Source organism: Camelus dromedarius, chromosome 6, assembly GCF_036321535.1.
Source record: "Camelus dromedarius isolate mCamDro1 chromosome 6, mCamDro1.pat, whole genome shotgun sequence".
NCBI classification, from domain to species: Eukaryota; Metazoa; Chordata; class Mammalia; order Artiodactyla; family Camelidae; genus Camelus; species Camelus dromedarius.
In genome coordinates this window covers 14,337,820-14,481,998 of record NC_087441.1, presented here as the reverse complement: position 1 = coordinate 14,481,998, position 144,179 = coordinate 14,337,820, and the positions used below count along the sequence as shown (strand labels likewise).

General features: G+C 44.7%; 2 long non-coding RNA genes and 1 pseudogene across 2 annotated transcripts; 1 reads left to right on the top strand and 2 right to left on the bottom strand.

The window, feature by feature from the left end:
* Window positions 1–46,495: 46,495 nt before the first annotated feature.
* On the top strand, window positions 46,496–125,837 carry PPP1R14C (protein phosphatase 1 regulatory inhibitor subunit 14C). Its single transcript, XR_004138370.2, has 4 exons — window positions 46,496–47,356; window positions 103,785–103,868; window positions 105,265–105,297; window positions 124,232–125,837. It is a non-coding gene; the product is annotated as a protein phosphatase 1 regulatory inhibitor subunit 14C (long non-coding RNA).
* On the bottom strand, window positions 55,094–69,918 carry LOC105100918 (uncharacterized). Its single transcript, XR_004138374.2, has 5 exons — window positions 69,769–69,918; window positions 63,728–63,831; window positions 59,812–62,793; window positions 57,462–57,580; window positions 55,094–55,406 (listed from the first exon to the last, which is right to left on the bottom strand). It is a non-coding gene; the product is annotated as an uncharacterized LOC105100918 (long non-coding RNA).
* Window positions 70,496–73,604, bottom strand: LOC135321564 (small ribosomal subunit protein uS12-like; annotated as a pseudogene).
* Window positions 125,838–144,179: the final 18,342 nt, after the last annotated feature.

Genomic DNA, 144,179 nt, shown 5'->3' with positions numbered 1-144,179 from the left:
TGCCTCGTATGGCTGTTAGAAAGATCAAACCAGATAACAGATGTGAGGTGAAGTTTGAAGTGCTATGAAAAGAGAGAGTCCACTTTTCAACAAATGGTGTTGAGGAAACTAGACATCCACATGCAAAAGAATGAAGGTGGACTTTTAACTAACACCATATACAAAAATTAACTCCGAGTGGCTCAAGGACCTAATTGTAGTCCTGAAACGATAAAACTCTTAGCAGAAAACAGAGTAAATGCTTCATGACATTGGATTTACAATAATTTTTTGGATATCTGAAGTCTCAGGTAACAAAAGAAAAGATAGACAAATTAGACTTCATGAAAATTTTTAAAAATTGTGTATTGAAAGGCACTATCCACAGTGTAAAAAGGCAACCCACAAAGTAGGAGAAAATATTTGCAAATCATGTATGTGATAAGAGATTAAAATACAGATTATATAGAGAACTCCTAAAACTCAACAACAAAAAGACAAACAACCTGATTCAAAAATGGTCAAAGGACTTTAACAGACATTTCTCCAAAGAAGGTATACAAATGGCCAAAAAGCACATGAAAAGATGTTCAGCATCACTAATCACTGAAGGAAATGTGAATCAGAACTATAGTGAGTTAATCATCTTGCATTCATTAAAATGACTATCAAAATAACAGAACACAACAAGTGTTAGTGAGGGTGTGGAGAAATTGGAACCCTCATGCACTATTGGTGGGAATATAAAATATATATATTACATATATAAATATATATACAGTATATCCACTGTCAAAAACAGTATGGCAGTTTTTTGAAAAGTTAAAAATAAAATTACTGTATGATCTAGCAACTCCATTTCTGGGTATATACTGAAAAGAAATGAAAGCAGTCTCGAGATTTTGGTACCACGTTCATAGCAGTATTATTCACAATAGCTAAGCCATGGAAGCAACCTGTGTCCATCAATGGATGAATGAATAAGCAAAATATTTTACATCCATACAATGGAATATTATTCAGTCTTAAAAAGGAAGTAACTTCTGCAACATGCTACAACATGCATGAACCTTGAGGACATTATGCTTAGTGAAATAAGCCAGTCACACACACACACATACAAATGTATGATTCCACTTACATGAGGAACTTCAGAGCAGTCAAAATCATAAAGACAGAGTATAAAGGTGGTTGCCAGGAGCTGGAGGAGGGGAGAGTGGGGAGTTATTATTTAATAGGTATAAAATTTCAATTTTACAAGATAAAAGAGTTATGGGGATGGATAGTGGTGATGGTTGTACTACAGTATGAATGTGTTTAATAGCACTGAACTGTACACTTAAAAAGTAAGATGATAAATTCTGTGTGTTTTGCCACAATTGAAAAGAAAGAGAGAAGGACAGAATCCAGACGCTAGAATCCAGTGCTTGACGGCACTTTGATAAGGGGTGAGAGTGGGCTTACTGTGAGCAGCTCTACTCTCCGGCGAGTGTACTTGTTTTATCTGCACGGTCTGTGATTGGTGACTCATCGATTTCCCTCCACTGCTAAGTTTTGTTTTGTTTCCTTGGCTACAGACTTGCACTTCCTCCTTTTGGCCCATGGAAGGTAGAAAGGCATTCCCGGGCCACTAGATGGAAAGAGGAAGAGGAAAAGGTAGATGGAATCTCTGTCAATGCACCCCCACTGCTGGGCACCCGCGTCTGCTGGAGTGTAACCCGGGAGTGCGGGGTGGTTGTCAGGCGCCATCTCAGCCAGGCTCTCCAGTCCTCTCAGGAGTGTCATTAGCGTGGGGCTGTGCCTTCTCTCATTTTATAGATAAGCTATTGAAGAGTGTAGAGATTAAGAGCTGTATTCGAGTGTCCTTCTGTCTGCATGCCTTCCCCCAGCCTTGGCTGGTGAACTCCTGTCCCTCACCATCCAGCTCTGTGTCACCTCCCTCAGGGGCCCTCCAGCCAAGGGACCCCTCCGTGGTGCTCCTGTGATGTGGCACACCGGGGTTCCTCACTTTCCTCCCCGTTCCTCTGTCTCCTGAGATGGGTTGAGAACACCATGAGATTAGAAGCCATGCATATTTGACTTGTGAAGTCTGTAAATAAACGAGAGAGTGGATGCATGAATGAATAAATAATACTTTAAGATACTAAGGCCCCAGATGAGAAATTCATTCTGGCTTATGATTCCCTAGAACCTCTTGTCAAGTCTCCCTCTTTATAGCTATTAACAGCCTTGGCCCCATCCCAGCTGGTAGAGGTTCAAATATCACTGAGACAATATTTAGAAATTTGTTTAGAGCCTGCTGGCTCCACCCCAGCCAGCCCTTCTGAAGTTGTCGCTGAGCCTCATGCGGGAAAGCTCCTTGATGGAGCAGGGTCTTGTGAAGAAAACGCACGATCTGTGTAGGAATAGGCCAGTTTAAAGCAGCTTGTCGGTGGGCAATTGTTTTCAGCCTTCCCATAATTAATTTCATACTAATTAATTCTCTGTTCCCTTTGGAAAGACAGCTAATACTCTGCAGGTCGTGCCGGTCTCAGAGAAGATTGTGACGGTCCCCAAGAGTTCTCTCCTTCTGCGGGATAAAATAACTGTGACCAGAACCGGACCTCCTCTAGAAAGGCTGATAAACACCCTGACGCACACGGCTTGGTCTGCAAGGTCTGTTAGGGCAGCAGTGTGACCCCTCACCCCCTGCAGTCATGCCAGGGAGAGAAGGCACAGCTCTGCCTCTGACACCTCACCTGCTGGCAGTGACCAGGAGGGGACGTGCTGGGGAAGAGTCACTTTAATGCTTTTGAGTTCTGGGCTCCCTCTCATCTCAAACTCAGAGCATTCTACTTGAAGGTGTTACTTTATCACCAGAGTCATGGCTCTGCCTCTGTCAGGACAAGAGGCTGATGATCTGACAGCTAAGTAACTGGGGTCACTCTTACCTCAGTCTGCTGAGAGGTCACACAGGGCCGTTTCTAAATACCTCCCGAAGAGCTGACCCGTGGCCTCTCTGATTCTGTTAGGATGTGATGTGCTGATGTTTGTCCTTACCAAGTGACCATCGTCTACTCCCGGAAGCAGGGCTGGGCCTCAGAGCTGGTTCTCTCATTTCACTTACTGGCCCTGGCCCCGTGCCAGGCTCTGTGGTCAGGATGTTACTGACATATATCCCTATTTTTAACACATACAGATAGTCCCAAATCTCTGCAATTACAGATATAACAGACAAGGGCAATACAGGGGGGGAGGGGAGAGTGTAAAACACCACTTCCTTAGAGAAGCCTGCTTTAATTCCCTGCCCGCAGTTGGATCTCTCAGTTACAAGCCTCTATGTCACCTTGTATGAGACATGAACTCCACAGAGTAGGGACCATGTCTGTTCTGCTCAGCACTGTATTCCTAGCCCTCAGCACAGGGTTTAGCACATGGTAGGGGCTTACTGTATGTTTGTTAAATGAATGAGGAATCATGGAAGGCCTTACAGAGGTGGTGGCATTTGAGGTGGGTCTTGACAAATCAGGGGATAAGTTTACCAGGAAAGGAGTGAATGCATAATTGTGTAAAACAAATGCACGTGATTAAATGTACACCCCTCCACGTTAGCACAGGGAAAATCCTTGATGTTTAAAATCCCTTTGATGGTGGGGTGAAGCCCAGGCAGATAGTGGTTTGCAGTGAGCCAGGGATGCACAGAGTATTTGTGATCCTTCTTTTCAACACACTTGGGGAACCAGTCTCATAATGAGAATGAGGCTTGGTGAACAGGGAGTCCTGGATGAGGGTGAGACAGAAGAACCCTTCTTTCCTTCGTTCCTCCTCCATCCTTCTATGAAACAGAGCCACCGCCCTCTTCAAGCCTCCTCCCCACCAGACTGAACAGCTGAGACTTAGAAGAAATCCTTGAAACACTGCTCTTCCTTTGGTTAGTATTTATTATTTTACCTTCCTCTACTTTCTAACTGGCTGAATTTATGGGAGACAAGGCATTTACCAGCTGCAGTCTAAGTTAGGAATCACGATTCATTCAGTTCAACAAATATTTAGTGAACACCCTTGGCATCAAAGATGCAGTGTGGGAGCCACAGCAGAAAGTACAAGATGTTCAAGCCACAGGCTGTCTTCCAGAAGCTTATTTTTAGTAAATAAATAACACAAATAACACCAGCAACTAGAGTGCAATCAGAACCGTGTTGAAATCACATCTGAGAGTCAGAAATGCTGAATGCAGGAGGGAGACATGAAGTGGGAATTGGAAGATGAGACGTGATGGGGCAGGGGTGTCAGCCCAAATGAAGAAATGACCAGAGGCATGGAGGGTTTGGGGAAGAGGTAGAAACAGCCACTGCAGGAAAGTGATGGAAGGTGAAGCGGGAAAGGAGATCAGTGCAGTACCGCGGGAAGCACCGAACACTTGATCTGAAAGTTTCCAAAGGTTAAATATCTTACGTAGGAGGCACACTAGAAAGTGGGAGGGCAGGGATGTAAACTCGTGTTTGGTCTGACTCCAAAGCCTCTAGGTGCCTGTATACACTGAAGCATGCATAAACTGCTTAACGAGATACCTTGAAATTAGAAGGAAAGTGGTAACATGTTTAGGACTTTCAGTGTCAGATTTATAAAACAATCATTGCCTAAATTTCTAATGCAAAAGGCCCACAGCCCGTTGGTCTGAGCAGTAGGTTTGGGGATTTTCTCACCCAGCAGCACAAGGAATCCAAACTGGAAAAAAAAAAAAAAAAGCATGATCATTGCAGAGTTGACTCTTAGTTTGATGGTAGAGTTTAAATTTCAGATTTGGTGTTTGTTTATTTGTTTGTTTTAGCAGGGGTTGGGAGAGGGAAAGGAATGGAATAGTTTTGCTCTTCAGAGGAGTGATGGAGGAGTCAGAAAGACAGGACTTCCTATTCCAGGGTCCCGCGTGCTATGTGCTGTAAGCTACTTCGTGGGCGTTATGGGTTAGAGCCCTGGGAAGGACTAGCTGGGAACCTAATTCATGTGTAGGATTGTTTCTGATAGAAAGCAAGTTCTAGGCTCTAAAATGACATGCAAAAGGACTTCTGAATGCAACCTATTTGTAAGTTGAAGTTATAATAATGATAATGATCAAAGCAGATTTTTAAACTTTGATGAAATATTTACAAACAAAAATTATGGTTGGCAGGAACATTTAGCAAATGGATATGTCTGATGATGAAAGGCCAGTGGCCTGACTGGGTTGAGAGAAAGAATAAATCGATGCATCTTTCTCCCTGCAAAATAAATTAGACAACATCCTGTCATCACCTGAAATGACTCTCTTCCTGCCAAATGTTTTCTGACACTCTTTTTATTAAGTAAGCTTCATGTGTCCTGGTATAGTGCCTCTTATATATTTTACCTTCCATGTAGCAAGTAGGGTGGTAGTAAATTAATTCCTGCTGCATACAGGTGGGGCAGTGGAAGAACACCAGTGTCAGAAGAGGTGGGTGGGTTCCTTTTCTCTCTTGGTCACTATTGCTGGGGGACCTTGGACAAGTCACTTGACCTCTACAAGTCAAGTTCGCTCATCTGGATATGAAATAAGAGGGTGGAACAAGGCTTCTTGAAGCTCTGAAAGTCTAATCCTATGTATACAGCTAAGTTTTATAGTTGAGCTTCTCTGAAGATGGTTTATAAAATTATTGTTCAGCAAGTGATTTTTTCCCCATCTCTATATTATCATCATTGTTGACCTTTAATGTCTGGATTTTGAAAAGATTCACATTGTTAAAAACTGTGTTTTTAAAAAGTCATTGGAGTGGCAGTGGAGATTCAGTAACAATTGTGGATTTTTTCTTTTCTTTGTATTGTTGCAACAAAGCGTGTTACAGCTCAGGATTACAGCTCAGTTGTGACAGCAACCTGGATCCTGATGAGAGACCAGGCAGCACTTGGAGGGTTGGAGCACTCAGGTTTATTATGCTGATGGGCCCAGAGGAGTTAACACTCCAAGCTCTGGACCCCATCTGTAGGTTTACACAGGCTCTTATAGGCTGCCAGTCTAGATTTTTGCAACATCATTTGCAAATAAGGTGTAACAAAATTGACTAATTAGGAATGAGCTTTATAGAAATGGACCAATCGGGAGTGATAGAAATGGACCAATCAGGAGTGAGCTCCATGCAAATGAGGTGCTACAAATGGCCCAATCAGTAGTTAGCTCAGGGAACCAATAGAATCTTAGGGGTAAGTTCCGCTTTCCTAGAAGCAAGCAGTTTCAGAGGCAAGAAGCGAGCATGCCCCAGGGAGGGGACAGGGAAGCGGATGGTGCTGGCAGGAGAGTAGTGGCCCTGCCTGGGGGTCCTGCCAGCCTTTTTCATGGGGCTTCCCACCTCAGTAGTTCCTTTCTGATATGCAGCTGGCAAGTTATTTGATTTACAGTAGAAAATTCAGGAGAAAGTATAAGCATGAAAATTGCTTCTTGGAATTAAGCAATGTTGATGGGCATATAAATTCTTATCTTTTAATTTAAAACTTAAGACTTCTGAAAAAAAAGGTGACCCAAAGTATCTTAAGAAGGGAAGAAATATTTTGCTCCACTGCAGTGTGTGTTTTGGACTAACATTTCAAATTTGAGCTGCTATTTATTTTATTAAACTATATTTTATCTTCAGAAAGAAACAAACCTTGATGTTGTGAGTTGTTTTTTTTTTTTAAGTTACTTTTGTGCCTTTTTTTTTTTTTTCCTGTGAACATGGTTACTTCATTTCAGGCTGGGGAGGTGGTGGCATAAATTCACTCTTTTTACAGGGTGACCCCTCTGTTTATGTGAGAATGGATGAGAATGTATCTGTGGTCTTCTGGGAGTAGGAGCAATTTCTCTTCTAATGTGTTAGCTGTGTTAACTATTCCAAGGTGAGACCAGTATGATATATCCAGAGCAAAAGAAAAGAGATACCAAAAGGACACTTTTTTTTAAAAAGCTTGTGCATCAGAACAAGCCATTGGAAGGTCTGTGGAGAGAGTGACTCTAGTTTTCAGGAGGAGGGTTCTGCACCGGCACCACTGTTTGTAGGGAGGGAGAGGTGTGTCCTTGCAGGCAGGCTGAGCACGTGGCCTGGGAAGCCTATACCGGGCTGCCTTTTGACTGAGCCAAGAAGGGTGAGGTGGGAAATTTGATGCCTTCTGCCTTTCTGTCCTTCCTTTCCACAACCGTATCTCTCACTCGCAAAGCCAAACTCCTGTTTAGGCAGCTCTTTCCATGGTCCCTACCTGGTTCTTGTGTTGCAGGTTGGTCAAGAAAAACTATTTCCTCCATTTCCTAGGTGAGGGCACAGACATGGAAAGGTGAACTGGCAGGCTCAAGTAAGGGATCTTGAATTTGAAACCAAATCACTCGATGTCAAGTGCATTGCTCTCTCTGCATTCTTGTTACTTCTGAAGGAAGTTCAGAAGACACCATAAAAATCTTACAATCTGTGGCCACAGGAAAGCAGACGGCCTCTCTAGTAAAGAGGGGGCAAACTGTCAAGATAGGAGGGCCGAAAATTCTCAGAATGTGGCCTGCACTGATCTGTTGCCTTTCCGTGATTAAACTTCCAGCAGAGAGTTAACATCTTCTGTGACTTGGTAGTTTAAACAGTTTAGAGACTATGAAAATCTTACAGTTTGCATGAAAAGCAAGGAAGCAAAGCCCCAGGAAAGCAAGTCACCACTGTAACAAGAGAGGGTGGAGTGTCAAGATCTGTCAGCCAGCTTGTGCTTCTGAGAGGCGGGCCAGCGACTGGGCTGTCTGCAAGAGTCCGGTAGACAGAGTGAGCCTCGGCCATCAGTGGCCGTGGGCCGGACGGGGAGCGGTAAGAAGGGAGTTAATATTATGGAACACAAACACGGCTCTCCCTTAAGCTCCACAGGATGAGGAGTGGACCAAGGAGGGCAGAATCTCTTTTCAGCTCCCCGGCAACCAGGCAGCAGGCTTGTGGCCTGAGTCTGATGCCTGGATGCTTCTGCCTGGGATTCCGACTCGAACAGTGTGGCCACACGCAGGGAGAGTCAGGGATTACTCACGGCAGCTGCGTGGAGCGAGGTACAGTGAGGCAAGCGTGGCGTTCTAAGTAGAATGCTCCTGGGGTCATCCTGGCTGGGCTGTGCTTGGCCTGGTCCCTGCGGTTTTGCAAGCCTGGATCTCCAGCCCTCCTGCCTATCCCGAGACTTCAACAGACTCTTTCTGCTAAACATGGCTTCTGTTGTTTGCAGTTGAAAACCCAACTGATGCAGCCAGTGTGGGGTAGAATCAGGATTCAAACTGAATCTGTCAGATACTGTAAGCCCATAATTTATTCTTCTGTACCCAAAAAAGTGATTGGAATGTGTGTGACTGCCAAATCTTGTCGTTTAAGGCTTCATGGGAAATGGATTTACCAGTAGATCAGTGAGCAAATAGATCAATAGCGATCGCATACACAGATATATTCACACACACATATTCACATTCACACACACACCCCCCCTTTAAATTGATTGGAAAGAAATTGTTGCAGCTGTATGTTGCTGGCCTTTCCAAAGGAGAAGAGTGGACATAACATTCACTGGGTGGTTGTAAGCACAAGTGGTGATGTGTAGGCTACAAAAGTCATATATTGGTTAAGAACAGATTTAAGAGTCAGACAGATTTGATTTCAATCCTAGGTCTACTATTTAATATACCTTTGTGACCTAAGATAAATTATTTATCTTCTTCAGACTTCAGTTTCCTTATCTGTAAAATGGGGACAGTAATACCTATTCAGAGCAGCACACATAAGGCACCTAGCACAGTGCTTAGTAAATGGGAGTAATTATTTTTATTTAAATATATTGCCTTCGTTTAGTTCTCACAGCAATACTGGTAGGTGGGTATTTGTCCTTTCTTGAATGAGTTTAGGAATCTTCCTTGTCGGCAGATCCTCTTATCTTCTTCTAGAAAAGGGACGTGGGAGTCGGCGAGGAGCAGGTGAGATGAGGAGGAAGCCACACAGCTCTTTATAAAAGTTTGGTTTGAGCCTAAGATGTCATCTGAGGTGTCTGTTTTCAGGTTCATGATTGAACTCTTAGTCAATAGTTAGCGTGACCTATTCATGTAATTTGCATAATACCTCAGACAAATTTAGATTTATAAACCAAGGCCCCTCAGCATTTGGTGATAAACCCTGATACAGGTCCCCTGGATTGGGTTAGCTGTGTCGTCCCTGGTCTCCTGACATTCAGGTGCATGAAACACCCAGGCAAGGCCCACAGCTCTGAGCATCCCTGCGGAGCCTCTCATCCTGGGGACATTGCTCACCTTGTGCAGTGGGAACCACAGGCCAGTTCTGAGTGACACCAGTCCCCAATAGCCCCCATCACCAGCAAAGTGATGGTGGCTTTGGAGGAAGTAACCAAATCCAATCAGAAAATAATCCAGTCAGTGGATAAAGTTGTGGTATATTTATATAGTGAAATACTACTCAGCCAGAAAAATGACAACATAATGCTATTTGCAGTAATGTAGATGTCCCTGGAGAATGTCATTCTAAGTGAAGTAAGCCATAAGCAATACCTTAGGATATCACTCATATGTAGAATCTAAAAAAAAAGAAGACAAATGAACTTACATATAAAACAGAAACAGACTGACAGACATAGAATACAGACTTCTGGTTGCCAGAAGGGAGGGTGGTGGGAAGGGATAAACTGAGAGTTCGAGATTTGCAGATACTGACAGGTATATATAAAATAGATAAAGAAGTTTATACTGTATAGCACAGGGAAATATATTCAATATCATGTTGTAGCTCACAGTGAAAAAGAATGTAAAAATGAATATATGTATATTCATGTGTGTATGACTGAAGAATTGTCCTGTACACCAGAAATTGACACAACATTGTAAACTGGCTATAACTCAATAAAAAAAAGCCAATCAAGACATATTCATTAATGAATACCTAATAGTAATCTATTTGACATTCTTTTACATGAAGTCACAAGTGTGACCAGTCTTTGTCAGTCTGCTTAGTAAATAACGGGTCCTAAGGGAAAGTTAAGTTCCCCTCTCCCTTTCTTAGACAAACTCTTTTGGTGGCTTGTAAAAAAATTTCATCTGTATTAGGTTATATAATTCTTACAAAGATTTTAAGAGAAGTGTGTTGCTGGTTTCTTTTTTTAAGTATTATTTCTTATAACAGTCTTAAAAAAAATTTTTTTTTTTAATGGAGGTACTGGGAATTGAACCCAGGACCTCAGGCTTACAGAGAATGTGCTCTACACTGAGCTATACCTTCCCCCCTTTAAAAAACTTTTTTTTCTTTTTTCTTCTTTTGTGTTGTTTTTAATCTATGCTTTACCTAGATGAAAATCTGAAATCTGAGGAGAATTTTCCTAAGATTGTGCTGTCTGGAAACAAAGCAGGAGCTCAAACCCACATCTTTTGACAGCAACTTTGTACTCATTCATCCTGCATTTGTGGATCATCTACCATGTGCCTGGAGCTGGGCTGGCCGCCAGGGATCCGTGTCTTGGCCATGGCCCCTGCCTGCAAGGAACACACGCTGGTCAGGAAGACTTTTCCTTTTGGCCAGCCTGTCTGAAACAGCGCCATTTTTTTCCTGGCTCTCATTAATGATCCATTCATATCCCAAGGCTAGAGGATGAATGGCTATATTCAGGTTTCCAACTTATGGTGATTTTCTTTGGAAACCAACCAGTTTGGGGTCTCCGTTTCAATCTGCCCACAGATTTCATCATTAAAATGTCAAAAATGATGTGGAATGTGGAAATATTTCTCACAAGGCCCCTGTGGGGCATTTCAGGAGCCCGTGACACCCTGACTCTCTTCAGTCTGGATACAGGGAGGAAGATGCCCCAAAGTCCATGCGTGGCCAACTGTTGTGTTGTTTCTTTGAGTTTGTTTCATTTATTTTTTTATTAAAACAAAGCTGGATTTGGCGTTTACCAGGGAGAGGGAGACAGCTACTTCAACCAAGGCTCGCTAGCACCAAAGAGGGGCAGGGTAAAGCTGGGTTATTTACTGAGACTTCAAAGTCTAGTTTAATGCAAGTCTTTCGATGCTGTGCTCAGTTAGGTCTATGTTATTGTTTTAAAACTTGGCAATCAGTGCCTTGAGAGGAAAAGGCTTAGAAACCCCTTTAAGGTCTGGGGCTATTGTCCAGGTCTTCCTCTGGCCCCATGGCATCAGCATGAGTCCTGAGAAGTCTGTGGAATGTCTGGATCAAGACACTGGTGACCTGTGCATGAGCACGTGTGGCCACTTTGATTTTTCTTAGTTCACTACCACTTCCCAATTAGTCCAAGGACAAATCCTTTCCCTGCCACCCTCCACAAGGTGGAACTTCCTGGGAGCATCATATATGTGACACAATAATAATTATAACAGTCATACTAATACCAATAGTCCTCATCTACTTGTGCATCATACACACGACAAGGTCACAATCACACCAATCACTGTAATAATGATAGCCAAATTTATTTACCGCAACCATGTGCAGGCAGCTGGGCTAAGCACGTTAGATGGATTCCTCTCATAAAGGTCCATAACCATGCTGTGAGCTGGGAACTGTTTTATTTTTGTTTAGAAATTGGGATAATGAAACTTACTGATGTTAACCAGCTGGGACAAGGTTGTGAAGTAGAGCTGGACCTTGAATCCAAGCCAAGGCTTTCTGAGCCCAAAGCCCTTTTTCTCTTAACTATTATGCTATTGAAGCTCTCTCTCCCCTTAAAATGCATTGTTCCTACAGCTAATTTCTCTAAAGCATCGCCCAAGTCTTTGCTCACAGGGGAGAAGATGGACTCTTACATACAGAACCCCTCTCTCTTTTCAACCTGGCAGGAAGTGGAGCCTTTAATCCACTCTTAAGTGGCTTAAGTGATGAGGTAGATCCTGCTATTCTCAGGTGTGGCAGCTGCCCCACTTTTGTGCTGTTCTGCCTGGTTTCCTGATTTCCCTGGGAAGCCTTCCAGGTGAAAAAACAGTTTCCCCAGTAACTGACAGCCCACCCACTGGCCCCTCTGCCAGAGTGAATTGGTTGCTTTATGACCGTTGGTTTCTTAAAGGTGTTTCTGTTGGTATAGTCCCAACGGCTTTGACACATGTTCTGACAAATTAGTGATGAAGAAGACACTTCCTTGGGTTAGAAGGAATGAATATTCAAATAAATAAAAGAAAACTGTCAATGTAGATAGTGGCTGCTGTAGGGTGGGAGGACTTTGAACAAGTGGTTCTTTTATTTCCCTGGCTTTGGAGAGAGATACCTAATTGCTCCTGACAGATGGAATTCTACCCATTTTAAAAGCTGCCTGGAGAAGGAGATTCCACTGTTCTCTGTAACTGCTGTGTAACAGTTGGGTTATTATTTCTAACAACTAATCAAATTTCCCCACCTGGAAATCTTGACTGCATTTCTAATTATGTTTCCTTGAGTGGAAATGGACAAAGGATCGCCCACTTGATAGAGAGGGTCACACCTGTGCTGCTTTATTATCTTAGGAGCAGGGGCTGCTGTGGAGGAAGGACTCACTGGTTTTCATGGAAAGGTGGAGGAGGGTAATGGGAGGAGGAAGCCTTATGTGCAAGCTCAGAAGTGGAGCTTGAGCTGCAGAGGAAATAGCTCAGTGGTAGAGCATGTGCTTAGCATGCACGGTTCAATCCCCAGTACCTCCATTAAAATAAGTAAACAAACCTAATTATATCCCCCCAAATTAAACAAAAGAAATTTAGAAAAATAAAATAAATATTTTTTAAAAAGGTGTGGAGCTTGAGTCCTGAAGATCAGGAACCATGACTGTAGAACTTCTCGAATCCTTATAAATGTGCTATGTTTGTTGAGCTGGGATCTGCTTTCCCTGCCTTCCCATCATGAGAGCACTTACAAAAAAAGGCTCTATGTCCTTGCTTCCTTGCAAAAATGCAACAAAATGAGGAGGGAGGTAGCAGAGGGATGGTTGAGTTGACTTAGGAAATTGGGGGAGAGAACAGCCCTAGCAGGGTGGGAGGGGGCTGCTGTCGGGAGAGGGTGCAGCCTGGATCTTGGCCACCTCAACTGATAAAGAGGTTAAAACGTGGGGAGTGATTTGGGGTCTTAGAAAGACTCCTGACATTGAGCAGCAGGAAGACCCCATTAGGGATGATATGAATCTTACCAGGGTCTTTAACACATTTGTAAACCGTTAGTAGAGTTCATGGCATCCTGACATGCCCCTGGTAAAATCAACCTCTTCCTGAGCTGTGGCTCTTTCGTTCTTTGTATTTTTGTCTGTTCTGGTCAAAGATTGTTATTTTACATTTAGAGAAAAAAACTGAAGAAGAGGAAACAGATTTCTTGGAACAAGTGGACTTTAAAAGTGGAGCTTTGGGGACAGAGGTGCTCAATTTAAAATGCGGGCAACAACAAATAAATAAGCAAAACAAAGAAGGAAGTAATAGAACACATATACATTCCTCCAATATCACATGTCTTATATGCAGTGACTTTAAAGTCTTTCATTTATGCAATAAATATTTGTTAAATACTCTACCATGACAAGGAACTGCATTGTTTGCTATGGATGAAGCATACGTGAACTAGACTTGGGGAACCCAGGGTCTGCCAGGCGAGCTGAATTGGGTAATATAGGTAGATGGTGATAAGTGGAAAATGGAAACCCAGAGCCAGTGCCGTGGGGCTCAGAGGTGGTGAGATCTGTCTCAGCTGGGACAGTACAAGAAAGCCTTGGGGGAAGGAAGCCCGAGAACTAGGACTTGATGAATGGTGGGTGGGATTTGGTCTTGTTGTCCAGGTTGAGGGACATCCTTGGGGGTGGGGGGAGACTAGCAAGGACCAAGGCACAGAATGAGGCCGTGCAGGGCTCAGGAAGAGGAGAAAGCCCGGAATAAAGGAGGCCTGATGTTGGCCGGAAGAAACCCGTGTTGGAAGGAAGTTCAGAACCAAGATGTGGAGGTGCCTGAATTCCTTTATGGTCACTGGGGAGTCATTGGAAGTCCTGGACTTGTCGAAAGGTGGCTGGAAGGAGTAGCGTGCAGACTGTGGGTAACGATCTGGTCTAGGGTGACTGCAAAGCCCCTCTCCTGCTTACTGGAAATGATGGCGTTGTGGGGGTGATTATCAGTGGAGCCAGGCAGCATTAACCTGATTCAGGCTGCAAGTGGCTGTGGCTGATGGGAAAAGAACTATGAGTGAGAAAGAAGTTATAAAAGTCAAGGACGTTGCCAGGCAACTCTGTGTGATGGTGAATGATGAACACTTCCAACCCCATCAATAGCTTCTCAGTTGTGATTTGCTCTGAATCCTGCTAGCTCAGCTCATGCTTCCCTCTATTACCATTTGGAAGCTGAACAACCTCGTTTGTGGAGAGTTTGCACATTAAGCTTCAGAGAATGGCCTGGCGGCACGTATCCTTTAAACAGACACAGATGGTCACTGTTCTTGGGATGGTGGCTTTGCCTCCCCATCATACTAACCTTCCAGGCTGAGGAATTCTGAAGAACTAAGTGATTTGGAGCAAATGTACGGAAAAATACAATCCCAGATCGTCATGACCAAATCATGCATGTTCCTAAGTGTTGTTCCCCCACCCCCACCCCAGGTGAGCAATCCTGTAGCTACAATAAAGTAGTGTTATCTAGCAGTTGAGGATTTGTGCATCTTATGGCAGTTCAGCACATCAGCACCCATGCTCCTTTTGAGGAAGGGTCGTCCACACGTGTATTTAAAGCTGTGGTCAACCACTCTGGGTCCCTGGCTGATGGCGCCAGTAGAGTTCCCAGTCGACAACCAGCTCAAAGTAGCCACGTGATAAGCCACGGCTTTAAAACATGTGGCTGATCCTTCACAGAAATTCCCAGACATTTGGTGGCATCTGGCCAGTTATCTGTGCATCATAGGGAAAAGATACAGATCATCATCTTTTGATAACCCTTCAGCTACTTAGAACTGACCTCTTACAAGCTTACTCCATAGAAGGGAGACTCTCTTTCATTACTCCCTAGTCTCATTCACCTTTCTTGTTTGAAATTATTCTGTTTATTTGTTTGCTTCTTGGTTTTCTGTCTCACCTGCTGAGAATGTAACCTCCATTGGTTCATCCGCTCCTGCTGAGTTCATGCCTGGAACAGTGGGGAACTTAACATTTTCCTTCTTTCCGTTTGCTGGGGCAGGGCCTCTGCATGCCTCTCCGTGGGTCTGACCCCTAGGTGTGAACACTTTTCATCAGCCCCCTTGCCCTTCATCTTATGTTAAGCATTAAATAATGTACCTATTTAAGTGCACATTAAAATCTGTGTTCACAGGTAAAAGCACTTACCTTTCCACTCACACCCTTTGACATTGGTTTATAATGTAGTTACACAGAAGTCCTGATCTTTCAAGAAGGATTAATTGATTTATGAATTATGAAATGTGTTTCCTCTGGTTTTCTAAATTTATGATACTTCTCAATGACGTGGGATGGCAAGTAGCCAGTGACATCACTCTTTGGCCAAAATCCATCAGGAACTCACCTATATTTGAAGAGATGGGAATTTTTACTCATTGCAGTGGGGGAGGACACCCACAATGGGGTGTGAGAAAGAACTGATAGGATTTGGGCTTGTGTTTGGTGCTACTGGGGAGGGCTAGAGGAAGGATGGTTTTGCTTTGCAATGGATGCTGTCAGGAAGTGGGGGAAATTCTATGGTTGGGTATCTTAATAATTCTTACCTAGAAGGCAGGAAGAACGCAGGAGCCTAGAGCTGTGATTGGTAAAGAAACAGCTTCCCTTCATATTAACTAGGACAGGGAGATGTTGGCCCTTTTGTTTAAGCGATGTTCTCATGTTTGTTTGTGTTCAGATATGATTATGAGAGAGCCTTGTTTTCTCTTGATCCATCCTGGTCACACCTAGCATTGATGTTCTGCAAAATTATTTTTATTCAACAGAAAAACATCAGGAAGGGCCTTGCTGTGGGTGTCAGGCCAGCTCCTGGTGGTCCAGGGCTTGTCTCTTTCTCACCAACATGTCACAGAGAGCTGTAGGGCGGCCTCAACCTTGATTTGGGTGTAACCGCAGGAGGCAGATAAATGACATTTGAGCTGCAAACTGAAAAAACCTACCTTGACACTTGGTCCTGAAATGTAGGTTACTTTCTCAACACACAAATGTTCTTTCATGAAGGTAAAATTTGCATTTAACATTTTAGTCGGTTCTGCTTGTATGGGAATGTGGAAATATGTTTTTTCTCTAACTTTGCCCAAATAAATGGGTCTGGGTTTATTTAAATGATGACAAGAGCCTTGCCTTTCTAAGTTCTCTGTTCCTCCCACGCCCCTCAGCATCTTCGTGGTGCATCGTGAGGGATTTCTTTTCTTGGGATCCAAACACTACAGAACTACCGGGTGACCCTTCTGCCCACTGGCTGAAGCAACAAGCAGGTCTGAGATGGGATGTGGTTGCATGCGTTTAAGGAAGAATGCTTTCTGTTAAAACCTGGTAGAGGAGGCAGGAGTGTTATTGTTTAAATTCACAGACTTTGGAGCCAGACAGACTTTGGTTTGAATTAGTCAGGCCTTCCACTTACCTGCCGTATGACCTTGGGCAAGTTACCGAATCTCTCTAAGTCTCAGTTACTTTACCCGCAAAGCGGGGACAGATACACTTACCATGAGTTTGTTGAGAGGAGTCAACCAGTTGTGACAATGGGGAACACATTGCTTGCGTGCAATATACATGGAATATGTGGTAGCTTTATTTAAAGTTACCAGTTAACTATCACTCAGCAGTCATTCCTCTGTGTAAGTTCAGGGGGAGTCAGAGGGAGATGGCAGTGAGAGTTTTCCTAGGGTTTTCCTTTAATCCTTGCGTGAAGGAGACATGGCTGATGGTTGCAGAAGGATTCTTTGATTTGGATTCAGGTGATCTGAGTTCTAGTCTGGCTTAGTCATGAATTATTTGTATACCTTTGAAAAACCTCTTGATCTTTTTGAGTCTCAATGTATTTGGGCTGTTTCTGGCTTCTAGCTTTTATAAGTAAAGCTGCTATGAACTTTCTTACCTTTTAATGTTGGTTCCTATTATAAACTTTCAGATGTATTTCCTGGAAAGCATTTGGACCTTGATGAGTAATAACGGAACATCAAACATTTCAAGTGTAAAGAATGATGATAATTTTGAATGGCATCTTTCTTGTAAGTAAATCACAACATTGTAAGGCAGAGTCTCTGGCATTATCTTTCCCCTTGGCACACAAACAGAATAGTCCACAGCAGTGTTTTTCATATTGCAGACTGGGAGCTATCAGTATATAGTAAAGACAAAAATGCTGGGTTTTTTTTTAGGAAATAGAAAATAAAAGGAAAACTCAAATTCTTTAGACTTGGGAAGAGTAAGAAACATATCTTAGGACTTCCATTTCAATGATACATGCCTGTGCTTTCTGGGTTGCAACTGTAAAGGGAAAATTGTCTCAAATTTCAGGATAAAACCTTGAATATGATGGAATTCACAACCTCCTTCTGGGAAGAAATTAGCAGTCCTGATGGAACACTGCTATGGTTTTCTGATGAACTTAATGGGATTAAGATTTGCTCAAGGAAACTGGTTACCTACTTACCCAGTTGACTGTCAGTATCAGTCAAGAGTCTAGTGACCTTTCCCCAAAGATTTATTTTCTCTTAGTAGTTAGTCTAATAGTAACCATCTTCTTTTTCTATAAAATGTTCCCACCACAAATCTTTGAGTGGGCTCCTGGAGGCCTTTCCTTTGCAGCAGGATTGTAAAAACAACTTTGAAATGTGTTCAGAATTAGATTGATGAAAAGTTTCTTTGACAATATGTTATATATGTTTCTGTGAATCAGGATCAAAGAATTCTGAAGGTCATTGATTTAAAGGGGCAGGACCATGGCCAATGGATGGGGCAGGACTCGTGGGACTCAGCAGTTTCCTGGATTCGGACACCGATCTCTGCAGGGGTCAGAAGCAGGGCTGCAGGGGCTTCTCTCATCCTGGGACAACACCTACAAGAGAGGAGACCAGGTGAGGGGCTCGATGGGGGAGCTGTAGCCACGCACAAGGATGAGGCAACAGCTCTCCATCAGGATGTTACCTTTGAGCCAAGTTGCATCTTTGCATGGGTGGGCTGAGTGGCCTCAGACAGAGCTGACTAGTGTGGCCAGTGGGTGGAGGGCGAGACCTGAGGGCAGAGGGCAAGAAGCTGGATTCTGCAACAGCCATGGGGGTCATCATCCGTGGGTCTTGTTTCCTCTTGGGGGTCTTGACTGTGGCAAGCAGCATCTTGTGGCCTCATTCAATGGTAGGATCTACGAAGGCAGAAAGTTTCCTGTCTTGTTCAGTGATGTGTCCTCTAGCATGGAGTAGGTACACAGTAACCACCTGTCAAATAAGTGAATGTGGCCTTTCTGTCACCAAAGGGTCTTAACATGTCTCCCTCTGCCTGGAAGTCCTCTCTGTGCTTCCTCAGGCAGGTCAGGGCCCAGCCCATGGTGGGCTGGTGGTTGACCTCTCTGTTCCTGGGTTCCCACCTTACCTGCTTCTTTCCCAAAGGGGTAGTGGCTGGAGCCTCATAGGTGGGCCCCCAAAATATGTGATTCCCTGGATCCTATTTTCAGGGACTTTGTGGCAGCTGCTAGCTCTTAGTATGACCAGTCAGAGGAGAGAAGAAATTGACAGAGAAAGAAAAATAAAGAATAGATGATTATTGTGCACAAGACAGAAGGTGAAGGAAAAGGAGTGTGTACTGACTGTACCAATGAACAGCGGTTGAAATGCTGGATGAGCAAATTCCTGAAAATGACTGGAAGTATCTGAACATTCTATAAACGGGGTCATTAGGCAATATGTGTTGAATTGACTTCCTGATAAATACATTTTGAAATCATGAATGTCAGGATATAAAATCTAAAATAAACCATGCTGTTGACTCTGCTGGAAGTAATTTGACCTAGATTATAAAAACCAGTTTTCAGAATGGGCTGGTAGTACTTAGTTCCAAAAGTATGTCATCTTCTTTCCTTTTTCCACATAGTTGAATATTTAAAAGCAGATGGATAGTTTTATTTCTTCACTTGCTCATTTCCGTTGTGTTTTACCTTGGGTTCTGCAGAAAGCAGAGGCTAAATAAAAGGCTTGTGTATGAGGATCTTACTGGGGAGTGTGATCCCAGGGAAGGAAGGAAGGTTGTGTTACTGAGTTGCCGGCAGCAGTGGCCACTGGTTCACTGGGACCACCTGAGGAGCCATATGTAATGCATCTCAGGACTGTCCATCAGGGGAAGAAAGGAGAAAGGAGTATGCACCCACTGCTGTTCTCTGCAGATCATAGGTTTGTCCTGTAAGGTGTTAACTTATTCATCTTGCAGGTTGGAAATGCGCAGGCACCAAGTCGGTTCCTGAGGCATCCCACCCTGTAATGTCAACAAAGAGGTTTTGGTTTGAGTGATGAGAGCCTTGAGGTGTAGGTGAAACTGACTGAGCTGTCCCAGAGCTGGTTCCCCAGTGGAGGCTGAAATAAAATGTAGGTGAGGCTGAGGGAATCCAAAATGGTAAACGAGAGATGTCCGATTCAGATGGGGAAGCAGTGACACCACACAGCATTATTTTGGGGGACAGTATTTTGGTCAGCAAGATAGAGAATGACAATACCTAGACACTGGCTTCAGCCTTGGTTTTGGATTTTTCTCAGTAGGGATCTTAGTAGAGCATGTTCTTCTCAGTTAATCTGCTCAAAGCTAGGAAAAAGGATACAAAGTTCCAGTTGTGTGAAGATTTACCAGCAGGTCTCACTTTTGAATGCCGTCCAATGATGGTGCTTTGCAAGGTATGTATTCTTCCCAAGAGATCCTATCCATACCCTGGGTATCTGTACAGTTCCCAACTCTGAAGTTCCATCTCGGCCTCTCTTCTGAACTCAGAGTCCATTAACTTTATTACCTTTTAGAAGATTCCACTATGGATTTCCAGTATAACCTATTCAAGACAGAAATCGACACCAGAATCTTCCCCTCTTCCCTTCTCGGACTTATAAACGGAACCCACAGAGTCAGAAAACTGGGAGGGAGCCATTTCACTCCCCACTTTCCTCCCTGTGTCAGCCAGCTGTGAAATCCTATCAACTCTACCGCCTTCTAAACTTCAAGTCTGTCCTCTCTTTTCTGTTCACTGGGGTAGAATCGTTCAGGGCTTCATGTCCTCCTGCTTGGATTGTAGCCACAGATGGCCTCTTACCTCATCTCCCTGCCTTTGGTCTTCTCGTTTGCCAATCCACTGGGAAGAATTTACTGACTGCCCAGAGACTAGGGGATGACATGAGGAGTCATATGGTCTGGTGATTCTCAACCAACAAAATAATGAAATTATCTAGGTGGGACCTGAGTTTTTTCTGTCAATTAAGATAATTGCTCTTGCTTGTGCTCTAAGTCCAACAGTAAGTGTGATAGGATTCCTGCTCCTCTTTGCTGCCGTGGTTTATCCACCTGTATCTTCTGGGGGGTGGGCTCTTGGACACTCAGTATTGTTCTTAATCTCTCACAAGGGTTTATGACATGCTGCCGCTGTGACTACATTTATGTATTTGGTGGTTTGAGGTCTGGGGATGATGTTAGACCTACAACACAGAACATTCTTCGCAAATACCACAGGAAGGTGGATGCCAAGAAGGCAGCCACTGTCCATCAGGGACCTTCCTAATTCATAACCCAGCCTTGAGTTCCTGTCTCCCTGGTTAGGGAGGGAAAAAAAGATGGTTTTTGTCAAACTCTGGAGAGGAGGGAAAATTTAGAGTGGATTTTGGAACACATTGTTTGAAAGTTTAAAAACCACTGACCTAGAATAGCCCTGTACTTTATAACATATAACCTATCCCCTAATGTTGTAGTAATGAGGATTTCCCTAGGGCCAGCTCTGTTCAGTCTCACAGGGCACTGTGACTTAAAACATGTGACATATACCCCTCTCAAAATGCAGGAGGCAATGTATATGCATGGACCATTAGTACAAGGTCAAGGAAGCAAGTGCTGAATTGTATGGGGCAGAGATGGAACTGTTAGAGAAGATTTTACAACACCCGGAGGAGCCGATCATGGGGAAAAAAATCTATGAAGGAACCACCCTGTATTTTAGAACTGTAGCTCACAACATATCCAGTGTATTTGTTTGTTTGGTTTTCATAAAGTAGTATGGTGAGAACATATTTGACCTGATTGGAGTTTCACTGAAAGTTCATAAAGCACTTTTTACTGTAATTCTAGTCACTGGCTATTTTTTTCTGTGGTGATGAGACATGGGTACAAAGAGAAAAATTCAGTCATCTGCCTGTCTTTAGCTTACTTTGCAGGATTGAATTTTAAACTGTTCTTTTGAATGTTGGCAGCATGTAGACTGAGACATGGCAAATGATAGCTTCTAATCACACGCTAATGAAAGCTGTAAGGAGATAATCGTGGACATGTTGCCTTCTGTCAGTGTTTACTGCATGACGTTGAGATTAATTTTATTTTAATTAGGATCATTACTGAGGCCTCCATTTTTTTAATGAATGCCAGGCTAAATCCATTATTCATTTCGCAGCTATGAATGGTTCCATTCTTTGCTAACATTTGTATATTCCAGAGGTCAGGTTTTTTTCTTTCTTTACAAAAGAGGAATTTTTCCTTTTGTTTCATGTTTAGGATGTTTAACTTGTTGGTTCTGTCAAAAACTGAACAGAAATAACAAGCATGCTCACTGTTTCTTAGAGTGAATGGACTCATTTGACTTAGGGTAAAACTTTCCAAAATCTAACAAAAATAATTTATTCTTAAGACAAACTTTAGGTAATTCCTTCAGATAGGTCAAACTGAACATATCTACTATGAGCTGAATTGTGTCCCCTAAAATTCATATGTTGAAGCCCTAATCCTCAGTACCTCCAAATATGACTCTCTGGAGATAGAAACTTTAAAGAGGTGAATAAATTAAAATGAGGCCATTAGGCTTAGCTTTTATCCAACCTGACTGGTGTCCTTTTAAGAGGAAGTTTGGATGCACAAAGAGACACCAGGGCTGGGTACAGAAGAAAGGCCATGTGAGAACCAGTGAGAAGGCAGTTGTCTATAAGCCAAGGAGAAAGGCCTCAGGGAAAACCAAACCTACCGACACCTTAATCTTGGACTTCTAGCCTCTGTAACTGTGAGAAAATAAATTTCTATTGCTTAAGCCATCCAATCTTTGGTAATCTCTTATGCAGCCCTTGCAACCTAATACCACATCCAAAGCCAAATTTGTTATTTTTCTGTTCAAAGCCATTCATTCTGCAGCAGAGGCATTTCCTGCGCATTTAATATCCATGTAATTCCCCCTGGAAGAGCTGTCCACCTGCCGTCAGGTGGGGCTGTGCGCTAGCTCTGGTCTGTGGGCATCCACAGCCTTAGCCCTGTCCCAGTGACCAAGGAGGCTATTGTTCCAGAGGGGAGCTCCAGTATGGTGGGGTTTCCATCAGGTCCCTGGGAGACTGAGCAGAACAGAACCTCCCCCCAGCCAATGTAGGGTATGTCCCATGTGAGAAATAATTCATTACTTTATTGGGTCTGGGATTTGGAGGGTTTAATTTGTTTCTTCAGTTTAGCTTTGCTTATCATGACCACACACTCTCCAGCCTCTTAGTTCACCTGGGAGTGTAAACTTAGCACATATTTGGACTCATAACTTCATAATTTCACATCTGACTGATCATTAGTCATTTCCAGTCTACTTTCACAACGTTGCACAGACTTACCCCCACTTGCCATTCACAGAACTGCCATAGTTCTCTCCCTAAACAAATGATGACAATGACGATGATGATGAAGATAAAACACTGTTCCAGGCACCGTTCTTCTGCTTTATGTATATGTAGTCATTTACTCTTTTAACCTATGAATTACATACTATTATCATGCCCTGTTTCCAATGAAGAAATTGAGGAACAGAGATTTTAAGGAACTTGTTCAAGTTCACATAGCTGGTAAGTGGCAAAGCTAGGATTTGAACCTTAGTAATATGGTTTCCATTGCTTTCAAGTAAATTAATAGCAACGACCCTTCCAGTCCTAGTCCCAGTGTACTCTCTCCATCTCTTCTCCCATCAAGGACAACCATCCACTACTGACCATGTCAACCCTTCACTCTAGTTACAGTGTAGATTGTTTCTGTTCTCCAGATAAATCCTGCATTTGCCAACCTCTGTTTCATTGTTCCAGATCTTTCATTAGTGTTGCTCTATTGCCCATTCTCTTTCCCCCTTGGCTCTGCCTATCAACAACCTGTGCATCCTACAATGCCCCATTCATTTGCCACCTCTTCTGGGAACCCCTCCTTAAATCATCTATATTCAGCACTCCCATAATCCTTTGCCTGTACTTCCCTGTAGGAACTCATGGGTCACTTATTGGTACGTGTCTATTTCTCTCTCTCAAGAATAGCTCCCTGAGCACTGGGGGCATGTTTTTCTTTGTCTCCAAATCTCTTCTGCAAGCAATGAGCACAGTGCACACACACAACCCTTGGGTTATAAATCTTAATTGCAATTAAGTGAAAGGAAAGTTTCCCTGAATGCTTTGCTACTTAACAAACGATACTAATGTTACCTGTTCTCACACTGGCCACCATGACTTAGGATTCCCAGTCACATTGTGTGAAAGTGACTTTGTTAACATCAAATCGTTTTTCCTTCATTCTTCTATCTGCGCTCGTTTCTCTGAGTTTGATGCTATCCCTTCTCATCTGTGTCATGTTAGCAAACTGCCCCTTTGGTCTTTATAGTAGAACTGAATTTCACTGGATTTCAATTATTTCTTACCTTTGATTTATTGATTAAGAGCAGTCTTTTATCCTGGTGGCACTTTTCAAGCAGGTGGTAATATACGTTCCAATCAGTTGCAAGAGAAGAGAATAGTGTTCCTTCCTCTCTTCTTTCCTGCAGGTCTCCCCTTTGAGCCTTTTCTGCAGCCTTTAGTCCTCATCTCTCAGGGATGGACTGAAGGTTGAAAGGAAAGTGGAGTTCTGTCACTTCTGCCACAAGCATTTCTGGTTCAGATGCAGGATGGATTTGAAACGTGAAAACAATTGGATTTTCTGAGGATTTCAGTTATCATTTTCCCCAAGAATGTATTTGTGTTTGCCATGTTCTTACGTAGACATGCATTTTCCCTGATATGGCCCCCGGGATCTTCCCCTCATGCCATTCATGCTTTTGTCTGGTCCCCTCCCACAGTAAATAGGGGAGCAATCCTGTTTAAACAGTCGGATATAGCAGGAGAGACAGGGTGTGACTTCCAATGCTAAATTATAAAAGACATTGTGGCTTCTACCTTCCACCAATCAACTGGATTCCTTGCCCTAGGGAAAACCAGTTTCTGGGTTGTGAGGACCTGAGCCATGCTGTGGAGAGATCCATATGGCAGAATTCAGACCTCCTGGACGGCCAGCACCAGCCCAACCTGACAGCCACGTGAGTGACCCATCTTGAAGCAGATGCTCTGTCCCCAGTCAAACCTTCAGATGACTGCAGCCCCAACTCTAATTCATGAGAGACTGGATCTGGGTCAGCCCTGCCAAGCTGCTCTGCAAATCCTGACCTCCAGAATCTATGTGAGACATTAAATGTTTATATTTATTTTAAGCCGCTAAGTTTGTCAGCATCATTTGCTGTGCAGCAATAAATAATATACATGGCACAGAAAGTTTCATTTTACTGGTTCTTTGAGAATCCATAGTATTGTGTTTTCAGTTCTAACAGTATTTTCAGCATCATATAGAGTAGAAGTAAAAGTCTGTGGTATAAAGGGAGAATCACCATGGTTTGGTCAAATGCTCCGCGTAGAGAGACTGCATCCGTTTCTTGCTTCAGTGGTGTCTGCACTCCTGGAACTGCCCCAAGACGTGCTCCCCTGTCCTGTTCCACCCCACGCTCCTCTGCTGCCTGCTCTCAGCCCCCTTCACCCCTCTCACCAGTGACTATCACTGCCATCAGGACTCAGAGGCAGCCACCACCCCCCAGGTTGACGTGGACCTCCACGCTCCTTACCTCTGCCAGCATCCCGACGGCTCTGATGGGGATGCCGTGACTTTGTACTTAGTGAAATATTTTCTTCATCAACCCCAGAAGGAGAGCTGGCATGCTGAGACACGGATGCAAGTGCGAAATCACAGAAGAGGCCAAATCTTCTCTTGGCAACTGAAAGAAAGCACTGAAAGCAGTGAAGTCTGCATTTCACTGGGGAAGTGAACGTGAGTCATTCATTACTTCATCAGAACGAACTAGCCCCAGACACAGGCAACCCCATGCCTGAGTGAGCCAGATATTGAATATAGTTCCCTGTGCTATACAGTAGGTCCTTGCTGTTTATCTATTTGGTATATATTTGGTAGTGTGTATCCGCTAATCCTAAACTCCTAATTTATCCCTTCCTACCCCGTTTCCTCTTTGGTAACCACAAGTTTGTTTTCTATGTGAGTCTGTTTCTGTTTTGTAAATAACTTCAGCTGTGTCATTAAGACAACCACAGCTGGAGTCCAGTCATGGGCTGCTTCCCTCTGGCTTTGAAAAAGTTGGCCTTGCCGTTCCTCTCTGTTTCAGGAGGGGCCCCTGGCCATGCGGGGCAGTCTGCATCACCTGCCTGAGACACTGAACCTTTCGTGCCTCCTCCCTGTCCTTCCTCCCTCTGCCGTCCTCCTTCTCTGCACTCTTATACACTGGCACGATTATACAGCCCATCTTTAGCATTCTAAATAGTGTGTTTAAGGCACTTAGTTATTTAGTGGAAATTCTGTCTTGCTTTATGGGCCATGAGTATGGAAAACTGTGGAAAATTCTTTAAGAATTAATTCTATTACTTGATAAAGATCAAAGCGAAGCGAATATATATTAAGTATATACACGTTTCCTGTAAAATGTTTAAGAACACAAGCCATCTCCAACTTAAATATTTGCCCTGGATCCAAACAATTTAGGGAGAAATGAATGTTAAAATCTACATGGTTAATGTATTCAGTGTTTGAAACCATACTGGGTAATTTAGGCAAGAAAATATACTTCATCTACTTTGATTAAACCTGCAAGACACCATAGCTGCCAAATTTTCAATTGGCTCCATATCACGTGGATAGACTTTTGGAAAGATGTTCTCAAAAGTTCCTGGAGAAGGATACACACAGCACCCGTCACTACCCACCTCAGATCACTGAGGCTTTTAATGCACTGATGCTCATGCTGTGAACAGGCTGGACTTGGCTAAGTGCCCTTTGACAGTGGCCTTTGGTGGTCTGAGGCAACTCTGGTAACTTACCTGAGCCCCAGGGCCTAACGGAGGATGATTCTGGTCCTTTCAGGCCTCCTTGGAAGCTCAGGTCTTCCCTGAGGATTACGGTCAACTCCAGGTCTGCCTGTTGGGGCAGGGTCAGCTGTCCACCCCTCCAGCTCCTGCCTCCTCTTCCTCCCTTGCTCAGAGCTGGCCCACTCAGACAGCTCCAGGTAACACAGCACATTCTGGGATGGGCTGGTGTCCGACTGCCTTTTTCTATTCATGGTGTCAACCAGGTGCTTTACAAAGTTGTCCCCCACCCTGCCCCACCCATACCCAACAAGAGCTATTGTGTTACTTAAACTTCCTGGGAACGTGGAATTCATCAAACAGAAACCCACAATGAGAGGTATGAACAACTTCCACAAGTGTTTGCTCCCCTGAGTGCTGCCAGGGAAGGAAAGCACTTCGTGCTTCTTGCTCTTGGAGAGACACTGGGCTGCCCAGCTGGCTGACTCTAAGTCACAATCACGAGACATGTTTAGAAATGTCTGCAAGGGCACACTGTTCTCCAGGAGAGCTATCCATCAACTAGGACCACAGCCTCATTGTGACCAGTGCTCTGATGAGGCCTGGACACCAGGGGCCAGCCTGGTGAGCTGTGCTGTGGGTGGGCTCATCTCACTGTCTCCCTCCTCTGGGCCTCTCTCCTCTGGCACATCCTTTCCAAGTTTCCCCATCCTCTCCTCTCACCAGCTCTGTGCCACCAGCCACACCCTTCTCACCACTGGTCCCCAACCACCCGGGGCCAGCTGGCTTCACTCAAGGCCAGTCTCCCTGGCTTGTTCAGACACCCCAGGCTTCAACTCCTCACCTTCTGCTCCAGGCTTGTAACCTGGTAAGGTCCTCCCCGCTCATGCCCCTGTCAGAGACCATAGCACCTTCCAAACCTTTTCTGCATTTGAGGGAGCAGACACACATCCTATGATGCTCTGTGTGCACATGGGTAACATTCACACCTTTCTGTGACCCAGGAGTGACTGCTGGAGAAGAAAGTGCAGCCTTAAGGAGGGGACACTGTCACAGGCAGGCTTCGGGGAGGGGCTGTGTAGGTCCTGTGGAAGTAACCCTCCGATGAGACAAAGTTGGTAAACTGCAGCTCACGACTGAATAGGACTTATCTTTTGTTTTGCTTGCACAGTTTTCTTAAATTTTTATTCAGTGGACAATATTTTAAAAATAGGAAATTTCACATGAAAAAATCTATTTTTGGTTTCTAGCTGAATTTAATATACACACGGTCTGCTATGCTCCCTTCCTGGGGCCCTGAGGGCTGCCGGCTGGGTAAGTTCTTGCTGGCAGGGACGAGGTGCTGCCAGGGTCGGCTTTGCTGGCAGGTAACTGGTGCCTGGGGAGAATTTGTGTTACGAGTCCAAACTCGTTCTGCTCGCTTCACGACAGGGCAATAAATCGGGATACGAGGTGTTGGGGCAAGGAATAGCAATTTTATTTGGAAAGCCAGCACACCAAGAAGATGGCAGACTAATGTCTTGGAGAACCATCTTACTCAAGTCAGAATTCAGGCTCTTTTTATACTAAAATGTGGAGGGAGTGTGGTTGGTTGTTGTAAACTCCTTGGTGTTTGAATTCTTTGTTCTTGTAGCTGTACACGTGGGTCAGGTCATGGTGCCCCTGTAAAATCTCTAACAAAACAAATGTTATTTTCTATTCTGCAACTTGTTATCTTTATATAAGGACAAAAGTGTTAATATCCTTAAAGGTCAACGCCTTGAGGATAGGCTTTCCTGTATATTTCAGGCTAAAGGCAACATTCCTCTACAAAAGGTGCAGAGCCAGCAAGACCAAGCCTAGAAAACAGGGCACAGGATTAAAGCCAAAGAAACAGATCTAATACGGAGTCAGATTTGTTCTTTTCTGTTACATTTGGAGGAAGTTGGGCAGGGAGGGTATAGCGCAAGTGGTAGAGCGCATGCTTAGCATACACAAGACCCTGGGTTCAATCCCCAGTCCCTCCTCTAAAAATAAACAAGTAAACCTAATTACCTGCCTCCCCCCCCCACCAAAAAGCTGAACAAATTAAAAAAAAAAGAAAGAATGGAGGAAGTTGGAGTCAGGATTCTCTGCTCAGAACCTGCATGCCTAGAATTAAGAGGTGACAAATGGCTTTGCACCTGAATTAAACATGGTTTCACAATGAAACTGATGTCAACGCTTCTAACCGACTCAGAGGCTGACTCAGAGGCTGTATTGCCTAGGAAGTTCCTTGGAGGTCAACAAAAATCATTCTGGAGAGGTGGGGGCTGGGTGGAGCTCAAGGCTGGCCTCGGGGGCACGTGACATGTGCAGGGTCCGTGCTAGGCTGGGCCTCAGACGTGGTTTAATACTCCGCTAATGTTGTCTTGAAGTGAATGATAAGTTTTGAACAAGGATCCCAGTTTCATTTGCACTAAGCCCCCTCCCCGAATTATGTAGCCAGACCTGACAGAGTTTACCCAAAGCAGGACCCCCACCTGACCAAGAAGATATTTTTGAAATGAGTTGCTTTAAAGAGACTTGAAATGTTGATGGATGCCCTGTAGCTCTGGTGTTCTGAGCAGAGAGTAATTTTGTGTAATACTGTGCTGATCAGTGAAATTAGAGCATCCACTTGTTTGAAGATAGTGCTTCCAGGAGAGTGTGGGAATAACTGAACACACTGTTAAGTGATCAGAAGGCTACTGCTGCCTCAAGGAGGGTGAAGGTAACATCTTTTCTGCTTTAAGAAATTTTGCAGTATTTTGCAGAAACCAACCCAGAACATACAGGTTTTCCTCTGTTGGAAGGATGGACCAGAGCCAGCTAGGACCACATGTGGAGCAATGGTGGTGGGAAGCAGCAATGCCTCAGAGCCTTCATGTGTAAGTAAGTGCTTTGGAACCCTCTGGGAAGTATTCTGCTCAGGGTTGCTACTTGCCTTCCAAAGGAGTGCAGCATAAATGTCAGGCTTCCTCAGCGCTAACTCAACCAAATGTTTTCAAAATTTAAACCCCCCAAATGGAATATTTCTGCAAGTGTGTTGTCTAAGAGTCTCGTGCTAAATATCAGAATTTATATATAGTGTTTATAGTAATTATGAAGTGAATTGGGAGGTTGTTATGGGTTGAACTGTGTCCTCTCCAAAACGTGCGTTGAACTCCTAACCCCCAGTGCCTCAGAATGTGATCTTGTTTAGAAATAGGGGCGTGATGGATGTAATTAGTTAACATGAGACCCCACTGGAGTTGGAAGGACCCTTAATCCAATGTGACTGACGTCCTTATAAGAAGAGGAGAGACCACAGACTCACGACACCATGTGATGTGAAGCACTCCAGCTACTGGACAGTGAGTGTCAAGGTTAGGTGCCCCCTCTCCCCTCAGCAGTGGGGGAGGCAGGAAGGCTTCTTCCCTGCAGATCTCAGAGGGCTGTAGCTCTGCGGCTCTTGATTTTGGACTTTCCTCTGAAACTGTGAGAGAATACACTTCTGTTGTCTCAAGCCTCCCGGTTTGTGGTATTTTGTTACAGCAGCCTGAGGAATCCAACCTAGAATATATAGGTTTTCCTCAGATGTATATATTTTTTCTTTTTGGGTAAATCTAGTCCTTTCTAGATGTCTAGATTTAGAATAAAAAAAGAGGCATTCTATATTTTTTGGTATCTGTATCTCATTTTAAGCTCCCCAAATTTTGGCATCATGAGTAAACTTCAGTTTTTTTTTTTTTTTAATTGAAGTATAGTCAGTTTACAGTGTTGTGTCAATTTCTGGTGTTCAGTATAATGTTTTAGTCATACATATACCTACATATATTCCTTTTCATGTTCTCTTTCATTATAAGTTACTACAAGATATTGAACATAGCTCCCTGTGCTCTACAGAAGAAACTTGTTTATCTGTTGTTGACTTTTCATGATTAAAATGGCAGCCCTACTCTTGTTCATGTTAATAGCTATCTTATCTCCTTGGAACTCATCATCTTCTAACATGCTTTTTATTTTACTTATTTGCTATATCTATTTTTTTTTCTGTCTCCTCCCACTAATAGATAAGCTCCACAAAGGCAAGATCAGTGTTTTGTTCACTGATGTGCCCCAAGCACCTAGAAGAGCTCTTGGCGATAATAGGTGCTCAGTTAACATTTGTTGAAGGAATGTATGAATTAAAAAGGAATGCACCACTTTTCTGAACTTGATCAGCTTGGAAAGCTAACTTTTTATTTTTATGCTTTTTTGTGACTTGGTGGGAGTTCCCCCTCCCCCAGCCCAGTCCCAAACTCATATCACTGGGGTCTCTGACTTGCGGCTCTTTAAAGTGGGTGAAACACCTCTGTGGCCTCTGGTCAGTTTTGCTCCATGGCCCCTGATCCCTGGAAGTACTTCTTCAGCTGCTTTATGCTGAGATTCCCAAACCCTCCCCAAGGGCCCTCCAGTCAGGGAGGGGCCAGCCTTTGCCTCAGCTCTCTCTCCGCTGCCCCTGGCTCTCACTGATGCTGACTTTCGGTTCACAGAAACACATGCTTTCTGGACAGACTCTGGGCTAGTGACTGATCCCCGCGCAGCCCTCTCCTCCTGCTCTGCTGACCCAGCAGCTGGCCAGCCAGGCTCAGTTAAGTTCCTAGGCCTGACTCAGGCACTAGCCCACCGTGTCCCCAACACCCCCCCTCAGCTCTGAAGTTAGGGGCCAAGCGCCGTCACCTGTCCTCTTGGGGGTGGGTGAGGGGGTCTCTCAGCAGCAGCGCTCCCCTCCAACCCCTTGCTATTAATACCCTTAACGGGAGAGAGGGGTTGGAGAGTTACATGACCCCTCCCCCACAATCCTACTTGTTACACGGTGGTTGCACCCCTTTCTTTGGCAGTTGGTATCTGTTGTCATTTGGGGTCTCCGTGAAACATGATTGAATCCTGTGACAAGGGCTCACTCTGTGCCAGGCCCGGTTCATCACTGTCATAAGGGTGTGATCTCAAGCCCTGCTCCCAGCACCTCCACCAGAAAGGGGCTGTCCTTGCACCTGTCTTACTGAGGCTATGGAAATTGAATGTCTCGCCCAGATCAACCAGCTACTTCCTAAGGGACAAAGCTCAGATTCAAATCCAGGTCTTTCAGACTCCAGGGCTTAATATGGATTACTGCAATGGTTCAGATTTTTGTCAGTTTTTATTTGTCTGGAAAAGCCCTAAAAACCGAACTTGAAAATATTAACTGAAAGTCTTCATGCAGCCTACAGCATCAGAATGGTACATTGTTACTGAAAGTGGAAAATAAGGATCAGGGTTTGTCCAGAATCAGACAACTTGTTGTATAGCAAAGATGCTAAGGGCTCATCAAAACCTATGTTCTCATTTCCTTCCCAGAAAGTTCTCAGCTCAACACCTTTTCCCAGGTCCTCACATCTTTTGAGTTTCTGGACCCAATTCCAGCATGTGTCGAGGAGCTTCCCACACAACAGCAAGCAATTCAACTCAATTCTGACAGTGTCTACCTGGAGGCAGCATCAGATTTCACAAGTTAAGCGTTCGGTCCTACAAGATTGCCCCACCTCAATCCTGAATCTGATGCCAATCACAGGTCCATAGTGTTACCTGTGCTTCTGACCGACTGGCTGTAAATCAGAGGTTCCCACAACCCCTCTTTGGGTTTAATTAATTTGCTAGAGCGGCTTACAGAGCTCAGAGAAACATTTTACTTACCAGAGCACTGTTTATTATAAAAGGATAGACCTCCGGACCAGCCAGAAGGAAGAGTTGCACAGAGCATGGCGGAGGGGCAGAGCTCCTGTGCCCTCTCCAGGCCTACCACCCTCTCAGCACCGCCCCGTCCTCACCAGCCTGGAAGCTATCGGAACTTAGTTCTTTGGGGTTTTTATGGAGGCTTCATTACATGAGCACGATTGGTTAAATCATTGGGCGCAAGTGATTGATTCAACCTCCAGCCCCTTTCCCCTTCCTGGACCTTGGGGGTGGGACTGAAAATTCTAACCTTTTAATAACAGGGTTGACTGTACTGGCAACCAGCCCCCATCCTTAGGTGCTTTCCAGAAGTCAACTTACTAACCTAACGAAAGACACCTTAATCACCCTCAACACTTGAAACAAAGTTCCAACGGTTTCAGGAGCTATGAACTAGGAACTGTGGATGAAGCCAAATATAAATGAGAAATGTAACTCTGGTCACCTGAATGATTTATTTCTCATAAATCACAACATCACAGCTTGCAATTAGGAGTGGCCCACATGACCGAGTCTTACCTGTTGGAATATGATGTGTACCGTTTCCTGGCCTGGCTTGATTCCAAACCTAGGGCTACATTTAAAGTCATGAGTTGAGCATGGAAGAGCTCTCATGGGTCTGGGTATATTTTAAGTGACTGCATGGAGGAGGCTGCCAGGGAGGAGGGCTGTTCATCCATCCAGGATTAATATGTCAGCACAGATTGAACATCTGTAGTGGTGGGGCTGGTACACATTTTGGGGCTTGGCCATAGCAGTTAGCTGTTCTAATGAACACACGCTGTGTTACTGATACACAAGCAGGTGCATAAGCAGAGCGTGTAGCTCAGGGGCCAGATGGAAATGAGTGCTGCATGAATCCATGTGTGATATTTATTTCCCAGAAACATAATGTATGGATTAAAGTTTTTCTGAATAGTTTCAAGATAACGTTTAATGCCAGTAAAAGCTCTGCTAACTAGCTAGAGCCTGGGAGGTATCCTGGGGATGGTGTAGGGAGTCCATAAAGAAACATGACCCACATATTATCTTGGCCACATCAAGCAAATGATCCCCATTAGCAAAAATCCCTCATTCTCATTCTGATTTCTCACGTGTATTCAGAAAATTTACTAAAATCACCAGGAGGTTTGGCAAAAGGAAGGCATCAGTCTTGATCCTGCAAACAGAATCATTGCTGCTGGCCTCCTGCTTGTCTGTTTAAAATGTAATTTTGGTTGTGGCCATTCCATTCATGTCCAGGGGAAATGTGACATCTGGGAAGATAGCTACTTAAGCAAACAGACAATTTGGCTTTTAAAATAGGCTAAAGGAATTTATTTGCAAACACTGACTTTCCCCCTTAGGAAGACAAGCCACTGGCACTAGGTCCTTCCTAGTTAATGCCCCATGATTCACACCTTGGATATAGGGTGTTATATCTGAAAGGATTCTCCATACCTACCTGCCTTGAGGGAGAGAGAGCTGAGTAAGTGACAGCTTGCCAAGTCTGAACATCAGCTTTACAGAGGAGGCTGTGCAGTGTCAGAAGCTTGGATTTGGAGGAATGTGAGTGGGCGGTGATCTCAAAGAGACTCCGTGTGATGGCTAAACTGGGTACTCGCATGTAGTGGATACTTCATAAACCTTTGCTGAAGGAATGACTCCTCACGAGAGGCTGCATGATGTAGGGGGCTACACTGGCTGGCTCTGCCCCTTACTAGCTGTGTGACTTGGGCAGGTTACTTAACCTCTCTGTGTTCGCATTGCCTCATTTGCAAAATGATGGGTTTTTGTGAGGATTAAACAGTTAGTAGATGTAACAGAAGCAACGGTGACAGTAGCTGGCATTTAGTAGGGTTACATGTGCCATGTGTTGCTGTTGTTATTACAGTAGCAGTATTAATATTCTTGAATGCTGACTTTCAGAATGTTGAAATGGTTCTGCGTCTCTCTCTTAATAAGCTGAGGAAAAGAGTATAGAGGAGTTACAGCTTATCAAGATGATATTTCTTATGTCCAAATAGCATTTGGTATTTAAATACCTTTATTTTTTTTTTAAATTAACATATGCAGTCGTGTACTTGTTCACTGAATTTGCTGCTTGCCAAATCCCGAGCTAGGTACTAGGGAAATCAAGCTTACACAGTGAGCCAAATCCTCCTTTGTTTTTCTTCTGAAATCTTATAATCTAAATCCTGTTGGTTAAAAACCATTTTTTCCAGCCTCACACATTTTCTGAAACCACATTTATTTGTTTATTTATGTACTTACTTACCTACTTACTTATTTACTTATTTGAAGTATAGTCAGTTTACAGTGTTGTGTCAATTTCTGGTATACAGCATAATGTTTCAGTCATACATACACATACATATATTCACACATCAACCTTATATCTTAAATATTCAAACTTTTATAAGCTGGTCCTGTCTCGCAAGACCCTTCTGCAACATTCTTTGGCTTCCTAACCAAGTTTCCACTGATGAAATCAACCGATATTCAGTGTGTTTGTTTAAGAATTCATATTCCACCTTTTTAAGAGATTAGATTTATTTGAAAAAGGTTCTGAGTGTGTTATTTGTAGTTATTTCCTTTTTTCCCCCCATAAAGTGGAAAACCAGAAAATGTTTCAACAGAGTAGGACAGCGGGTGATCGTGGGAGCCGCTGACTATAATGTGGGTGCCGAGGCTCTGAGCCCTGAGCTGGCATTAGGGCTGTCACTCCCTCTTCTGGGTTCACGGCAGAGAACACTAGTGTCCAAAGGCATTCTTCTTTGTAGAGCCTGGACACCGCCTCACAGCCCAACTCCAAGCAGAGCACTAAGTGGCCCCCGGGAAGCAACATGAGCCACAATATGAGATGAAACTTACTTTCCACCCCAAGTCTGCAGGAGACTGTGGTTAGCAGCCCAGCACACGCTTACCTTGAAAGGCTCTGCAGTAGTTCCTCGGGCTGGGGCGACAAAGTACTACAAACTGGTGGCTTAAAACACCAGAAATGTATTCTCTCCCAGTTCTGGAAGCTCAGAGTCCGACAGTCAAGGTGTAGTCAGGCCATCATGCTCTCTCTGAAGGTTCTGGGTGCCTCTGGCTTCTGGTGGTTCCTGGCGATCCTTGGTGTTCTCTGGCTTGTAGATGCAATCCTGCGATCTTGCCCGTGTCCTCACACGGCAGGCATCTCTTGCTCTCTTCACACTGTCTTCCTCTGTGTTGTCTGTGTCCCTGTGTCTCTTCCCCTCAGTAGGGCACCAGTCATGTTGGATTAGGGGCCCACCCTACTTCAGGATGATTTTTATCCTAGCTACTTGCATCTGTAATGACCTTATTTCCAGTACAGTCACATTCAAGGTTCCAAGAAGGAAGCGAATTTGGGGGGTGGGGACGCTACTCAAGCTAGGACAGGTTCTGTGCCTTCTGTCATGATCACACAGCCAGTTTATCCCCGTCAGGAGTTACTGCCTTGGTCTTGGAGGCTGGCAGTAGGCAGAGAGGGGTGGGGCATGTGATGGGGGAAGGATGCAAGAGGCTCTGTCCGCCCGGCAAAAGGTAGTGATGGCAGACAGGGCACTTGGCATATGCGCTGGCGTCGGGGGGTGGGGGGACCTGGAAATCAGGAAGAGGGACACTTATCACCCACTCACAGCTTGGCTCACAGCCTGGAACCAGCCCGCAACTGCATTCTAGGATTAGCAAGTGCAGATGGTGCAGCAAACCCCCCGTGTGTGGGGTCTGGCTTGTTCCTTGCCCAGCCTGACTGATTTTACGGGACAAAATAGGGGATACAGCACAGTTGGTAAATTCGATTCTTACCCTGTTTCCCAGAAAGTCTTCAGATTTCTTGGTTCACTAGAACCATGAATTTACTAGAAGTTTTATTTTCTAAAAATATGGCTGCAGTCACAATCACAGTCCTGCAATATCTCCAGTGACAGATTTGAAAGGACCTTGAGGCTTATCTTCATTCATTATGCTCAACAGCATTTCTGGGCTTTTCGGTATGGAACTTCTTTCTAAGGGTTCAGCTAGCCAAAGGGCATCTGTGGAATTTTTAATAATTTCCTCTCTGTGGGCTGGGCATCTGGGGCAGAGGAGGTTAATGCCACTTACTACTTATTCTGCAGCTTACAGCTTTGCTGTTTACACTGGGGACGTTATGCGCACTTACTGCTCGCTTCTTTTTCTGGGCTGTAGCATTATTGCTATACCCTGACATACAGTGTTATAATTTGGCCTGGTTTTCAAACAATGTATGCAACATAGTGCAGTCGATTTTTCTGTTATCTTAAATATGAAAGCTGGGAAGAAATGCCATTCTCTACTTTTCCAACATATTATGTTGTCTAGGATCAACACAATTCTCTACCCAAGGTTCTTTTATTTTCTTCCTAGTTAGGTAATTAGATTTCTTGGTGATATGATAGATTTACTTATTTATACAATTATGTAACTATTTCTGATCCTTTTATGAGTCCATAATTGAGATGTTTTTATCTGTCCCTAAAGATCCACTCTTTTTATATTTCAAAACAGTTGCCAAATTACTTCACCAGTTTCTGGCTGTGACTAAATAGTCTTTTCTATAGAAATAGACGTATTTGATTAAGTGCTTATGGGGGAGTTGATGATGATGGTTCTGAGGTTTCCGTGAAGCAAAGCCGGAGAGAGTAGTTAAGGGCAGGAAAGAACAGGAAGCTGAGAAAACAGGGCAGTGTCTGGGGAGTCTAGTTGTCATACGTAAGATTCTCCCCAGATGGTCTTGGGGGGGGTGGTCCTCCACCCTAACTGTACAGTGGACTCTCCCCGGAACTTTAAACAGCACCAGCACCCAGGCCTGACCCCCAGAGATTTTGACTTCATTGATGGAGGTGGGACTATTTGCATCCCACGTGTAAGGGAACAGGGAACTGGGAGCTGCACATCTCGCAGGTGCCACGTATAACTGCCAGTCGATTTCAGAATGTCTCAGTTCTCAGCGCAGAGAAGTGGAAAGGAAAAACTGGCTTCCTCACTTAAAAACCACACTTGGCTACTCCAAACTTGGAACTGGGCCAGAAATCTCTGTGAGGAGTGACCTCTTGGTCCTCTGAGGCTGCCTGTCCCCTGAGGCTCCCTCACAATGACCCCAGGCTCAACCACCGCAAGCTCGAGCCAAAGCAAAGGGGATGCTCTGTGTCTATACCCCGTGGCTCTGCCCTAAGCTCACAGCCCTGCCCGCGGGCCCCTGCACAGAACTGAGAGGAGGCTGGAGCTTTCAAGCAAGACCGCACTACTGACCAAGTGAGCTGATAAAAAATAGGATCACGGCTCCATTAGCCACAAAACCTCAGAGTGGAAGTAGGGGTCACTTTGCTGCTCGCACTTGGTTTCTTTATCTTTGAAGTGAGCATAATCACCAACCTTGCAGATAGATTGTCATGCAGAGTTGTGGGAAAACTTAATGAGACAGCATTTATAATAAAGTGCCTAATGCAGGGAGGAGGGCATAGCTTAGTGGTAGAGCGTGTGCTTTGCATGCACAAGGTCCTGGGCTCAATCCTCAGGACCTCCAATAAAAAAGTAAATAAACCAAATTACTTCCCCCCTCCCAAAAAACAACCCTAAAAAAATTTTTTTAAAAAAGTGTCTAACGCATAATAGATACAAGCAATGGAGAGTTTTTGGTATTTTAAGACCCAAACTGTTATAAACTTGGGCCATCTGCTCTGCGTAAGACTAACTCATGACTTGCTGACCTGGCTGTGGGCCCACTTCCCCGTGGGCACGGTTAAGTCTAAACATCTCCTCACAGTCTTATTATAAGGCTAAGGAAACATCGCTTCTCCCACCTCCTTGTGCAGCGCCTAAAGAGTTTGCCTTCTAGAAAGACCTTCCAGTTGTCCAGATAATTGACAGTGGGAACACCAGGCCCTTCATGGACACCCAGCCCTCTTTCCACTGGGATGGAGCCCATTGTAACACAGTGCAACATACAGTACAACACAACACAATGCAGTGATCCCAACAGTCCTGAGAGACAGGCAGGACCAGGGATGCTGATTTCATCTTTTCTTTTAGATGGAGGCACCGGGGATTGAACCTAGGACCTTGTGCATGCTAAGCATGCACCCTACCACTGAGCTACACCCACCTCCGAGATGCCGATTTCTAAAGGAAGGATTCTAACGCCATCCCCCTCAGCACACGGTGTGCGAAGTGTGGAGGCCACGCAGCCTCATCAGAAGGTGAGCCTCTTTCTGGGTCACTAGGATGGGCTCTATTTTTATCAACGATTTCCAGAAGCAGAAATTAAAACCAGCTCCTCATTCTCTCAAGCTGGAGGGCAATGCCCAGCTATTATTGCTATTACCACAGCGATTAGGGTTGATAAGCCAATCCTAATTACAAAATGGGACCTTTATCACAGAGCTTTTCAGAGGGTGGTTCCTGAGCTGGTGCCAGTTGGTGAACTGTTTTGTTTTTGGGCAAAGGCAAGACAGGTTTGGAGCATGAGAGCAGATGTTTAGAAAGTCTTAGAGACATTGGACCAAGGGTACAGACTGGTACAGAACAGCACCTGGAGCAGGTTAACTGTTGCCAGACTTGCTTGGTGAGTCGAAGGTGTCACAGCGGCAGATTAGTTGTGCCTGTAGGACCACGCCTCGGTCAGTCCAAGGTGACCTGACCCTTCACCACAGATGGCCTGGGGCGGCGGCCTTGGGAATCATTCCTCCTTTTGTAGATAGGAAAACAGCTACTCGCCGATGGCAGAGGCAGGTAAGAATAGAGCAGGAATTACGATTTGATTTTACACCTGATTCCTCAGCCACTGTCTCCTAACAGCCTCAAACCACTAAGGTGCTGAAAAGCTGAAACTAAATACTAGGAGAAAAGGTGGTTAGAGCTCCAGCTGGTGTGTAGGACCTTGGGAGAATGGAGTGACAGTTATTTCCTTTGTTTACTATGGAAACCCAGGAGTGTCTCTGTAGCGGGGAGAAGTGTGACTTCCTATGATTTAAAAGAACAACCACCACCAGACTGAGCCTATCCTGAGGAGAGACGAGAGAGACCTGCAAGTCTGTATATTTGTATTAGAGAGTTAAGAAAACAAATGTAAAGCCAGAAGTGGAGATAGTTTTACTCATGTCCTATTTTGGGGCACCTACCACGTGGTAAGCACTGTTCCTGGTCCTGAGAAACAAACCCCAATTAGCCTCGCCCTTGTCTTCAGGAGTTTGGAGTTTACAATCTAGTGGGAGGGACAGATGACTCAACAGACTCTTGTCAACAGTGAGACACTGGGTGCTACTGGTGCTCTCATGCGGTTTTAGGAAGTGGAGAAAGTGAACAATGGAATCCCTGCCCTCATGAAATTTACTTTCCAGTGGGAGAGCGAGGCGGTTAACAAATCACTTTTCAAGTCATAAGAATGAGGAGGAGAAAGAAAGAGATCGAGGGGATAGAGGGTGCAGAGAGAAGACCTACCCAAGGAGGTGACATTGGAGCAGAGACCTGATTCCAGAAAGGCTTGATGGGGGATGTGACAGATGGTGGCCAACGGGCAAACAGGAGAATAGTCTCCTAGCTGAGACCGAGGAAATCACAGAGAGCTTAGTCAGGGAGGCGAGACCAGGAGCTGATCCTGGAGGGGCGTGGTGGTGGTGGTGTTGGGCCAGTGGTCATCCTGGGACCATGGGAGCTGGGAAGGGAGGTTGGAGGCACAGGCAAAGGTAGACGGGGAACGTTCATATTTGGGAACAACACATTCAGTAAGGTATTGGGCAGAGGGAGGCGTGTATGCGCATGGGGGTGGAATGGGGAGTGTTGGAACAGATGCTGAAGCAGAAAGCAAGGGCCAGAGCAAGAAAGGCCTTGTGTACAATGCAGTGTTGTCTGGACTTTAGCCTGGAGGGAATGGGGAGCGTGGGGGTAATTTTAAGCATATGATATAGATTACATTGCTTTTGGAAATCTCTCTGTGGGAGCAATACAGAGAATGAGGTAAGGCGGGTGTGATGATAAACTAGGACAGCACGGGAGAAATGCAAGGAGCATGGAGACCAGAGGAGGAGGCAGGTCTGAGATCCAGACAAACATGGGAACTTTAGGATTTGCTTATTGATTGGGCACGGTGGATAAGAGAAAGAGGTAGATGGTTCTCAAGTGTTTAGATTGAACAAAGAAGTGAATAGTGCTAAACAGTCCTGGCAAAAGGAAGCTAGGAAGTGAAGCAGGTCCAGCTTGGGAAGATGGTGATTTCCCTTTGAATCGGTTAATTTGAGGTGACTTCGAGGCAACTGGGTAGAGGTGCCAACTGAGTAAGCAGTGGGTATAGGTGTTTACCTCCATTTATTGGGACTTGACAATGGGAACGCTAACTGGATTGTGTTTTATAGTGATTGGAGCAGGTTCCCTACGGAGATGTTTTACCACTGTTCTCTTCACATCCCTGAAGTCAGGGTGTGCCTGTGGCCATAATTTCTCTGGGACGTTGTTGAAACTGTGGTGAGTCAGTCCTCTCTGTGGTGTTTACAATCCTTGCACACATAACCGCAGGCACTGTTCTAGGTTCTTTTTCCCCAGTAACTCCTTTTCCCTCAGAAAAACCTGTGAGACAGACCTGTGCTACTGATCATTTTATAGATGGAGGAATGGAGGGACAGAGAAGTTAAGTAACTTCCCAAGGTCACACAGTACCTAAGTGGCAGAGGCCAGATTGAATCTAGGCACTTGGGATCTGGGGTTTGTGCTGGTAACCACTGCCATACACTTGTCTTGAGACTGGAGGCTCTACCAATATTGCCCTAATAGCCTTCTATTTTTACCCTCTAGGCACTCCACCATTTCCCAAGAGAGCGTGGAGGTCCAGCAAAGGCCCATCTTAATGTTCAGAATATTCTTCTTCTTTGCTGTCTTGTGGCACTTCTAGAAGGATCACATGCATGCTCTGTGTCAGTTATTTTGGGTCAAAATTGTTGACCAAACACTTCACTTAATTGTGATAGAAGAGAGTGTCAGGGAAATAAGTCACCAGCCTGGAGTATGCCATTAAGACTGAGGAGAGCCAGGACTGGCACTTGTAGGCATAGTTCAGGCCAACAGCAGCGCCTCTCAAATTCTGGGTTGAAACCCTTTAGTGGCTTGGGATATTGTGAGTGGCATTCTTTAAAAATAATGAAACAGAACAGAACTGAACAGGACATGTCAGAGTGTATTACATGTGATATGGGTAAGTTATGTGTGTGGATATATATTTAGGTCATGCCAAAAATGTATTTCTTATTGTGGCTTGTGGTAAAAAATGTTTGAAAAAACTGGACTAGAGCAGCCTTTACTGTGCTGACCATCTATGGCTGAAACAATATTCGCTGTACCGTTTTGCTCTCTGATGAACGTCTATAAGTGTCTGTTGTGTACTTTAACTATCAATGTATTTGCATAGTGCATGGGCACTGAATGTGGTGTACCTGTGCATCTGAAGCTTGGACCAGCAATCTGCTTGAGGTTGTGATTTGGGGAGTCTGTGGCAGGTAGAAGGTAGGGTGTCAAAGCAAAAGCTTCAGCAGGAGACAGAATCACCTGGGGCGAGTGTATGGATGAGCAAAGAGGAGCTGAGGGTAGAACCCTGGAGAACCACTCAGCTCAAAGGCGGGAATGTAGGAAAAGGAGTTCACCAGAATCACTGCGATGGAATAGAGAGAGGTGGGAGCAAAACCGGGGGTGTGTTGGCAAGGAGAGGTTCAAGATTGTCAAATGGGGCAGGAGGTCAAGTCAGGTAAGAGCTGAAAAGCACACATCGAGTTGAGCAACACGGAGTTCGCTGATGACCTTGGTCGGCTGCACTGCAGAGGGCTGAGCAGGAGCAGGGAAGACAGGGGCATGGGGAATAGATAGCTCTTACAAAACACTGGAAGTGAAAGGGGGAGGGCAAGAGGCCATCGGCTAGACAGGGTGTTACAGAAACGTGAATCCCGTCGACACTTGGAGGGTTAGAGAACTCAGGTTTTATTACACCGGCCGGCCCAGAGGAGTTAACACTCCAAGCTCTGGACCCCGTCTGTAGGTTTTCACAGGCTTTTATAGGGTTTTAAGTTTCAATTAAATTCGTGCCATATGTAAATGAGGTATTAGAAGTGGACCAATCAAGAGTGAGCTTTTGGGAACCAGTGGAATTTTAGGGGTAAGTTTCGTTTTCCTAGAAGCAGGCTGTTTCACAGAAGCGCAGAAGCAGGAAGGCAGTGGCCCTGCCTGGGAGGTCTTGCTGGTCCCTTTGTGGGCTTTGCCCCCTTCAAAGGGATAACTGGCTTTACAGAGACAAACTATTCCACAGGCTGGAGGAAGGTGTAGGGATACTAAGTCTTTGTTGAAAGAGATGAGATGAAGCTGTAGATTTCTCCTCCTGCTTTTCATCATCTCTAAACAGTCAGGTAAGAATATTTGAGACAAAATTCTAGAATTGCAACAAAGGCTGCTATTGGCTCTAATTATTTATGCAAGCAATGGCTAAGTTTATTTTGGAATTATGATTCCAAATTGTAGTGCATGATAAAATCAAAGGCCCAGAATTAGGAAGGGAAAAAAGGGGGATGAAACAGTAGCCCAAAGAAAACAGCACTGATAATGCTGTTGACAATACTGCCACTCTCACTCCGTAAAGAACAATGAAATAATGGTGTGAAACAATTTTCAGAATACAGATATTCTGAAAACTGAAAATGCTGTGAGTAACTGATAGAATCCTAAAGAACAGATGACTTTTTTTTTTCTGCTTTCATAATGAAAACCAGACTTAAAATTACTTTTTGTTTGTCTTTTCACTTTATCAAATCTTTGAGGGAAATCAGGTGCCAACATCTTATCACTGACTTGTCTTACTCAAGAGTTTTCTGTTGAGGTTTGTAGACCTTGGAGGCTGAAATTATCACAGTCTCAAGGTAGATTACCAAGTATTGCATAAGTATTTCAACAACTAGTCTTTCATGGGTAAGGAAATTTGCAGCTGAGTATAAACATTTGTAGTTAGTCCTCGTTTCCCTGGGGAGTTAAGAAAGCCCTGGGACCCCTGGTTGTCACCATTTCTAACAACCCTTGGGTATAAACATCCTTTTCAGGGATAAAGGACCTATATAATTCCTAAAAGAAACTTTCCCCAACTCAGAAAGCAAGTAAAACATGGCCAAGTTAAGAAAACACAAAGCTATGAAGAAGAGATATGCTCACAGCAGGGAGTAATTGCCTTAAGGCAGAAGGTAATCTCTTGTGCTCTAGAAAATTCTCAGACCTTTCAACTCACTAAAAATTCTTCAATGTTTTAAAAAAGTATATTTTTTAATTGAAGTGTAGTTGATTTACAGTGTTAGTTTCAGGTGTACAGCAAGTGATTCAGTTATACATATACATACATATATTTTTTTCTTTTCAGATTCTTTTCCTTTATATGTTATTACAAGAAACTGAATATAGTTCCCTGTGCTATACAGTAGGTCCTTGTTTATCTAATTTATATACAGTAACATGTGTCTGTTAATCCCCAACCCCTAATTTATCACTTCCTGCCCTTTCCCCTTTGGTAACCATACTTGATTTTCTATGTCCCTGAGTCTGCTTTTGGTTTGTAAATAGAATTTGTATCATTTTTTTTAGATTCCACATATAAGTGATATCATATGATATTTATCTTTGTCTGACTTACTTCACTTAATATGATAATCTCTAGATCATCCATGTAGCTGCAAATGGCATTATTTCATTCTTTTTTATGGCTGAATTGTATAAATATACCACATCTTCTTACCCAGTCATCTGTTAATGGATGTTTAGGTTGTTTCCATATCTTGGCTATTGTAAATAGTGCTGCTGTGAACATTGGGGTGCATGTATCTTTTCAAATCATAATTTTCTCCAGATATATGCCCAGGAGGGGGATTGCTGGATCATATGGTAAGTCTGTTTTTAGTTTTTTAAAGAACCTCCATACTTTCCTCCATAGTGGCTGCACCAATTTACATTTCCACCAACAGTGTAGGAGGATTCCTTTTTCTCCACACCCTCTCCAGCATTTATTATGTGTAGACTTTTTAATGATGGCCATTCTGACTGGTATGAGGTGATACCTCATGGTAGTTTCGATTTGTATTTCTCTAATAATTATAGATACTGAGCATCTTTTCATGTGGCCGTTGGCCATCTGTATGTCATCCAATGTTTTTGATTAACTACCATTTTTAAAAACTTGTTTAAGTTAGAAATGAAAGTGCTCTGAACAAATATATACATTAGTCTTACTGTTGAGAAATATCACTGGTTTTGCTGAATTTAGTCATCTATGTAAAGGGTTTCTGGTCTGGGAATAATTCCCTTGTTCCCAAATATTTTGTCTTCAATATTTGAAATCTGCAAAAACAGTAATTCTACTGTCTGTCAAGATTTGAACACTGAGTTTTGATTTTTCCAACATGGAGTCGTGTGTGTGTGTGTGTGTGTGTGTGGGAGTGGGGGTTATGGAATTCATTTCAAATGCAAATTATGTCCTTGGTGGAGCTATTGGATTTATAGGATGAGGAACTCTTGTTTAGGTCAACTCATAATTCCAAGTCAAAGTGACTCATTTGGGCATCTGAAGGTCAGTGTACCTGTGCCTGTGGAAAGAGACTAACTCTTCCCTGGCTACTTTTCTACAAGTTAGGATACCTAAAACCCTAAATTTCTTCTTAAATGTCTCTTAGTACTTGTCATTTTTGAAGTCATACATGAAAGCTAAATTTTAAGCACAGAGGAAAAGCATCTTATGCAGTGAGAAAAAAATTGACATAAGAAATTCTCAGAAAGAACTTAGTGAATTTTTATAAATCCTTTGAAGTTATTCTTGAATGACTGAATTCATTGTCCAAAGACTCAAAGTAAGGAGTTGGAATTTCCCACTCTGCCACACTCCTGGATCACAGGCACAATTTTCAAAACAATTGGTATAGCCAGACTCCAGCACCAGAATGAGGCTGAGGGTTTATATAGTTTCTCCTTCATTAAGTAAAAGTTTATCTGTTTTTGTTTCGATTGAAATTCTCTTGTTAGTCCAGTTGGTTAAAGCTGGTGCTGGCTAACTTGGCTAAGTGCCAGATGTCTGGAGGGAGACAAACTTACTCTGTGTGGGGAGATTTGATTTGCTGCCCTCCCGCCTCCTCCTCCTCCTGGCTGACAGAGTTCCATTTTGTTGAGGTGCTTGCCTTCTTGGCTCTGTGAACAGGGTTTAAAATGATCTACCCTCCGAGGCAAGTGAGGGTGGAGGTGATGTGGAGAACAGCCATCAATCTCTAGGAGCCAATCCGGGTAGCTTCATCTCCCTTCTCTGTGTAAGGTCGGTGGGAAACTTACCACTTTAAGGACAGCTGACTCTTCCAGGAGGGCAGCGACTTTTAGCCTTGACCCCTCTAATTATGAGAGGGGCCCAAGACCCACCTTATTTACACAATCCCCGCTAGATCTTTCCTTTCACTGTCCAAGACCAGACCTGTCCTGATGTTGAGCTTCAGGCATGGAACACTGGGAAAATCCCTTCTCAGGTTCTGGCTGGAAAACCCCAACCAAAGGAACAAAGCAGACACAAATCTGGGTAGAGCAGATTGGGGTACCAGCTGCAGAGCCAGAGGAGTCAGGACAAAGCTACTGACTACTTTTATTTTCATTGTCTGTAGCTGGGAGTCTAGGAGCCCACACAGAATCCTCTCTCCATGGTAGAAAGTATTTAGAGGAAACTGACTTGATTCTTTATTTTATCTCTGAGAAACTTATTTGAGTAGCTGCCAGTAACCTTTACCAGCTTAAAAAAAAGTTCATAAAAGCTACTTGCTTGTGTTTGAACATCTTTGTAGTTTCTTTCAGTTGCCTGAACAGAAATGTATTGTATATAGAATAGAAATACATTAGTGTCCCCCTCTTAATTTTACAAACATACACATGCAATTTTCTGTTTACAACTTCCCTCCTCATCTCCATGCCCTAAGCTTTATAATAAGCTCATTCATTTGTAACTCTACTTGGCTGCATGATGTTTTAAAAGTAGTTAGTGTTGTTGCTTTCCTAGCTAAAAAGAGGTTGTTTGGAAATAGTATTAGGAGAGAGGAAAGCTGGCTATGCAGGGAATACTAGAAATGTAAGGTCAGTAACCGCACTGACTCTTAGAGAAATGTTTGCTGTCAGAATGTCCCCAATTCCTTAGCCCAAGAGATGATCAGCCTCCTGCCCTTTAGATATAAAGATAACTTACTACTCTGCCTAGGATGACACAAGACACTGTGTAAGGGGAGAAAAACTGGTCTGAAGGGAATTCCTTGGGCGCGGTGATTGCCTGATTGCACAAACATCGCCTCGTCAATTTTTCTCACAATCCCTGAGGGGAAGTGGCGTGAATAGGAATGGTGTTTGGAGTGGCCGGGTGGGGCCGAGAGGGGAGGAGACACTTTCCTGCCATCCGAGGAGGCGGTAGGGAGAGGAAAACCTTTGCAAGGAACCTGCAGGCGCGATCCCTTCCCGCGTGCCCTGCCCAGGCGGTCGCCTGTCCCCGGCTGGGCCGGCCGAGGGCGCGGGAGGTGGCAGGTTTCGCGCGTTTCGGGACGGCGGGAGAAGCGCAATCCCGGCGTCCAGGAGGACAGGACACAGTGTCCAGGAGGACAGGACACGGTGTCCAGGAGGACAGGAGGCGCAGAGGACCATCCCTGGCATCAGACCCCACCCGCTACTCCTCTGGGTGTCTACACCCGTGCGCCCGCGCGTGTCTGCGCGCACACATTCCTGCCGCCGCTCGCAACTCCCACATCCCGGGCCCGCTGTCTGCCAGGCGCCGGATCCGCCTCCCGGCTGGACCGAGAGGGTCCTCGGCGGCGTCTTTAAGGCTTCGGTCCCCGCCCTACCCTCCTCCCCGCCCTCCCCCGCCTGAGCTCCTCGGTGTCGCCTCGGCTCCTCCCGACATCCCCACGAGCCTGGCGGTGGCGCGGAGCAGGTGCCGGCGAGCCCCTCGCATGCCGCTGCCCGGCCCGAGGTGGTAGCGGCGCCGGGCGCGCTCCGCCTGTCCCTCCTCCCGGCCGCACTAGGGCTCCGGCGCGCGCAGGGACATGTCGGTGGCGACGGGCAGTAGCGAGGCGACCGGCGGGGCCGGCGGCGGCGGCGGCGCGCGGGTTTTTTTCCAGAGTCCCCGGGGCGGCGCCGGTGGCAGCCCAGGCTCGAGCAACGGCTCGGGCTCCTCCCGGGAGGACTCGGCGCCCGTGGCCACGGCGGCCGCTGCGGGGCAGGTTCAGCAGCAGCAGCAGCAGCAGCGGCGCCACCAGCAGGGAAAAGTGACAGTGAAATACGATCGTAAGGAGCTTCGGAAGCGGCTAGTGCTGGAGGAGTGGATCGTGGAGCAGCTGGGACAGCTGTACGGCTGTGAGGTACCTGGGCGCGGGGCCGGGAGGGTCTGGGGCCTCCCTCGCCCCGCCGGGTTAACACAGGAATTCTCCAGGGCTCCGGCTCCTGGCCGCGCACTGACCTGGCTGTGCGGGACGCAGGGCTGGGAGAGCGGCGCAGCGCGTTCTCTCCCCACGGTGCCCTCTGGTACCAGGGCGCAGCGACTGGGACGCCTGGGTTCAGCTGCCTGGTGGCCGGAGAGCTCCGGGCCCCCTTGGTGGCCGTGGGGAGGGCTGGGTCTTGCTCAGTGATTTTCCTTTCTCTGAGCTCTGGGCGCTTCTCGGCTCCAGCTGCAGCTACCCGAAGTGGGGCTCGGAGGGACTCACCCCAGCTGCGCACAAGCCCACGAGAACAACACTCACTGCTGGGGTCCCGGCAGCCCCGATATTGGTGGAGAGGGAGCAGGGAAAAGACTGCAAGCTGCTTGACGAAGAGGAGAGGTTCTGGGGATCTTGGGGGCCCTACAGGTTCCTGAAATAATACATCGAAATCATGAACGGAACACTTTCCCTTTACCCGCCGGCCCCGACGCTTGTCCCCATAATTAGTCCTTGCATTACCAAAGCTGCACACGTTGGGCTTTGTTGAAGCAGCTTTCTTTTTTCCTGCCCAATTTCATTTCGTCCCGTTGATGGACGCAGAATGAGAGCCTTGGGCAACCTGGAAGTGTGCCTGGGTGGAAGGAAGGGAGCCTGCGGGTGGTGTGCGGGATGCCTGGAATCCCCCAGCTCCCCCTCCGCCAAGACATTTACTTCCCAGAGTTCAGGGGCTAAGCTTAAGGAAGTCTGATTGCCGTGTATACATTCGATGTAAGGAGAAATATTTAGAATAAGCTATATCAAACGTGTAGTAGAAAAAAATGAGTGAAGCCAGAATGATCTCCCATGAGTCTTTCATGACAGTAATTGTAAATGAAGCATTCTACTACTCTTAAGGGAGTGAAGTTTGGAAAGGGTGGAAGAAAGAAGAGGGTTAATAATTAAGGATGTGGCTTCTGAGTTAAAGATTGGTTGCATCCATAGGACTGTTACCTTCTTCAGCAAAAATGAAAGCCAGATGAACGCACTGGCTTTTCCACTGGTTTAGATTTCACACATTTTATGGCCTGTTGTGAATACATATTTTCCTTAACATTCTCATCCTGCAAGGAAGCAACATTCTCATTACAGGCTCCTGATGAATTATTATGATATAATGAAGCTTGACTATTTGACTAACGGGCTTGTAAAAATATAGTATTTCTCCAGACCAGCTCTTATAAAAAGCCATTTTAATTGCATAAATAAAAAGTGGCCAAAATAGAAAGTGTTTATGGGATTTTTTAAATAGGAAGTTGGCAAAACTCTTTAAAGAAACAATATATTTGATTTAGCTGGGATTACTTGAGGGGGATGGCTGTGCTCAGTCTTGCCCCTGTAGAATCCAATTAATTTTCATTTATTTCATACTGGTCTTTATACTCCATTTTGGGTTTGGAGAAGATTTGGGTTAATAGAGAAACTATTGTTGAGATTAACAATGCTTTAGCAATGCTCCTTTTATGGGAGACTAATTAAATGGAGCTTGGGAAAGAGCTCCAGCCCCTCAGCAGGTTGGCAAATTATGCGTTTTGAAAATTCTTCAGAATAATTGGGAAAAAATGAAGAATTGAAAGCTCATGGTATTAAACATATAGATTAGGTTCCTGTTTTAAAGGGTAAATATGACAAATCTTTTCCTTGTACTTCTCCCATTTCAGAGCTCAGCCTATAGCAAACAGCTAGAGATTTGAGAGGTTTTGTGGTAAAATGATACAGGATGCTATGTGCTGCCCGCTTGTCATTAAAATGTGGCAGGTATTTCTCTTCAAGTTGTTTGTTCTGTCATTGTTGATTGAAAAAATATTAAGTCATTGAGAAGGTTGTTGGCAATTTGTAAATTCTATGCTGATGGTACACCATCGAATAATAAAAAGCATGTGGCATAATAAGTAGCCATATAAAGGTTTGTTTTCTTCCATCAATTTCTCCACTGGCAGAACTCTATTTTTAGCCTCCATTCTCTGGTCTGGTAGCCTTTCCTTGCTGAGAGTTTCAAGTATTTCAGCCTCTGGTTTGTGAATCAGGAAGGACCCACCTGGCTTATAGCTCTGAATCTCATGAATATGAAGGTTAGGAAATGTTCTCTTTACAGTTAAAATTGGTAATGTTTCCAAATGTTTATGCCACGAACTTGACACCAAAAGCCAACTTGCCAGAATTCAAACTGGCCAGAGGCCTACGCTCTCTGCCAGGTTGAGGGAGAAGATGAACACGTATTTAATTTCAGAAGAACTTGCATCAGGCAGGTCAGCAGTTAGATGACTTGTCCTTTTCAGAATGGAAGACAGTGGTCTTTTAGAGTGGTGTAACGCATGATACTTTAAAATTAGAACGGAGTGGGAAAGAAGAAAGACACAGGATAACTTCCTGGCTGTGGTTTTATCTAGAAGTTTGCCCTGGCCGATAGGTTTTGTATGGAGAACAATACAAAGACAACATTTGCGAAGTACTTACTATGTATTTGACGCTGTTCAAGGCCCTTTGTACGCACTGATTCATTTAGTCTTTACAACAACCTATATGAGGAGTGTGCTGTTATTATCTCTGTTTTACAGACGAGGAAACTGAGACATAGAGCGGCTAAGAGGCTTTCCCAAGCTCACATAGCTGCTAAATGGGAGAGGGTTGCGGGTGGGGGTCAGAACCCAGGCAGTGTGGCTCTGAGTCCTTATTCTAACCTCCAGGCCTGCCGGTAACTCTGCAGGGTCTCATGCAAGAGAACAGATGGAAGCCCTCAGAGCATATGTCTACATATTTAAAAACTATGAATCAAGCTAATGAGCATTTATGTAAGATGGGTTCTATCCTCCAACCTTGACAACAGTATCTTCATTTCAGCCTGGAAGGCTAGGTCTGAACTTTGAATTCTCAAGACTTCCCAGAGCTCGGAGCTGATTGGGAGGATCTTCCCCTGGTCCAGGGCCTGCTTCTCTTGGCTTTTCACCTGTGATACAGTCTTACCTGGTGAAGAGCGTTGGGTCTACTTGCACAACCAGTCTGGCCACACCCTCTGCCACCCCTTAACCATGCCTCTGGCTCCTAGCAGTGGCAAAGTCCCCAACTTGGGAGGCCAGACCTGGGAGGAGCCTGTTCATGCCTTGGAAATGTCTTGGTATTTGATCAGGGAGACCTGGGGACTTGGACTGTAGCCTAAAACCAGATGGAGGGACACTGGTTCTGGATGGGTAAGTCCATTTGGTCCCAGGAACCCTGTAAGAAGGGAGTGTGGCCGGAGGGGGCCCAGGGTTATGGTCCCTCTTACCCAGTCTGAGGGTGGTATCGTTAAACACCACATCACACAACCTTTTGGTTACATAAATAAATGTTTTTTGTAGATTCTAAAATGATTGTGTGTTTATAGTCATTTTCCACTTAACCTTTTTGTACAAGTAGTTCCATTTTCACCTAGGAATTTGACTATAATGGAACTGAAAGGTTAAATCTATATCTACATTTTAAATATTTCTGTTTTAAGACATTTTTATATCTCTTCCAAACTCTGATGGTTTTTAAGAGCATTTGAAATCTGGCATAGTGTCTACTTTGACAAGTATTGCAAGATGACTTACTGGATAAGTCATATCAATTTCTCCTATCTTGCCCAGCATCACGATAACATCTGTACCTCCAGTTTTGCAATTTGATTTGCTTTGGAACTAAAGCCTGTTATTAACCTCAGATTACTGAAACGCCTGCAGAAGCCTAGCCATAAACAGGCTTGTGCACGGAGGGTGTCTTACTGGGTTATCCTGACTGTCTGTTTAGGAGGTCTCTCCTTTTGCTACAGCTTGTCTACATTTTAAAAAGTGGTTTCCAGCACATTACACCTTTCGTCTTCCCTTACTCCCTCCCATCCCCATTCTGTAAGTCAGTGGGTTTTAAAGGTTTTTTGATTTTCCAAAATTGCTGGTTATGACCTTCTAAATTGACTTTGTAACACATTTTTGGGGATTGGGATCTGCCATTTAAAAAATCCTGCTGCCGAAAGGGAAAAGGCTGAACGTATGTAAGAGAATTAGCTGACATTCACTGAGTGCTTTCTGTGTATCAGCTATGGTTCAGGTACTCCTAGTAACAATCCCTGATATTCCCATTTCATGGATGGAGATGTGGAAAAGTTAGGAAGTTGCTCCAGGGCCCTCAGCTGGGACGTGACTGAGCAGGGCCGTGTCCAGGAAGTCAGGTGTACGTTTATCACTGCTTCCCGAGGCAGGACAGAGCTGGCACCTTCTGTGAACCCTCTTCAGGTTGCCTCCTCCCCAGATGCAGCTGTTGTAGCTTCTGAGTTGACCAGTATTGCATTTGGGGGAGCCCTGGTGTCAGTGGGTTTGTTCTTGTACCTGGATCAGGCCTCTTGTTTTCAGTTCAGGTCCTTGCTTTGTATCTCGATTCCCGCCCTGCAACCTCAAATTAGCCTGCATTGATGCTTTGTTAGCACCTCAGCTGGAAGGCAGAAACTGCTGTTTAGAACATGATTTGTGGATTATTTGGTAAATCCCCATTTGGATAGGTATTTGAGAATGAATAGACTTTTAAACAAAACTACTTAAAAAAAAAACTCCATAAACTGAATCTGTAAAGTATTAAGGAATAAATTAAACATGTTAAAAGTCTATGAATAAAAGAATTCTCAACTGCCAAAGGAAGAAAAGAAAACTGTACTTAACATGTTTCTCTGTAGAACAGTTGTTAGGGAACTCTGGGGTGGAGGCAGTGGGGACAAGAGTAAAAACTTGGAAGCAAAGTGAACCGAAAGGTGAATTGTGGCCCCAGCATTTAGTAGTGCTTAGAGGTTAGGCAATTTCCATAACGTCTCTGAGCCTCACTTTCCCCCAGTGTTGGAGGAAATCATTCTGGCTGCTTTGCAGGGTTGTTTTGAGGACCAAACGGGCAAGACACGGAGCTGGAACGTAGCTGGTGTTGTAGTTTACCAGAACCAGCCACTAATTGTAGGTCATTCTCTATGATGTGGGAGAGGGCAGGAGGGGGTTAGGAAAACAAAGTATTCATACTGATTTGGTGGTAGAATTTGGTGACAGGTGTGTGGATATTTCAGGGTCAGAGGTGTTAGTGTGTCTTTGAAATTGAACATGGGTAAATATTGGCTAGGTCATTCTCTTTTCTCCTAGAGTCTTCCTCATTCTGGAAGTTCCTTTGGATTTTCGTGTATGTGGAGAGAAGTGAGGCATCAACAATTTGATGGCAGGATCGGCCTTAATTTTCTTTGTATACGCCTCTAATAGAGCACAGTTCTTCAACCATCAAGCATTTGTTTGACTAAATGATAAAGGGCCAGCCTTCAGAGAACCTTTTTAAAAGTCACCAGTGTTTTAGTATCAGATTAGTTGGTGGTGTTTCTTCATCATAGTCATGGCTCAGGAAAAAAAGTCGATCTATGGTTTTGTTAATAATCCATACCAGGCTCCTGCATCATTACTGTTTTTATTTCATCATTATTGAAAAGTACACCTGTCTTCATCGACTAATTTGTTCGCAACAGGAATTTAAAGACAGTAGTTGCAGCTAATTGATTTTTAAGCTTAGATTGAGAGAATGCTTTTCAAAAGACTCCCATCCTCCCTTTTCTTTTGCTTCTACTCTGCTCGCTGCCACAATCGTTCTAAGATCTTTCTCACCCCATGACGCCTACTCTTTATCCACCGCAACCTGATGTCAGCTCCCGCCCCAGCTTCCCTGAGGACCTTCCCGTTTCTCAATCCAGTGGGTTTATGGGTCTTTATTTCACTTGACTTTCTGCGGCTTGAGGTGCCCTTCACCATTTCCTTAGGGAGCCTCTGGCCTCTGAGGCAGACCTCTCCTGGGTCTCAACTTCATCTCTAGCTACTCTTCTAGACTCCATTCTGAGTTTTCTTCTTCTGCCCGCCTCTTCAGTGATGTCTCACCAGGTCTTTGGGCCCCTGCTCTGTGCTCTCTCTTTTTTTTTTTTTTTTTTCGCTCTTGCATCCTCCTTCTGGGTGATATGACTATTCCTGTGGTTTCAGTTGCTGTCCATATGCTGACAGCTCTTCAATCTATATTTTTAGCCCAGATCTGTTTTCTGAGACTTATTCAGCTGCCCCATGGGAACCTCATATTCAACTGGTCTGCAAATGGGCTTCTCATCTTCCTCTGCAAACCTACTCTCCTTCCTCAGTTCCTTGGGTGAAAGGTGGGCACGCTGTCCATAGATGTCCCGGCCAGAGATGATGCTGGTGTGTTTCTCTGGCCTTTCCCTGCGGGTCACGCCCAGCAGTCGTGAGGTCTTGTTGCTGCTTGCTCCTCAGAGCTCGGGAATCTGACTCCTTGACGTCTCACCACCACTGCTTTAGTCCAGCACCTTGTAATTTCTTGCTTGTATTATAGCAATAGACACTCTGGTCTTGTGTCCCTCAAATTACTGCTGCGGCTAGCGCTGGCACCAGACTGCCACCACCCCTCGACCATCGCTGCTATTATTACAACTTTGAGGCTCAGTAGAGCTCAGTCGAGGACCAGGTGATGTATACATTGTATCTCCTGCAGTTGATCCTGACAGTAACTTCATGGGACTATTATCTTTACTTCTTCCAGTTACAGAGGAAGCAACTGAGGTCAGAGAAGTTGTTACTTGTCCTTGTCCAAGGTCACGCCGATTCCAAAGTCGCGGAGCCTCAGTTCTGCTATTGCTCCCAGCAGCTCTGTTCATTAAGTTGTTGCTGCACCCCTGTCCCTCATGAGCTCTCATCTAATCCTTGCGGTAACTCTGCAAGCTGTGTAGAGAAACTGAGGTCCAGAGAGCCTGAGTGACAGGTCCTGGTCAGAGGCCACATCACTCTCAAATGGCAGAGGCAGGAGTGAATCACTGTCTCTGGTTCCTGAGCGGGAGCCTCCTCCTCTGAGCCCTCACTGCCAGCTCTCCCTCACCCGAGGGGCTTCCAAGCCCCCCCCCCCCCCATGGCTGGAATGTTTCTAAAATCCAGGCTAGATCTAGTCATTCCCCACAGCCTTCAGGATACAGCCTGCAGCAGGGCTCGGGGGCTTGCTGCTGGCACCTCTCTGGTCTCATCTCTTGCCACTGACCCCCTCCAGGCCTCCTCAGTTATCAACCGAGATCCTATGGCAGGAACCCCTCCCCACTTGCTTCTCACTCTGCCAGAATCACTCCCTCCCTCCTCCTCCTCCTTACCCGCCCACCTCCTACCTGTTCTCCTCCAGGAAGCCTCTCTGATACATGTCATCACTGGCAGGCTGGCTGACAGGCCTTTGCTGACAAGTGCATACCTCTGTCTTGGCACCTTTCTGTAATCCTGTCTCCTGGGCTGGTGATAGCTTCTTGAGGGGAGACTCTTCTGGTCCCTGCAGCCTTGGTGCCTCTCACACACCTGGCTGCACTTAGGTGTCCAGGACCTGGCTGTCAAGGGAGTGACACAGAACCTGGCCCTGTAGACCAGCTGGCAGCATCTTCCAGTGCCGTTGCATTTCAGAAATACATACCCCAGATTAACTGCATTAATGTGATTTGGCTCTGCCCATATTAAAAACGTGCTCTTCTGTCATTAACTTGGAAGGTTCTATTTCATGGTTATGGATTATATCCATGCGGTTTTTTGAAACTGTGAACTAAAAGGAAGTTGTGATGGAATAAAGCACAGATGCCCGGACGATTGAAGTCTTCAAAGGAAGTAATCACACGTTATTGCCATTCTTCTCTGTAATTTTAATTTTTCACTATGTACATGAATACTATTTTGTCTGCACAGTAATTGTTCATTTCTTTGGGAGTGGAAATGCTTGCTGTGCGAGGAAGGGATGAGTGCTTTCCCATTAGTAGATAAGATTCAGAGCGACAGGCTCATGCAAGCTTGATGGAAGGAGGAGTGAAAGCCAGGATTCTTGCCTCTGCTTAAAAGTTTGGGCCAATAAATTCTCACAGGGTTTTTCTTAGTCAGCACTGGCAGTTTGGAAATCTGTGCCACTGCATAAAAATTCAGAAAAAAGAAGAGGCCAGAGTGGGGATTAGTCTCTAAAACATCACTTTATGGTTGAGAAAAAATAATCAGAGAAAGTCTTTTCCTTTTTGAAAGAATCTTTAAAGCAAACTGGGGAAAGAACCATGGAGGGCAGGAATATCCTTTCGTTCATTCACTCATTCATTCCAACAGATATTTACATAGATGGGGAGGGGAAATAGGAAAACTTCATCCTTTTAAACCGTGTAAGAGAAAAAGAAGTGGAGGAATCCTTTCTGTTACAAGAGGAGCATGGAAGTGTCCATATGATGGGAAGCCATTTGAGGTCAGCATACAGTTGTGTTAGTGTTTTCAATACATTTATTTACTGTATAGTGGTTGTGCTCTTTTTCCTTTACTTGAAGCCTGTTTTCAGGAAAGGGTATCATAAATTCATTGAAAGTATAATGCAAATGATTAAAAACACTTGAATTATCTTTCATTTTAATAGGAGGTAAGGTGTTGAGGAAGAAAAAGTCATCACTTTAATAGCTGAATTTTGGGAGTTCATAAACCAGGGCTGTATCATCTATGGGTTGTGGAGCTTTGTTGGCATCTATGAAATCTATGAATCAAAACATGTCCGTTGTTCCCAGCATGATGTTGTGGGAAGGGCATGGGCCTGTGGAACCCTGTTCTAGGTTCTAGGTGACCTTGGCAAGTCATAGTCACAACAGGCTTTTGTTTTCCTCATCAGAAAAAAAAGAAAAAAGGGAGGGAGGTCTAGAGCTTTCAGGCTCTAACCTTTAAAGATTTTATAACAAAGCTGGCCATGCATTGGGAAAAATGAGATTAATAAAGAGAGGGTGATATTTGAAGCAGTAATAGAGAGTCTTTCCATCTCAAAGCCAACCTGAGACCATCGGACTAGTTCACCAAAGGATCATCTGATTTACATAGCTGATTTCAGGAGCTGAAGTGAGTGTATCCATCCTTCCCTTGGGTGATCTCTTGTGTGACATCGCTTGGATGGAAAGGGTCAGCTGGAGAATTTTTTTTTTTTAAATCTTCATTCCCCTCCAGCTTTCCTACCCACTGTTGACTTCCAAGTTAAATTTGAAATCTAACAGTACAGATACTCATAGCTTCCCTATCTGCCTTTTTTTTTTTTTTTTTTTTTGCATTTAATTGGGTTAACCTTTAAGAAGAGCTGGCATATTTGACTTAAGGCTTTTAGGCATATAATTTATAATTTTGGCTGTTAGAGGCCTTTCCTGTTCTTATTATTTGTCCTTTATCTTGGCAGCTCATAATTAACTAATGGTGGTGTTTATTTTAACTTGAGAAAGATTTGTGTTGAGATATAAAATGAGCATCTGAGAGAGAAAAGTGCAGCAGCTTTAGGAAATAAATTTTTAAAAAGGCAAAGACTACAAATTAGCCTAAATAAGAGACTGATTAAATCTGTACTAAACAAATTAATTTGCACTGGGGAATTTATTCCTAGAATGTCACTATAGTTGGTTTTAGAACTAACATGACAGGATAGAAAAAAGAAATTAAGATTTTTTCATAGACAGTTCTGGTAGGAAGTAGAAAGGAGAACTGATTGCTCTTTATAATATTTGTTTATTTTGTTTCATGCTAGAATCCATAAAGCACCATCAGATAATTCCATTCAGTCCATGCAAAAGCTCTGTGATGTAAGCAGTTACCCTGTTTTTGAAATGAGGAAATTGAGGCTTAGACGGGCTTAGTAACACGCCCATGTTTAGATTGCCAGTAAGAAGAGGAAAACTCAGACTTGGAAACCTTGGAAGCCAAGAACATCAGTTTCACCTTCACTCTCTGATCATTTCCATGTATTCTAGCATGTTTGGTCAATACACTGGGCAAGCCTTTTCTGCTTAACTTATTTGATGTACTTCTAAATATATTGTATCTTAGTTGAACAATTTATAGTGTTCTGGGTTTTGTTTTTTTTTTTTTTGATGGACCATTTACAAGATTCAGCTGGTTCTTTAGAAAAATTCAAATCCATCCGTTCTCGACTATACATCACAGTTAAGTGTGCTACTTACTTCTGATGGCCAGGTTAGTTCTGAGTCTTTCTGCTCTCCGTCTATTCGATGGAATTTTCAGGTAAAAAGTTGGAAACTCACTTTAAATAAGCCATAGGATACAGAGTGGGTATTTTATCCTACATGTTTGAAAATACCAAATATTACCATTGACATGAATACAGTAAAGAAATTATGCTTCATCAAATTAAAATGTGAACAACCCTTAACTTCTTTTGTTTCTGCAAAAGGATGTTTTTGCATAGCCACTTCACTGGTTTCTGCAAATATTAATTGAATCAAACCTGTTTCAAGCCAAGCAGGTAAAGTGCTCAATTTTCAGATTGGTAAAGATGGCTCTTCTGCTGAGTTCTAGTGAGCTAATAATACTCCACATAACAATTCTAATTAGTCAACTGGTTTTTCTCCTATTTGCGATGGGGTGTGGCAGCTTTCTGACAAGTCAGAAGAAAATGAGTCACTGATTTGGTACTAAAACATGATTATGCTTGCTATAATGAAAACGCACTACAAATATTACAACTGAAAAAAGTAACATGTACTATCTGGTAGACAAATGCCTTTTGTTAAGCTGAAATATTCCATTTCTTCATCAAATCCCAGATGGTTCAGCACTCAGTAATCTTATGCCAGAAGCATTTTATATGGATGGATGTTGAGATAATGGAAGTGTGTGTGAGTGTGTGTGCGTGTCTGTATCTAGGTAAACAGACAGACCATCACCCAAACGAGCCTGAGACTTTAAAAGCATTTAGTTGTCAGTCACGCCTCAAACTTCTGGGATATCCCCATGTTAAACTTTGGAGAGGGACTGTGGGCTGCATTTAATAACTGAAAGATCCTTAGGTTGAGTTAACTCCATTAAAGAAGAAGAAAAAGAAGAACTCGTTTCTTTATCCTTTACACCCTACTATAAATTGTCTTGCATAAAGCAATTTAAAACAGCGAGGGAGGGCAAAGAATGAGATACAGATAACGTGTTGAACAGTAAGGTCAAATTCAAATTCTCAAGCCAGCCGTTATAACTAGGGCACTGACCACTCGGCTGCCTCCGTGGGTGCGAGGCTGAGCTCTGAGCAGCCCGGGTGGGTGTGGGTGTGGACTTCGCCTTCCTCCCAAGGAACTTAGGTGATCTTTTTTAAGTCACAAAATAAAAACAAACTGAAAAGTTTTTAGATATGGTTTCTTCCTGGTGGTAGGAAATAGGCTGTCTCATCTAAGAGACCCCTGTTGGTTTGGATCATGGTTCTTTTTCCGTCCTTTTTGCAGGACATCATCTTTTAAGATAGCCTCTCCCATCTCCCTGGGGAAGGACTGGACGTTGTCTGCCCAGAAGGACAGGGGAGACTCTCCCCACCTGCCTTTATTCGCAGACTGGTCATGAGCCGTCATCCTTGGCTTCCTTTAATTTCCGCCTTTAAATAATATAGCTCTCTCAGGGATGTTTTGAGTATTAATGTCAAAAAATCATCCTAAGAAAAGCCCAGGATATTTATGAAAGCGCCATTAGCAACAGCTGCGATCTTTTTGTCATGATTAATTCCGCCTTATTAATACATATATTCAAATGAAATGTAGGTCCTTTGGCCAAATAGAGAGAAGAGGCTTTTGAAGGTTTGTTTTGTTTTGTTTTGTTTTGAATAATTTTTGGTGGGCTTTACACCTTGATTGAAAATTTGAATCACACACCAGCTTTTGTGAATGTAGAATAATCTAATTAATGTCTCAGCATGAAAAAATCTTCTTATTGGGTTGCTTCAAGAGAATTACCTTTTTAATTCAAGAGAATTATCACGTCTGAGTTACGTGACGATAGATAACATACATTCTGGATATAAATCTTTTTCATAGGATATCTTTTTTATATGCCTAGAAAAAAGACTGCAAAGACATAATAACTACAAATAGGGCTTTTTTAGTGTTGTTACGGGTAGTTTTTATTTTATGTTTTGAACAATGAACGTGTTTTCCTTTTATTAGAGAAACTTAATGTTATTTTTGAAAAGAGGTGGGCGTGGGATCTTGCTGTTTGTTGTCACCATAGCAAAAGGGCTCCTTGCTCTTCTGTGACGTGAGCTCTTTTTGTCACACAGCCTGACAATGTTCAGAGCAGCTTTTGGGGTGTTTTGCCTTCTCTTCTTTTTGAGATAGCCAAATGTTTTTATTTTTTAATTGCAAATAATTAAGGGAAAAAAATGAACCGACAAGTTTGTTTGATTCTTTATATTTTTCAGAATAAGTAGTGGTCATGCTTTTGGAAATTAGGGTGTCTGTATTTTGGGTGGAAAGACCATCTCATGGTGCCACCAACCATGGGGCAGAAGGAAGGTTAGATGGAAGAGAGGATCACCTTTTATCTTCTTTCAGGAGCCCATCCCCATCCTCCTGCTTGAGGAGGGGCTTTCTTCATCTTCAGCCTTTCCTTCATGTCCAGAGTCATGGAGCTGTCTGTACTCTTAAGGTCTGTGCATTTCAAGTATGTAAATGTTATAAAGTACTGGACACCATACACACAAGACGCTCCCTCCCTGTCTCTTCCTCCCTTTGCCCAGATCTAACTGGGAGCTTGTCAATACTTTTTGTCCACATTTTGTCACTTTCTGCTCCCCCCAACCCACTGCTGTGTCACTGCCTCCCCTTTCTGCCAAGAGGGCTCATGCCCTCGGGTTTCTGAGTCCCTGGTTCCCATCCCAGTTCTCGTCTTTTGTGCTGTCAGCAGCGTTTGACCGCCCTGCCTTGTAGAGCCGCTCCATCCGTCATCCATCCATCAGCGCCCCCCGCCCTCCGCCCATCATCCCATCAGCCACTGTGTGGTCCATCTGTTCCTTTCTCCAATATCCATCCATCATTCCTTGCAACCACCTTCGACTTGGCCCACTTAAAAAAAAACTTTATTTTTTTAGATGGTTTTAGATTTGCAGAAAAATTACAAAGATAGTACTCCATGTACTTTGCAACCAGTTTTACTTATTAGGAACATCTTAATTTAGTGTGGTATGTTTGTTACAATTAATGAACCAGCATCCATACATTATTTTAACTAAAATCCACACTTTATTCAAATTCCTTAGTTTTTACCTAGTGTCCTTCTTCTGTTCCAGGAGTCCATCCAAGATACCACATTACATTTTAGTTGTCATGTCTCCTTAGACTTCTCTAGGCTATGACAGTTTCTCAGATTTTCCTTGTTTTTTAATAACCTTGACAGTTGTGTGAAGTACTGTTTAGGTCTTTTGCAGAACGCTGCTCAAATGGGATTTCACTGATGTTTTTCTTATCATTAGACGTGAATTATGGGTTTGGGGGAGGAAGGCCATAGAGGTAAAGGACCGTTCTCATCACATCCTGTCAAGGGGCTTCCTATCAACATGACTTATCACTGATGGTGCTAACCTTGACCACCCGGCTGGCGTAGTGTCTGTCAGGTTTCTTCACTGTAAAGTTACTCCCTCTCCCACTTTCCGTACTGTATTCTTTGGAAAGAAATCACTATGAGCTCTCCGTTCTTAAGGAAAGGGGAATTATGCTCTAACCCCTTCTGTTTCTACATAATTTGTATGGAATTCTTCTGCCTGGGACATTCGTCTCCTCTCCTCCATTTGTTTATCTAGTCAATAATTTATTTAAATCATTATGAACTTGGGGGTATTTATTATGTACTTTGGGTTAAAAGTCAGTGCTTCTGTATTTATTTTGTTGCTTAAATTGTTCCAACTTTAGGAGCTGTTTCAATTGGCTCCTTTATTATGTTTGACAAACTCCCATCATTGTGTGTGTGTATATGTGTTTAATACTTCTTCTCTTTCTGGTACTACAAGGTGTTCCAAGTTCATCTTGTATATTTCTTGTCCCAGGCGTAGAATCAGCCATTTCTCCAAGGAGATCTAGTTCCTTTTATTGGAAAGTGGTATTAGAAACCAAGACATGGATACTCAGTGTGCTTGTGGCTACTGGGGTGTCATTATTTCCAGGGTCTCTCAGCTGTCAGAGTAAGGAAATGTATGCGTGTATACTAACCTTTGAATGTACATGTGTCTGTAAATATTTCTATAAGTGACCATCAGTATCTGGATTAAGCAAACATGAGTTCAAGATGATGTCTTCAACTCTAATCTACTACCACATGGATTAGCCTAGCCTCTTTCTCTTGCCCATCTGTAAATTCTCACTCCATCAGTGAGACACGTGGGGTTCCCACCACCTGCCATCCATTCACTTAGTTGTTTGATTGTGGCATACATGTATAGCAGTGTCAGAAACATTAACACACACCCCTCGGAAAACAGCGTTATCAGCTAGAGTGCAGTGCTTATGTGCAGTTCACCTTGCATTTAGACTTAGACTCTACTGGTTTCCAGTTACTTAGGTCAGCACCTTTTCCCCATAGTGCCTTCAGTGGGCTTGTTTCATACATTTTTAATATAGTTACATTGTTTTGTCACATTCTGCATTCCATTTTGGGATTCCCCAGTCTCTTAAATTATTTTTAAAAAATTTGCATACTTGAGATTTATTCTTTGTCTCCTAGAGTTCTATATGTTTTGACAAATACATGGTGTCATGTATCCACTCTTACAGTGCCATATAGAATAGCTTCATCACCCTAAAAAATCCCCTGTGCTTTACCCATTCAGCCTCCCCCACTTCTCCCTGAGCTCCTGGTGACCACGAATCTTTTTGCCATTGCCACAGTTTTGCCTTTTCTAGAATGTCATATAATTGGAACCATGTAGTATGTAGCCTTTTCAGGCTGTCTTCTTCCATTTAGCAATCTGCCTTTAAGATTCATCTACCTCTTTTCATGACTTGATAGCTCATTTCTTTTTATAGCTGAATAATATTCCATTGTGTACTCAAAGGCACGACAATTCCATAGCTGGAAGGACATCTTGCTTGCCTCCAGTTTTTGGCAATTATGAAACAACCTGGCATAAACATTTGCAGACCGGCTCTTGTGTGGATATAAATTTCAAGTCATTTGGGTAAATATGCCAGATATACTTTTAAATGCTAGGGACGCAGATGTTAGGGATGTGGCAGGGAACCAGAGAGGCAAAGTCCCTGTGCTCTAAAACCAAATACCATAAACAAGACAAAATGATTTCAGCTTGTGAGAGATGCTGTGAAAGAAATAAAACAGACTAATGGGATAAAGAATAAATGACTGTGGCCAGGTTGATGGGACCAGGAACGGCTTCTCTGAGGAAGTTTGTTGCATTTGAACCAGGACCTAAATTACAAGGGATGTCACCAGCTGTGCAAAGACCCAGGAAGCCGAGCTTTCTCCCAGTGGGCTCAGTCAGCGCTGATGGAACCTGACATGGTCAAAAGACTAGGGACAGAAGAAAATGTGAGATGAGATCATGAATGAAAGTATTTTTTGAAAAACTTTTTCTTGTAGTGTAACATACAAAATACACAAATCCTAAGTGTGCAGGTTGACCAATTGTCTCAAGTTGAACCCACAGTGTAATCACCATCCAGGTCAAGAAACAGAACATTACTAGCACCACAGAAGTCCCTGTTGTGCCCTCTTTCCACCGTTAGCTCCCCACCCACCGCCTGCAAGGTAATCTGATTGCCTTTTAAAATAATTTTTATGTCTGTGTCTTTTGTTCAATATTGTGTGAGATGCACCCAAATCATTGTACGCCATTGAGATTTGTTCACTGGAGTTGCCATATAGTATTCTATGTGCAAATACATCACAATTGGGTTTTAATCTGTTCTGCTTTTTATGGGCCCTGGGGAGATTTCCAATTTGGGATTATTCTGAATTGAGCTGCTGTGAACATGATCGCACACGTCTTTTAGTGAACATATGTCTGCATTTTTGTTGGGTTATAGCCATAGCGGTGAAATTGCTGGCTCGTAGGGTAGGCATATGTTCAGTTTTGCTAGATACTCCTAGACAATTTTCCCAAGTAATTATAGACCTACATTCCCACCACAGTATCTGGAAGTTCCAGTTGTTTCACATCCTTGCCAACACTTGGTATTTTCACTTTTTCATTTTAACCATCTGTTAGGTATATAATGTTATTGCAGTGTGGTTTTAATGAAGTTCAGTCCTTTTTCATGCTCATTGGCCCTTTGGGTAGCCCTTTTGTGAAGTGCCTGTTCAACTCTTTTGCCCATTAAAAAATAAAACTTTGGATTGGGTTGTCTGTCTTACTGTTTTTTTAATGTATCCTGGATACTAGTCTTTGTACATCCTAGATATCAGTCCTTTATCAGAAATATGTGTTTTTTAAAAAAGAATGTACCTGGTGAACACAGCCCCCCAGGGGCTATGCTTCCATCTCTGTTTGGCAGCTAGTTGCTGGTGTGCTCCGTCCTGCCCTGTGGGCAGGGCTGAGGCCTCCTCGATCTATGGGGACAAAGCAGGGACAGGCATGAGTGGCTTCCAGGCTCTTGTCCCTCCTAGGATCCATCCCACATTCCCTTGACCATAGCCTGCAAAACTGAACAGAACTGGGACCTTTCTTCCAGCTCTGAACATTCATTCTTTTCTATTCATGTTTGTTCGTTGGCCTTTGGTGCTGGCAAGTAACTTACACTTAAAAGTTTTTCTGGTATTCTTTTCTCTTATAATAAAATAAAATATTCCAGAAAAAAAGAAATATGTGTTTTAGTATTTTCTCCCACTTTGTGAATTGCTTTTTTCACTCTTTTAATGTTTAAGTGTTTTTGGTGAACAGAAGTTTGTAATGTTGGTAGTCCTGTTTACCAGTTTTTTCCTGGTTAGTGCATTTGCATTCTGTTCAAGAAATCTTTGTCTGCTCCAGGGTCACGAAGATGTTCTCCTCTATTATCTTTTGGATCCTTTGTGTTTTACCTTTGGTAATTAGATCTGTAATATGTCTGAAGTTGATGTTCGTGAATGGTATACTGTAGGGATCCAGATTCAGTTTTTCCCATGGGGGCATCCAGTTGCCCCAGCACCACTCATTGAAAAGATCACCCTCTTCCCCACTGTGCTGTGGTCACAAAACAGGGGACCTTGTGTGTGTGGGTTTATTATAGATTCTGGGGAGTGTGTTTTCGTGCTGGGTGGGACCTTCCCAATTTCTTCACCATACTCCATCTCCAGTTCCTGGCACCGTGGCCCCTGTGCTGTAAATGGTCAGTAAGTGCCAGCTAGTTGATGGTCAGGTCTAAACCTGCCTTTCAGTAAGAATATGTGAAAACCCTAGGTTCAGGTTCAAAGAAAAGATACTAAGATTTCATTTTAGAGAAGACTTTACTTGACTAGTTAATAATATTTCTTCAACAGGGCCAGATATGAGTTTGGACAGGTCCTGCTGGCCTAAGTCCTAGGGAAGGCCAGTCAGCTTCAGACCGTCCAGTTGGTAAGGCCGCATCTGTGCAACGACCCAGCCAGCCACCCAATAAATATTTGTCACGGGCCTACTATAGGCCAGGCGTAAAGTAGAGCTATGAAATAATGGGATTCATTCCAGAATTTCTATTTTTGATTTTAGAACATTGGTTCTAAAATCTTTCTTTACAAATTAGACGCTCAGTGCAAGGAGGGTAATTTTTGGAATTTTCTTCTATTTCTGAGATAGCTTTGTTGTTCTATTATAGTTATTTAAAATTTTTGGTGTGTGACAGTCTGGGGTAAACATGCAACAAGCCTAAGAATTAGAGGTTTTATGTTGCTATCAGCTATTTTAAAACAAAACCCTACGAAAGAAAAGGGATTAAACAACAAAAAAATTTGAAGCACATTATTTCATCCAGTGAATTTAGTGAGCAGTGAGCTACTCTTCTTATTTTTGTAGTTTAGCATCAGCCCAAAGCCCACATTCAGAGAAACAGAGACACGCATTTTCAGGAGGTTGGCCTCGTGCCTAGGAGGGGAATCAGGATCTTATATCAGCTTGCCCTGCAAGTGGACCTTCTGCTGGGCGCTGCTCCTGGTGCCTGTCCATCGGGGACCTGTCAGTGGATGGCATGTCCATGGCCACCATCTTGCTCTGTTATGCTGGGGACCCGGTTCATGTCCCAGGACCTCTGTGCTCCCTGCCCCGGTCCAGGGCTGTGAATGAGAAGGGATGGACTGGGCGGATGCCCGAAGCTGGAGCTGGACGGTGGGGCCGTCTCCGCTAGCACTTCCTTGCCCACTGCTGCCTGTTTCTGGTGGTTTCCAGTTGCAGCTGCTCAGAGCCCTTTGTGCACGCTGGGAGAAGCAGCCCAGGAGCTGGGCCTCCGCCTCGAGAGCGGGGTGTGGACTGGCGAGAGAACAGGGTGTCTGTGCTGTGGAGTATTGCTTATGGGCAGCGCTTTGATTTGTTTTCTTATTTAGTGAATGTTAGCCTTTCTTTTTCTTTTCTTTTCTTTTAGTTTGTCTCAGTTGAATACTTTCATGTATCGAGTGAAACCTCACCTATCCAGAAGTTACTCATTTGGAACACAGTGGAAAACCTGAAAGAAAGCCGAGTGGGTAACTCTGAGAACCTGAGGAGCTGCCCTGGCGTGTTTGTTCGTTCTTTCTTGGAGAGAGCCTTAGGCTTTTGAGAGGGGCTGTTTACTCTTACTTTAGCCATGGTTTTAACAAGCTTGGTTTTCTGCCTTCTTAGTTCACTGAGACTTAGAAGCAGCAAAGCAGGCTGCTAGTAAGTACTGGGAGAACATCTCAAAGTGACAGCTGACAGCCTGACAGTAAGGGGGTTGACAGAGAATCTATAAAAAGCTCAGAAGATTGGAGCCATCTTCACAGGAGACAAAGAGCTCTCTGTGCATCTGTGGCCTGGAGGGATGCGGTGCAGCAGCATGTCTGACCCGAGTCCTTAAGAAAATACCCAGTTATATTGGTAGCCTGCACATCAGAAGGCAGGTTCACTTACAGCAATTTTCAGAAAAAGAGTGTAAACATTGGTTATCTGGAATAATTTGCTTACGTGGTTAGAGCCACTGTTTTCCTCAAGATACTAAGCAGATAAAACAGTTCTCCCTTTCTCCCCTTGTCATCCCATCTCTCCTCCTTCTCTCTCCCCAGTTCCGCTGCCCTCCTCTTGCTCTCTTCCCCCCTTTTCTGTATCCCCTTCCCCTCTCCACCCTCCTCCCTGCCTTCCTCCTCCCGCCCCGCTGTCTCCCCTTAACTGCTTTCCCTTCCACTTTCTCTCCTCTCTCCCCATCACCTTCTCCTCCCCAGAACAAGACCATTTCCCATTTGCATTGTCTTTGAAGGACACTAGCATCTAGGGGGTTGCTGGTAAAGATAGAACAACCAGCTCTCAGAGGAAAACTCCCCCGATGTATAGCACTTGCCCATGTCCTTGGTGTAAACACTCCTTCCATGGTTGATTTCAGGCTGCCATTGTAAAGTCACTGAACTTGGAGCAGGGAATTAACCTCAAGAGTGTAGACAATAGTGAAATGCAATGCAATCATCAGAAAGCGATGAGTTTTGAGTATTTATTAACTTTAAAAAATATAATTAATTTACTTGTGTGTTTCTAAAATTTAATTTTTAATGATGACTAATTAATAGCTGGCTTGTAAAATTCCTGAAAATCTGACAGTTCTCTCTCCTGAGCTGGTATCAGCCAGCTCCAGCACCCCATCAGAGCTGAGGGATGCTATGTAATCTTCCTAACAACAGTCTGAGCTCTGTGAGAGCATCCCAGAAGCTCAGAGATCATCTATTCTGGCCTCTCTGCCTGACACCTTAGTTCCACCTGCAGCCTGGTAAAAGGATGTTGCAGGACTCCTGCTGCTCAGTTTCTCCTGCCCCAGTATGGCATCCGCGACGGACATACTTGAAAGTTCAGGCACTTTCTTCAGCCTCCAAATTGGGACTGGAATTTAATCTCTTTCTCCTGTTGCTTTCTAGTTTCATTCTTAGGAAAACAACCTGATTTGTGATTTCATTAATTTAGCATAAGACATGTGTTTGTAGGGGTTCATTTAAAGACCACCAAACTATGTCATTAAGTAAAATCAACAATATTTTTTAGCATTTATTATGTGGTAGGCATTCAGGATCTCTCCTGTTTTTTGCTGAAGAATTTATTTTACTGATTCATCACTCATATTTTAAAGGATATTCATTATATAGGTTTTATTTAACCTGTATGTGTTTATTATATGGTATATTCATTCACAGGTATGTGTGTATATATATATATACCTGTATGTATGTATATATACATACACACATATGTATTTATGTATTTATTATATTGTACTTTCAACATTCAGAACTTCAAGTTATCATAGGTAGGACATACTTGATTCTCTCAGGCCAGTGAGACTAGATAGCTTTCTAGAAGATCTCTCCAACCTTGGGGCGCTGGTGCTTTTACGACCTGGTGAAGCTCTTTTGTGAGTATGTTTTTGGAAATGCAGCAGACCACGCATGGCCTTCTGTGTGAGGCCCCATGGAAGGGGTGGGAAGAACATGGCCTCAGAGTCAGGAAGACCTGAGTTATTGAAGCTGAGGTTACAGGTTTGGTTTTTTTTTGTTTTTTGTTTTTTTTTTTTTCCTTAAGAAGCCTTGGCTTGTTCTGGGTCTCAAGATAAAATTCTTTGGAAATGCTATCTGACACCTCTCCTGGAGGGCGGAGCTGCTGTAACAGGAAGCAGTGTGGGTTGAGGGTGCTGTGGGTGTAATGGGTTGGGGAGATGGGCTCGTGACAGGAAATGTGAGCACAGTAACTTGAGAGGATGGCACGGCAGTTCCATGTCCCTAGGTGGCCAGGTCTGCCATGGGGCTGGGTGTGGGCATGAGTTCGTGCCCTCCATGTTGGGCTTGGGCACCTGCCTTCTTGGTCTTGCATCAGCCACATGGCTGTCTAAGTTGGTCGATCAACTCACTGCCTGAACTCCAAACCTACTTGCCATGGCTTCCCTTTTTATTTATCATGTGAAGAACCACTCAAAAAGAGTTGGAGGGTTTTGATTTTGTTTTTGAAATAATTTTGAGTTTACAGAACAGTTGCAAAGATAGTACTAAGTTTTCCCACATCCCCTTCACCCAGCTTCCTCTAATGTTAACATCTTATAACTGAGTACATTTTTCCAAACTAAGGAATCCACAATATTCTTCTTCTCTTCCAGGACATAATAATCCAGGATATTTCATGGCATTTAGTGGAGTTTCTTTTTGACCCCTTCTCTCATGTCCCACTCGCTCTTGGAGCTGCCTAATCCAGGCCCTTACACCTGTCCTTCTTTTTCTGGAACAGGTGCCTGGACCCAGCCCCAGCCCCTTACCACTCACATGTGGACCCTGGCACATTATTATTGGACCCCTGTCCCCAGTTCCCCCACCTTCTTCTGAAATGCCCAGAGCATTGACTCTTTGCAGGTGGCTCAGATCTCTCCCTGCGTGAGAGCTAGGCTCCCCACGGCCTCCTTCCTCACCTTCCAATGTCATCCTTCCACTCTCCAGTCAACTTCCACGTCTTCTGCTGATGCCGGCTCTCTGGGCAGCCTCCTTCACACTGCTGAATATCTCATAATGGCTAACCTGAGTCCTACTTGTGTGCCAGAAACCGTGTTAAGCTCCTGACATGCTTTATCTCAATCTTCAGGACAGTACCTATGAGGGGGACTGATTAGGAAACTGAGGCACAGAGAAGGTAAAGTAACGGCCCACAGTCACAATACTGGTATGTGGTTGAACACGGATTTGGACTGAGGACCTTAAAGTTCATCAGCACACCAGTCTCTCGTCTCAGATTCAAGGTGGCCCAACGTTCCCCTCCCCCAGACCCTCCCTTTCTCAGTTAGGCTCCTACCCATCACCCAAAGCCCCAGTCAGGTCCCATCTCCCTGGTGTTTTGCATTGTAGGCTGAACTCAGTCTCCTTACCCAGTACTTCTTAGTATTTATAAATCAATTAAAAATAAACGCTATGGCCTCACTGCCCTGGCACCTGCCGTGTGCTGCCGGTGCTGTGCTTTCCTATGAGCGCGTGTCTTATTTTCCTAATTCGTCTGTAAGCGCCTCGAGGGTAGGAACTTTGGTTTATAACATATTGTGTCCTCCAGAAAGTCCAGCAGATTTTCCCTGTTCAATAAATGTGTTTTAAGAAGTGTGATTTCCTGGAATATCATTTGATCATGAATAGTGAAGTGTGCTTCTTTCTGGGTCTCATTCTACTTGAAACATACAGTGAATGGCTTGAACACTGCTTACAGTGCTGCTATGGCATTTAATCCCCATCGAGCAAATAATAAAACCAAAAAACAATAAGCCTTCCCCATATTAACTCTTTATCCTCATAACAAACCTATGAGGTGGGTGTTATCTTTAGTCCCACCTTAAAAGGGTGGAAAGAGGTTCAGGAACTCACCGAGGGCCACAGAGAAGCTGGTGGAGCAGGAAGGAATGTTCCTCGTGGGCCGAGTCTCCTGGATCTGTGACAGTGGGGTCTTTGCCAGCAGAGGTCATGGATGGATACGGAGCGAACCTCCTCTTTTTGTGAAATCAGAGCGGTCATTTATTAAGGATACAGAACTTTGGAATATGGAGCATATTTTTGAGAAAGTGAGTTTGTTAATATTGTGAGACTTGATAAATGTTTAACTCCTTGCTCTTTTTATGAGTGCTCAGTAATTTCCTTTGCAAAGTATCACATAAAAAGCACAAATAAAGGTGAGCTCCCTGGTTTGGAGCCTGCGAGGGCATTTCTCACCGCAAGGAAGTTGCTGTGACGTTTCCAGGGTGGGGGTTTTTGGGGTTTGGTTTACCCCCGGGTGGAGGTAGGTAATTACCAAAATTCTTACTTTGTGTGGTTTGTCAGTTCCAAAGCTGAATCATTTTACAACATCTGACCCTGTGTTATTGGGTAACCATAACACATGGCCTTTAACTGTTTCTGGTTTCAGGCTGGTGTTTTTCTTGGTTAAATTGGTTAAAGTAAAACCTGGATGTCTGACTACAGGTGTGTTTTGAGAAGTGCAGTTTGAACCACAATTTTGAAAATACCTGTGGTATTTTTAACCACCATTTGGTTTACTGTCTTTTTCTTTTTTTCGACGTGTGAAAGTTTATTGCTATCGTGCTTTCACCATCAAAACTTACGATCTTGGCCTTTCCTCCTGGCCTTTGTGTAAGGCCAGAGGAGAGACACTGGCTGCTCTGACCACCTTAAAGCGGACTCCAGGTATGTCACCAACAGCATGACCTTTGCGACCAAATCCAACAACCAGAACTTCATCATTTTCCTCAATAAAATTCAAACAACCATCATTGGGTACAAAGGCTGTGATTTTTTTTTTTTTTTTTTTTTGCCATTCTTGATGAGCTGAACCCTGACACACTTCCTGACGGCAGAATTTGGCTGTTTGGCTTCAACCCCTACTTTTTCGAGCACAGTTCCCTTTGCATGAGAAGCTCCTCCGAAAGGGTTGGCCTTCAGGGCTGTGCCCAGATGGGCTTTCTGGTACTGTTGATCATGCCATTCTGGTCTCGCCAGCGGCTGCGGAGCTTCCTGGTAGGACAAAGGCTGCGACACTCGCCTATCCTGCCGGTGCCACGGGCCGGAGCAAAAAAAGGGTTTGCTGGTCTTTATTGCTTCAGCGGGTCCTGAACTTTCTGAAGTTCTCTCTTCCGTAACAAGATCTCTAAATCTGCCACACTTAGGTCACAGGTTACTCCAATAAAGGATTGAAAACTCCACTGGGGGTATTTGGAACACTGGCCTGACACAGCCTGTGGGTTTTTTTCCCTTTCTTGTGGGATTATTCTTTGACCCACTACCTGGTTTTTTTTTGGTGGGGGGAGAAGGGGGTTCTCATGTTTAAGGTGAACAGGGGGGCCCTGTGGGGCACCACGAGGTGAAGGAGTGTGGGTTGGGGGTAGAGCCCATGTGATGCTTACAGTCGCCCTGCTGGTTAGTCTGGACAGGCCAGCCCTGGGGGCTGTCTCCAGCTCAAAGGGGTGCCCATGGGCTCCTTGAATTACAAAGCCAGGAATTGCTCCTAAAATCAAGCTTGAAGCAGGATGCTTATGGTACAATTTGTCTCTGATTCTCTTGGGACACCTACCTCTCGTCTTGCTTCCTGTTTCAAGGCAACATCTTTTGGTTTATACTGAACTTTCCCCTTGATCGTAAGTCTTAGAGCCGAAGGGAGGACAGAAAAGCAACATCCTGTTTCTTCCTCTTTCTGTCTGTGCTGACACTGAAAATACTGAGTAAGTTCAGGCTCAATAAATGTGAGAACTTCCGTAAGGCGTTTGAAGGAATTACTCTTTGTCTAATTCTCGCTCTGCTTCTTTCTACTGATATTTTGGCGGGTTAGGGGGTTGGCGTCTTGGGAGCCAGGAGAGCTCTTACGATCATCTTCAGCCAGTCCACGTTCAGACAGATCCCTTTCAGATCATAGAAGTGAGATTTTTCTTTGAAGCTGTTGTTGGCAGGGAGGCCCACGTCAGGTGGGTCCCTGTCACCATGCAGGTGTCTGGGTTCAGCTGAGGACAGTGAGGAGCCTCTGAATCAGGAGAGTCCTGTTCGCTGTGTTGGGGACCCTGACTGACGAGGCCCCTCAGGAGCTGGGAAGAAAGATTGGCAGGAACAGTCAATTATTTAAGGCAGGTACTGATAAATTTTTTTTTTTCACATATTGAGATATAGGGAAGTCATTCTGGCTTGTATGTGAGTTAACTTGAATTTTTTGCTAACTAAAATAGCATGTTTGTGGCCTATCAAACATACATTGTACATCTGCTTTAATTGTTAAAGCAAAGGGCACATTGACCAGAAGTAAAGAATGTCCATGTTAAAAACAAAGGTTAAACGTCCTTCTTCTTGCTGGCCCTCTTTTGATGCTAAGACTATCCTCCCAGGTGCCAAGGGCACACTGTACATACTGGACGTGTATGTGCTGGTCTGTTTTTTCTTTTCGTTTTTTTTAAACCTTAAAGAAATGTATCCTTTACTTGTTTCATGTTCTTTGTTCTGACAAAATACAAAACTGTGCTGAAAACCCTGCTTCTCCGGAGCAGTTTCTCAGAATAATTTAGGAAGCGGGCTTCTGGGCTAGCCCTCGGTTTGGCTCATATCAAACTCTTTTCTTCTTATTGATTGATTATTGATTATTTTCGTTGGCAGCACCCCCGGGCAAGTGCCCTGGCCTCTCCCCTAGTGTCAGCTGGCCTGTCTGTCTGTCTGTCTGTCTGTCTACCTTCTGGCTTCCTGAGTTCCTGACTCCATGTCCTGTTCGCTGCCTCCCTTTTACCAGAAATTCTGACATCCGTGTTCCCAGGCCGCACACTTGACCTGAGTTCCCGACAGACGTCTCGCTGGGTGGTTTGGCTGTAGATGTTTTGGGCCCTGTGTTGCCCTCTGAACACAGTTAAGGCCAGTCTTAACTGCCAGCAGAGGGAACGCAGGCCTTTCCCCTGCACCGTGTGTCCGAGACAGGGCAGGAGCGCCGGCTTCACGAGGCACGTCAGATGGTTCCAGAGGAACTAAGACACGGCACTCCTGTACCTGTTGCTTCTGTGAAGGCACCGGGGAGAAGAGATGGAAAGTGGAGTGGCAGTTTGGGCCCATATATGGGTCTCACTTCAGGCCAAGTTTATATTGGGAAGGAGGCTATCTTGGGAGATAAGTGAAAATTCTTGCCATTGTGACCGAGGACTGGACCCTGCCTGTTGACAGCAAAGAGAGGAAACAGGGTCATGTGAGGCGTGTCCGAGGGGCTGTGGGGTTGCTGTCATTTCCCCCAGAGCTATCCATGCTGTCCCCTTCTCCTTTCCATGCTGCTGTCCTGTCTTTCTCTCCTGGGGATGGATGCAGCGAGCAGGTGGGGGAGAGTTACTTTAATTGGGCCAATGGCACCTACATCGGAACCCCAGGGGCTGGATTTGCCCAGTGACTCTCCCAGCGATGAGGGGACAGACCTCATTGCCAAGGCCCTGTCTCGGACGAGGAAGATGGGCTTCTCTTTACTGTCTGTGTCTTTCCTCTTTGCTGTGCACTTAGTCCTGGTTGTGGAATGAACATTGTCCAGCTGCTCATCAGTTTCATGGTTCATGAACACGCCTGCCCCACATGGCTGAGTGCTGTGACATCGTTTGTGCGTGTGTCCTGGCCTCCGGGGCCCTCACCAGCACCCGCAGGTACCATGAGGTTTTTGTGCCCATTAAGTCTGTCTGCATGCTGTGATCAGGGGCTGGCGCCATAACGGAAAGGTTCCTGGCAACTGTCTCGGGCCCACCTGGGAGCAGTGGCTGGAGATCTGGACTAAGGATCCGGTCTGTCTGATAACAGCCTTTGTGGGAGGCTGGAGGAGACCCTAAGTGTGGGCAGAGGAGCGTGTTGGGAGCCACAGGAACAATGGAAGCCCTATGTAGGCTGCAAGACTGGGTCAAGACCATCTCAGGAGACCCTGGGCTCTAATCGCAGGGGAAGTGGGTTACAGCAGGTGGAGATCTGTTACTCTCCTTCCATGCGTGACCAGTCCTGGAAGTTCAGTTCTTCAGTTTTAGTAAAGCATGAATGACTTATAGACCTGCTGGAAGTATCTCAACCAAGGAGATAACCGTATGTCTTAGCAAAGCATGGTCACAGAGGCGTTACCTTGATGGCTGGGTTTCCACTTTCGTTTTTTGGAATCTTTGAAGATAAAGTTCCACCTGGCTTTCAAAGTTGTCATGATGATACAAAATCCTGTATCAGAAATGCTGAAGAGAGGATTTTTGTGCTGTTGGTTATTGTGTTACCACAGATGGACGTGGTCATCTGAGACGAAGAGCTGGCTCACTTGCGTTTGTTTCAACTATCCTAACCCGGGTGGGGAGATGCGCTCCCTGATATTTTCAGATCTCACAGCTGACTCGTTCCTTCATCCACAGAGGAGAGAACGCGAGATCCGTGGACCTCTCGGACGCCGCAGGCCCAGCCGACCCTCCAGACAATATCAGTACTTGTTAGCTTTCTAGACTCTGTCGCTCCGAGTACTGAAGTCCTTTTCAAAGCTCTGTTCTACTTCCTACATTACCCTCCCAACCTACTTCCTCCCAGGAGGAGACGAGGCCTTCGGTGTCTGCTGTCCTGAGAGCGGAGCCAGTGTGGGCAGGCTCAGGGAGAACCAGGGAGAGACTTATGGCCTCCGAGGACTTCGTCCTCACGGTGAGGGGAAGGGACTCCTGGGGGCTGAGAATCCCAGTAAGTGTCTGGACTTGAGGGCCTGGCCACGCAGGCCTGTCTTTTTACATGGGCACTAATCTGGCAGATTCTCCCTTTATTAGAATCTGAATCTGCATCTCATGTTAAATCTCAGGTGTTGCTTCAAGAACTATTGAAAATCGTCGCCATCAGTCATGATGATGACTTTATATCTGTGAGCTGCAACATTCATATTATTATTTTTCAGTGTGGTTTTGATGAAACTGAAAAATAATATCGTGCATAGAACGAGTGGGGAAGATGAAAGTTTGAGTCCCAACAGCTCATCAAACTGACTGCGTGACCTTGGGGAAATTACTTAGCCTCTCTGTTCTTTGTTTTCATCATCCGTAAAATTGGGACTAATGAAAGGGACGTTGTGAGAATTAACCGGGGTGATGATCCACGTGGTAAAGCGTTTAGCACGGCGTCTGGTAGATATGAAGCTCTAAATAAATGTTAGCTATCATTCTGCTTGAAGCAGCATAGCATAGACTGATGCAAGTCTTGGCTTTCCCTCTGGCTGTGTGACTGTGGGCAAATAACTGAACCTCTTTCTCTGAGCCTTGGCTTCTTTGTCTGTAAAATGGAGTGACTAGTTCCACCTACGTGGAAGGGCTGTCACAAGACCTACACATGGTAGCGTTTGGGGAAAACGCTTTCACAAAGTATAAGCATTTTGGACTGTCAGACATGGTCGTTTTATATTTCATCCCCCGTAAAGGACTCTACCCATGTCATAAACCTCACGAGCTCCTTGGTTTGCCTCTGGTTGTCTTTTCTGATGTGAATGTTGTCACAGCCGTACAAGCCCTCTGTGGAAGAGTGGTTTTAAGCGTGTATCTGGAGGACCTCCCTGTGGTCACTTCAGTGGTGACACAGGAGGAGCCATCTGTGTAAGCTGCTTGAGAACAGGTGACACGGAGACGAGAGCGACACAGCAGAGTGATTCTGCAGAGATTCAGGACTATCACCAAACAGCGTGGCCGGGGGAAGGCGTGGGTGAGTCTGAGAACTGCCAGTTTGAACTTGAAGGAAGCCTGGGTGTGGGGCAGTTTGTTGGGAGAGATGCCTTCGTGCTGCTGAATGCTGATGCTGAACATCTCAGCAGGGCTCAGAGGGGCTCAGTTTAGAGTAAGAGATGACTCAGTGCCAATCTGCATCGTCACTAGAAAAATTAGCGTCACATTCTTCTCACAGTGCATCTGAAATCAGGACAGAACGTCAAGGTTTAGGTTTATGTGGGTGAGAGGAAGATAGACAGACTATAGCTTCTCCCTTAGGAACTAATAGTTAGACTTAAATTTAGGAGGACGTGATACACGTATATTTTTAAGTGAAATCTACTAGATCTGTCTTCAGAAGTGCAGTTTTTCTTCCCTCTCCGCTTGTGTATGTATCTGTAAGTGGTTGAGTGCTTCTGGTGAGGCTGGCGGTTGAGGAGATAGTCTTGATAAGAATTGCCCAGACTGCTGGGGGTTGAGCTCACTCATCTCCCAGAGTTATTATGTGAGGGTACCTTTCAGGGAGGGAGGCACTGGTGGGCATTTTCCCTTCTTTTCTGCTTTAGGATTCAGGTTGTCCTTAGAGGAGAAATGTTAATAGTGTGGTAGAACCTTTAAACAATCTTGTCTTGAATATTTAACTGTTCGCTGTTCCTGTTCTTTTCTGTTACCCCACAGCTTTTCACTTTCACTGTTTCCTGTTTCCCCGGGTGTCCCACTTCTCAAACTAAAAAATGGTTTCTTGTGCATAATGCTTTTCTTGCTTATACCTTAATTAGGAAAAATGTCACTTAGGAGCCTAGCCTCCTTGTTTCTGAACATAATAAGATGCTTCGTCCTTTGCTGGAGATGCAGGTTGCTCAGAGTCTGTGCGAGCCGTCTTTCTGACAAACGTGGCACACTTTATCGGTATCTTTGTTAAGATCTTTCTTGAATGTGATGCTTTATTTTTGATTTGGGGCTCTTGACAATTTTTCTTTTTCATCACTTCTCTAATTTGAGACTTGAAATAAAATGGCTTTGTGCGTAAACGGTCTGCAGAATGTTTATCCCTTTCTTCTTTTTCTTCCGTAGCTGTTGCTAGATACCAGGGAAATTGGATGCAAGAGTAGAATAAAAATCTGGTTTCTGGAAATGCTGAGCCTGACCTGGACTATACAGCTAACTGGTTTGGGTGTAAGCAATATTAAAGAAAAAGAAAACTTAATTATGTCACTTGACTAAATTGAGCCGTTTTTACCAAATTGGTTACGGGCGCAGAGCACATGGCCAAGGACACATACTCAACATCCAGACCTGTTGGGTCTGAGTCTGGCCTGTGACCTCCAAGCTGTGCACCTTGGGGCAAGTTATTCAACCTCTCTGTTCAGCTGTAAAATGAGGATAATAAAGGTGTGACTCTACTTTATAGGGCCAGCGTGAAGATTAAATGAGAGACACCTAAGGTGTACAGTATAGCACCTGTCACCAGATAAGCGTGCTAGAACCATAAAAATCCATAAATACCCATAGGAAGTACAACATCCTGCTAGTTTGTGGGTTGTCTTTCATAATTGCTGTGGTAACAGACTTTTCACATTTGAGAAGGAGTGATTTTTAAAATGAATTATCTTGGACTAACTAGCTAAGCAAATCTAGCTAATGTTGGTCATAAATTTCACTTGAATTTTCTATAGTGCAGTTAGCCATAAAACTATAAAACAGAAAACAAGTTGGTGAAAATGGATTTATAAATTCATCTTATCTCTCTATCTCTACAGAATGGAAATAGAAAGATAAAATATATTTTGTCTTAGGACTTCAGAGAAGTTCAGTGTTCAGAAAAATCCTTCCAAATGTCATAGTATGTGGAGAGTTATTACAAACCTACTGTCTAACATCTGAGTGTTGGTTTCCACCTGGATCACTATTTCTTGAGATGAGTAAGTAAAACTGAAAAGTCTGAGTGATTTATGGAAAATCTCACACCGACACAAACATTAATAAGCCTGTTTATTTTAAACGTCTTGAGAAAAGTGGAGGAGACGTGCTACGGTGTAATGCTCTCCTTTTGACAGTTCATATATTTCTCAAGTTTTGAGTCACTTTTTGAGTGTCAGGTCAGTGATTCATCTGGCTTTTGAAGAAGGATTGGTTGTCAAAACTTGACGAACAGCTAAATCGGGCAGGTTAAATATCATTTTCTTCTTTGACATAGACAGACTCAGAAGTTAATGTCTGGGCTCCCCATTAATCTGCAGCTGTAGTCATGCATCTGCGTACAGTAAAAGCTGCACCTGGTGAACAGGTATCCCAAGTAGTGTGTGATGGTCTCGCAGGAGGGGCTCAGCATAGGTCCTGTCACGTCTCTGAGCTGAGGTGGCTCTTGTGTGGAGTATGGAGGGGCCGTCTCCCTCACTGATACCTCCTCTTGCTCACAGACGCGCTGACTTCTCCTGGATGGGCACATCCCACCATCTCCTGACAGATAAGGATGCCCGGCTCTTTGTCCCCTTCCCCACCGCACTCCCTTTATGGCCGTATGCTGTGATTCGCCATTATTTGCAGTTTGAGGGATCTCATTTTTAAGCCATGTTTAGAGCTTCTCTCTGCCAAAGTTGTGGATAAGTGACTCCAATTTTGCCCAGGGGATCTGCACTCCCAGTTTGTCTGTTTTCTCCACTGGAATGAAAGGCTCCCAGAGAGCAGCCTCTGCCCAGCTTCATGAACGATTGTATCCCTGAACGTGCAGCAGTTCCTTGTACATGCAGGTGCCCCCAGAGATTCGTGAATGAGTCAGCGAATGAATGAAATTATGCCTTTGAGCCAACCAAGGCTGGCACATGTGGTCTGACTGAGATACAGGCAATCAGGAGGTTGTGGTCAGGGCTCATCTGCTGGGCGAGGGAAAGACTAATTCCCCCTTCATACCCTCGATCCTGTGGCTGGGCAGCCAGGACCTTCTCTTGGCGAGCCATACCGTCTGTTGTTGGATCTTGGCTATCGCATTCTGTTACAGATCTTTCCCTCTTTTAACTTCAGATTATTATTAACATTGTGCTTTTTCACTTTCCTACCTCTCAGCTTTGCTGGGTTGCTTGGGGTGAGTTATTGAACTTCTTACCTTATCACTTTCCTTATCTATAAAATGACAACAGTGGTACTGCCTATCTGATAAGCTGGCTGTGAGGATGAGCGGAGTTAACGTATGTCAAGTACTTAGAAAGTGCCTGGCAATGGTCGGCTCTGATCACTAACAGTCACTCACAATGCCGTGTCCATGGGCAGAGCTGCTCCTTCTGAGGCCCGTGGCCATCTCTCCTTTACTCTCGGCCCTACCAGCTACCTCACTTGGTTTCCTGACTTTGTTGAACTTGCTATAGGCACCTTCCTCACAGCCGCCAGATGAGTTTTCCAGCAACAGTCCACTGTACCTCTAGGACTTAGCCCAAAGTCTGCATGTAATGCGTTTCAATAAGTGTTGATTGGAGGATGCTGGGCTTCCCTGCTCGCCCCCCTTGCTGGGTGTGGGGCTCAGGGCTCCACAGTCTGAAGGCACCTATTGCATAAGAGTTCTGCCGACTCCTGGACTGTAAGAAAACTGGTGATGACTTATAATTCCAGCCATCAGTGACAAATCAGCTCAGCATTATCAGTCAAGGAGGGTAGTTTATGTTGTGATTAGGAGAGACTCCGAATTTCAGTGGCTTGAAACCACAAAATTGTGATTCTCACTCACGCTGTGTATCCGATGTTGGCTGATGTAGGGGTTCTGCTCTTCATTGTCACTCAAGGGCTCTGGCCAATCAAGGCTCCCTCTGGACCCGTGTTTTGCAATTAGCAAGGCGGAGCGAGCATCACGTGAGGCACCCTTTGGCTCTTAGAGCTCCACCAGGAAGGGCACGCACGCAGCACTTCTGCTTCCCAGTTTATTGGCCAAAGTGAGTCATACGCAGCACCTAACTTCAGAGGGAGCAGCAGAGCACAGACCATCCTGCACCAGGGAGGAGCCGCCAGAGTATTTGCAACCAGAGAGATTTTGCTGATAAACGGAGTGTTACTGTCTCTCCTTAAATGGATTGTTCCCTGTCACAGTTCCACCCTCACATTAACTAATTATTTTATTTAGTCAAGGAGAAAAGACATTAATCCCAGGAAGCTTAGCAAATGAGATATTCCTTTGTGATGGTCTTCCAAACCTTCCGGAACAATCTTCCCGTCCACTAGGAAGGAAATAACTCCGCTGTCTGACTGAAGAGCACACGTCCTGTGCAATCTAGTGCCCGGCCCCAAACAGGAGTGTTTTACAAGAAAAGCTCCTCAGTTAACTCAACTATGTGACCCGGCATTTGCCAGGGCTTTCGTGTGTCCGGGTGGTGTATATGGCCTTTCATCCAGACTGCCAGCGGGGCTTGTCACTGTATGGAGAAACTCCACATCTAGTGAGACTGCTTTGATAATCTCGTAAATCACCCTTCGGAGAGTAACCCCGCTGTGCCCAGCACTGAGCAGGGGGCTGGGGTTCTATGGGTAAGGGGTCAATAAACACAACAATGGCAGCTTGAGGCAAGAAGCAAAGCCAAGCGTTGGGGCTGGAGTATAAGGGGAGGGTTAGGTCCCCTGAGGTAGCAGGCAGCTGGGGCCTAGCCCAGGTGATGACTGGGAGCTGAGACGCCAGCTCGCCCGAGGTGAAGGAGCGGGCACTTCAGGAAATGCTTCCAGGCCAGCGTGCCTGGCCCCAGGCACAAACTGAAGCTGGTGGGGTCAGACCATGAGAACCTTGTAGGCCAAGTCGAGGAGTCAGAATTTCTAGTTTAGTTGGAAGCCTCTGAAGCAGGGAAGGGAGGTGGTCAGATTTGACTTTTAAAAAGTTATCCTTTTTTTTTTTTTTTGACAGTTCTAAATATTAGTTTTATTTAAGGATTTTGTCTGTTCCATACCTCACAGTTGCAAAGAAAGCAGACCTTTTTTTTTTGAAGAAGAGCTGAAAACAAAGCAAAGAGCTTTGGTAAGAAACATCTAAGGCTGTGGCACATTCTAAAAAGTTATTCTTGATTTACTCATTATTTTTTATGTTTCACATGCTTTACCTCTTGATATGATTTATAGTTCCCCAACTACTGACTCTCCACAATATTTGTCTTAAACCTAAAGCTGTATTTCACACTGAAAAACCATATTAAAATCTGTTCTTCTCCAGTATTTTCCACTCACACAGAAAATTCAACAATGTGAAAAAAACCGAAGGAAGATTTTATTCTCCAAGGTGGATTCAGTCACTGTGGAGAGAGATCTGTTTATTATCAGGGCTTATTTATTTCATTAGGTGATTGCTACAATTTGTTGTCAAAATGTAACTTTGCACTTAAAGCATGAAGTGTTTCTAATTTAGAACAGATTAAGCTACTTCTGGTTTTGCTGGTTTTATGGCGAGATAATCTATTTACTTTAATCTTTTTTGGCAAAAGCTTGATTAGATGATCAGACAAGTGTTTATCCAACACGTTCTAAAACCATAAATTTTGTTTCGAAATTTTTGAAGGCAGATTAGAATTTTGACAAAGCCCGTGTGGTTTCTGTGCCTAGAACAGGCCCAGTAGACGGCACCAAAGGCCGGGAGGGAGTCGGGAGGCTGGAGGGGGCCTGTGACCTGGACCAAGGGGGTGGGGGTGAGGAGAGGAGGGCAGTGGCAGGGGCTGTTGGGAGGTAAGATTTGTGGGACCTGCCAATGGGTAGGTGTGACGTCCAGCAACTGTGGTCATTTGCTCAGGGCAGCTGTCTTGGAGAGCAGGGCACCTGGAACTGAGAAGGGAGATCAGAAGATGGGTGGTGAACAGAACAGAGGGAATGACCTTCAAAGGAGACATTTTAATTACCCTTTGTTCACTCACTGAGTTCCCCCTCCTTTGAGTTATTTCTTCTGGATATCACTGAAATCAATCCTTGAGAATCGGGTCAATCCCTTTGCCCCCACAGAGTACCAGATGAAGAGTGATATATTTAAGATGTTCACCTCCACTCCCCAGCCCCGCTCCATGTGCCTCTTAATATGTTTCTTTCTGTTGACATAGTGCCAGCTCAGACGGAGGTCAGAATGCAATAGCACAGATTGCAGTGTTCTTTGATGACTTAATTGACGTCCTCGTCCCATTTTTCATGGTCACTGTTATTGGGTTTGAGGGAGACCTGGGTCTCTTGATTGGATTAGGAAGACACCTGCATGACCCTGATTGAATCTGGCAGACGTTCTGGTCTCCTGGCAGAGGACTGAGGAAACACCCGAGTCTCATCAGCAGTGTCTCATCAAGCCGTCTTTTACCTTGGAGGGGTTTCTGGTGATGGCTAAGCTCATCCTGTGGGTTATGATTGTTTTAGGTTTCTTTCAGGGGAACATTGTCTGACCTCACATTCTGGGGATGCTCGCGTTTGGAAGCTTTAAAGCCTTTCTTCAGAGTGGTAAGGAATGTTTTATTATCAAGCACACTTCTGGGTAGTTTGAAAGCCGTAGACATCTTAACACCAACAACCACGGTTTGGAATCTTAATCCTGGCTGGTTATCTACTGAATCCAACAGCTGCCACCTCCTTCCTCCTTGTCTTCTGAATCTATCGCGTCCCACAGACCTGTTCTGGGTTGTAACCACCCACTGCTCCCAACACAGAGCTCCTCCAGGGACTACAGGAAGGTGAGGCCAAGTAGCAAGCCTGGAAGGCTCTTAGCCTGGCTTTAAGCCCCCATCTCCCTTGCAGGTTCAAGAAGGGAAAAGATGTTTCTGGTCAAACCCCCTTTGCATCAAGCTGCCTGACCCAGGACAAATCATGAAACCTTTAGAAGCCTTCATTTCCTCACTTGTAATATTAGCACCACAATTAGGGTTGAGAGGAGAAGTAATTCAACTCTTTTTTAAATTGAAGTATAGTTTATTTACAATGTTGGGTTAGTTTCAGGTGTTCAGCAAAGTGATTCAGTTATATGTGTATATATATATATATATATTCTTTTTCAGATTCTTTTCCATTATAGGTTATTACAAGATATTGAATACAATTCCTTATGCTATACAGTAGGTCCTTGTTGTTTACCTATTTTATATACAGTACTGTGTATATGTTAATCTCAAACTCCTAATTTATCCCTTCCCCCACCCCTTTCCCCTTTGGTAACCATAGTTTGTTTTCTATGTCTGTGAGTCTATTTCTGGTTTGTAAATAAGTGCTTTTGTATCATTTTTTAAGACTCTGCATATCATATGATATTTGTCTTTCTGTCTGACTTACTTCACTTAGTACAATAATCTCTAGGTCCATCCATATTGCTGCAAATAGCATTATTTCATTCTTTTTAATGGCTGAGTAGTATTCCATTACATATACATTACATACATATATATATATACCACATCTTCTTTGTCCAGTCATCTGTCAGTGGGCATTTAGATTGCTTCTGTGTCTTGGCTATTGTAAATAGTGCTGCTGTGAACATTGGGGTGCATATATCTTTTCAAATGAGAGTTTTCTCTGTATATATGCCCAGGGGTGGGATTGCTGGATCATATGGTAACTCTATTTTTAGTTTTTTAAGGACCCTCCATACTGTTCTCCATAGTGGCTGCCCCAGAGAAGTAATTAAACTCTTGATTGTAAAAGTTACAGGCACAGGGCCTGGTACAGAGGTGCTGATAAATACTAGTTATTATTATTTTGAAAAAAAGAGGACTGTCTTATTCAATTTTGCACTACTTGACTAGACCAGACCTAGGACTATGCTTTTTGATAGTTTGTGTCACACACAAATTCCTCAAAGAAAATAAAAATGTTGGCTCTAATTCACTATTTGTGGCTGATTTATGGTTTAGGACTTTGTCGGTTTATTATTAATTGGTGGAGATCATGGTCTCTATTCTGGGGCTTTCCTGATTCTCAGAGGCTGTAAATCAAAAGGTTGCTAAGCCATCTTCTGGAAGGAGGCCAGTCAGCCTAAAAACCTGCCTGATAAAATAGTGAGCTCTGTAAACAAAGGCATCACCCAGATATGACAAAGAATTTGAATTTTTTCTCTGGCCTGGCTCCACCGCTGACTTCCTCAGAAGCGCTCACTGGTGAAGGGCTTACCGTGAGGCAGGCACATGTTAGGCAAAGGGCGTGTTATTTAATCCTTGAAACAGCCCCGTGAAGTAGGCTCTTTTATTCCTTATTCCCACTTTATGGATGAGGAAACTAAGGTGCAGAGAGGCTAGGCTGCACAGCCTGTAAAGGGCAGAGCTGGGACCCAAACCCTAGTCTACTTGGCTCTAATGTCTGTTCTGAAATACTAGTGTGGCTTGAAGGTGCAGCTAATGTTGGGGTTGAGAAATATTCCTTTGGGAGCAGATATTTAATGTAGTGTCAACAGTGTGCAGTGTGAGGTCCACTAAAAAGGAGCCTGCTTTACTTGTGTTTAATCCCGGATTTCCGCCCCAGCACGACCCAAGCGTCGGGATCACTGGGGAGCTGTGATGTCCATTGTGCTCAGTCCTATGGCCCATTCTCAGTCCGTATCTCACTTGCAGGGTCTGGCTCAGCTGCTCAGCCCCGCCTTCTTAAAGCATGTTCTTCATCTGGCTTCCCAGGAACCACACTCTTCCTAGTCCCTTTGCTGGTTCTTTCTAAGTTCTATACATCGGAGGCCTGAGGAATTAGTCCTCAGACCTCTTCTTCTACATTCCACCTCTTGGAGTTCTTATTTAGTCTTAAGGCTTAAAATGTCATCTATGTACTTGTGAATCCCCAATTTATATCTCTAGCCTGGACCCTCCACCAGACTTCATTCTTACATATCCGACAGCTCCACTTGGATGCCTAGAAGGTGGCTCGATCTTACTGTGTCCAAAACCAAGCTCTGATCGTCAGCCCTTTCCTCCCTCAACTGCTCTTCTGGCCCATCATGCTCATCTCAGTCATGGCAGCCCCATCCTCACAGCCACTCAAGTGGGAAATCTTGGAGACATCCTATCCTTGCATCCCGTATTCAGTGGGTCAGCAAGTCCCACTGGCTCTACCTTCAGAGTCTACCCAGAGTGTGACCTCCCCACTGTGATGTGTATCACCTGCTTCTCTTGCCTAGATTCTTTGAGCTCTTCCTGCTCCCCTTTCTTCCTCCTTTGCCTCCTGCCCCTTTATTCTCAACATAGAAGCTCGAGTGAGCCTGTTACTGTAAGTCCAATTATGTGTTTGTCTTTAGACCGACCTATGAGGCCTTCGTGATCTGATCTGCCCACCCCATGACTGCTCTGATCGTCCCCTTCTTTTCCCTTCCCTGACTCAGCTCCCTGACACTGGCCTCCTCGGTTCCCATGTGTGTGTTTCCTCTTCAGGGCTTTGTTCTTCTGCTCGGAACATTCTTCCCCTGGACAACTGCATGGTTCACTCCCTCACCTCCTTCACAGCTTTACTCACGATGAACCCTCCATGATCAAAACCTTTGGGGCTTGCAATACCTCAACCCATTCCTGTCTCCCTTCCTGCTCTAATTTTCCTCCTAACACTTATCTCCATTTAACATTCTTCTGTGTATCTAAATTCCAGGTGGGCAAGGATTTTGTCTATTTCGTTTCCTACTCTATTCCCAGTACTGAGAACAATGCCTTGCATATAGTAGGCACTCAACAAATATCTGTGGAATGAACGTATCTGCCAAAGGTTTATTTATTTTAACCATGCACGAAGAACACTGCTTAGAATTGGGAAAGGCATAAAAATAAATCAGACACGTATAATGCTCTCAGAGTGCTCCCCGTAGCATTACAGAAAAGACATGTGCATAACACCTACTTCTAGAATCATTATTTAAGTGCCATAGTGATGCGAGGCTTTAAAAGACAGAGACCTTACCCTGCCAGCTGTTCCAGAAGGAAATGGTTTCAGGCACCAAAGTGGTCTTAAGCGGGAAGTGAGATGTAGCTGAGGATGGAAGAGCATTGCAGGGGTGGAGGCCCACGAGCATGGAGGTGGGAACTTTCAGACTCAGTGTGCATAGTGAGTCACTTGGCATGCAATTGCGTTTTGTCTGTTTCTGAGTTTCCAGTTTGTAAAGAATAGTGTCTCCCTAGAGGGGTACTGAGTGCCTTCCCTTGGGTCCTCCAAAAGCATAGAAATTCAGTGTTTGAGATTTGATTGGCTGTAGGTTTGGGCTGGTCAATTTTTGACTTTTCTCATCCGTTTTGTGGACTTGATTTGGATGCCAGCCATTCTGTATAGTTGTTTACTTGTCTCTCAGCCCTGGCCTGGATGGTTTGTGTTGTACTTGAGGTGCTGCAGGATGCCCTGGGTGCAATTCCACACCTGGTCAGCCTTTTAGCTGGAAGGACAAAGAGCCTGGAATATTCTGAGTGCTTGGTTCCCTTTTCTGCTTGTCTCCTTTCTTAAGCTCTTATTTAACTACAAAGTAAAAATCACTAATACAGGCTCTCACTGGCCCACAGGTATGGGCCAGGCTTTGATTCACGGAGAGGTGAAAGCTTAGAGGTTATCAAGGCCTGTGTTTCCCAAACTTGCTGTTTATCAGAGCCGTTAAGGGAGCTTTTTTTTTTTTTTTTTTTAAGTAATTTTATTTTATTTAATTTTTTTAAAAATGGAGGTACTGGGGATTGAACCCAGGACCTCATGCATGCTAAGCACGTGCTCTTCCACTGAGATATACCCTCCCCCAGGAGGGCTGTCTAAAGACACTCCAGTCCTACTTAATCAGCATCTTCAGAGAAAAGGCCCAAGAATCAATATTTTTAAAAGGAGACTATAATCTGAAGGAGGGTTAGTACCTCCATCAGCCTTTACTGGCTCATTCACATCTGGAATGGCCTTCCAACGCAGGCTGTTCTGATTTTGAACAGCTGTTCTTGGCAACAGCTCATTCCCCGTTCCCTTCAACTGTCCCTCCTATGATGTGGCTCCTGACCCCACTGCCCTAAGCCTCCTTACCCCGCCTCTCATCCAATTCTCCAGCAGACATTTATTGAATGCCTGGTGTCTGCGTGGTTTTCCTGTTTCTTTTTTCCTCAAATCCCTCTTCTATTTTGATTACCTTTCTCTTATCCCAAGAAATGGTTACTCAGCCCATTCATGACCCTTCTGAGCGTGAGCCAAGGTTTATCTTTGTACTGCACAGCCGTATTTGTTTTCTTTTTAAAGCATGTGTACAAAAGGACACAGTCAACAGGATTTTTAAGTGGTGTGTGTAACTTAGTGACGAAAACCAAATAGTGTCCCACCACAATTTGTATGTCAATTATAAACCGTTCTTTTCCCCTTAATTAAATGAAGAACTCTCCAGTTGTCTACCAAGCAATAGTTTATTATTCTAGGATTTCTTTTTTGTATGTTGCGTTAAAATGATGTTTAAAATAGTTTACTTTTTATTAAGCTACATTGGCCTCTTCTCACTCTGAAATTACTAACCCCTTTACTTAGTAGGAGGCTGGCTCCTCTTGCTTCATCTCACCTTTAGTGCAAACAGTTCTGGCATTTGTTAACCTGATAAAATGCCTGGCTTGGCCGACTGCAAGATGTAAAAGATGCTCTTATAATTTGTTCCGTAATTTAAGACCCTGTTTTGCTCTTTAAACTGCTTGGTGGTTGATGTTTACTATTTTTTAACATTTCAGTGAGTCAAGGGGAAATCCTCGTGTTTAAGTACTGATGCTCGTTGAATATAATTATTGACATGGAATTTAAAGGTGAGATCGAGCCAGTTCATAAATACAACAATTGATCCAAGAGACTCTCCGTCTGGGTTGAACAGATCAATGAACGCAAGAGTTATGAAAGGAATTTGTGCCCACTTTCCCTTTGGAGTATCTTTACTTACATACCGAGAGCAGTTACTATTTATAGCCTCTTTTATATAACGGTTATTGTATCGCCAATTCTGGGTCAATTGCAAGAGGAAATGAAGTCCCCGTGCAATTATATGGGTTTTTAATTCTTGAGTATCCTGGAAAATGTGTTCAATAGTAAGTTTAGGCCTAAGCATTTTATTTGGGAGAGAGCTTCAATTTATTCACTCAATAAAAAATTTTCCTGTGCATGTATGTGGGTTGGGTGCCACACTATGTATGGGAGCTATAAGAACAAAGGAAGCACAGCCTCCGCCCTCCCAGAACTTCTAGTTTGCTGGTGGAGACAGCAGATACACATCTTGATGCGTTTTAACGTGCTAGTGACCATGATGAGATTTAATGTGCTGATGACCCCAGAACGTGGGCGGCCAGAGGATGGGAGACTCCAGGTGCTAGCGCAGTGTCGGGTCCTGGGAGTGGCTGGCCTGAGTGGTTCTCACCCAGTCTCCTGGTGTGCACGGGATACAGAGGGCAGAAGCCTGAGACCCTTCGGCCTGGTCACTGTCTGGACAGGAGAACCTGTGTCAGTGAGTGGAGGAGTGGGACTCCCCTGCCCAGTGTCATAGACACTGAGAGCTGTAGTCTGAGTAGGACTCCCCCCTCCTTTCTAAACAGGAGTAACCACAGGGTTTCCAGAAGGGAATCACCACTGTATGCTGTTGTCATGCCCGCCGAGCACTAGCTGGGCTGCTTCAAACAGCCTTTCCCTGGAGCCTGGCAAAGATTTATGGTCACTGGGGGCAGCTGCGCCATCATAAATCTTCAATCCTGCCTGCCGTTATAGCAACCGAGTTAGCTTGCCAGTGCAGAGACCCACTGGGACTCAGAATAAACCATCCAGTCAGTCACTCAGCAGATAATTATGGCGTGCCCACTTGGTGTGGGGCCTTCTCTTCCTCTTTTGTTTGTGTCAATATTGCAGAGTAGGAACAAGGCATCAGATTCTCGTGTCTGATTTCTGTTCTAAAGACTTTTTAAAAAAAAATTTGTGGGGTGGTTTTGAGTATGTCATCTTCAAATTGTTCTCAGCTTACGACAAAATTAAGCTTTGGGAAAAGATTTGATCTTTCAATATCTTTCTGGGAATAAAACCATAATAAGGGTAAAAAAAATGCCCTTTTGTTATTTGTCACCTTTTTTCCCCCTTGAAAAATAGATCTGAGTTCAATCAATCCCTTTGCTAAAATTAAAATGGGCACCCCTGCTCCCTGTCCATCTGCCGCCATTGTGATCTCAAATGCATGTCTGCCCCAGGAGCAGAAGTAACATGTGTGGGAGGGGTAACAGCTCCTGCCTCCCTAGTTGAAGTTTTCTTTGGGACTGAATCAGAATAACAGAATTGGGAGTTTCTGGAATTAGATGCTGCTTGCCTGGCGCCTGAGCTACAAAGCCGTTACTGTGGAGGTGAAGCGCTACCGTAATCAGGGCTGACAGCATTTGTGGAAGTCAGATGAGAATTTCCAGGTCTCAGGAAGGCCTGGGCGCCCCTGCCCTCCCTTGCCCTCCCCGAGGCTCTACCTAAACCCAACTAACCCTCCACTCGCCGCCGACTGCGGCCTGAACTGCTGTTGCCTGCTTCACCCCTTTAGTTTCCAGATGTGTAACCTGGAGAATGACTCAGGTTTCAGTCCTTGAAGGACTGCAGTGGGTTACAAGGATTATCAGCCCCACTTGCCTTCCTCTGGCCGCGGACAAGTGGAGGCTGGGAGAGTATTTTTGTGGGAGGGAGAAAGCCAGGAGAGGAGCCCAGGGTCAGACCTCAGCTCCGCCTGAGAATTCACACTGGACCCGCTGCAGGTTCAGTTCAGGTGAAGACCACTTTCTCCTTCCTGTTGTTGGTCTAGGAGTTTACACCATGGGCCTCTTGCCACCGGTGGTCACTTCCAGAAGGCACTCCAGCAGACCTCTGGCTCCATGTAAAAGGCACCCAGTGCTTGAGTTGAATTTGATGTTCATCCCTGCCCTGGGCTTTGTGGAATTAGGGAAGGGGTGGGGGCAGATGGCCCAAGAGTTAAAGGGCTGCTTTGTAGGTTGGGAAAGTGCTGATTTCCAGGCTGCTATGGGGTGTCTGCTGGTGGGTCTCGCCTTCCAACGCGGAGGCAATCTGCCTGTGACGTCTGTCCCCTGACGGCCCCGGTCAAGGCAGAGGAGGGTCTGGGTTAGGCCCCTGTTCTGGCTGCACTGTTGTCAGATGAGCTCCGCCCCCGGGGGGAGGAGGGCTGCTCCGGGTGAGCGGCCGTGGCCTGGCTCAGGCTCCCTGCCAGAACTTCTTTTTTCCTGGGCACTTTCACTGGTCTTGCCTCGTCCCATGTTTAAGACCGGCACAATTACAAAAGCTGTGGAAGATGGTTTTTTTTTTCCATTTGTTTGACTCATTTTTCAAAATAAAGGCCCTGACAGGAGGTGTGAAACACTCAAGTGACCTCCGCAGTGCCATCTGTTTGCGGAGGGTCCCAGGAGAAGCGAAGGCGTGCGGTGGTGGCCTTGGGCCTGGGGAGAACCTCCCCGGCCCCTGCTCTGGGGACAGGGACAGGGCAGGGCAGCGGCTGGCTCTCTCTCTCACTCAGCTGAGCTTTGCTCCCCTTGGCCAAGCAGCAACGTGCCTTGTATGGCGGCCACCTGCCTCCCTCTGCAATGTCCCTGCATGCTTTGTCTTACCCCTAACTGCTGGTGTGGGTCTTCCATCTCGCTGACTGTTGAGTCCTCAGCACCAGCCCAGTGCCCGGCCCTCGGTAGGCAGCCCGTAGAGAAAGAAGGTTCTAAGAGGGGCGTGGAAGTCAGCGACCACGCACAAGGAGTCCCTTTCCCTTTTTTGTTGTCACTATCTTAAAAGAAACGCAGAACATCCTGATGCAGTGACTTGCAAGCTGTAGTTGGCTTGCAAGTCACTGCATCAGGATGCAGGATGCACTGGGCTCCAGTGACCTGTGGGGACTCCCAAGTTCCTCCCTGCACGTTAGGGCCCAGTGACTCTGACGGGTGTCCAGGCACCTGCATCTGCACAGCGGGCTTCAGGGGCAGGCAGTCTATGAGTCCTGACTTGCAGAACATCACTCCCAGCTGCTAGCGGAGCAGTGCTCTGGAAAGTCTCTCCAAGTAGGGAATGGACAGTTGGAGAAGGGATCTCTGGCCCATTCCTCCTTCTTCCTTCTCACCTGGCGTTTCCTAGCCTTTGGTTTCTTTGGTCGCCCCCCGCACTGAGTCTCCTACGCTCGCTTTACAGTTCTCTCCAAGTACACTTCATATTTTCAGTGCCATGGATGAAACCAGTTGACATTTAAAAAATTGAGTACTTTTATAGGCGAACAACAGCAACAAATTACTGGGCACCCATTAAAAACCAGTTAAGTTTCCAAACATTAGGTCTTAAACTGATTTTAGCCCCAGGAGACTGGTGATCTATTACAGTCACCCCTCAAGGTGTTGGGGTCCTAATTACTTGCTTCTGTGGCACAGTTGCCTTTTATTCTCTGTAGCCTTGAACTTCTCCACCCAGGCCTCCAGACGTTATCCTCTGCAGCCTGAGGCAATCCGTCCAGTTCCAGCTTCCAGCCTAAGGAGCACTCCTTCCTCACCGTGGACCAGAGGGTAGTGGGGCCCAGCCCCCGGCTCTGTCCCTTGGACAGTTCCCTCAGGGGCAGATGTGGCCGTCTCTGAACCAGGCTCAGAGAAGAGCAGGATCTAAATCTTCCGTCTCCACTGTGTTTGTAACAGGTGGGGCCCAGGCCTCCGGCTGGGGGGTTAGCATGTTCTCTAGAAATGGTTAGTCATTCCCCAACTTGCCTGAAAACGCCAAGTCCATTCATGTCCATCTCACAAAGGGTGTGGTCCATGGAAATTTAGAGTTGCCTCCTGGGTTCCAGATTGCCGCCGGTGCCCCGGCGGCTTCTGATGTGTCGGGTGCCTGGGGGACTCCCTGGCTGCCATCCCCACACCACTCACTGCCAGGGCCCTGCCATTCTCCCTCACTGCTCCAAAAGTCACTGACACCACAGGGAGAGCGCTTCTCCCCAGCAGGGCCTCATCCTGAAAGGCGGAGAGCACACACATGGGGCCAGGTTGTCCGGGTTTGAAGCTAAGCTATCAGCCCCATGGGTCAAGACCCTCAGACATTCCATCTATAAAATAGAGATGATAATAATACCCACTTGGGGAACTGTTCACTCTAACTCAGAAAGTGATTAGCAAGGGCTTACCTGGCCCTGTGCAAGGAACTCTGTTCTATGGACTTACAGTTTAGGGAGAGACACCAACAAATGTAAATTTTACCTGTGTGCTAAGTGCACAGAGGAGAGATGCACAGAGTGAGGCTGGAGAGGCCAGGCTCTGGTAGACTGTGTTAAGAATTTTTGTTCTGAGAACGATGGGAAACCACCCAGTGGGGCCGTGTTCTTTTTTTTAAGGGATTGGTTTTATTTTATGTTTTGTTTTTTTTTGGGGGGGTAGGTAATTATGTTTATTAATTTACTTTTTTAATGGAGGTACGGGGGATTGAACCCAGGACCTTGTGCATGCTAAGCACGCACTTTACCACTGAGCTATATATACTCTCCCCTTCTAGATTTGTGTTCTTTAAGTTGCTACTCTGGCTACAGTGGAAACTGATTGGAGGAGGGGATAAGAGTGAATGTGTGGGAGCCATTAAGAGAATCCTGAAGTAACTTAGGCAAGAGATGATCTAGCTTAGACTTGGGAGGTGGTCAAACGTACAAGTTCAGGGCACAGTTAAGCTATAGAATTATTTGTGAAACAGAAACAGACTCACAGACATAGAAAACAAACTTATAGTTACCAGGAGGGAACTGGGGAGGGGAGAAGGATAAATTGGGGAGATACTAACTACTGTATGTAGAATAGATGAACAACAAGGTCCTACTATAAAGCATAGGGAACTATATTCAATACTTTGTAAAAACCTATGATGAAAAAGAATACAAAGAGGAGTATATATGTATAACTGAATCTTTATGCCTACACGAGAAATTAACATAGCAATGTAAACCAGCTAAACTTCAATTAAAAAAAAAGCCCTGTGCTTCACCCAGTCGTCCCTCATTTCCCGCGAGCCTTTGACATCTACTGATCTTTTCACTGTCTCCACAGTTTTGCCTTTTCCAGAAGGTCGCATAGTTGGAATCATACAGTATTAGTCTTTTCAGACAGGCTTCTTTCACTTAACCATATGTCTGTAAAATCCTTCCATGTCTTTGCGACTTGATAGCTCATTTCACCAATAGTCTTTCAAATTCCATCTGCGCCGTGCCTGCTGGGCTGCACCTGGAGGTCTCCATACGGGAGCCACAGTTTCTTTTTGGTGCCTGGTGTCTCTTCAAGTGGCATTTCCACATCAGCTTCTCAGTCTTGCTCTTCTGTGCCCCTGTAAATCCTGAACACATTTGGCCATAGCTGATTTAGAAGCCTTCCCAAGGTAGGAGGTGGACAATGACTGGATTTTGTGGTCTGTGTTCAGGAAATCTTACACCACAGTGACTTCATAGACCCACCAGAATGATTCAGTGAAAGTGTTGGTAGCATGAGGGGGGCCCCCTTCTCTTGAAGAGTTGGGCTGTACCAGGCTTTGCATTATTGTGCTTTTGCAACACCCTGGGAGTAAATTGAGGGTCTCCAGCCTGAAGAATTCTGCTTGGTCCCTACGCAGTTTTACTGCAAAAGTGGGTGTGCACCGTCTTCTATTAGAAGACAGCCCTGGCTAGATGACTAAGCGGATGGGAAACGGGGCGTAGCCAGGTGTGACTTCCTAGAGACAGGCTGCATGGCTGTTGCCTCATGCTCTTCTTGGGCGACACCAGTCCTTTCCTTCGGAACACTCCTTTATTCTTCCCCCTTACTCATTGCCTGCAGTCCAGGGCCAACTTGAGATCACTGCTGAGTTGCCTGGTCCCTCCTGTCTTTCTGTTTTATATCCTAACGTTTGTGTCCACCAGCTCCCTCAGTACCCACTTGGGAGCTTAACATGTGGTGTTCCTTGTGATGCAGGTTGTCCCTGCTGTCCTTGTGATCCGTCTCAGCCATCGCTTACTTTCAAACACTTTATGAGGAACAACCTTCCAGTTTTCTTGTCACTTTGGGATTGTTAACGACCAGCCATGCATCTCTAATGTTCCTGTGCGGAAGTGCAGAACCAAGTGTTACTGTTTCCAGAAAGCTGTGCCTCTGGCGGGTTTTGCTTACACTTTTTCTCCCTCTCTCTATTTAATCCTTGTGCTTTTGAACAAATTTGTAATGTGTTAGGTCATTACTTGCCATTTTCAGGCATCAGGAATGAAAGAATCCTTGGAAGAAACATTTACATTGAACTTTATTTTGTTTGAGAGGAGTCAAGTGATCAAAAGTGCCCAGTCCACTGAGCACCTTCTGAGGTCATGTTACCACTTGCTAGTTGGCCCTACCCAGCCAGGCACCTTCAGGCCAGTTTTTGTCCAGCCCTGAGAACGAGGTAGTTGTCCTCATTGACAGGCATGGGAAGAAAGGGTTAGGAGGGTGAGTTACTGTGCCCCAGTTCATGCAAGTGGTAAGCAGCAGAGACAGTTTAAACCCGCCTGTCTCTCTCCAAACTCCGTGCACAGGGCTGCCACTCCCTGTCCCCTGACTGAGGGGTCTCATTTGTGCTGAGAAGCACAGCTACCTGGGGCCTGAGTGAGATGATGCAGGTCCTGTTCACTGAGATCCCCCCTGGGGTCTCTTTATCACAGAAGGAAGATAAGCCATCGAGACCAAGGATGGGACATCTAACACCATTTCTGCCCTGACACTGAGTCCTTTTATAAAAACTGCTTGGAGAGCTGTGATGATCTCTCCAGAGATATTCATTTATTAAGATGGATTGCTAAATGTCAGGTTCACAGGAAGGGCAGAGATTTGGGAGTGGAGAGGCCTGCCCCATGCTGCCCCAGAAACGGGGAGCAGCCTGCGTGGAGGGCAAGGATGAGAGATGGAGTTCAGCCTCGGGAAAGCCTCTCTTCACCTGGTTCCGTGCTGTCCTGCCGCTTTCCCAGGCATCTCAGCATCTCGGTTGCCTCCCCAGCTCTCGGCCTGGGTACCCAAGTACCATCTTTCACCACCATGTCCCTGTCGCTGGCGGCTGACCGCTGCCATCGCACCATGGGCTCCTGCCCGATACGGTGCCCTTGGTACTGGCACCTGGCAAAATGCTCTGGTGCAGCTGCACAGATACCAGTTTGCTGTCTGAGCTTTGGATTAGTGGTGACCCAAGTAAGAACAGTATATTTTGTGCTGCTGCTGCCCCAGTCTAAGCCATTGTTATTTCTTACCAGGTTATTCTGCGGCCTCCTAAGTGGTCCTGCTTAGGGCCTCGCCTCCCACAGGCTTTGTGAAGACATTCACAAAGCAGCCAGGGTGAGGCTTTGTAGAAGGAAAGTCAGATCACACCACGCCTCTGCTTGAACCCCCAGGGGCTTCCCTCTCACTCGGAGTCCAAGCTTGAGCCTTTGCAGGGGCTCGGCCCCAAGCCCACTGTAGTGACCTGAGAACCTGGCTTCTCAGGCTCGCCTGGACACCTGCTGCCCTCCCCCTCGGCCCTCTTCCCTCAGATGTCAACATGGCTTCCTCCCCCACCTTCCTCAGGGCTGTTTTCAGATACTTCTCTCGTTACCCTGACCACCCTGTTGGAAATTCCAGCCATCCTGTTTTTCCCTGTCCCTCTCCTCTGCCTGTTGTCTCTTGAAACTATTCATCACGATTTGCTGCACAATGTATCGTACTTAGGTGTTTATTGTCTGTCTTCCTCATCAGAGTTTAATCTTCATGAAAGCAAGTATTTTTGTCAGTTGTCCATTCTTTTTTGTTGTTGTTGTTGTTCATTCTTTATGCTTGGCATCTCAAAAGTCTCTGGAAGATAGCAGGTCCTCAGTAAAGAGCTGTCACATGGATTTGCCTGGGGTGCTTAGACCCCAGTGAAGATGTGCCTAGTTCCAGAAGACTCTCATGAGACCAGTAGTGTGGATCTTTGTATCTCTGAGCTGGCATTTGCTTTGTGCTGTTGATTGTTAGGGCAACAGTTCTTAACTGGGCAGCTGTGACGCGAGGGTGTCACAGTCATTTGTTCAATGATGATAGTGAACGTACCAAAGAAAGCTAGTGAACTACCAAAAAATTAAAACATGATGCATATGTAAATGCATAACTGAATCACTTTGCTGTGCACCTGAAACTAACACAACATTGAAATCAACTATATTTCAGTAAAAATTAAAAGAATACTAAAACATATCCTGGATATTTATAAAATACTGTCAATTTTGCTCACTCGTATGACAGTGTGTTTTCTTGAGCGAGAGGAAAGAGGGGTGTCTGGGTGGAGTGCTAGGGACAGGGTGTGCCCTGTGGCTTTTCTGGGCTCTGCTGCAGCCATCGTTTGTCCGTGCTGAGCGCTCCAGACGTGAACCGTAGCAGTAGGGGATGCGGGGTAAAGAGGGGTCCAGACCTGCTCTCCCAGGTGGCAAGGACAGTAACCTCTCTGGATATTATTGAAAATATTCCTTCACTTTATCAGAGGATCAGGAATGGTCAGGCTATCTTCATTTTTTTAAAGTAGGAGTTTAGGAGATTTTGCTGTTTGGCTCTAAGCAAGCTTCAGCCTTTGAAGGTTATTTAACTTTTAAAACAAGTGTGCGTTAGGGACATGCTGGTAACGTGGATTGTACCGTGTGCCTGTGTTGAAGCTGGAATGACCTACATTTGTTTACCCTATTTTAGCTCCACGTAAGGCCTATCCTTCCCCAGCCCCTCTCAATGGCCCTGCAGGTGTGCCAGTCAGGCACCGGACCTCGGGCCTGTTAAAAATGGGCTCATCTCCTCCCCTTTCACTTAACTTCCCAGCTCCTTAAGCCTCCATCTGCTTTGTCCTTCGCTTCCTGGCCTCCCAGTTACCCCTCCTGCCTTAGTCTTGATTTTAGTATCTGTCCTTTGGCCTTTTACAGTCCTTTTCAAACATTATTATTATTGTTGTTGTTGTTATTTTTGGTGGTGGGGGGAGGTCATTTTATTTATTTATTTGTTTATTTATTAATGGAGGGACTGGGGATTGAACCCAGGACATCACGCATGCTACGCATGGACTCTACCACTGAGCTATAGCCTCCTCCCTGGCCTTCATGGTCCCCAGCTACAGTTGACTTTCCTAGTTTATTTCTTTGTTTCTCTGGAGCACTTCCTCCCAAAATGGGAGGTAAACCTATTAAGACATAAGACCTGATGTGTCTTAAAATATCTATGTTTTTTTCCTAACCCTTAGTTGATGGTCTGGGGGAATGTAGGTGTCCAGGCTGGAAGTCATTTCCCTGCAGGATTCTGGCATCATCGCTCCCTTGGCTCCCAGCTCACGGCGCTGCTGCTGGGATGCCTGTCGGCACTGATTCTCTATCCTTCTGAAAGCTTCCCGGATCTCCCCTTCCTCCCCATTGTTCTGACATTCCATGGTGATGTGCGTAGGGTTGGCTGGGCTCCTTGTTAAGTAGAAAATTTTTCTTGCAGTTTCCAGGGCTTTTTTAAAGGCTTAATATGATATTTAAATATGTACCACTTAAAACCACTTGTAAGCTCCCTATGCTTATGGTTCTTCCAATTAGAAAATAAAAATTGCAAATTAAACATAAAGTACCCAAGTGATGGAACTCAGATGCACATTGTGAAATTGATACAGGACAAATGGATGCGGGGCGTGAGGAGTGCCGTGTCCCAGGATTCGGTTGAGCCCCTGGGACGTGCCCCATCCAATGTGGGTCCTTGGCTCCACACAGGAAAGAATTCAAGAGCGAGCCACAGTTGAGTGAAGGTAGATATATTTAGAAAGATACATGGAAAGGCAAGAGAAAGGCCACGAGGTGTGCAGGTTGGGTGCTCAGATTAGAGTAAAAGTAAGTACACCCTCCATAGTGCAGGCCGTCTCCAAAGGGGGACAGAGGAGAGGGCTGCGGCCTGGTGTTGCTAGTTTTTATGGGCTCAGCGGCTTCATATGCTAATAAGTGGAAGGACAAATCTAATTACCCTGGGGAAGGGGCAGGGATTCCCAGGAAGTTGGCCATTTCCCACTCTTTGGCCTTTTGTGGCTAGCCTTGGGGCTGTCATGGTGCCTGTGGGCATGTTATTCACCATGCTGATAAATTACAGTAGGCATATAATGAAGCTCAAGTTCTGCTAGAAGCGAAATCTCCCACTATCTTGAGCCCCAAGGCCTACTGGGGGTTGAATCTTCCACCATTTTGATGTTAATTGCTGTATCATTCTTTGAATGGCTGTGCCCTGTGCCCTTCCTGTCTCACAATGACTGTGATGGCTGGTGTCATTCTTTCCATGAGAGGAATTAGGTACAGTGTGGGGCAACACAAGAGTCCTCTGAGCGATGGCATCTGATTTCACTTGGGGTAATAAGTCATTTACGTCCTAAGTCTGCCCTTTGGCCTTTTTCTCATTAGCCCATGACAAAGAACATCATTCTGCTTGATGATAAACGCAGGGCTGACTCGGTTATAGGATGGCCACCTGGACAATTCCTAGACTAAATATGCTTGCTTACAGAAAAGTTTTTGGATTGTCATTAAGATGAAAACATGAAATGCAAATATTTTCATAGAAAAAATGATAATAGTCCCCTAATGCCTGGGATTGAGTGTGGCGTGCGTTCTTTGTAGCTGTCTGCAGTGCAGTGTTCCCTGGAGGTGGACAGAGAGGGGAGCCCTAGGGGGTGTGGGCCGTCAGGATGGCCAGTGCCCAACCCGGCTCCTGCGGCCCCACGTTTCTCCCCTGGCTGCGACGGTGGCCATTAGTGCTCTAATCCCAGGGTCCTTCATGTCCCACATTCCAGAGAATTGGGAGCCACTGTCACATTCAGGGAGCCCTAGAGCTGTGTGTTGTGGAGCTTGAAAACCATAATCCACTTTCAAGCTGTGTTAGCTTCAGCGTTCCTGCCCCCTTCCCTGAGAGGCGAGGATTTGTGTTTTTTTTTAACGGCTAACACCACACTTGACAGGGTTGGTGGTGTACATTTTCTGGCTAGTTAGGAGTGTGTGTGCATGTCTGTGTGATGTGTGTGGTGTGTGTGTGGGGTTACCGCAGGCCGTCTGTGTTGTGGAAACACCATACACGGTGGCATCACTGCTTCCTGAGCCCGTGGTGAGCCGAGGCCATCTCAGGCTCACGTCTGAGGTTCTGCCTGCGTGGAGCTGGGCCCCTGGCCCTCAGCACTGCTGTGGGTCCCCTTGTGGGGGCAGCCTGGGGGTCCCCCTTCTGCTTAGGGCTGGGGGTGCTGGAGCTGGACTGCCTGTTGGTTTGTGAAGTGTCTTCAAGGTCCCACGTGTGCTCTCTGTTACTGCATGTATCTCCCAAACCTCCAGGGCACAAAACTTGGATCTCACCTTTCCCTTCCCCCTCCTCCAGCATCCGGTTCATCTCCAAATTCCATCTCTTTCCCTTCCTATTTATTACTGTTTAAAATCTTTCCATTCTTGCCAACTTGCATCAACTTGCATCCAAGCCCTGTTACCTCCCACCGGGATGAGCACAGCGGCCTCTGCCTTTTCTCCCTTTTGCCTGGGGCCCTTCTGCTGAGCCCACGCTCCCAGCATTTCCCACCCTTGCTCTGGAGCCCTCGGTGGCTACAGACTCTGCAGGCAGAGGAGAAGTTGGCAGTATGAAGGCTGATGGATTTCATTTGTCTTTCACAATATTTTAATGAATTGTAAACCAACTTTAAAAAAACAGGATATTTTAATGTTAAAAATCTGTATTTTCAACTTTCCTGCAAACTTGGCAGATCTAACAGCACTGGGCACATCTTCCTAAACTGTTCCTGAATAGTCAGGAGTGGAGTTTTCTTTGCTGCCTTTGTCTTGTTTGCCACACTCCCCACTCCTCCTTATAGCCCTCCAGCCTGCCTTGGCTCTCATCGCTGTTATCTGTCTGGCTTTCATAGATATTAATATTTGCAGCCCAGAGCTCTCTGACTCCCAGACCATGGGCTTTTCTACACCCTGTATTTAGAACACACCTTCTATTTTTGCCTCCTGTGTACCAGTCTGCCTCTTTTGGGTGCTCTCTCCCCCTCTAAACTTGTCCAAATCCTGCCGTTCAACAAGGCCGGCTTACATCCTTCTCCTCTGTGAGACCCTCCCTGCCTGACCCAGGTGGAAGTTCTCCCTCTCTTTAATTATAAAGCACTTTGGGTTTGTCTCTGTCTTTTGATGCCATTGTGTTTTATTTTGTTTCCATGCTTTGACTGCCCCTCCAGGACAGGGCCTCACAGCGTTGACACATGGGGCTTCCCAGATGGTGGATCCTTGGCAGATGTACGACCAGAAAGATACACAGACATGATCAAGGGCCTCTGACTCAATGTGGGTTAGCTTGTGGTTTACCCCAGGCGCCCTGAAGAGATTGTTTCTCATCTTGTCGCCAGAGCCCCTGTTGACAGATCTATTTTTAATGTGAGGAAATCCCCAAACACAACTAAATTCTGTTAACCAGAGCGAGGTGTGTGTGGAGTCACTCCCTTGTCAGGGGATTGATCTCTCTCCAGGGTTATTCAGTGATACCGCTTTATACAGAAGATAGAACTAAAGAGAGCCTCCATCAAATATGGAAAATTCCCATGCTCATTAAGTGTGAAATACCGAATGCAGGCAGGATTCTATGCCGGGCACTAGAGCAGCCTTTTCTTCCCAGGACTCTCCCATGAGCACCTCCAGGGCCCATCTCTGTGTCCTCACCCGGGCTATGGGTTTCGGCATCACCAGCCTTCAGAACTCACCCGTGTTCCACGCTCCGAGCGCCCACGCTGAGCCTGAACCCCTCCTGGGCTCTGATAAAAGTAGGTGAGGGTGACGAGGAGCTCGTAGGTTGATAGGAAATGCTGATGCCTAACGATTGCTATAATTACTCAGCTGGTGAATACTTAGCTTGCATCAGCTGTCCCACTTAGAAAGCCAAGCCCAGGGTGCCCCAGCCACATGCCCTTGGGACATGGCTGTGACCTTGCGATGCTGGGGGTTTTCTTGACTCCTGTCAAGCTCCTCTGAGAGGGGAGGGGACTTGCTTCCCCATGTCTGGGCCCAGAGGGTGAGTGGACTCTCAGGCCATCCTGTCCAATGGGAAAGGAAGGCCCTGCGTCTGTCTGTCCGGGACACCAGCTGCTTGCCACATGTGGCACTGAGCCCTGGAATGTGGCTAGGGCAACCGAGGAACTGAAGTCTTAATTGTATGTCATCTTAGCGAGCTTAAACTTACATCCCACTTGTAGTTGCCGCATGGGACAGCCCAGATCTCAACAGTTGGGGGTCAGATGCGGTCAGCGTGCCTGGTGGGGAGCCCAGGGCACTCGTGATGGCAGGACACCTAATTGCAGACGCTCCCATGTGGGTGTGCCTGTACACGGCGGTGCAAGTAAAAGCCCGTTTGACCGAGTCTGGCAGGGCTTCAAAGCCAAGCGCTGTTTGCAGGGAGGCCCGTTGCTGTGCTGTTCTGACGAGGGCGTTATTTACTTATTCTTTAACTTCCTTCAAGAAATCAGACCCGGAGCCCACCTGGCCTGTGATTCCTCGAGCCATTTCTGTAGCTTGCCCTCCTCTGCTTGATTTCATTAAACGGTGACATAAATACATACTGTGTATCCAACCAGTGTGTGTAAATGCTGAACCCGAATGACTGTTTGGGGGAAGTTGTGGGGAAATTTTAGGGGGAGGGTGTATAAACCTTTACACAGACTGTAACTTGTGGGTTTCTCGCTTTTGCTTGGCTTTTCTTGAGTAAAGTCAGCTGAAACTGGCTCCGAGTATTCTGGTTTCACATGGTGTTTATTACAGCCACACCAGGCTATGGACAAAGCTGAATTAATCTTGAGCCACATTTGCTAGAACGCACACACAGCGTGTGCCTGGCTCTGCTCCAGAGGCTGAATGGCCGTGGCTTCAGCATTTTTTGGCCTGGGGAGGGCCGGTCGTGCATGTGTGATTTATCCACACTGCGGCTTCCCAGCGGCAGTCTGCGTTCACAGGCTGCCAGTGGTTCTGCAACCTAGTGTTTCTTATTGGTGTTTCAGTTCCCATCAGTCCTTTCACTGTGGAAAGTCTGACAGACCTTCGAGAGCTGTACCGCTATCTGTGGATCCTTAAATGACTCCCTTCCTCTCCTGCCAGCCTCCCCCACCACCCCTATGGTCTTCCTTTCAGCCATGATTTCAAATATACGCAAAAATAGGAAGTCAGGCACAGGCAGTGCTGGGGGCAGAGAATGCCAGTGCAGAAGGGATGCCGTGGCCAGGGAGGCTGGTACCCACGCAGGCAAGCAGCATGCACACCCAGTGTGGTCTCTCCCAGCATCCTCCGAATCCTCCAGCATCCTCCTCCCCGATGGAGGCCACATCTCTACCCACCTCCTTGCTCTGCCCCTGGGAGCACTTAAAAGTGGCATCTCTTTTGAAACAGCAGCTCTGAAAGTGGAGGAGGGAACCACAGCAGCCCAGCCATCTCTAAGCGGAGGGCAGTGGTGTGTGTTCATTGCCTCACGTAGACTGACTCTCCAGGACCCAGCAGGCACCGTCAGGTATTCGCATAGGCAGATACGTACTTCCACCGCATACTGCTTTTCTGATGTCCTGGGAAGCCAGGATTGTGATTGTGTTTTAATTTTATTCCTGTCACTGTTCTCCAGCAGGAAGCATTCTTTCCCAGTTCTGAGGTCATTTGAATTTTCTAAGGAGTTATGCTTTTTTTTTCATTCTTTGTTAGTAATATTATTAACATTTCTAAAAGAGACTTTAATCTTAATAAGACTAAGATGTTAGACTTGCCCCTTTGCTTTAGGTTCAGTTTCTCCTTTACTTTATCTGAGCTTTTCAATGGATTGCATATCTTAAAATGATAAAGAAACAAGAATCAGAACCCCTATTTACAACAGTTTTAAGAGCTCTATGTCAGGAACCGGGGGCAGAGACCAATATATATATACATATATTTCTTGTAACTTCACAGTAACATATCAGATTCCTCAATTTCCTCAGAATGCTTGGGTCCTCACATTTGTGTTGGAGTAGGGAAAAAAAATGATGGAGTGTGATTCCTTAGGAAATGCATTTACAAGAAAAGAAGTACTCAGGAAGTCGTCCTCGCCCCTGCAGACCAGGTGATGCCACTGGCACACGGCGGCTAAGCCCAGGTGAATGCACAGGTGTCCCCCACACAGGCTTCTGCCGAACTTCTGCAGACACTCCTCGGCCAGCCCTGGGGCTGGGACGCGTTGGTGTGCAGGTGGCTCCCTATGGGAAGGCGAAATGCAAGATGACAGCACTGGCCTAAATGCGATTTCATCTCAGTGTTCTCAGGTGTGGGGAAGATCAGGTAACAGACGAAATGAGAGGTTGCAAAGACCTCCTGTGAGTTGGAGGTGCGGATTCCAAATTAGTGAGGTCTGTTTCCACACTGCAGCTGGACTCTCTTGCCCTCCGTTATGGACTGGATGTCTTTGGCTGCAGGAGTATTAAACATGACTCACAATAATAGGGCTTTACTTGGGTGTAGGTGGGCTACAGAAGTGATTCTACTTGGTGGCTCAGCAACGTTATCCAGAGCCCTTTTTTCTTCTTTCTCCCCACCCTGCCCACCGGGAGTCAGACCCTCCCACTGTGGTTGCGTGATGGCTGCCAGCAATTTCCGGGTTACGAGCTTCCTCAGCCTGCTCTCCAGCAGGGACGCTTCTGCTGAAAGGGCATCTTTTCCCAGAACCCCCACTGGTCTCATTTGAGTCCGGAACCGGGACTGGGGCGACGATGACCCAAGAGCGCAGCCCCAGAAACCCGTGGTGGAATCAGGTTTTCCCAGACCCAGAGCCAGGGAGGGAGATACAAACCCCCAAATAAAGATCAGATAGTCGCCAAGGGAAGTGGGGAGATTGAGTAGGAGACTGCCACTCTCACTACTCGTCCTACAATCAGCCAAGCCCCATTATATACTCTTAAGTGCAGTTTTCTGCAGAAAGTAGAAAATTGTCACTTTGGAAATAGCATGACTTTCTACTGCTCTGTGCCTCTGAAGTCTTCTTTGTTCTGTCTCCTCCTTCCCTTCCTGTTCCCTCCTCCTCTCCTCCTTCCCCTTCCTGCCTCTTCTTCCTTTTTCTCCTGCTTCCCCCTTTCTGTCTCCTGCTCCCCCTTCCTTCTCCTCCTTTCCCTCCTCTTCCTCCTTGTCTCTTCTTTACCCCCCTTAATTGTCGACGCCCCTTAATTGATGGTCTGGTCATTTATTTAACTCAGCCAAAGCGGTTCAGTACAATGCAGTATCTCACTAAACAGAATGTCTTCACATTTGCTCCCCAGGAAGAAGAAATGCCAGATGTGGAAATTGACATTGATGATCTTCTTGATGCAGACAGCGAAGAAGAGAGAGCTTTAAAGTTACAGGTAAGCAGCGTTCAGAATCTAAACCCTTTGGTCACGGATACTTGGACCCACCTGTGTCCCCAGAGCATGGCTTGCACTGGTTCTGCCCTAGGGCAGTATTGGCCCCAGCACTCAGGCAACGACAGTTTGCAGAGAGAAGGCAATGGGCTGCTGAGTTTTCCACCTCCCAAACTGCGTGTCTAATGATAAAGCAGTTCTTGACTATGGTCAGTTCTCAAAGTGCCTTACGAACATGAGTTTCTCCAGCATCGTCTTCTTGGGACAGAGAGATGGTTCTGCCTCCAAAGGTCCGTTGTATGAGAAAGAGAGGGGCTGAGCCAGAACCGGCGTATCTAAGCCCAGGATTCTGGTCTTGCAATTGTGGATTAAATCATTCATGAAATTAATTTCTAGTTAAGATTGTTTACAACATAATTCTTTTTAATAAAATATAATATTTTTATTTTTAAAGATTTTAATAAAATATCTTTTATTGGAGTATGCTCACCTGACAACATTCCAGTATGATGGATGTTGTGATGTTCTGTGTTTCCTTTGTCCAGAGCAATAAAATATTTATTTCCATTCCCACAGGAGGTCAAATCTATCATTTTAAAATCTGCATTTGGGAGTTTCTAAAACTAATTAACCTTTGACCTACCACTTTTCTTAATGTTCATTGATAATTACTGTTAACGGCCATCGGTTATCACCGATGGCAAATGATCGTTACAGGCAATTAAAGGGCACATTTTAATGTATTAATAATTACTAGTGTCCTTGAGTGGTGAACAAGCTCAGTTTAATGATTATTTCCTGTTGGTAAATTTAGTTGAGAGGTGGTAGCATCCTAGTTATGAAAGTTACCAAAAAAAATAAAGCAGGCACCAGCTCTATAGAAAACGTAACCACTTAAAAAATTTTTCTTAAAAGGTTGAACTTGAAAGGCGCTTTAGCTGCTGTCAGGTCATCCCCTTTGGTTCCTGGGTGAGGACACTGAAGTGTGCAGAGGTGTGACAAGCTGCTTTGTGGCTGAATCACAGCCAGGACCTCGGTCTCCACGTCCAGTGTGATTGTCACCATCTCTCACAGGCTGTCTCAACTTAAGTGTATCCAGCTTATTATTAAGCAAGTTGGCAGCCCAAAGGACAAGTGTGTGTGGCGTGTGTGTACGTGTGCAGTCTCTCCCCCGTGTGTGCGTTCTGAAGAGTGCAAGACATTCCTGCAAATACAGGGTACAACTTTTTGTATCTTCAGAAGGCCAACGGATGCTAAAATGAAGTGTGATTCTAGACTGTCAGTATGGAATCTTGAATTACCATGTTCAGAATAATACTATAAAGATGAAGTGATTTTTGATTTCACTTTGAAAACGATGCTGAATTTTAAAATAAAATTTCTGTGTATTTTATTCTAGGAAGCTCTCGTAGACTGCTACAAACCAACAGAGGTAAACAAATCGCTTTTCCTAAATGCCAAGTTTGAATTGGTTTTTATTAAATCAATTTGCCTGTTTTTAAAGCTAAACCACAATAAGTGGATTTGAATATGTAAATACTTGAGAACCATTATTATGAAATGCATATGTTTGAGTAGTACTAACTTCCTTACTTGTAAACCTAAATGTGTCTGGTTAAGGAAGACTTAAAACTAATGGAATTGGGTGTGTTGTCTCCTGGTATATAAAAGCTAAACTTCAAAGGAAATTGTGAGAGGGTTTGGAATTACGTTAGTAAAAGTTTTAGATTTATAACTGGAGAATACATTCTATTAGTGTTGAGTTACGTATTTTTAAAAAGCTTAAGACCAATTTTGTTAGTCTGAATTGAACAATTACCTTTATTGGAAGAGTACATTTTATGCTTTGGATAGTTGCAAGTGTATAAATATTAATGTAAAAACAATGGCTATTAGTTTGATTAGACCAAGGAACTTAGTGTATACTGTAATAACCAGAAGCACAAATAGTGTAGAAATTAAGGATTTGATCAGTTATGAAAATATTGGTAAAAGAGGTACATTCAGCTCCTGTGATAAATCAGAGAAATTAGAAGATCCAGCAGATGTCCTGGAGTTTATTTGCAATATCAAAGCAATGGTGGGAGGACTTTGTAAGCTGTCTTTGAAGATTCATGCCTTTCAGTTCTTCAAAACTTGTCTTTTATTATTTACTATTTTTATTACATTTTCCCAAGTATTCTATACTTTTGGCTCTCCTGTTATTTAGATGTTACATCTTCCAGATGGAGGCTTTAATTTCTTATCTTTTCTCTTTTGTTTTTCATCTACTTGATCTTTTGTTCTACTTTCTGAAAGATTTCCCTGACTTTATCTTCTAGCCTTTTTACTGATATTTTAAAGTTTCAGCTATTTTATTTTTAATATCCAACAGCCCTTTCTTGATCACTGTTGACTGTTTTGTTTCTGTATTTCTTCTTATATTATGGATGCACTTATTTCTTTTTTCTCTTTGAGGATTATCAATCAAGTGTTTTATTTTCTTTGTTTTTGTTTTCAAGATTATTTTGCTGTCTGCATTTTCTCTGAATCCCACTTTTCTTTTCTTTTCTTTTTTTTTTCTGTTTGTTTTTGTCTGTCTTTACTGGCTTGGGGAAGTACACCCATGTTTGGATGTTGGGACCCAGTGAGTTGATTAGAATCTGTGTGTGTGAGCACACCTTGTCCATTGGTGGGTCTCACTGTGGAGTGACAAGCTTGCAAATCAGATTTGTTGTTGTTGTTGTGTGTGTGTCTGGAGCAGGGGGCCTCCTCAGACTGTCACTATGTGGACATTTCTTTTCTGGAGAGATTTGGGCTGTTGAGTTTTGTTTTTTTTTTTGTTTGTTTTTGTTTTTTTTTAAGAGTTTGACCCTGTAAACTGCTGTTGGAGTGTTGATAATCCGACTTCAGGCTTTTTGGAAGTAAGGATGAGAAGGAGGCAGGAGACCTCACTGTTTAGTTTTTTGGGGACTAGAACTCCTTTATTTATAGTTAGTTGGGAAATTGATCTGAGAGTTAAAACAGGTATTTGGAGGGCAGCATCAAATTGTTGTGAAAGGTTAGACAAGACTAGTAGGGTTGTTGTAGTCAAGAAAAGTGATGGATGAACAAAGCTCAAATTTTCTGTTCACCATTGTTCTTTCATGACCTCTGATGGTGAAAATGTAAATTGACATTACAAATACCAACAGAAATGATGCCACGAATTCCATTTACGTTGTTACTGAAGATCCTTTTCCTTCTTTTCATATTTATTGACCTTGAGAATGTAATCGTATCAATTATTCAACAATAGAGAAAGAGTGTTGGACAGTTTTATACTACTTCAAAGCATAAGAAATCCCTCTTAATCACAGTCTATAAAGCTCAAAGTGTATGTGTGCACATTAAATATAGTAGAATGGACATTTTAATGATATAACAACTTAGTACTGTGACTACTAGCTCTCAAATGGAAATTGAATAAAGTTTGGATAAGTTGAAAAAAAAACCAAAAGAAAAGTGATGGATGATGCTGGTGAATTAGCATGTGGTGTCGGCATGGGGATCATTACTGAGAGTATATCCGGACTGGTGGGTGTAGACATGCCATTAACTCACTTTATCATTCCCATTTGCTTCAGCTCTCCTCCTGGGTGGAGAAGTTCATGTGTTGGTATTTTGGTGGTAAAGGTTGGATATACATGAGCCTCCTTCCTCGTCCCAGTTTTTGCAGTGTCCAGGGAGCAAAGTATTTACATTCATTAACACAGTTAGATGAAATGGAGGGTCTTGTCCCCCGGGAACAAAAGTGTCCGTCACCTAGTCTCTGTAAGGAGGCTTATGAGCTGAAAGGATGCGACACTAGAATGCTCCTCAGAGTTCCAAAGAAAGAGGCGCTGGAATTTACAGGAGAGCATCTCGTGTTCCTTGTTTAGCTTGTGGTTTCTAGGAATGGAAATGGTGTCAAACACTGAGGAGTTTCAGTCAAGCTCATTGATCTATTAAAGGGTCATTTCAGAAAATGTTGGGTAGTTTTGCCTTTGAGCTTATGTTCGTAAGAAACAGATTTTACTGGCACCTGGATTGTGATGATGAAAATAAGTGCTTATGTTTCCCCACAGCCCTCAAGTTGACACTGTGGTGACAAGCATTATCTTATTTAGTCCTCACAACCATCGCTTGGTGTAGAGAGTCTGGGTAACTTGTCTAAGACCTCACAGCGGTGAGCAGAAGAGCGGAGAGGCAGGGACTCAGTCCGGAGTTTCTAGTGCCTTATCTTGTGCTCTTTTCCCCATCCTGCCCATCTTGCTAAGCTACTTGCAAGACATCTAGGACATTAAAGGACTTTGTCTTATCTCAGCTAAATGCCTGACAATTAATGATGTTTCTTTTCAAGTAGTCTTCTCTGGAGGTGCTATTTTTTGATCAAAAGAATTTTACAGACAATTATTACACCACTTTGAAGTTGTAAATGTAAGGAAGCCCTCTTTGCTGATTCAGACGCATTTATTTATAGCTTCATTGCAGTGGCGGGGGAGGGGCTGGTAGGGAGTGGGAAGACTAGACTTTGAATCAAGACTCATATACCAGCGCCAGCACTAAATGCGCGTGACTTTGAGCAATTTTCTCAACCTCTCTGAGCCTCCATTTGCTCCTTTTTAAAAATAGAGGGAATAATAACCACCGCCCCAGGTTTTAGTGAGGGTTCTTTGCAATGACAATAACTTTAGTGATAGTAACAACAACAATGGTTCCTAAATCCTCACTAAGCACGCCAGGCACTGATCTAATCGCACGTATTAACTCATTTCATCTTCACAACAGGGCTATGAGCTTGACACCATGATCATTTAGAGAATTTGAGACGTAGAAAGGCTGCCAAATATGCCTAAGATGACATAGTGAGTAAGTGGGGAAGTTAGGGTACTTAGGAAAGCACATAACACAAAGCTGGATGCGTGCTGGCTGAGTCTGGTTCTATAAGGGTCAGTGCTCCTCCATTACATATTAAATATGCAAAATGCCCAAATTCACCAGTAATGCTGTTCTTGTGTTATTCAATTTGAAAAGCAGACGTTAAAGAATCTGCTGATTTCACCCACGTGACACTGTTTTGGTGTGTCACTTTCGGTTGTAGACTTTGGGTCCGTGGTTTTATGTAGTTTTATCCCATGTGGGTCCTTGGCTAATAAGAAGAGAACTTGTGTTTCCCCATTTTGATTCATATTCCAAACTGGGGATTCCAGGCATTTAAATCTTTCCTGACTTGGACTCTTCAGAAACACAGCAGTAATTGTGGTCACCACACTGACGTGTTAGTGATTGACTTATAAGAACGATGTTTTAATTTTTTCCCCTTGAGTGAATGCCATTTCTGATGTTGTTGATATTATAATAGAGCTGATTTAAAGGTAGAAAGGATGTTTCTCTATAATGCAAGAAGGGCAGTCATTTTGTTTTGGTTATGACTTGGATTTGAAGGATCCATAGTGATCGCCTAGTGGACATTATAGAAATCAGGGGTAGGGGTGTTGAGGCCAGCTAGCCAGGCTAGGGAGGAGCTTCTTTTACTCCTTTTTGCATGGTTTTCAAATCTTAGGATCACAGTGGAGCACCCCCATTGTAAGGGAGTTGCCAGTCTGATCTATTTATTTCTATTAAGAAATCTCTTTTTAGAGTTGAAGGTGGCTGAGCCATTGTTCTCTGATAAACATTTGATTTTTCTTTCTGTGCATTTATTTCATTTTTGTAAAGTAAAGGTTGTGGTATTACCTATCATCCTAGCAATCAAAGCTTGTAAACTGATCTGCACCAGAGGTTCATGCCGAATGACGAAGTCTGGGAGTGGGTGGTGAGAGGCATTTCTGGGTCCCAGTAGTCAGCCGGGTCATGGAAATACCATGCCACGTGGTGGTGCAGAAAAGGGATGTCTAATCATTGTTTGCAGATGGGAATTGAGCTGTGTTTTCAGAAAGGCAGGCCTGCTTTTTTACTCGTCCTGGGTTGGCGGTAGAAGGGCGGATTCTCCTTCATTGCTTTGGTGTCACGATGAGTGACTGCATCTTACTTTTCTGACACCCTTTGGTGATGACCATTGTTAGCTCATCCTACTCACAGCGGCTCTCTACCAATTTAGCATCTTAGCCTGTTTAAAATATTGTTCGGTTTCTGTGTACATGGAAGTGCTCCCAGCCCCTGACCAGTGAGCCAATTGCTGTGGGGAGAAAATATAAACTGGGCGTTGACAACACAGAGAGGCTGCGTGCGTGACTGGAGGAGGCACAGCTTGGCATTTTGCTACGTTCTCTTTATTTATTTGCTCAACAAATGTTTACTGAACATCCATGTGCCTGTAACTAATATAGGGACTTAAGGAGGGTAGTGAAGATGCGTGTCCCTTTTAAAAACAATCTCTTAGATGGCCACAGCCAACTCTGGTCAGAATTTAAGTGCCCAAAGAATATTAAAATGGGAATAAAAGAACAGAAATGCCAGGGGTGTCAGCTCATCCCATGGCTCTCTAAGTTAGGAACCAAATTACTTAATGGAAAATGATTTTAGGGACTGTGTCCTTACTAGAGAAAGCCGAGGAGGCAGCCGTTTGGCTTGTGTAATGTATCTGAGCGCCTGCAGCCCGGGGAATCTTTTCAGCTGGCCTCCCATGGGGTTTCCTCAAAAAAGACTGCAATTTTGGGCAGAGATGAGGCATAGAGCTTGATGCTAGATTAATGCATTGAGATCACCCTTTGAAAGCTGGCACCTTCAGAATGATGTTTCTGAAAAGGGAGAGAATTGGGGAACTTACAAAAAAAGACCAGAATCAGATGAGAACGGCATGCTGGTGGTTGGAACCCCCCCCTGGCTATGAGGGCCTTAGGATGTTTTAGTGCAGTTAGGCAGGTGAGTAACAAAGGGTTGGGATTTATTAACAAGAAACATGGGAAGCTTTATCTAGTGGCCCAAAGGATTTTGCTCCCATTGTGTCCGTTGCTCACACATGTTATTAAAGTTCTTTCTGCTCCAGGCCGCCTCTGCCCAGGGGAAGAGCCCGGATGTGCGGGAGCAGGCATTTGGACTCATGTTTGGGTAGGCATCCTGTGCTCTGTCTCCTTCTCACTGTCTGTCTCTGAACTCTTACTAGGTGAGCACAAGTTCTACTTCGGGGTATTTCTAAATCTGAAGGTTGTCTTCATTAAACGCAACCCAGAAATGTTAGGTAAGCTTGCCATAGACATGCGATCATTGAGCAAAACTCTGCATTTACTTCCTGGTCTTTATTCAGTACTCTTTGCAAAGTTAGGCAACAAATGGTCCACAAGACCACTCTCACTTCTGACACCATTTGCAAGTTCAGGGGCCCCCAAGACCATACTCATGTTTGATGATTTGCTAGAAGAACCCACAGGACCCACTGAAAGTTACTCACACTCACAGTTAAAGTTTATTAGAATGAAAAGCTACAGAGGAAAATCAGCCGGGAGGAGAGCTTTGTGAGACAGGGTCCAGGAAAGGTCCACATGCAGAGTCTCCAGCTGTCCTCTCCCTGGGGGTCATGGGCAGTGTTGAGTCTGTCAGCTATGCTGTGTGGCAGTATGTACAGAGTAGCCACTCAGGAAAGCTCACCTGGGGCTGGGTGCTCTGGGTCTTTATTGTGACTTGGTCACATAGCCATGGTGGACTGTGCACATGGCTAACTCGAGTCTCCGGCCCCTCAGGATAAGGAGCTGATACCATGTGACCCAAAGCCCCCACCCTAAATCACAGTTAGACTCTCTTGCAATGCCCAAGGCCCCCAGGTAAGCACAGACACTTTTTATCAGGGAGTAGTCGTCCAGGGGCTTAGAGCTTGCCTCTCAGGATCTGAGGACAAAGACCAGAACTCCTTCTGGGTCAGGTTTAAGACTTCACTACAGTCTTAGAAGCAGGATGACCATGAGAATAATGATAATGATGCTGACAACAATAATTGAGACAAAACATTAGGAAAGAAGAAAGAGATGCCATTATAGGGAGAGCCACATGCATCTTGCCTTCAGATGCTTCAGTAATTAATGATTGTTATTTTTTTTAAAAAGAGTCGGTGGGGGAGGTACAGGCTTTAAAGGGCAGTGGACCTTTAAATAGTTGGCATTTCCCAATGATTGATTGTGATTTTATGGCCTTTTCTTTTTTTCATTAAACTCAGAAGTAATGATCATATTTAAAAAGCCGATCAACTCTATATTAAAAACAGCTTCATATTTTCTTCTTGTGTTTAGACTTATCTGGACAGAAGAAAAAAATATGAGTTAAAGGTAATTTGACACATGGCTTTTGGATTTCTATATTTAGCAAAGGGAATCACAATTAAAAAAACGAATTTGGAAATGGGTTTCTTTCATTTAGTCAGGATTTCGGTATTTGTAGCAAATAATATTGTTCTTCATTGATAATGGAACCCTGGATGAAATTACTTTAGTTTCCTTAGTGATTATAAAGTGGTAGATTATAATGTTGATGAATTTACTCCACTGATTATTTACTATGGTTGGAGTACTGATATGAACTTTATTATATGTTGTCTGAATTGCAAGTGTGTGAATTGTGAGAAACCCATTAGTAAGTGAAGGAAGAATTAAATGCTGGTGAGGTTGAATCTGGTAAGAGCAAATGGACTGTTCTGCTGCATGTAAATAAAGGTTAGAATTTGGGTACAAAATAAATTAGTCTAAGAGCAGTGGTCTGGATCTCTAAAACAGATGAATGGGCCCGCTCTCACCAACAGAACAAATTAATCTTTAATGGCAGATAGTCAAGAAAATAAATGGACAGAATGGTGTCAGTGGTTTTAAGTTAAAGGAGGAGAAACCAGGATGCAGTTAAGACCTTCAGGAATTTATGTTGGCAGAAGTGATTATAAGCCCAGCAGGCACAAACCCTTATCCAAAACAGATTCATAAGCCTCTTTGCAGATAATGAAAAATAGGATCAGTTCTGGTGTGCCCTGTCAGCCAACGAACCTCTCTGAAGATAAACACTCCTCCCTCCCGCCCCCCACCCCCCCAAAAAAAGAGAGGGGGAAGTGAAGTATTTCAGTGATGAGTGATGATGGCACTTGTGGTGCTAAATAATGCCAGTGACTGCAGGGAGCAAATCCCAGAGTCACACAGGGCTGAGGATGCCCCCCCCAGAGCTGTGTTCATCAGGGAGGATTCACTGCCTGCCCCTTTGGCCTCCCGTGTGACCTGGATATTCAAGCTGATGGAAGTTCACAGCGTGATTTTTAAATGCTTAGCTGGTTCTTTGGATGAGGACATGTTGCCACTTGGAACAGTTTTCAAGTGTTGCCATTACATTTGAAAACAGATACGTGCTACCTACCCTTCCCTTGTTCTCATGTGTCTAAACTTTGTTGGATCTAGAAATTCTTCTCATAGAGCCTGGTGACTATAGTTAGCAATACTGTAATGTATGTTTGAAAGTTGCTAAGAGAGTAGATCTTAAAAGTTTTCATCACAAGAAAAAAAATTGTAACTGTATGTGGTGATGGATGTTAACTCGACTTAACCATCATGTTTTTTTGCGGTATATACGAGTATTGAATCATTATGTTGTACACCTAAACTAATATGTTGGCATATGTCAGTTATTCCTCAATTTTAAAAAATTCTTCTTTCCTTGTCTGATCACAACTTGCGTGATTCCCATGTTGTCTGTTGAATGTTAGGCTTTTTGGAAGAAGTGTCACGTAGCTATGGAAAAGGTGTATGAGTTGACTTGATCTGCCATGTTCTGGCACTGAGGCTCAGGACCGGGAGCAGATGGCCCCTGTGGATGTGAGATTTTAGGAAATTGATTGGGGTGACAAAGAGGAAGGAGCACACGGGGCAGTCACTGACCCCCATGCACCCCACCCTTCAGAATCCCTACTGTTCTTTGCCCCGGCCTGTACTCTGTATAAGGGGTCAGTGGCTGTGTTTTGGACAAACAGGTAGAGCAACAAGAATTCTGCTGGGAGCCCTTTCATAGGAACTTGCAGGATCCACACAATCGCTGTGGTCGGTGACACCATTCACGGAGCAGCAGTTTTAAGCATTTCTTTGGAAAGTCCTTATGTCAGGAAATGCTTCTCATCAAAAGGCTACTGCATAAAATCCATGTATCTTGTTTATCTTTGTCAATGACTCAAAATGCGTGAAAGAATGGCACAAATGCAGTTTACTCATGCTCAAGGCGGCGATTTGCCGTGATACCGTGGTTTCTCCTTTTCCCACTTTCCCACAGAGCCGTCTTCACTAAAGCAGTGTTGTGTCATCAATGAGTGTAACAGATGAATCACTTTGAGCGACTAGGGAAGGGGCCCAGACGTCTGGCTGTGGTGATAATTACAAAATGTGTGTCCATCTGCCGCCTCTGGCACAGGCTGGAGCGGGCGGGAGGGGGTGGCAGCTGAAAGCCACAGGGCCCAGGAGGGATCGGGGGACCGGAGCTCTGAGTAGAGCGTGGCCACCGCGGGGCCATGCCCTGTGACGGTGTCACACAGCTGAAACTCCAGAGCAAGGAGGGACCTTCTGTTTTCACTCTGCTGCTGCCAGAACCCCTCAGGAACATGCTTTGGCTTCTTTCTTTCTTAGAAGTATCTCGTAAATCAGGTGGCTGCATGTCATATAAAGTCAGGTTTCCAGGGGTCACTGGAAATGTTTCTTCTCTTTTTTATTGCTTCTTTGATCTCTCTGTCTTCTGTGTGTGTTTGAGAACGTGTGCACACATGCACACGCACACACACACAAGCATCCTAGGCCCCCACCTTCCGCCAAATGCTTCTTGTCTTCCCTAACTTCCCCGGATGGCTAGTGTTCCAGTGCTGAAAGGTACATTTCTAGAACCTTCCTTCACAGTAGCTGGGGCCAGTTGATACTTTGTACGATTCCAGTCCCCTTTATTGATATACGAAGATTCTAACGTCCCCTCTCTCTGCTCCTTCACTTTAATGCCACAGTTGTTTGAATTAATTGCTTCACACACATTTCTTTACTTTGCAAACCTTTGCTGAGCACCTTCTGTATGTTAAGCACCAAGCTAGGAAAGTGAAGACGGATTGGATTCTTGCAACCAAGTAGGAGTGTGAAGTATGCACGTGGATTATCTTGGGTGCTTTATAACTATATAAATGGTATGCTGCAAGTTTTCTTCTTCAACTTACTTATTGTGCCCAACATGAGATTTCTGAGATTTGTCCATGTTGCTACAGGAGGCTCTAGTTTATTCATTTTTATTGCATTCCTGTGCAATAACATTCTTATGTATTAATATATTGTAATACATTTATCCACTCTTCTGTTGATACTCACTTAGGCTGTGTCCACTTTTCCATTATTGTGAACAATAATAAAATAATTTCTTAACCTATTGCCTTGTGCACAAGAGTTTCTCCAAGGAATATACCAAAAATGGGATTGCTCTCAAATGTTTGCACCAGCTTGTGTCCACCCCAGACCTGGTACAGCCAGACTTGAAAATTTTCACCAATCTGATAATATCTCATTTTTGAAAACATACCATCTCCTGACTGCCAACTAGTAAGGTTGAACACTTTCCCCCATGTGCTTATTGGCTGTTCGTGTTGTCTTCTCTGGGAATTTCCATTTCAAACCCTTTCTCCACTTTTCTTTTGATGTATCACCCTGGGTAGAGCTTGCAGAGAGAAGGAATTGTACCCTCCATCCCAGGACAGTGATTCCGTATGTCTTATGCCTTTATATCAAAGTAAAGTTTGAATATTGGTCTGACCACTCAGTAGCTGAGTGACCTCGGGCAAACCTCTAAACCTCTCTGAGCCTATTTTACAAGATAGTTGTAATGATTAAATGACACATTATATGAAGATGCCCAGCGTGCTTGTCACATAAAAGGTGCCCAATGAGTATGAGCTCTACCTGAACCGCAGACAGGCATTTAGAGTCAGTGAGAGAGCTGTCCTATGCTAAATGAAACAGAAATGTGCATCCTCTGGGAAAGAAGAGTCACCACAGGAGTTCATGAATAAAAGGTGAATGCAGAGCATCTCAGATACAAAAATAGTGCCCAGACTGAGGTTGGGGCTGAGGTCCCCGGGGTCATTTAGAAAGGTGTTTGTTGAAGAGGTGAAATTTTCCGCTGTTTTAAGGGAAGAGGGTTAGTAGGAGGAAGGGCAAAGATTTCACCTGCAGTGTGATGGAAGCCACGTTCATAGACCCAGAGTCAGAAGGAGGAAAAGGATGAGCTAAAGGAGGTGCGAGGTGGGTGGTTGCTGCTGCTACTGTGTGTGTGTGTGTATGTGTGTGAGAGAGCGTGTCTGTGCATGTGTGTGTGTGCCAGGGGAGGAAGCGGACGGGAAGTGTTGCTGAAGGGACGTTTTCATGTCATTTCAAACACTTCATGATGTGAGGATTGAATGTACTCATTTGTAGCCTTCCAAGAGGGAAAGTCAGGCAGGTGAGGTGGCACCGGAGTGGCTGACTGTGGTCCTGGGCTGTGGCCGAGACCTCGGGGAGGCGAGGTCAAAGGCAGGGAATCTGGTGGGAAGGTGCAGGGGTAATTGCAGTCCTGGACTGGGCAGGATGAGAGAGGCGTGAGTGCATTTATTTTCTCAGCAGTTGTAGTGTCTGTTGCCTGAAGCTGGGGGAACCTACAACCACGGAGGGAGAAACGTTTGCTTGGCCAGTGATACTGACAACTTCTTTGGAAGAAACTCATTTGTGCTGCTCATAGCCTGACATTAACACCCTGACCTGAACGCCCATGGTCTCGCTGGATGTCACACAACATACTTCTCATCTGCCTTAATTTTCACACCTTTTCTAGGGGACTGGGGTGGGGAAGATGGGCTACATTTTTCTTAGTGATTTTGATTTGAACTTGTACAGACTGGAAATATTCTTATCAATATTATCTCCATGGTCATGATGATGACAGTGAAGAAGATGTTGATGGTGGAGATGATGTTGATGATGATAGTAGCAAGCACTTAACACAGTACTTCTTATGGTCTGAGCACTTTCCCAAGCACATTATATGTATTAATTCATTTTCTCATTTAGTTCTTGTAGGAACCTGGAGGGTAGGTTTTATTATCATTGCTCCCACTTTACAGGTGAGGAAAACTGAAGCACAGAGAAAATGATTAGTCCTTAGGGATGTGCAAGGATTTGAACCCAGCCTGGCTCCCAAGTCCCTCTCTTAACCATGTGGCTCCACTGCTTCTTACTGTGTGCACAGAGGGTTACTCCTTCCATATAGGAACAAACCCATCTGAAATCTTTTTAGGCATTTGTTTCAAAGGGTTCTTCTATGTCTGTAACCCAAGATCTTTATTTATCTTCCTTTTCTCTGCTTCTTGCATCACCATTACGATTCACAGACTTTGGGACACAGAGCTTCACCCCCTCATTACAAGCCAGTGCATGCGGTGATGATTGTCCAGCTGCAGTTCAGTCCCCTACCTGGGCCCAGCCCACAGCAGCCCACAGGAACGCGAGCTGGGAGGCAGATCTGAAGGAGCAGACCTGGGATCTTTTAGGTAGTGTTTTGAGGACAAAAGCTGCTGAGTCAGTCTGAAAAACTACATGTCTTGAAATGATGGGTCAGGGCAAAAATTATGGCATTTTACTGGAATAGTATTTCAAACATTATGGACCAGAATGGCCAGGTCTTAGAAACTGGTGGAAGATGTTCAACTAATAAAATGTGTACCTTGAAGAAATGCTAGAAGAGGGAGAGGAGGAAGAGGCAGGAGGGAGGGAGAGGAAGCTAGACCATCACTCCAATGCAGCAATTCTGGATCCTGTAATCCTTATGTTAATGCAAAGCTTCTGATCTTTCAGAGTCTCCTGGAACTTCTTTTAACTTGCCATCCATTGTGAGAGGCAGAGTGGGAGAGGCAGGAGCTGTGTCTGGCCTGGGCCGGACAGTGTGCCCTGTCCTGCCCGCGGGGCACCTGTACTCACTTAGCACTGTGGCTTGTGCTTTACTCTGACAGGTCCTGTTTCTGTGTCTTCCTTCCCTGCTGGCCTGGGAGCTCCTGCTAGGCAGGACCTCTACCTTCTTCTGCATGTCAGCACCCAGGGTAGAGTCTGGCACGTGATGGAGTCTTGGTACATATTTACTGAACTCAATTGACATCAAGAGACCTAGATTCAAATATTTTCTTTGTGACTTGGGCAAATGACGAATGAACTAAAGTATCAGTTTTTCTGATCTGTAAAATGGAGATAATAAAACCTACTACAATGGATTAAACATGTAATATGTGGAGAGGCTACCACAGGTCTTCAATAGGGTTAATTTCCTTCACTTTCTATAGATCAGGAATAACCAGTGCCAGATTCAAATACAGAACCCACTAGGGATTTTTGTTGATCCTCATCCATCCTTTTAGCTGGGGGTTGAAACATCAAAAGAGAGTCAAGAGTGCCTTTATTTGAGTATCGCAAAAGAGCATACCCTTTGTGGTTAAAGGATTGCCCTAAATAACTTACATTTTCACTTGGAAATCCTGCATCTGGGAACCACTCATGTTCCTCCTTTCTTTCTACATGTTCAGTGCATGTACAGGTTACATGGGAGGAGACTGTATAAAGATAGTGGTGAAATGCCCAGCTTGAAGTCAGCTTGGTTCTTTGTAAATGCACACAGAACATTTACCAAGACACACATATTCTAGGCCATAAAGCAAGTCTCAAATTTAAAAGAAGTCAAGTCATATAAGATATGTTCTTTGAATGCAGTGGAATTAAATTAGAAATCAGTAACAAAAAGATAACTGGAAAATCCCCAAATATTTGAAAAGTAAAGCATACATTTCTCATGGGCCAATAACTCGTGGGCCAAAGAAGAAATCAAAGGGGAAATCAGAAACTATTTTTAAGTGAAAGAAAATGAAAATCCAGCATATCAAAATTTGTGAGATGAAGCTAAAGCAGTGCTTGCAGGTGACTATCTAGCAGTAAATGTCAGCATTAGATAAGGTCTCAAATAAGTGACCTCAGCATCCACCTCAGGAATAGGAAAAGGAGAACAAATTAAATTCAAAGTAAGGTGAAGAAAGGAAATAATAAAGATGAAAGTAGAAATCAATGAAATAGAAAACAGAAAAACAATAAAGAAAATCAGTAAAATAAAAGCTGATTCTTTGAAAAGATCAATGCAATTGATAAATCTCTAGCCATATTGGTAAGTGTTAATAAAGAGGGAAGACTAATTATCATATCAGGAATAAGAGAGATAACATCATACAGATTCTACAGATATGACAACCTCCTGCCCATAAATTCAACAACTTACATGAAATAGACTAGTTTCTTGAAAGATACAATCTGCCAAAACCTCCCCTCAAAACAAAACAAAACAAAACAAATCCAGGCTCAGATGACCTCATGGGAGAATTTTACCAGACATTTAGGGAAAAAATCGTATCAACTCCACACAAACTCTTCCAGAAACTTGAAAAGGAAGGAACACTTCCCAACTGATTCTGTGAGGCCAGAATTACTTTAATGCTAAAACCAAAGACATTACAAGAAAAGAACTGTATAGACAAGTATCTGACATGAATATAGATGTAAAAAAATCTGAAGTGAATTTTTAACAAATTGATTTCAACAATATATAAAAGAGAACAAAACATCACGGTCAGGCGAGGTTTATCCCAAGAATGCAAGGTAGGTTTAACATTTGAAAATCAATGTAATGCACCATATTAAGAGTCTTTTCTTTTCAGGAAAAGAAAAACTCTATGATCATATATGATATCAATATGTCAATAGATGCAGAAAAATCATTTAACAAAATCCAGTATTTGGTAAAAACTCTCAGCCCATTAGGAATAGAAGGGAATGTGTGAAGATACTCTTGATAAGCATATCTTTGAAAAATACAGGTAACATACTTAGTGGTGAAAGACTAAAACTCTCCCCTGACATCAGGAACATGGTCAGGATGACCACTCTCACCACTTTTATTCAACATTATATTGGAGTTTTTAACCAGTATCATTAAGCAAGGAAAAGACGTAAAAGGCATCCAAATTGGAAAGGAAGAAGTGAAACTGTCTTTATTCACGGACAACATCATTGTCTATGTATAAAATCCAATAGAGTATACAAAAAAGTTAGTTCAGCAAGCTTGCAGAATATAAGAGAAATATTTAAAAAATCTACTGTATTTCTATATACTAGCAATAAACAATCAGAAATTGAAATAAAAGCATACCATTTACTATAACATCAACAATATTAAATACTTAGGAATAAATCTGACAGAAGATGTGCCCATTAATTTAAATTTAAGTAGCTGTGTGTGTGGTTAGGAGCTACTTTATTGAATAGTCTGGGTCTAGATCATGGTGTTTACAAACTGTGGGTGGTAACCATTGGGTGGTCTTGACCTGTATCTCCTCAAAATAAAATAGAATAGAAAATACTTTATATATAGTAAAAGTTATGTTTTTACGTGAAACTTTTGTTTCCTTCTTGCATCTCTGTGTGCTAGGTTACTATGACCATGTATAGATCACATGGAGATTTTTAGGATTTCTTGTTTTGCTTTTAGTTGAAAGCCACTGATGCCCATATTTATGTTTTCTGCCATGAGCTGAGACCTGAAGTTATGTTTATCTGACTTCTTGACATTTACCCTTAGATACCCAGTAGGTAACTCAAGTCTGTAAACTTACTTTGTTCCTTCAAGTTATCCCCCATCTCAGGAAATAGTGGTACCTTTCTTCCAGTGTTTTTCTGCTAAGAAGCAGTGACTTTAATTTCCTTTTTTCCTGTCCCTGCCCCGCCGCTGCACCCTACTCCCACTTTCAGTCCAGCAGCAAGGCTTGTTGGCTCTGTCTCTGAAGTGGATCCCAAATCTACCCATTTATTTCCACCTTGGTTTTTCTAAGCCACCAGCATCCCTTGCCTGGACCACTGCAACAGCTCCAAGCTGATCTCTCTCTCACTCTTGTCTTTATAAAACTCATTCTCCACACAGTAGCCAGAGGGATCGTTCAATAACCCAAATCAGAGGATGCTGCTTCCCTACTTAAAAGCCTCCAGTGGTTTTCCATTACACCGAAGATGCACCCTCATGGCCTCACTGTGGCCTACAGGGCCCTGGTGAGCTGGCCCTCGCACCTCCAGCATGGTGCCCATCATGCTCATCTTGGCCTTTCCGTGCCAGGAACACCCACTTCCTTGCTTGTTTCTCTGCAATGACTCTGCGCACGTGCCATGACCCAGACCCCCAGAGCTTCTCCAAGGTAGCCTCTCTTTGTTAGTTCAGGTCTCGACTCAGATGTCATTTCCTCCAAAGGGACAGCCCTTCCCTGACTAAATTAGTGTCCCCAGCCCAAGTGTGAGTGACCTGTTTTGGAAGTAAATGAGATATGTTGTTCTTTTTATAAAGCACTTTTGAGAAATATAAGCCAAGAGCCATCAGTCAGTATTTTTGATTAGACATTCTTGAATCTTATTTGAGAATCATCTGTAATCAACAGAATCCTTCTGTGCAAGTGGTATTGTCAAGTTTCTGTCTGGAGAATAAATATTAGTCTTGCTGTTCTTTGACTTACTCAACTGAGCATCTCATTATGCAAATTTTATGAATGTTTTAAAATATGTACAATATAGTATATTAAGTTACAGATACATAAATTGCATTAAGATAAAATTTAAAATTAGAGTTTTTTGCTAATGTCAGTATATCATCAATACAAGAGGAATTATTTAATTAAACTTTTAATCACTGAGCTTTATGTACAGCATGACTAACTTTCTGAGAGAATTTGAATTTGATTTAAATTACCAAATTACTTTTAACTTGAAGAGGAAAGGGTATGTAGTTTAGGGTACATCATTCCTGGTGTGATTTTAATCTTAACTTTTACAATGGTCTTTATGAAAAATGTTATTAAAATAGTGCAGAAAATTACCAGAGTTAAGATAAATGATAGGGTTTCTGATTTTTGATCTTTGCTTCAGAAAAAAAAAAAAAAGAAAAGGAATCTGCACCCAGATGGTGAAACCTTTCACAGCAGTCATTTGAGTGAGTAACAGATTCCAAAAACAATGAAATTGAAACTGTGTGTGCAGCATCCTATTATGTTGTTTAAACCACACAGGAAAGGGCGTAACAGGAAATGCATTTAACTTTATAAGAAGAAAACTGAATGTAAGTGGAAAAAATATAAGTGGGGAAATTTGGCATTATTCATCCTAGAAGATCCTTAAATTAGGTAAAACGGCGTTCAGAAAACTAAAACATGACATGATCTTACTTCACATGTATTCCGTTCTGTCCAAGTTCAGAAATGGTGGTGATTAAAATGTTTGTGTCCTTTGACCCACCTCTGGATAGCTCTTCAAAGGGAATAATCCAAATTGCAGACCAAGATTTATGCACAGAGATGTTAATTGCGGCATTGTTTATAATTTTGAAAAGCCAAGCACCAACCACATATCCAGTGATGTGGATATTAAGCAGCTTGTAGAACATCCATACAATAAAGGATCGTATAATCATAAAATTAATTTTTTAAAAGACTGTTTAATGTTGTGGGGAAAAGTTTTGACATAATGCTAAGTGAAAAAAAAAAAGAGTACAGTTATACAGTATGATCTCAATTAGGTAAAGATAATTTGCATAGAAGAAAATACATTAACAGTGGTTCATTCTGAGGAGTAATTGTTGCTGGTTTGTATTTTCTAGTCTTTCTGGAAAAAGCACATTACTTTTATAGTAGCAAAAGGATTATTGAAAAAGGAAATTGTGGTGGCTAATAAAATATTAGCTATTTAAGCTTACTGTGTTTCAGAGCTGGAGGGTAGCACCAGGATCATGTGGGCTGGGAGCTGTGACTTAGGGGTTGTAGTTGGTAGGGCAGACTGTCTGAGATCTGCTTTTCGGGAGACCGTAGCAGAGAGGTAAGGCTTCTTAGTGTTTTTGTTCTGGGATGTCCCTGATGTGCCCAGAGCTGACATTCACTGGCTGTCACTTGCTGATCAGAAAGTCTAACTGGCTGTCAACTTTGCTTTAACAAATATAATAAAGGAGGACAAAGTAATTTTTATCTAAGTGTGACTTATTTGGTAGCCAGAAACTTTAATACAGGAGACAACAATGAAAGATTCCTGATGGAGTAAAGTGGGAAGCATTCTAGATGGTCCTTCAGTCCTTGGGTTCTCATCCATGGAGAGTCATGAAATCATTTTAGTGGGTCTCCCCAGCGTCACCTTTTAAATGAAATTGGAACAAGATAGAAAAGACTGGGAGCATGGCATATATTAAGTATTCATTCTTTAAGGCTTTATTTCAGGTGTGCTTTTGTATGTACTCAGTTGTAAATGAGAAATGTGTTTTGTTTTTCTTTTCAAACTATGATTTGCAGTCAAAAAAGTCAAGAGACTCCCATTGGGATCTAGGCTAGTGGTTCTCAGTAAGATCCTGGGACCAGCAGCATAGGTGCCACTTGGGAGCTTGTTAGATATGCAAATTCTTAGGCCACACCCCAGACCTACTGAATCAGAAACTCTAGGGGTGGGCCCAGCACTCTGTGGTTTATTTAATAAGCCCCCTGCGCCCCAACCTTACCCTGTGCTTCTGATGCACACTCAGATTTAAGAACAGACTTAGAAAATAATCTTGTGGTTATGGTGGGGGAGGAGGATAAGGAGTGGGAAAGGATAAATAGGGAGTTCGAGATTTGCAGATACTAACTACTATATATAAAATAGATATACAACAAGTATATACCGTAGAGCACAAGGAACTTTATTCAATATCATATAGTAACCTCTAATGAAAAAGAATATGAAAAGGTACATACGCATGTATATGCATGACTGAAACATATGGTACACCAGAAATTGACACAACATTGTAAACTGATTATATGTCAATTGAAAAGAAAAAAGCAAACCACTGAGCCAAAAAAAAAAAAAAAAAAAAAAACTCCACTGGTCTAGTCTTGTTCTTCCTGGTGTGTTCCAGAGACTTTAACGTTGGCATCACTTAGCAGCCAGCTGGAAATGCCGTCCCAGCCTCAACTGGACCTACGCATTCAGCATCTACAAGCTCCCCAGGTGATTCGTAGGCACATGTGAATGGTTTATTAAAGGTCGAGAAGCACTGATCTAAACCGCATAGGCCTTCAGGGCTCAAGTAGATAATGTCAATGAGTCACTGGTTTTCTTTCTAGAGTACAGCAATGAGAAAGCAAGGTGATGTGAAGTTGAAGCATTTTCACTTATTTAAAAACGTCATGTATTGTACCAGTGGGGGTTAACACGTCCAGCCAAGCTCATAACTAAGGTTAACTGCAACTGACATCAATGACTTCAAGCAGATTTTGAACCTAAATTTTAATAGAGCTCATAATAACCTCTTCTGATTTCTTTTAGGAATTTATTAAGGAGCTGCTCTCTCGGATAAGAGGCATGAGGAAACTGAGCCCCCCGCAGAAGAAGACTGTGTAATTCTGGCACAAGTGGAACTTCCCCGGAGACCGAGGAAGGGATTTGGACTTCATGAAGACGTTTATTAAAGAATAGTTGTCCTTATGAGCAACTATTTTGGGGGAGGGGGGTGGTATCTATTAGACATTTATTCAAGAGCATTTTTTGTTTGTTTGTTTTAAAAGATTTTGTTAGTGTAATATTTGAATTGCAAAGATATCATTACTCTGGTTTCAGCCCAACCGGAAATTACCAAACCAGGCAGACACGCAAGGATGGGCTGGTCCAGGCAGCATCTTTTTGGAGAAATCAGATGTTTAGGACTTAACTATACAGGGATGACGGTTTTCTTACAACTAGCTTGGTAATACTTTTTTCTTAAGTTGTACATTTGACTCAGATGTCGAATTTCTCGTACTTGTATATATCTACACGCAACTAAGTTAAAATGTAGATGTGAGTTTTATTTCACACGAGTGGAATAAACTTGTGGTCATCCTTTCATTGGAGGTCACAGCACGTGTGTTTTCAAGAGGCCACTAGGTATTCTTCATGCAAATACTGTTGACCTTCAATGTTCACTTTATGCACCAAAGTGAAAGAATTCAGTGTATCCGTTATTTTAATGAGCTACACTACAAAAATGTGGACTTGGTCAAGGGCTTAATGTATGGACTTTGTATTATTTCATTAATCAGGATGCTTTGCCAGGTCATGTACTTATTGCCTTGTTTGTGGTATTTTAAAGTTTTATGAACCTTTTATTTGAAGAACTATTTGGATTTCTAGAGAAACGCCCACGCTATCTGAGTGCTGTTTTGCGGTGGAACAAGGAAGCACCATGTAGCAATTCATTCTCTGCTTTCAACCAAATAGTGTGTATTATTCTCTCTCCATGAAAGCAGGTCATAAGGAAGTTAGCGGAGGATGTATCTTCCTCCGTAGAAGTAGATCTGGTCACTTCTGTGTCTGGGCAGCATCAGATCAGAACAGATGAGCTGAGTGATGGGTGGGTGTAAATGGGAGAAAGCTTCACCTCCTCCCAAGAAAGCTGATACAGGAGCATTTGCTGTTCGGAAGCGGAAGCATGGTGGCGATTTCATTGCCAGCTTCCCTCTATGGCATATGGTCAGGACTCTGGCTTCTGGCCCTAATTTTGCACCCCATCCCCTTGTTTGGAGCTGAGCCTGGGGCACCTGCCCTGCCCTGCTCCTCTCAGTTGTCTACCAGCTCCTTGGAGAAGGATCAAAGTTCAGATGAATGTGGGCGGGGTCAAAGGGCAGGGTAGAAACTCATCCTTCCCTCCGGGAGGCCCCCACTGCCTCCCTGCAGAAACCCCACATACTGCAGGGTGTCTCCAGGTGGCCCTGTCGGAGCACAGGGGTCAGGCATTTTATATCAAGGGTGCTCTGAACATATTTTATTTTTTCAAAGAACTATGTTTGTGAATTTTATGTATACTGGCAAGCTTTTGAAAATGTATTTAATTTTGTAATGTTTACCAATGATTTATTTACATGCTATTTACTCGAATAAATGGAGCTGCTTACAATTCTGCTCACATTTTTGCCTCGCAAAACAACGCTGACGTGATGATTTTACTTTGTTCAATGCTCTGCAGACAAGGGCACAGGGTGCCTAGCTGGCTTTTTATTTTCAGGTCTTTTCAGGTATTCGATCGTGTCCTTGGCCTGAGGTATCTTCAGATCAGGGGGTGAAAGCAAAGGAGCTAGGACACGTTCCCAGCTAGAGAAGGAGACAGAAAATAATTCTGCACGCTCAGCTCTGCCGGCCTTCTGTTCCCACACTCTCCCAGGCCACGCACCTTGCATTTCATTAAAACTCCCTTTTGCCCATCTGATGTAAACCCTCAAGAAGATTTTAGATTAGTCAGATATTCCAGTTATTGTGAGAATGCCAGGCACCCTATAAGTACAGAAAAATACAGAATTTGCAGGGCTTCTTAAGGCTTGACCAGCCCAAGTGATGGTCTTCAGATGAAACAAGAATGAACTTTTTCCTCCAAAGGCTTCTGATCCTACCACGTAACACGCTCCCTGCCTTTCTGCCCTTCCCTTGCTCAGGGCCTGGCGTCGCCGACTCCCCGAGTTCTCAGGCCACAAGCTGGGACCTCCTCCTTGATTCCTCATCGCTGTCCCAACATGCCCTTCGTCACCAAGCTCTTCCTCCGCTAATACCTGTCAGCCCTGTTCATTGTGGGGTCTGGCCTCGGTTGCTGCTGCCGTCTTGGAGCTGGCTTCCCCGTGTCCAGTCTCACCTCCGTCTCGATTCTCCACTCAGCAGCCAGAATAATCTCTCCACAAGACGGCTCTGATCACGCCACCCTCCCCTACTTAAAACCCAAACCCTTTGTATTCCTTACAAAGAACTCTTCCCTGCTTCTCCAGCTTCATCTTTTGGCCTTGGACTGATGTCCAGTCCTACAGAATTCCATGGGGTCTGGAATGTTTCATATATATTTTTTCCTCCAGAGCTTTGCAAAAAGCTATTGCCTCGGTCTGGAACACCCTCTCCAGCAACAGGCTCTGTCTGGAGAGCTGGATTAGGTCCCTTCTAAACGTATGCAGAGCTTCTAGTGTTTTCCCTGACATAGCACGTCCCCGTGGTATTATTACCATCTGTTCACCTGTGGTCTCTTCTCTTAGACCCTAGGATCCTTGAGATTGGGACTGGGTCTTATAAATCAAGCATCTGCTCCTGTGCTTGGCCCATCCAGGAGATCCCCCTGTGTTTGCCAGTTGAATATATGCGATAAAAGATTCTTCAAAAAAAACTGAGCTGTTTCCTTCCTAGCTTAGAGAGTCGTTTTTAGACCTAAGTGTATGTTTGAATCACTTGGGAAGCTTTAAAAACAAGTGACTCCTAGACCCTAATCCAGATCAACTTAATCAGAATCTGTAGGAGCAGAGCTTAGGCATTTTTTAAGGCCCCCGGGTTGAGGGCCCCTGGGCTGCTGGGTCCTTCTTGTGTAGTCTGATCTGACCGCTGCTCACCAGGTTTGTGCTATTGCAGTAGGTGGCAGTGATGACGTCAGCCCATTCACTATTTCTCACCTTATTTTCTACTGGAGACAAATTAAAGCACAGCACTAAGGGAATGACTCCATGGGACCCAATGTCTAGCTCAGTGATGGCTTGAACACTGGGAAGTTGAAGTTTAAACTTTATGGAGTGGCATCCCTTTACAACAATCATAATAGTAGTTCCTGTTTATCACTGTGCTAAGTGCTAACTTGCTGTATCTCATTAAATCTCGATGTTAATCTTACGAGGTGGATGGCATAATCCTCATTTTACAGATGAGGAAATCAACTCAGAAAGGTTAAATAGCTTCCCTGAGGTCACAGTTACAGAGCTGAGATTCCAACCCAATTCTGTTTCACTCCAAATTGTCTGACCGTTCGGCTTATCTGCCTCTTACATGGTGTTACTTTCAGTCCCACCCACAGGCGTGAAAGCTGGCAGCTGTACTGGTGAGTCGGGGCCCTGAGCTGCTGGTGGGGGCGTGAGGCTCTGTGGTTGGCGTGGTCCTCGGCCACCTGCCGGTCCTTCCTCAGTCCTGAGGACCAAGGGGCTCTCCGGTCCTGAGCCGTGGGGCAGCCAGTCTCTGTGCTGCTGCTTCTCTGTTTCGGGCTCTTGCCTCCCCTCTGAGGAGACGCTCCTGGACTTGGCCTTGGCAGCTGAGCACGAAGTACCCTTTCATCAGTTTTCTGAGAGGGCAAAATTGGGAGAAGGAGCAGCTCAGGGTAATGTGGGTTTTCAGTTCTTGCAACACACAGTTACTTGATTTTTGTTTCCAACCTAGAGTCCCCATAACAGATTGTGTGCTGTGCAGAATCAGTTTATCAGCAACAGACGAGGGTGTGATTCTCCCTGACTCTTCCCAAGAAGACGAGATGGTTGGGAACATGAGCTCTGAGTCGTGTCTATCATTTGACAGAGGGTAGCAGACTGCAGCGGCCCCTGCCAGGAGATAGCCAGCCAGGCAGTAAGCCCACACCTGGAGATGCAGGTTGGTGAGCACCTGGGACTTCTTCCCTTTCCAGGGTCAAAGTAGGAGGCAGGTGTTGGCCCTGTGGCTTAGTGCTGCGCTGGGCACTGCTCCACGCCCAGTCTACTAGGATTGAGCTTTTCATTTCTTTTGCTGTCCCTCCAGTGTCACTCAGCAAGACGCCCGAGCCCAGAGCCAGCCCTGCATGTGACCGATTGCTCAGGGAAAGGCAGGCCCCACTGCTGATGGACACCCCCCACACCCACCTCATTTTTTCCTTTGCACATGTTGGGGATTCCCTCAGCTTCTCGGGGCCCTTCCCTGAGTGCAGGCACTTTGGGGGAGTTTCTTGCTGGCCCTGTCAGCCTCCTCCTTCCACCCCTGCTTCAGGCACTAGCCGCAGGACCCTTTGATGGTATAAATGATCTAAGATGACATGGTGGGGAAATCCTGTGGGAGGGGACCTTTTGTCTGTGGTCTGTCTAAAAACACAAAAGAACTCAGTTTATTTGGTAATTGAAACTTTGGGGAAGCCATTTTCAAATTGGACACAGACAGAGATACCAGTGATTTTCCCCACTGCTGTGTCTTCTTCCTTCTTCCATGAACTCTCCAGGATCAACCCAAATGATCCTGGAGAGTTCATGCCTAAGAGCTCACGCCATTCCCTTTGGGATCTGGGGTGTAACTTACTGTGTGTTTGTAATTTGCCTGTGGAAACTCAGATGGCTTCTCGGTCTTCTCTGTGTGAGAGAGAATGATCTGGACTTCCTGGACTTCCCTTCCACCCCCACTCAGACACAAGGGCTGGAAATGCTTCACTGAAGTGTTCTGAGCCACCATGGTGTCTCTTGCCTGGGGGTGAGTTGTTTGTGTAAGACTGGATTGTTCTCCATCTGTCTTGGCTGTGTGGGTGTTCCCACCGCAGCACACCAGACAGGCATCTCAATGGAGCACTGATATTAGACCGACCGCGAATTAAGGTCCTGGAAGTCTGGTTTTCTGGGGCTTTTATTGGGACCATTAGATAAATAAGACCAGATTTATCTCTGGTTCATATTTTCTTCAGTTTCAGGGATTACGGTATTAAATGGTATATCAAGTAGGGTATTAAATAACCTTGCTGGCTTGGGTTCATCTTGTTCTGGTGGATTCTAGAGGCAGGAAGTCCTATCAAGCATAAAGGGTTAAAAAAAGTGCACTTTTAATGTCATTGCTATGTAGACTTGATTGTATATATATACATTCAGTGTTATTGGGGGGCAGTTCTACATAGGTCTCTCATGTTTCTGAGCAGACACTGACTTGGCTTTGGACAACTGTTTCCAAGTATGTTTGTATGTACAGCAGTCTTGGAGGATAGAGATAATTTCTCCCCCTAGAGCAAAAAGCAGGCGAACTTACAGCACATTATGAAAGATGTGGGTTCCCTCCGTTCAGGTTCTCTCTCCCATAGTGCAACCCTCTGCAAGTGCCATTGTCACTCAGCCTTCTTTGCAATCCCCTGTGAGAACTGGGTCTTGCAAAATCACCCCCTCAAAAATGCCGCTACACTGGCTGTCACTACTGCTGTGGGTGATGAGCTGTCCTTTCTCTCTGACCAGGGATTGTCAGGTCTCTGGTGAGTCCATGACGCTGTGACAGGCTAACTTGTCAGCTTGGAAGTAGGGTCAAGTCTCTTCCCTGCCCAAGTGTTGACAACGGTAGTCTTGTGGATCTCTTTGAGCATGACTTGCATCATTCTTATAAACAGCAGAGCTTTCTTGTTTTGTTTTGTTTTCAACCCTAATTTAACCCATCACTTTCAACTAGGCAGGGTCAGAAGTTTTCTTTGAAGAGACTTCATGTCAGGAAATGATCATTCTGTGGACAGAATTTACTTTCCCAAAAGTCAATTCCTATCTTCCTCCTTGTTCACAAAAGGGGGATGCTGCCCGTGGGAGATCAGGGAAAATGGGTCAATTAGCGAAATGTACCTAATTTACAAAAAAATGACACTTTAGAGTGAGGCAGAGAAGACAAGCAAATGGCAGTTCTTGCCTTGCATCTTCCTCTTTAAAATATGTGCCTAAATGATGTGCACAGCATATTATCACCTGAAATTTTCAAGTTCCCAAATTAAACTCCAAAAGTAGTTTTACGATCATAATTTATTTGCAGGGTCACAATCCACCCAGTGGTCACTGAACCCCAAAATAGGAAAATGAACTCATGGAATGAATATCTGGCGCCCCCAGATCACAAAGCAGTCCATTAAAAGTGTAACCTGACAACGCCCCTCAGGGTCACTAGTTGCTTGAGGGTAAGTGGTGTACTGTTTGGTTTTCCTATGGTTAGTAGTAGAAAGTTACTCCTGGAGTGGATTGGTTTCTTAAAAGGGGCCAGTACTGACTCAAACCCCTTTCCAATAGTTATGGATTATGGGACCAATAAGACAATTTATCTTTTAAAAAAAATACATTTTTATAGCACTCAGCACAGCACTTCGCTCTTTTTAGCTGTCATCCCAATATGGGGAACCAAAATGTACAATCTACAGTGTAGGCTTGTATCTCTTTAACAGAATCTTAGCGAATCACCTCTTTCTGAAACTGGTGATGGGTGAGGAGTTGAACAAAACCTCCGAAACTGTTAAAAAAAAAAAAAAGCATAGTCCCCCCACCGCCCTGAATCTTATTTTCTGTTTCAAAACATGTTCTCCTTTTAGAGCTGAGAATTTCCCGCCTGTGTTTTTAACCTAGGAGACCTTAAAGTTACAGCTCATGTAGGCTTAAGGAGGTCCTCAAAATCTCTAAAACTTTGTAAGAGAGAGAGAATATTTTGGGGAGGAGAGGGTCTGTGTTATCATCAGGTTCCCAAAATGTCCATACCTCGAACAGCTGAAGAACCAGGGCCCCGAACTTTGGAGGTGGCAGCCCCACAGGTTGCCAGGTGCCCCAGAATACCTGGGGACAAGCCCAGCCTCCCCTCCTTGGCCTCAGACCTCCCTGATCCAATTTCCTGATCTCTTTTGTTCTCACCTCGTACTCATATGTTCCATTGTGCTGAATTCCTTCCATGAATAATAGCTTCTCCCTGAGATGCTGCTTCTGGAGCAAGTAGCAGCCTGCCCTGCAGGGAAGCCCAGAATGGGGCTAGTCCCTTGCCCCACCCCCAACTTTCCACACAAACTGGCTGGTTCAGGAGGTGGGTTCCATGTCCCTTTCCTCTTCTGCTTCTTGTGATGTGTTCTGTCTACAGGTTCTGGTGACCACAGGCCTTTGGTGTAGATTTACCTCCAACAGGCTCTGTTTCACAAGTCTGCTTCAGTTGCCAACACCCCTTGCCTAATCTGTGCACAGCAGGTGTGGACAGAACACCTGGAGAAATACCTTTCCTTCCCCCCAATCCCCTTCCAGCATTTTGTTCAGATTATCCAACAAGCAAGCACACGAAGACACACATGTGAATACTGTCTGTGAATACAACTGAGCAAGGAGTGGAAGAATGGTTCACACTTTGACATCCTGTCCCTGGGAAAAAAATGAGGGAAGGAAAGATAAGAATGACACCTTGTCTCTCGACAAACGCATTTTTTGTACTTCTCCTGTTGTTTCATACGTGTGCAAAGAAAGCAAGCTGTTGTGTTATATTTGGGCTGGGAATTTAAATTCCATGAAATATTTTATAATTTCTAGGGAGAAGTAAGCCCTTAATTGCTCTTTTTGCTTATGCTTTATCTTGAGTCTCATTTAATCCAAAGTGTTGCTTCATAATTTATGATCTTTATGTGGGGGAAACAGGAAAGACACTCCTTAATGCCGTTATACGAGCAGGCTGCACATTTAATGTTTGGAATAGAAGTTGCCCTGGCTTAAATAGTCCCTCACCCTTCCAGCACCTGAAATCAAGAATGACTCATCCATCCATAGGATGGACCAGACAAAGCCGTACTTCTTATGAGCTCCAGAGCCTCAAGGCAGAAACCCTGTAAGAGCTGAAATTCCCATTTTATTGCCAACAACACATATCAAACTTAACATTCATTCACTGATGATTGTCCAGGGAAAAACAAGCAGAAATGAAGGTGTTTTCACATCATAATTGTCAACTGAAATAAAATCACCCAACGTGAGAGTTGTGGGTTAAGTTTTATTTGGGGCAAAATTAGGACTGTAGCCTGGGAGACAGCATCCCAGATAGCTCTGAGAAACTGTTCCCTAGAAGCAGGGGGAGAGCTCAGTTTTATATATGACTTCAGTGGAGGGGGGACGTGCAGTCCGGCACACGTTTAGGCAGAGGCTGCCGCTGGTCACGAGGGGCAGATGTCACCATTAACGATTTTAGTGCTTTTCTAGGTATGAGGAGACGCAAGAATTGGGGCTCATAAACTCTTCTCCTGAAAATATCTAACTATCTGAAGGCCTGTTTAGCCAGTTTTCCCAGAGCACAGAGCACCTCATTCCTGATCTCCGCCCTGGACTCCTTTCAGGGAGTGTTGGAGGTCAGCGGCTGCGGCGGCCCGTGATGTAATCCAAGCAGGGGTAGATGGCAAGTGCCAACAGGATCCAGTCTTTGTAGAGGCAGATGGCCAGGGCCAGTTTTTAGTTAGCAGAACCAATCATCAATCCAGTCAACTCCCTCAGATACTAACTTCATTACTAAGGGCACCATTAGTTTTGTGTTGTCAGAGTTGTAGTGAAAAGTCCTTGGGGGTTAGTTATTGGTTGCTGGGAAAGTAAACGTTAACGTCTGCCATGGATCAGGAAAGAGTGTTTCATGACTAACTGGTCAGATGCTTATATGGGATGGGCTGAGTTTGGAAGCTGCCCTGGTTTTCCACCCAAGGCTCCACAAGATCTTTTAAACCACCTGCAGCGGTCAGAGGGGCTGGTCTCCCCGGAGGCGGGGAGCTGGTCTCCCTGGTGGGGGGCTGGTCTCCTCGAGTGGGGGGGCTGGTCTCCCTGGGGAGCGGAGGCGCTGGTCTGGGGGGGGGGGGCTGGTCTGGGAGGGGGAGGGGCTGGTCTCCCCGGGGGTGGATGTCGCTTTTCCACGTACTGCATTTCAGGTTTTAAAAATAAAACCTGTGGCCTCTGCTCTCTCTCTTTCATTTTAAATGGGGGCCCTGAGGCCAAGCTGTAGTGCAGCTGACTTTAGAAGAAAGAATCCTATAGGAAGCAAGCTTAGGTTATCGTGAGAGGTGGGTTAGCAGGCACCTACTATGAAGAGTTCTCAGCATCTGAGGGAGGCCCCTGGGCCCCTGCCGTCCCCTCGGCACATTAGTTGGGGGCCCCAAAATCAGACATCCGTCCTCCTTCCAGTTAACCAGCACATACTTCTGCTAGGGGTCTTAAGCTTTAATCATTTTTGCTTTTGTCAGATTCCTTATGGGGGCAGGGAGGGTCTGGGTGTGTGAAGGCTGTGAGGGGCTGGCGACAGTGTGGGGCCATCACGTCTTTCAGTTCCCATCTAAATATACATTGAGGCAGGCCCTCCCTCGGTGCCAGGTGAAGGAGTCTGGGATTCCGGTGCATTGGTCTGAATATTTCCTCCACAGAACACTTCATACAAGACGAACATTGTAGAGAAAGATCTGGCTCAGAACAATACCTAAGGGACTGCGGGGCTGAGGCTTGCAAGGGGATGGATGGGGCACGTATGGTCTTCACCAGGATCAGGTGCACTGTGGGCCTCGGTGGCCTCTAGGAAGTCGCAGGAGTGAAGAGAGCCCTTGGATCTGTCACAGCCCAGCCTGCTGTCTTTGGGCAAGTGGTTCTGTCTGGACTTTAGTCTCCTTATCTGTAAAATTAAGAATTATTTGCCTTAATTATCTCATAGAGTAGAAAGGAGCAAATAAACAATGAATGTGAAAGATCAGACCTACCAGAAGCAGGGCAGCCTGCTCGTTAGACTGGAAGCTTGAGGAGCTGCAAAGTGGCTGCCAATCAGTGAATCAAACAATCAATCGCATTGGGCTTGGAATCAGCCCTGCACACTAGCCCCAGCTCTGCTGCTTCCTGTCTTTTGCTGATTTGTGTCTGCCCCTTGCTTTCTTTACCTGTAACGTGGGAAGAGAACAGGATTAGATTTTATATGTATATAAGCCTACATAACCATGCAGCGCCTTCTTAGTCTTGTAGAATTAGGGAGATCCTGCATGTAGTTACCTAGAGCACTCTTGCTCATTTTCAGTTTAAAGGATGATAATCACCACCCTTAAGGCCCTTGCTTTTTCTCCCACCTCGTCCTTCTTAATCTGTTCCCATTGTTGATCTGACCCTGCTCAACTGCAAGTGTGAAGCCAGGCAAGTCCAGTGGAGTTGACTGCACACCTTAAGTCTGCAAGGCCTCAGTCAGGTGTCTCCAGAAGCAAGACCAGAGCCCCTGCCCATGACGGACAGATGTCTGCACCCTACAGTTCTCAAGCTCTCCGATTCCATAGTGAGAAGCTTGGAGGACCTGAAAAAACTTTTGATCTTTGTTGTCTGTGTAATATCCTTTCTCTTTTTCAGTACTGAAATGTGTTTGTATCATTTCTTCCTCTTGGGGTTATAGTTGGCTGGGGGTGAAGGTGGCAGTTCAGCAAGTATCCTAAATCTAAAGCCATCCCTGCGGGCTGAAGTTTAGGTGGAAAAACGGCCCTCCACGCCTAAGGTTCAAAGGAGGAGAAATCCATCTAACAAGGCGCACATATTTTTTCCCCCAGCATTTCTCAGGGCTGATGTTTTTTTTTTATCAAGGACAAGGTTATGGAAAATCATCTTTAATTAAACCTGCAGTCAGCCCCTCTAGGGCTTTGTGCTGTGTTCACCTCTTAAATTATACACTCCAATTAGCAGAATCCTTCCTCCTGGCCTCGAGGTTTTATTTTCAGGTCTCAGGGTGCTCTGGCAGCTCCAATCTGTTTCGTTCTCTCTGAAAGCATCATCTGTACAATTTCTTCCCCGGCTGCCTTAGGCTGCATTCTTTTCCTTTCCCAGGGTGTCTTTGTTGTCGCCCCAGCCAAGGCCACAGTCTGCTTTGTGTCTTAACCCCGCACCCCACCCCCGCCTATCGCTTCCCTGCTGACTTTCATTCCTGGCTCTTCCCCGAATCATTCTCCACCTGTCTATGTATTTAATAAAGATGTTAACCAGAATTTCTTGCTACTTTCAGAAAGAAGCTTATGGAAGTAATGTTCCCTTCTTTGGCCAGAAAAACCAAGATGTGAAAGGACTTCTAGGGGGAAGGGGTGAGGGGCCTCCTTAATCAAGCACTGACCCAGCTGACACTGCCCCCTAAAATGATTAGAAAAAGTCATTTCAAATCCTCATCACTTGATAAATTAATCTAAAAAGGGACCAGAAAATGTGGCATTTCTTTCATGTGATCCATGCACTGACCCTTAAAAATTTCAGCTTCCTGGAATATTGATTAAGAGCTTTAAATTACTGAGCAGTGATTTAAAAAGAAATCATTGTAATAAAATATTTCTAGAGTACAAAAAATCTGAGGAACCATATTGAAATATCTCCATGTATCTACATCTGTATACATTTCTGTATCTACCTATCATCTACGTAGTTCTTGTCATTAAACTTAAGAAGTGAAACATAGATAAAAGTGAAGCCTTCTTTATGCCCCTTGATGAAGCGACCTATGTCTCTGAACCTACTAGATACTGTCAAATGCTCTGAGATGATTTTGGAGAGCTACAAAATCTGTCATTTCCCCTTAATCCTGATAATCTATGACTTCCTTCCTTCCTTCCTTCCTTCCGATATGCTGCTTGCATGTTTTATGGCTCCTACAAGAACTTCTTGAATTCAAACGTTCATCAATTACATTTGAAAAGCAGAGTGCCAGAGTCACTCTTCCTCTATGAAATCCTTACGGAATGAGGCTTATCTGACTTCTAGAAACCAGCATGTGGCCCGGGCAGGCAGTACAGGGTGGGAATATATCCCGCCTCTAGGAGTTGGGGCTCCAGAACAGACGTTGCTTGGGGACCAAGGGGACAGGCAGTGTTCACTGGACGCAGAGCCATAAATGTGCTTGAATTACTTGGCACACTTAATGGTGCATGCTAATGAAGGCTTTTAATTTTTATGATTATCTAGGGGGAAAACATATGGGGAATGGAGGTAATCCCGGAAAAAAAAAGAAAACATTAACACAGAACAGTCTTGAAAATACAAAAGGAAACTATGACAAGTGTTGAGGGGGTGAATATGAAATCAATATTTGTAATGAAAAATGTGTGGTAAGGAGTGTTGAGAAAATGGGGAAATTCCAGACCACAGGCTGCAGGGCTTTGAACAAGCTCATCCCCGTCACACTTGACGCTTTTTAAGTGAGCACTGTAATATTAGAGGAATATGGGGTGGGTCTGTTGGATTTGAGAAGAAAGCATTTTGTTCTCAAAATTACTTTGTTGGCCTGGATAAAACGGGGAAGACTGAGGAAACACTGAGTGGCCCTGTGGCCCTCCAGGTGTGGTGTCCTTTGGCTTTTGATGTCATTGGCTTAAAGACGAGTGAAGAGAAGGGGGTGGGTGAAGGCTGTTTTCCAAACACCTGAGCTGGTGACTGCTGAGCGCTCTGTAAGGCAAGTCACCAGGAGGCTCCCGGAGGAACTCAACCAAAGCAATAGCTTGGCCTCTGTGTTGGGTAGACAGGGAGCTAACTGCAGGGCGTCCCAGACACAGTGACGGGGGTGCTGCGGGGCAGTTTGGCAGCTGGCTTCACACCTTCCTGCGGGCAGAGCACAGGATGTCTCGCTCACAAACACACACTCCCTTGGGTCCCCGGCATTCTGCGCTCCGTCTCTGTTGCCTTTCTCAAGTCTGCTAACCTACAAGGAGGCACCAGCCAGGTGGCACCTCTCCCAGGGGACATCGCTCTTAATGCAGGCAATGGCTGTACACCTCTGAAAGCCTGTGGTATGTTGAGGGGGTCTTCCCCACCTCTCAAATCACAGAGGGCTGCTCAGCTGGAGCTCAGGGACATCCAGGCCTAAGCTCTCAAATCTGCAGGCAGCAGTCCCTGCACAGCTCGATGCGGCCACAGTGCCTGTTGGTTTTCCTGGTCACGCGTCTCCTAAGAAAATTGCAGGGCTGATGGAAAATACCTTCTTTCCTCTGTCTCCATGCCAACAGTGAGCTTCCCAGTCCAGCCTGCCTGCCTATGTCCTCACGGCGCCCCTGCACGGACAGCCCCGGCGCGCCGTACTGATCACCGCCTTGAACTGACTCCGTGTGACCTCCAGCCCCCATCCTTGCTCATCCCTTCTGATGCTCAGCACCGCCTTGTTAGTGTCCCACTTTGTGCAAAATCAGAAAGAAAAAGAGTCATCTATCGTCTGTAAGAAATATGCCGTTGGAATTTAGTAACCAATCCTGGAGTGGCATTTGGTTGTTTGAAACATGCTTTCATCTGTGCTATTTGATACTCACATCAACTCTATGAAGTAGGTGAGGCAAATACTATTAATCAAAAATATTTTAAATTGTCAGTTTATAGATGAGGAATTTAAAGTTTGAAGAGAGTTTCTGAAGATAATTTTTTGGTCTTTTAGAAATTTCTGAAGTTTTCAGAGCTGAGATGGGATGGATCTGGGATTCAGACCCAAATCTTCAACTCTTAATCTTGTGATTTCCAACTAGACTGTTGTTTCCTCAGGGTTCTCCAGAGAAACAGACCCAACAGAATACACACAAACATATACACATGTGCATGTACCCCTCCGAATGCATATGTGTATATGTGTGCATGCATACAATTTATTTTTTAATTGCAGAATTATATATATTATAATAATATTATTATATCGTTATTATCTTAAGGATTGTCTTATGTGATTGTAGGGCCTGGCAAATATAAAATCTATGGGGGGAACTGGCAGGCTGGAACTCAGGAAAGAGTTAATGCTGTAGTTTTGGGGCAGAATTTCTCTTCTCTGGGAAACTTCAGTTTTTGTTCATAAAGTCTTGAACTGATTGAATAGGGCCCACCGACATTATCAAGCTTAATCTCCTGACCAACCGTCCATTGATCACAGAAACTAACCACATCTACAAAATACCTTCTCAGCAATACCTGAATGACTGTTTGATTAAATAACTGGGTACGATAGCCTCGCCGAGTTGACACATAAAACTAGTCATCTCAATTCTGTTATAGAAATCTTCCTAGTGTAAGTCTCAACTTTGTGGTGGGCTGAACTGAGTTAGCACAGAGGATTGAAAGTGAGACCGTGGATGTGTGCACTGGCCTGTGTTCCGTGGTTGAGGTGTCCTCCGCAGGCAGGTCTGCATGAGATTCAGCTTGAGAGGCTGTTGGTGAACATGGGCTGAAGGGATATATGTGGCTCTTCCTTATTATCTCAGGGGTGCTGATCATGGAATTACTGATATCTTAAAAAACTGGTAGCTTCCAGGTCCTTCTGTCCCTAAGAGGTGCCCTCTGGAGCCTGACTGGCGAGGACTGGATCACAGTGTTCCCAAGTACGAGCTTTGCCGCCTTAGGCAAGTAACAAAACCTCTCTCTGGCCATTTTCCTCAATCTGAAAAATGGGAGTGATAATTGTATCTACAACATAAGGTTGTTGTGCAAATTAAGTGTGTTAATGCAGGTGAATGGCTGGCAGCTAGAAATACCCAGCAAATATGAGCTATTATTTCTACTACTATTTACATTTCTGTCCTGGACTCTTCTGGTTTGAGCCCCACATTCTTCACTTGCAGGAAGAACGGATTTCTACAAGCTCTTTTTCCCAAACATTTCCTGGATTCCCAGGCTCCCACTGCTAACCGTCCACATTGGAAGCAGTATGTTATTTAAATAATTGAGAAGATATTACCTTATGGAAGAGAATCCCTCCAAATTAAAAAGTCAAAAGTAGCTTAGAATATTGGTTTGCTAATATACTAGCAATACACCGCTACGACAAGGTACCACAGACTGGGTGGCTTAAACAGAAGTTTATTCTCTTGTGGTTCATTAGGTCAAAAGCTCAAGATCAAGGTGCTGACAGGGTTGGTTTCACCTGAGGGCTGCGGGGGAGAATCTGTTCCGTGCCTCCCTCCTAGGTTCTGGTAGCCTGGCCTCCGGTGTTCCTTGGCTTGTAGGTGGCTGACTTGTCCCCGTGTTTTCACATGGTCATTGTCTTCTTTCTATGCATGTCTGTCTCTGTGTCCAAAATTCTCCTTCTTATAAGGACACCAGTCGTTGGATTAGGGTCAGCCCTAATGACTTCATCTTAATTTGATAATCTTCGAAGAACCAAGTAAGATCATATTGAAAGGTACCAGGGGTTAGAATTTCACTATCTTTTGGAGGATCGGGGCGGGGAATACAATGAAACTTACAACACCCAGCTTTCATACTGGGCTTAGTGAATTGTAAACTGCTTATGCTCTGGCCCGAGGCAGTGCCCTTTAGCTGACGAGTAAATCCCCGATTCCCAGCCGCACTGTCGTGTGTGCAGAGAGTCCCAGCCAGAGGGGTGCTGGGGGCCACTGTGCTACTATTTTGACATTTACTGTTGTTATATTTTAACATCTTTCTTGTATCTCACAATGAGCACTCATTTAGTTGGTGATGCACGTGCTGCAGGAAGAGTTGGGATGACTTAGAAATAAGCTGTGGCGAAGAACAGACACCATGGTATGTACCACGTTATCCGCTTCAGAGGAGAGAGCTCGCTGAAACATTAGAGATAAAGCTAGACAATTTTTAAAAAGCATAACTAGACAATTTCTGATTTACACACTGTGAGAAGTTATTTCTCCCACTGTACATTCATTTCCGTGTGAAAATTAGCTGTGGGTATACCAGATTCCCCCTGTGCAGCACTCCCGCCCCGTATGTGCATGAGGCTGCACGCCCTCCCACGCCTTTTCACGAACATCACCCGGATGCTATAGCTGTCCTGTCACATGATGTACCCTGAGGTCTGGAGGGAAGGTGATGGTCCCTACTTCACAGGTGCTGTCACTGCGATACGCAGAGGGTGTGAGAGGCAGGGCCTGCACGGGGGCCCCATTCTGGCTCATTCCGCAGCCACAGGTGGAAGACCTTGGTAGGAGGGCAGTGAAAGCCTTTCATGTCTGGGCAGCACCGAGTTCATGCGATACAAAGGACTGGTTCCAAAGCTCCCGGGAAGCCAGGGGAATCTAAAGACGGGAAAAGGTGGAACTGTACAGTGTTGATGCATTCCCCTGGGTACTGTTCCTCCTTGAAGTGGAAATCCAGTGCTGGATAATGAATTGTCCTGAGGTCTCTACTCTGGAAAGTGATTGGCCAAAAATCAACTGCCTGATTGAAGTCAGTCTTGCTGTTAACTGACTGTCAAGCCCAGCAGTGCTGGTCACTAAAGACACGCGCTCGTCGCCCGCTGGGAAGAGTGCTCAGTGCAGCTGCTCCAGCACGTACAGCTTTTCGCAAGTGCCCGTTTTGTCAACACCTTCCTTCCAACAAGGCCAGGCACTTCCCTTCCCGCTGTGGCTGTGCGGGGGGAGCTGTGCGGTGCTGGCAGCACTCTGCAAGAACAAGGTTCTGAGATTCAGGCTGGCAGGACAGGAAAGGGAGTCGGGGGCGCCGTGCAGGTCTAAACAAGAGCCTGTAAAGTGCTGGAAGCGTGCTGGGTGTGGGAGTTCAACAGCAAACAATAGTAAGAGCTGCTGTTTTTTGAGGACTTACTGTGTGCCAGCAGGCACTGAGCATGTCCCATGTTTTACTGTATTTAATCCTCTCAGTGTTCCTGTGAGGCTGGTAGGCACTAATACTATTTCATTTTACAGATAAGGAAACTGAGGCTCACGGTGGTTAGAAGACTTGCCCAGGTCTATGACTCAAAGTAGGAGAGTCAGGAAGTCAGCCAGGCTGGTCTGACTTCAGAGCAAGGTCTTAGTAGCACTGCAGAAACATCAAGGAGTTTACGGTCTAGGGCGAGAGACCAGCAAGCCAGCAAGGAGGGCTGTGGGAAGAGACAAAGGACACGGGATGGAGTCTTTGGGGGAGATCATGGGAGCAACTCCAGGGCTGGAGGTCTAGCTGTGTGTCCCCAGGGCACCCTGTGATGGTTAAGTTCATGTGTCAATTTGGCTGGGCCACTGGATGCCCAGATGCGAGGCCAGATATTCTGGGTGTTTCTGTGAAGGTGTTTTGGATGAGATGAACATTTAAATGGGTAGACAGAGTAAACGGGATTGCCCTCCCTGCTGCAGGTGGACCTCATCCCATCAGTTGAAGGCCTGAATAGAACAAAAAGTGCTGACTGTCCCCTGAGTAAGGGCGAATTCCTCCTGCCTGACTGCCTTTGAACTGGGACGTCAGGTCTATTTCTGCTTTTGGACTTGAACTGAAATTTGGTTTTTCCTGGATCTCTAGCCTGCTGGCCTTCGGACTGGAACTCCATCCCTGGCTGTCCTGGTTCTTGAGCTTTTGGACTTAAACTGGGACTAAATCACCGGCTCTCCTGGGTCTCAGCTTGCTGACTCACTCTACAGAGCTTAAGACTTACTGTCCTCCGTGATCACATGCACCAATTATTTTAAATAAATCTCTTTATCTCTATCTCTTTCTAAACAAACACAGACAATATTGTCTATTGACTCTATTTCTCTGGAGAACCCTGAATGCACACCCTGTTCTTATCCTGCCACACCACATACCTCAGCATCTTATTACTGACCCTTTGCTTGTGTCCCTTCACTGGGCCGTGGATTCTGGCCGTGGACTCTGGCCGTGGACTTCTCTTCCTGGCTGTATCCTCGGCACCTGGTGCTGTCACTTAAGGAAAGTTCTGGCAGAATGCCTGTGCATTGATTGTGCAGCGTGAATGAGGTGCTGGGATCTGAAGAATGAGTGGGGATGAGCCGGGAGGAGGTGTCGGAGGTGGTGGGGTTGGCAGCTGAAGGATGTTCTAGCAGAGGTAATGGCATGACTCCAGCGTCTGGCTGAGAATGGGCATCATGAGTCTCAGACATCAGTGATTCTGCAGGGCTGGAGGCTGCAGTGCGAGGCTGGGGGGGTGACGCTGATAGCTGGGTCACAAGGGGCTTCACACGCATCTTAAGCAGTTTGGACTTTATCCACATGAGGAGCCATTGAAGAGTTTGCGGATTTGGAATCAGTCTTGCAGTGTGACCTTGGCTAAGGTGTGAACTCCATCTGAGCCTGGGTTTTGTTGTTGTTTGTTTGTTTTGTTTCTTTTCATCATTAGACAAATGAGGGAAATTTCTGCCTAGAGGGGTTGTGACAATCCCGTGGGAAGTGTCAGCTCCGTGTAAGGGAAGGCGTGCTGGAGGTCGGAGGGGGCTGGCGGGCAGCACCCAGCGTGCCTGTGGGGATGGGTCCTGCCTCCCCTGGCGCACAGTTGCAACTGCACCACATCCTTCTGCTCTGAAGGGAGATGAATACAGCATGTGATGAATGAGTCTCCAGTGGCATCAGAGAGTGGCAATGCCTGCCCTGAGTGCCAGACACAAAGGGAGTGGTTTCTATGCTGGGAGCATCTAGATGAATAAATGATGTCTAGAAGGGTCCCCGGGGGAGAATCACAGCAATACCAGCGAGTCTCTGTGTTAGAAGCGAGGGCCATTGAGCTCCAAGTTTAAAAAAACTTGGATCCATTTAAGGGCCATGTCATCTCCACGTGCTGGTTTGGTATTTATCCCTGCTCATAGTATATTCAGGTCAGCTGCCGACAAGACCTTTTCCTTGGCCAAATGTACTACTCTATGTGGGAGATGGGGAGGGTGAGTAGATTAAATAAATATGGCAAAGCCTCCGGACCTTGGTTTGCTCCCAGGTAAATTCTTCCTATAGCAGTAACTGGTGGTAATTATTTTTATGTTTACCCAAATGTAATTATCATCAATAAGCTCTTAAAGGAAAAGGATCTCAGAGTGATGTGTGGCACATAGGAGGTACTCAATACAGAGGAATTAATGTTTATGCTCTCATGTGGAAGATAAATACGTGAAAATAAATAGTGCAAAGTCTTCCCAGTCCTAGCTTGCTCCCAGGAGAAGTATTTTATTTTTCTGAGCTCACTGGAAGAAGAGAGGCAGATTGGTTTTCCCAGCAGTACGGGGGACAGAAAAGGATGGATAGGATTTTGTGTCTGGTAATGGGATGATGGGAATAAAACAAATGCTTAGAAAATGCCAGTGGTTTGTACCACCTCAGCTGTTGGAGGCTGTGAATGGCAGGCTGGGGTCATTTTTGGAAACTAGGCCTCTGTTGTCATACTAACATGAGCATCAGAAGAATCCAACATGATGCACACCATCTGACAGGAGGAAGACTGAACACAAAACAGGGAGTGTGGCCCCCAACAGCTGTAGGAATTCAAAGAAAGTAGAGATGATCGAGGAGTCAAGTTTTGATGGACAAAGAGGAACACTCAATGTGTAAGGATTAAAATGAGCAAAGGTGGTGACATGAGAAATCATAAGACCAACCTGGTTGGAGTGAAAGGTGTTGAGCCCTGGCAAGCGGACAACCACAAAAGGAAGCGGGCTTTGGACAACCAGAAAAGGAAGTGGGCTTTAGGAGAAGCCTAGAAGCAGTTAATAGCAGTGTTATATTTAGGAGGCATGGAACCTGACTTTTGAAGGCTTATCCAACTCTTGGTCTCTGTCTTCTCTGCTCCTCCATAACCCTATTTAGATCTCCTGTTGTAGCACTAACGGGTTGAATCACAATACACCACTTGTAATTATTTTATGTTTATCCAAATGCAATTATCATCAATAAGATTTCTAAGGAAAAGAATTTCAGCAAGATCTGTGGCACACAGGAGGGGCTCAATACTGATGACTTAATGTCTACCCACTCTCATCAGAAGGCCTGGCGTATCAGGACATTCAGCACATCTTTGCTGAAAGTCAGAGATCAGTTGCAGATTACAGAATCCA